Here is a 121,896-nt window from a genome sequence, read left to right on the forward strand (position 1 = left end):
CCAGAACGTTGGATAAGTGAGACTTTACTGTAATAAGGAATTCTTGATAGGATTCACAGTTTGTCTGGTTATGCTGGTTTATGATGACAACCACTGTACTGTATATAATAAATGTTAAAGGAAACATGATTTTCTACAGCAGTTGTTCTCAACCTGTAGGTGCCCAGATGTTTTTGGCCTTCAACTCCCAGAAATCCTAACAGCTGGTAAACTGACTGGGATTTTTGGGAGTTTTAGGCCAAAAGACCTGAGGACCCATAGGTTGAGAACCCGTGCTCTACGGGATTTAGGAAATAAGTCAGTTGGAATGATGACACAAAATAAATATTTATATTCATTAGAAAAAAACTTTTTGGATGTATATGATAAAAACTTACAGTAATATCCCCCTGTAATTTGAACCCACTGCTCCTAGTTTCAAGGGCAGCAGAAAACAAGTCTGCTCCCTCTTCCTTATGACACCCTTTCACATATTTATACATGGCTATCATGTCTCCTCTCAACCTTCTCTGCTGCGGGCTAAACATACCAATTTCTTTAAGACACTCCTTATAGGGCATGGTCTCCAGACCCTTGATCATTTTAGTTGCACTCTTCTGGACACCTTCCAGCTTGTTAATATCTATTTTTAACTGTGGTGCCCAGAATGGGACATAATATTTGAGGTGAGGTCTAACCAAAGTAAAATACAAAGGTACCACTCCATTGACCACGTCCTCAGTGTTGGTTAGGATCAGATCCAGAAAAGCTGATCCCCTTGTTGCCTCTTCTACCTTCTCGACAATAACATTGTCTGCAAGGCAAGTGAGGAATTGGTTGGAATTTGTAGTCTTGGCAAAGTTTGTTTTCCAACAAATATTAGAGTAGTTGAAGTCCTGCATTACTACTATATGTCTTCTTTCTGTATGTTTGGTCACCTAGTCAAGGAAGGATTCACACAGTTCTTCCATCTGGCTTGGAGGTATGTAGTAGACCCCCCACAACTACATCTTTTTCAGTCATTGTTCTCTTAATTCTTACTCAGATGCTTTCAACCTGGTTACCCGGATCTCTTCCATCTCTTCATAGGTGTAAGTATTTTTGATATATAACGCTACTCTTCCCCCTAACCTATTTGGTCTATTTCTCTGAAATAGGTTTTATCTATTTCATTATATATCCCTCCAATGCTACATTCCAATGATAGGACTCATCCCACTAGGTTTCAGTTATGCCTATTACATCATAGCTGTTTTGTTGTGCTAGGAGTTCCAGCTCATCTTGTTTATTTCTCACACTCTGGGCATTAGTGTAAAGACATCTAAGCCCATGGGACATTCCTCTTAGCTGTTTGAGATTATTGTCCCCTCGCTGCTTTGTACTTGTTGTATTTGTCCAGCCCACTTTACCCTTTATTCCTTATCAGCATCTTGTTTCTAGCCTTTGCAGTCAGAGTTCAAAAATATTGTCTGCGTGGTAATCACTTTCTGTCACATTTTAATTGTGTTTGCAAATTTGAGCTTTAAATAAAGAAACAATTGATATCCTTTTTTAAAGTATTACAACGTGTTATCCATCAACATAAATAATAATATGAATGGCGATAAATTACAAAGATGAACCAAACAGTTGGTATGCTGAGAGGGTGATATCTTCTTCTTCTTTACTCATTCAGTCGTTTTTGACTCTTTGTGACCTCATGGACCAGTCCACGCCAGAGCTCCCTGTCGGCCGTCGCTGCCCCCAGCTCCTTCAAGGATGAGCCAGTCACTTCAAGGATACCGTCCATCCATCTCACCCTTGGTCGGCCTCTCTTCCTTTTTCCTTCCATTTTCCCCAGCATCATGATCTTCTCCAAGCTTTCCTGACTTCTCATGATGTGGCCAAAATACTTCAGCTTTGCCTCTAGTATCCTTCCCTCCAGCGAGCAGTCGGGCATTATTTCCTGGATGATGGACTGGTTGGATCTTCTTGCGGTCCAAGGCACTCTCAAGATTTTCCTCCAGCATCAAAGTTTAAAAGCATCTATCTTCCTTCATTCAGCCTTCTTCATGGTCCAGCTCTCGCAGCTATAGGTTACTATGGGGAATACCATTGCTTTCACTATACGGACCTTTGCTGCCAGTGTGATGTCTCTGCTTTTCATTATTTTATTGAGGTTGGCCATTGCTCTCCTCCCAAGAAGCAGACGTCTTCTGATTTCCTGGTTGCAGTCTGCATCTGTAGTGATCTTCACACCTAGAAATATAAAGTCTGTCACTGCCTCCACGTTTTCTCCCTCTATTTGCCAGTTATCAATCAGTCTGATTGCCATGATCTTGGTTTTCTTGATGTTTAACTGCAGCCCAGCTTTTGCATTTTCTTCTTTCACCTTGGTGATAAGGCTCCTCAGTTCCTCCTCACTTTCAGCCATCAGAGTGGTATCATCTGCATACCTAAGGTTGTTAATATTTTTCCAGAAATTTTAACTCCACCCTTGGATTCGTCAAGCCCCGCACCTCACATGATGTGTTCTGCATACAAGTTGAATAGGTAGGGCAATCGTATACAGCCCTGCCGTACTCCTTTCCCAATCTTGAACCAGTCTGTTGTTCTGTGGTCTGTTCTTACTGTGGCTACTTGGTCTTTATACAGATTTCTCAGGAGACAGACAAGGTGACTTGGTATCCCCATACCACCAAGCACATGCCACAGTTTGTTGTGGTCCACACAGTCGAAGGCTTTAAAATAGTCAATAAAGCAGAAGTAGATGTTTTTTCTGAAACTCCCTGGCTTCCTCCATTATCCAGCGGATATTGGCAATTTGGTCTCTCGTTCCTCTGCCTTTTCTGAACCCAGCTTGGACATCTGGCAGCTCTCGCTCCATGTATTGCTGGAGTCTGCCTTGCAGGAGCTTGAGCATTACCTTACTGGCATGGGAAATAAGTGCCACTGTACAGAAGTTTGAACATTCTTTAGCATTTCCCTTTTTTGGTACGGGGATGTAAATTGATTTTTTCCAATCTGATGGCCATTCTTGTGTTTTCCATATTTGCTGGCATATGGCATGCATCACCTTGACAGCATCATCTTTGAAGATTTGAAACAGCTCCAGTCCAACCCCTTCTGCCAGACAGGAAAAATACAGTCAAAGCAGCCCCAACAGATGCCCATCTAGACTTTGAAATAATAATAATGATAACAATAGAAAATCTACTGGGTAAACTTTGTACTTACTACCTCTCAACTTTGCTTACATCACAGGGTTGATTCATTCCAAACAATCCCCTTTTATCTCAAAATCCCTTTGGAGCATGAAGATGGGTTTTCCCCAACCAAAGTTTTCAGGGAGAAGGAGAAGGAGGCACAATACAGTAAGCAGAATTCTGTGAAATGTAGTTTGGGAAGGCAAGGACCATGTGGCAGAGAATTCGAAAGGCCCTGCCCTTAACTACATTTCCCAGAATTCTGCTCGCTTCCTATGTTAAAGCCTCAATGTGAGTATGATCTCTGCCTGTCTCTCTCTGGGCTGGCCATGTGCTGGAAGGGCTTCTTATTTTCTTGGCCATCCAGCCAGGCATTCCTCCCTCCCAGCCTGGGCCCCCTTCACCACCCCTTTTGGGGAAAGAGTAGGGCGACTCCCTCAACTACGAGCCTCGCCATCCTCCTCCTCTGGGCCCTTTGGGGGAACCAAACTCAGCCCTTTAGAGAGAGAAGTGGTGTACACAATTGAGACCTAGATCTAGGTGTACACAACTGAGACCAAAGTCTCTTTGGAAGAGACTTACATGACTCTTCCAAAAGTCATAGATCAATGTTTGGAATCATAAGTTTTTTGTTAATGTGGGATTTGTGTATTTATAGTGTTTATATGCAATTTGTGCCATGCTTGTATTGCAACTGATTGCATCATCCAGAATGTACCATAGTGTGGAAAGAGTTAATTGCCAAGAAGCTATGATGTCCTTGATGTGTGGCTGGAACTAGGGAATATCCAGACACAAGTTTGCGCATAACGATTGTGTCAGTTCAGTTGAGTTCTGTCTGCCTAGAGTTCGAGTCAAGTTCTGTTGGAGAACAGAGTAGTCCTGTGTTCGTCTGTTGTCTGCAAGTCTGTTTGTGTTGATTATTGCTGCATACAGTAAAAATTTGTAAATAGTTTTACCAACGTCTCTGAGTGTCTCTTCGTTCTGCGTTCCACTGCTTCCATCCAAGTACTGCTGCGCTGCAAATACTCTGACATTTCCGAATATTGCTTTGTATGTACAAATCTTACAAAATAGATACGATAAATGAGTTACAAATGAAGTTTTCCACAGCCCTAATGTCTACACCCACCCCCTGGTCTTATACATATGCAAAGATCTGACATTCAATTGTGAAAGTTCTGTACTTCTTAGGAAAGGTTCTATACTGGCAAAAGTAAGGAATGAATGTACTTCAAAACCAAAATGCGAATGTTCCCAGGTGTCTATCCACATGCCCCCCCCCCCCCCCCCGCAGAAAGCCCATGCACCAGGAGAGCTGCAGGACCAATGTAATGGAGGCTCAGTAAGTTATTTACTTTTTAAAGGGGTTTGGGGGGTTTTGGGGGAGGGGGTTGTTGTCCTTGCAGTTTTCTGGGCTAATTTAGCCCGGAAAATTGTAGGACTGCTGTCTGCAGTCCAGACAGTGGAAGTAGTGGATTTATCCCACACCTTCCAAGAAGGCACAGAAAAAACCCACTCTCAAATTTATTTGCCAGAGTTTCCCCCCTTTTTGTTGCGGGAAGTCCCACATTAAAGGGGCTGAATGGATGTGCCCTTAGTGATCCTACTTCAGACATCTATGAACAAATCATACTTTGTCATTTGTTAAATTGCATTTTTTAAAAATCCAGCAAGTCCAACATGCACATAAGGGAATGGGTTGGGATTTTTTTTAAAAAAAAAAAATTTCTTATTTCTTGGCTTTTTACTTCACCCAGTTGCAGACTGCAGTCGTTTAATTCTTCCATGATTTCATGTTTCTGTAGTCAACAATATGGCCTCAGAAAAGTTTAGGGAAAGCCCTTTTGGGACCGAATGAAGCAATAAAGTGGCTACAGTAAATTCTGTTATCATCTTCCACAGATTGTAGGGTGTGATCTGAAACTGGATCTCAAAAAGGATCATGTGTCAGGGTCATCACAGAGGAGAAAGAGAGAAAGAAAAAAACAGGACTAAAAGGTGGAAAGAGATGATAGACCCATACAGGGAAAAGCCAAGATATTTTAAATCAAAATATTATGTGCTTATAATATTTAAGAAGTCGAGAGTACAAAAACTGTACTAAATTCATAAACTGGCAAAGGACGTGAAGGCACATAACCAAACAATATATACTCTAGCTTGTAAGGTTACAGAGTTAATAATTTATAGTTTTCTTCTCACTGCAGGAGAGACAAATACAGTTTACACCTAAGTATTTTCTGAAATATTTTAGGAAATTATTCTGTGCAAAAACACATTTGAGATGCATGCAAAAATATTGGTTTCATGTGCATGTGCACACACATACAAGAATCTGTCTAAAAAAGATTTTTAGTGGGAAAGTATCTGTTGTACCAAACCCACAATTTTTGCAGAAAAAACAACTTTTGTACAGAATTTTTCATATATTTATGTGCAGACTAATTTTACATTGTTATTCTTCTCCGCCAGGTTTCTTGAATGTCAGAATATTCATATTTCAATAAATATGAGTCAAATAATGGCAAATATTATTTCTACCCTTATTAACTTATAATTAAGATAAAAGGTTCTGGAATGGCTGGAGAAGATAAATTTATTTCTCTATTAGGACCTGAATTAGAAGAGATATTATTTTTCTTTGAATATATAAATATAAAATTGTAAAAATGTAATGTTTGTTTTACTATGGAGTAAACAATAAAACCACTGAACCAAATCACACTAAAGACACAAAAGACATAGTCATCCAAAATATGTCTTTCAATTTAAAAAATCCTAGTAAAATAGTCCAAATTACAGAGGATGAGGAAGAGCCTTTCTCCCCCAAACTGCTTTTAGGCCTGATCCACACGGCATATAAAATACAGATTATCTGATTTGAACTGATTATATGGCAGTGTAGATTCAAGGTCCCTCCACACAGCTATATTACCCATTTATAATCTTATATTATCTGCTTTGAACTGGATTATCTTGAGTCCACACTGCCATATAATCCACTTCAGTGTGGATTTTATACAGCTGTGTAGAAGGGGCCTCATACAAACCACTTCTAAGCAGATAATATAAGATTATAAATAGAATATGAAATAATTACTTTGGAATAATAATACAGAACAATATAATCTCTAAAACCAGGACAGTAAATAAAGAGCAACACTCTGAAAGCCGGGAAATTGGGAATTCCAGAAAGGAAACAATCAGGGCCAGCTAACACTTCCCAACAAAGGATTCCCCCAGGCAGGAAGCAGCCAGGCTTTGAAGCTGCAAGGCCATTAAATGCTAATCAAGGGGGATAATTGCAGCATTCATTCCTGCCACACCGAGACTATTAATTGCTATTCAAACTGGCCAACCAAGGATTCTGCAAGGTAGAAAGCCGCCAGGCTTGCAAGCAGCAAGGCTATTCAGTGCTTTTCAACCTGGCCAACCAAAATTTTCCCCAGGTAAAATCCCCAGGCTTTGAAGCCACGAGGCTACTCCGTCCCATTCAACCTGGCCTAGCAAGGATGCCCTATGTAGAAAGCAGCCAGGCTTTTAAGCTGCAAGACTATTCAGTGTAATTCAATTTGGCCAAACAATGATTCCCCTACAAAGGATGTAGCCAGGCTTCAAAGCGGCTCTTTGATTGAGGGTGCTACTGCAGCTACTCCAGAAAACAGCCAGGCTTTGAGGCTGCAAGGCTATTCACTGCTATTCCACCTGGCCAGCAAATGATTCCCATAAGCCACAGCAACGCGTGGCTGGGCAAAGCTAGTGAATTCTATAATATCAGCTATGTCATGCCCTAATAATAAAAAAGCTTAGTAAAAACATGTGTTGCATCTTCATAAAGCCTTAATATTATATGTGGTTTCCTTTATGTTTTGGCTTTAATTTTACTTATTTTAAATATTGCTGTTCACATTTTTATAAAATCTATGCCTTTTTTCCTGACATCGTATTAGAAATGGTAAGCTGTATGTGTGAATGCAAAATCAGTATTCTTCCCCTTTTTTAAAAAGGGAGAAAATGGGCTTCATGTATTGGCTCTATAAAATATGCCAGATCTATGAAATGAGAGGTTGTGAAAGGGAGCTTCTCCCTGCTGTGTGTTGTTCTTGAACATCTACGATGCACCTAGCTTGTAGAGCAAGAAAAGTGAAAAATAAAATAAAAAACACCATGTTGTTTAACTTTGCTGTAGTTTTCCTTGCTTAGAATTTAGCTCATGAACTAGACCACCTATCTTGAAAAGCTCCTTTAAGGAAAATGCTTGGAAGTGATGAGAGATTTCTGAAACAATATTGCCCCCTAATGGATAAAGAAAGCAAAAAAAAAATGGTTGTGGTTGTAATACAGCAATGATGCACTTGGTGTGTCAAAATTCACCAAAAAACCTAGCATGACTTGGATGGTGTGTCACTTCGAGAAAAAACCCCATAATTTTGCAATATGTATAGTTTAAATAACAAAAATGTATAATTGTAATATATAACTTTATTTAATAAATCAAAAACTATTTACTACCATTATTTCCATGTACAAAAATCTATGGTACCTCTTGCAGTTTCCACGCTGATTTCTCTCTATTGTAGTTTCAATGTAGTCATGAATAATGAATAATATAATAATACTGTAATATAATAGTAATAATATGATAATATATTACAGTAATAATATATATATATATATACTGTATATACTCAAGTATAAGCCTAGTTTTTAAGCCCTCTTTTTAAGACTGAAAAAGCCCCCCTCAGCTTATACTCAGGTGAGGATCCTGGTTGGCTTATACTTGGGTCAGCTTATACTCGAGAATATTTGGTACATTTATTATTTTTCTCTATTATTATTAGTATTATTACATTTATTATTTTTCTCTATTATTATTAGTATTATTACATTTATTATTTTTCTCTATTATTGTTGATACTATTACATTTATTTACTCTATTTTTATTATTATTAATAATAAATTTATTATTTCACTATGATCTTATTATTATTATTATTATTGCATTTATTATTTTACTCTATTTATTATGATTTGTATTATTTTTCTCTATTTATTATTATTATTATTACATGTATTATTTTACTCTATTATTATTAAAAGGATACATAAGCACATTGACATTGAAGAAGATGAGAATAATGATTCGATCAGAGTTGGACAGTCTTATCTTAAATTTGAGCTTTATGTAAATATTCAAAAACATTTAACCTACTGATGCCTCAGTTAATGTAATTTTATTGGTATCTGTTTTTATTTCTGAAATTTACCACCCTCGGCTTATACTGGAGTCAATGTTTTCCCAGTTTTTTTGTGGTAAAATTAGGTGCCTCGGCTTATATTCGGGTCGGCTTATACTCGAGTATATACGGTGTGTGTGTGTGTGTGTGTGTGTGTATATATATATATATATATATATATATATATATATATATATATATATGTAATGTATATGTAATGTGCATAATTCCCATGGAGTAAACAACAAAATCACTGGACCAAATCACACCGAATTTGGCCACAAAAGACATAGTCATCCAATCAATCTGCATGTGGCAGTGTGTCAGCAAAAATGGCTAGGCGTGTCAGTGCTGTCATAGGTTGGCCATCACTGTAATGGATTATAGTGCTGTCACACATTTCTAAATGTGCAAATCCCAATTCTAGTTATAAACTAGAGCTAGAATGGGAAATTAACCATTGGTTAATTAAATTCTCAGGAGGAATGCTCAAAGATCTTCTTTTTGCTAGGCAGAGGAGATTATTCTGCGACTGGTGCTTTTTCAACATCACTTTCAAATACTTGGACATAGGAATAGAGGGCATGTGTGTCATATTTGCAGCAAATTAGGAGGGGTAACTAATACCCAACAGGCACAAAATTAGACAGCATTTGTGGAGGACAAAACACAAATAAGAACATCTAGCTCAGAACCCTTCCAGACAGGCCCAAAATGTGGGATCTCTCTTGCTTTTTTACTTGAGGCATCCAAACAATGCCCCAGGTAATAGCAAATTAATGGAGAGTAAACTGGGTTTAAAAAGGTAAAGGTTTCTCCTGATGTTAAGTCCAGTCATGCCTGACTCTGGGGGTTGGTGCTCATCTCCATTTCTAAGCCAAAGAGCCGGCGTTGTCCGTAGACACCTCCAAGGTCATGTGGCCGGCAGCGGTACCTAATGATCTACTCACATTGGCATGTTTTCAAACTGTTAGGTTGGCAGGAGCTGGAGCTAACAGCAGCCGCTCCCGCCGCTCCCGGGGTTTGAACCTGGGACCTTTCGGTCTGCAAGTTCAGCAGCTCAGCGCTTTAACACACTTCGCCACCGGGGCTCCTAAATTGGGTTTACTCTGCATTGAACAAGGTAGATCCCAGCAATAAATGGAGCGAGAGCTGCCAGATGTACAAGTTGGTTTTAGAAAAGGTAGAGGAATGAGAGACCAAATTGCCAATATTCGCTGGATAATGAAGGAAAGTCGAAAATTTCAGAAAAACATCTATTTTTCTTTTATTGAATATTCTTTTTTAAAAATAATTTTTAATGATGCATTTTTCATACACTACAGCTAATACATGGTAAACTAAGGGGATGGTTTGGGGAGGAAGGGGGGAGGTCAGGTATGGGTGAATAGTGTGGGGCAGGCAATGAGGAGAGGGAGTGAGGTTGGAGTAGGAAAAGAAGGGAAAAAGAGAGAGAGAGAAAGAAAGGGGGCTCTCAGGACTAGGGGTAGAATCATAGAATCATAGAATCATAGAGTTGGAAGAGACCTCATGGGCCATCCAGTCCAACCCCCTGCCAAGAAGCAGGAAATCACATTCAAAGCACCCCCGACAGATGGCCATACAGCCTCTGTTTAAAAGCCTCCAAAGAAGGCGCCTCCATCACAGTCCGGGGCAGAAATTTCCACTGCCGAACAGCCCTCACAGTGAGGAAGTTCTTCCTGATGTTTAGGTGGAATCTCCTTTCCTGTAGTTTGAAGCCATTGTTCCGTGTCCTAGTCTGCAGGGCAGCAGAAAACAAGCTTGCTCCCTCCTCCCTATGACTTCCCTTCATGTATTTGTACATGGCTATCATGTCTCCTCTCAGCCTTCTCTTCTGCAGGCTAAACATGCCCAGCTCTTTAAGCCGCTCCTCATAGGGCTTGTTCTCCAGACCGTTAATCATTTTAGTCTCCCTCCTCTGGACACATTCCAGCTTGTCAACATCTTCCTTCAACTGTGGTGCCCAGAATTGGACACAGTATTCCAGGTGTGGTCTGACCAAGGCAGAATAGAGGGGGAGCATGACTTCCCTGGATCTAGACGCTATTCCCCTATTGATGCAGGCCAGAATCCCGTTGGCTTTCTTAGCAGCTGCATCACATTGCTGGCTCATGTTTAACTTGTTGTCCACAAGGACTCCAAGATCTTTTTCACACGTACTGCTGTCAAGCCAGGCACCCCCCATTCTGTATCTTTGCATTGCATTTTTTTCTGCCAAAGTGAAGTATCTTGCATTTGTCCCTGTTGAACTTCATTTTGTTAGTTTCGGCCCATCTCTCTAGTCTGTCAAGATCGTTTTGAATTCTGCTCCTGACTTCTGGAGTGTTAGCTATCCTTCCCAGTTTGGTGTCATCTGCAAACTTGATGATTGTGCCTTCTAACCCTTCGTCTAAGTCGTTAATAAAGATATTGAACAGAACCGGGCCCAGGACGGAGCCCTGCGGCACTCCACTCACGACTTCTTTCCAAGATGAAGACGACGCATTGGTGCGCACCCTTTGGGTTCATTTGCTTAGCCAATTACAGATCCACCTAACCGTAGTTTTGTCTAGCCCACATTTTACTAGTTTGTTTGCCAGAAGGTCGTGGGGGACTTTGTCGAAGGCCTTACTGAAATCTAGGTATGCTAAATCTACAGCGTTCCCTGTATCGACCCAACTCGTAACTCTATCGAAAAAAGAGATCAGATTAGTCTGGCATGACTTGTTTTTGGTAAATCCGTGTTGACTATTAGCAATGACTGCATTTGTTTCTAAGTGTTTGCAGACTACTTCCTTAATGATCTTTTCCAGAATCTACAGTGTTCCCCGCATCTACTTTTGGTTGGCCTGGGATGCCATCTAGTCACCCCGCAAAGTTTGGGTTGGGGGTGGGGACTGAAACGTGAGAGGAAGTGGGTTGTTTTAGTCCAATTCCTCTTGGGATTTAGTTTACTGTAGAAGGGCCCTCAGAGTAGGTAATTCCCTAAATAGTCCCAGCCCAGTTTACTTGTCTGAACACATCTCCCTCTATGAGCCGGGGAGGCCCTGCTCTCAGTTCTGCCACCATCACAAGCGCAATTGGCAGGGATGAGAGATAGGGCCTTCTCAGAGATTGCCCCTCGGCTATGGAACTCCCTTCCTGGCAAAATTAGACCAGCCCCCTCCCTCCTGTCCTTTAGAAAGATGGTTAAGACCTGGTTGTGGGACCAAGCCTCTGGGGCAGTGCAATAGTGGCAGCAATAGGAAATTTCACCCTGCTGACCAAATACGGTACGGCGGACTTGTGATGGTTTTAAATACTGATGGTTTTAATGTGAAGATAACTGATTATGTTGTCGGAGTGGGAAACAATTTGGAATAAGAAACAAAAATATACATATGCCTCAGATTTACAAGAAAATTGGCTTAAAATGTTTTATAGATGGCATATAACACCAAAAAATTTAGGAATAATGTACAAGAATACTCAAAACAAGTGCTGGAAGTGTAAAAAACAAGAAGGGTTCTACTTCCATATTTGGTGGACTTGCTTAGAAACGAAAAACTTTTGGAAGATAATACACGAAGAAATACAAAAAATATTGCAAAAATCATTTCCAATGAAGCCAGAACTTTATTTACTTGGATTAACGGAGAACACACTAAAGTTAACATACTTAATGAAAGTAAATAGAGGAAATGTAATAAAACGAACAGACTGGGAAAAATATGAAGAATACAAGGAGAAATCAAAGGAAAAATAAGTAAAAGAAGGACCAGAGAATGGACATCAAGAACTAGACCAAATTATAAAGGGAAAACGAACAAGAAATGTAAATTAAACCACAGAGGACAGAAAGCGGAAGACCAAGAAGAACTTTTTATTCCCTATATCCCCTTTTATCCCGTTACCTAATTCCTGTTCTTTAGGGTTTTTTTCTCTTTTTTCCCCTCTTTTCTTCTTTCTTCTCTCCCCTCACTTATCCCTATCCTTTTTAACCTATGTAACACTTAAGAAAGCTTCAATAAAAATCTAATTGCAAAAAAGAAAAGAAAAAAAAAAGATCTGGTTGTGGGACCAAGCCTCTGTGGCAGTGCAACAATGGCAGCAATAGGAAATTAAACCCTGCTGACCGAATACAGTACGGCTGACTTGTGATGGTTTTAAATAATGATGGTTTTAATGTGAAGATAACTGATTTTATGTATATGTATATTTATGATTTATTTTATGTTCCGGCATTGAATATTTGCCATATATATGTTGTGCTCCACCCTGAGTCCCCTTCGAGGTGAGAAGGGCGGAATATAAATGTTTTAAATAAATAATAAATAAATAAATAACTGAATGCCTTCACTGTGAATCTTATTTGGAGATTTGAATCTGGGGACTGGGGTGAGCTCCTGCTATTAGCCCCAGCTTCTGACAACCTAGTAGTTTGAAAACATGCAAATGAGAGTAGATCAATAGGTACCGCTCTGGCAGGAAGGTAACAGCGCTCCATGCAGTCATGCCAGCCACATGATCTTGGAGGTGTCTACGGACAACGCCAGCTCTTCGGGTTAGAAATGGAGATGAGCACCACAGAGTCGGACATGACTAGACTTATTGTCAGGGGAAAACCTTTACCTTTACAGAAACGGGACAAATTAAGGAGTGAATGATTAAATGGGCTCAAAATATAGGAAGATCAATCAGTTATGAGGAGTGGGAAACAATTTGGAATAGAAAAATAAAATTTTCCTATGCCACAGATTTGAAAGAAAACCATTACAAGATGATATATAGGTGGTACATTTCGCCAAATCAATTGGGACAATACAGTAAGAAAATAGAAACAAAATATTGGCAATGTCAAGAACTTACTGGCTCATTTTATCACATGTGGTGGTCCTGCAACAAGACGAAGAAATACTGGAGGGAAGTACACGAGGAATATCAGAAGATTATGCAGAGGAAATTTCAGATGAAACTAGAACTTTATTTGCTAGGTATAACTAATCTCAAAATCAACATGAATTAGGAAATAATCCTAAACCACATCACGACTGCTGCAAGAATGGTTTTTGCGGGGGTTTGGAGACAGAAGGAAACACAGATAAAAGAACAGTGGATAAAGAAGATATGGGAAATCAGAAACATGGATAGACTAACATACCTACTGAAGAAACATCAAGGAAATCTGATGAAAGAGACTGATTGGACAATACTAGAGGATTATATGAAACAGGAGAAGAAATAAGAATAAATTTCCCAGTGAAGAGACAGAGCTAAAATAGAAGAAGCAAGACCTGAAGAAAGGCAACTAGAAATATAACCAACACCCCCAATAGATATACCTGACATTTTACCTCTGTCACATCTTTCCCACCTCTCATCACCACTTTCATCTCTCCCCCTTTTATCATTTTTATTGCTGTTTTGTGTTTTGTTTTTTCTTTTTGTTTTGTTTTCCTTTTTCTTCTTTTCCCACTTTCTCCCTCATTTCTCCTCCTCACACGTTGATGTAAAATAGCAAAAGGAAATAAAAATTGTATTTAAAAAAAGAAATGGAGATGAGCACCAACCCCCAGAGTCGAACGCGACAGGACATAATGTCAGGAAAATCTTTTACCTTTAAATGTAGTATCATACCTTTCTCCTTGCTGGACTTCATTCTGTTAGCTTTGATTCAGCTCTCTAATCTGTTGACATTTTGTATTTCGATCCTCTCTTTTGGGGTATTAGCTATCTCTCTTAATTTGGTGTCATATACAAATTTGATAAGCATGTATTCTATTCCATCATCCAAATCATTGATGAAGATACTGAAAAGCACTGAACCTAGGACAGAGCCTGTGGTCACTTACCTCCAGGACAAAGAGAAACCATTGGTAAGAACCCTTTGGATTTGACCAGTTAACAATTTTGCTTTTTCTTTTTAGATATTCAGTATAGTATACAGTGAAAGTGTGAGAACAATATCGTGATAGTGAAGATGGGTGAAACAAGAGAAAGAGGAAGAGGAGAGAGAGAAAGAGGAGAGAGAGAGAAAAAAAACATATATGTATACATATATACATGATTATACAGTAGAGTCTCACTTATCCAACATAAACGGGCCGGCAGAACGTTGGATAAGCAAATATGTTGGATAATAAGGAGAGATTAAGGAGAAGCCTATTAAACACCAAATTAGGTTATGATTTTACAAATTAAGCACCAAAACATCATGTTATACAACAAATTTGACAGAAAAAGTAGTTCAGTACGCAGTAATGCTACATAGTAATTACTGTATTTACGAATTTAGCACCAAAATATCACGATGTATTGAAAACATTGACTACAAAAATGCGTTGGATAATCCAGAACGTTGGATAAGCGAATGTTGGCTAAGTGAGACTCCACTGTATATGTATATACAGTAGTCTCACTAATCCAAGCTAAACGGGCCAGCAGAAGCTTGGATAAGCGAATATCTTGGATAATAAGGAGGGATTAAGGAAAAGCCTATTAAACATCAAATTAGGTTATGATTTTACAAATTAAGCACCAAAACATCATGTTATACAACAAATTTGACAGAAAAAGCAGTTCAGTACGCAGTAATGCTACATAGTAATTACTGTATTTACGAATTTAGCACCAAAATATCACGATGTATTGAAAACATTGACTACAAAAATGGCTTGGATAAGCGAGGCTTGGATAAGTGAGACTCTACTGTATATATAAAAGGTTGAAGAGAAAATATATATATAGACCGTGACTTCCTTTAGTCCTTTGTGGATAGGGTCCTAGTATTTCTTTCTTCTAAGATTGTCAAAAAGTCAAAAAGTTTGTATGTTGGGATGCTTGTAAGTTAATGTTTCATGACTGATTATAATGCTCAGTTTTGAAAATCACTCCAAATGTGAAAGTGATACAAAAAGACCAATTTCTTTTTTTTTTTAATACATTTTTAATTAGATTTTCAATTAAAGAGCTTACAGTGAAAGTGTGAGAACAATAGTTTCCAAGGAAAGAGGTGAAAGAAAGAGAATAGACTTCAGGAAACAAAAAAAAAATAAAAAAATAAAAAATAATAATAGTAATAACAATAATAATAGTAATAAGTGAAGAATAAAAATGAAAATTATATTAAGAAAAAGAAAAAAAATTAAAAAAAGAAAAAAATATATAATAAAGACTTCCATCTCATACACAGTTATTTAATAAAGTTTGTTATTCTTCTTCTTGGTCATTTTTACTTCTTCCTTCAACTAGGTGACGGCGTCTTCTTTACCTTCACTTTGTATCTACAAACCTTCTATATAGATTAAATTAGTACCTTCGTTTGTATTTCTATCAAATAGTTTTTTACCGGATCCCAATTTGTTTGCTTTCTTGGAATTCCATAGTTATTTTTTAGTAGGTATGTCAATTTGTCCATATTCATTATTTCCAAAATCTTTGTTAGCCAACAACTTAATTCAGGGATTTCCTTCTTTTTCCAATATTTAGCATATATTATTCTAGCCGCCGTGGTGAGGTAATTAAAAAGAATCTCTTTATTTTTATCGTTTTGAATATTAAGCATCCCCAGGAGAAAATATTTTGGATCTAGTTTTATTTTAATCTGCAACATCTTTTGTATTGCCTGGTGGATCTCCTTCCAATAATTTTTAGCTTTTTTACAAGTCCAAGCAGTGATAAAACGTTCCTACTTGATCCTCACATTTCCAACATTTATTTGAAATTTTTTTATAATAATTTGCTAATTTTTGAGGGGTCAAATACCAGCGATAGAACATCTTAATCCAATTTTCTTTCAATTCTATTGCATATGTGATTTTTAATCTGGAGTTCCAGGCCCTTTCCCATTCCTCTAAATAGATTTTTTTACCCAAGTTTTTGGCCCATTTTATCATACTATCCTTTATTGGTACCGTTTCAGTCTCCCATTCAATTAATTTTTTATATATTATGGATATATATTTTCTTTCTGCTTTCATCACCTTATCCCATAATTTTTCTTTCTCCTCGAATCCCAATTTTTTGTCTTTATTATAATACTCTTTTAGTTGTATGTATTGGTACCATCCCACATTGTGAAATTTGTGATTAATCCCTTCCTGGCTTTTCATAATATAAGTCCCATTTTCTTTAGTTAAAATATCCTTATATCTCGGCCAAATTTCTCCTCTTGTTTCTCTCCTCTGACATGCTTCCAAAGGGGAAATCCATCCTGGAGTTTTCAAATATAATTTCTTTTTATACTTATCCCAAATTTTTAGTAGTGAAGATCGCACAAAGTGGTTGCCAAATTTTTTTTCTTTTAATTTTTGGTCATACCACAGGTATGCATGCCATCCTGCCCTCAAATCTATTCCTTCTAGTGCTAAGATTTTGGCATTCCCCAATGTGGACCAATCTTTCACCCAAGCAAGGCCGCATGCATTGTGGTAGGTTTGGAGGTCTGGAAGATCCAGTCCTCCTCTTTTCTTCTCATCTATAAGATAGATTCTTTTGATTCTTGGCTTTTTCCCCATCCAGATAAACTTACTTAGTTCTTTGTTCCAAGTTTTGAATTTTTGTACATTTCTAATAATCGGGATATTTTGAAATAAAAATATAAACTTGGGCAAGACTGTCATTTTTATTGCCGAGATTCTTCCTAGTAGTGATAATTTAGCGTATTTCCATCTCTCTAAGTCTTTCTTTATTTCTTTCCAAAGAGGGTCATAGTTATTTTCTAGTAGTTGTGTGTTATTCGCTGTTATTGATATACCTAGGTATTTTATTTTCTTCTTCACCTGGATCCCTGAGACTTTTGTTAGTTCTTCTTGTCTTTTTTTTGTCATGTTTTTAGGTAATAACATAGTCTTATCCATGTTTAGCCTCAATCCTGAAGTTTCCCCAAAGTCTCTTATTTTGGCAAGCCAGTAATGTATTGTGTTTATTGGGTCATCTATCACACAAATCAGATCATCAGCAAAAGCCCGAAACTTGTAATTGTATTTTTTTATTTTTACACCTTTCAATTTGGGGTCCTCTCTAATAATATTTAGGAGAATCTCTAATGAGAAAATGAATAACAGAGGAGACAACGGGCAACCTTGTCTGGTACCTTTGCATATTTTGAAATAATTTGATTCCTCTGAATTTATTTTAATTTTTGCTTCCTGTTTATCATAAATTTGATTGATCGCATTTATAAATTTATAGCCCATGTCCAATTCGGTCATTAAAATTTAAAAAATTCCCAATTTAGATTGTCGAAAGCTTTCTCCATGTCAATAGCGAGGAGAGCCAATTCATCTTTGTTTGAAAATTCATAATATTCAATTATATCAATGATTTCTCTCACATTGTCTCTCATATGCCTATTTGGAAGGAAGCCCGTTTGGAAAAAGACCAATTTCTTTACCATTATTTGAAATCATTTTTTTCCAGCATTCTGAAGATCCATTACAAGGCTGCATCTCAACAAGCTTCTATCTGCTCCCCACCCCATCTCTTCCAAACCCTTGTTTTTCTTGTGGAAATAACCAGCTTAGTTCTCATGATATCTCGAAAAGACAAAAGCAAAGTACAGTAGAGTCTCACTTATCCAACACTCGCTTATCCAACGTTCTGGATTATCCAACGCATTTTTGTAGTCAATGTTTTCAATACATGGTGATATTTTGATGCTAAAATCGTAAATACAGTAATTACTACATAGCATTACTGCGTATTGAACTACTTTTTCTGTCAAATCTGTTGTATAACATGAAGTTTTGGTGCTTAATTTGTAAAATCATAACCTAATTTTATGTTTAATAGGCTTTTCCTTAAGCTCTCCTTATTATCCAACATATTTGCTTATCCAACATTCTGCCGGCCCGTTTATGTTGGTTAAGTGAGACTCTATTGTATTAGTTTTTTAAGTACAATAAAGATGCATGGTGTGAAGTCTTGCAGCAACATTAACAATGTCCATGGCACTTTAAGTACTCAATTCCCCTGGATGCACAGGTACTTTGTGTTGTTGCATATTGACTGATATATGAAGCTGACAGGTTTATTCAGGTGAAATGACTGGCTCAGCTGTTGTTTTGAGAGCTACTACAAAGCATTCAATGTTGCGCAAATGTTTTGCTTCCATCTCCAAATAAATTTAATGAGCTGTCTTTCTCACGAACTGCTATTGTGAGGGAATGTAATTTAATAGGTTGTCAGCCAGACTGGAGAGTCATTGTAGCTTCTGCATTTCCCTAAATGATCCTTTTGTTGGTCCGTGTGTTCACAAATTCATTTCTGTTCTTGAGGTTCTTTGGGCACTTTGAATAGCAAGGCTGTGACCTGATCTATACAAATGTAGCAGGTCAGGTAATAGACAGTGGTGGGGGAAATCCACATGGCCTGATGTCACTTTTTAAATGGTATAAATGAAGAAATGTGCTATAGCTGTCATTTCCCTGTCTACACTGTCAATTGGAAGAAGCTAATTCTCTAAAACAGTGGTTCTCAACCTGTGGGTTCCCAGGTATTTTGGCCTTCAACTCCCAGAAATCTTAACAGCTGGTAAACTGGCTGGGATTTCTGGGAGTTGTATGCCCAGTTGTATGCCCCAGTGGTGAAGTGTGTTAAAGCACTGAGCTGCTGAACTTGCAGACCGAAAGGTCGCAGGTTCAAATCCCGGGAGCGGAGTGAACGCCCGCTGTTAGCTCCAGCTTCTGCCAACCTAGCAGTTCGAAAAAATGCCAATGTGAGTAGATCAATAGGTACCGTTCCAGCGGGAAGGTAACGACGCTCCATGCAGTCATGCCGGCCACATAACCTTAGAGGTGTCTACGGACAACGCCGGCTCTTCGGCTTAGAAATGGAGATGAGCACCAACCCCCAGAGTCAGACATCACTGGACTTAACGTCAGGGGAAAACTTTTACCTATGTCATAATACCTGGGGACCCACAGGTTGAGAAGTACTGGCCTAAAAGATCCCAGTGCTGTTGCTTGACTCTATTGACTTGGTTTGTTGTTAAATAAACCAAGTGAACATATTCTGTGTCTCCCATGACACATTTTCACTTTTATTGCACTTCACTTGGCTTGATATAATTGATGTTTAATCATAGGTACAGGGTATATGGCCAGCTATCAAATGTGTACACCGGCTTGATTTACTTACCTTTTTAATCTGTGAAGTTTTGGAGGACGTCACAGAAGAGTTTATCAGTCTTATGTTACTGGACATCTCATACTCAGGATGGCAAATATTCTGAAGAGTGCTAAGGGATCCTCTCACCTCTTCAGGAGTCTACTGTATACCATGCAGTTGTGGACAAGTCTACATAGGGACCACCAAATGCAGCATTGTGCAAACACGAATCAAGGAACATGAAAGGCAGTGCAGACTAACTCAACCAGAGAAGTCTGCCAGAGCAGAGCACTTGATGAATGAATCTGGACACAGCATATAATCTGAGAACACGGAAGTACTTGAACACTCTAACCCAGTACGGACAATGCGGTTGCTGTTGCCCGTTTTTGGTCTAAAACTATTTAGTTGCTTGTGATTTCCTTTTTTTTCTCCATCATTTTAAAATGCATTTGTTATGCAATGCTTTTGACACGAAATAAATAATAACTCTAATCCAGTGGTTCTCAACCTGGGTTCAACTCCCAGAAATCCTAACAGCTGGTAAACTGGCTGGGAGTTGTAGACCAAAAACATCTGGGGACCCCAGGTTGAGAAGAACTGCATCTAACCACTACTATGTCAGACTACACAGAGAAGCCATTGAAATCCACAAGCATGTGGACAATTTCAATAGAAAGGAGGCAACCGTGAAAATGAACAAAATCTGGCTACCAGTACAGTAGAGTCTCACTTATCCAACATAAACGGGCCGGCAGAATGTTGGATAAGCGAATATGTTGGATAATAAGGAGGCATTAAGGAAAAGCCTATTAAACATCAAATTAGGTTATGATTTTACAAATGAAGCACCAAAACATCATGTTAGACAACAAATTTGGCAGAAAAGGTAGTACAATACGCAGTAATGCTATGTAGTAATTACTGTATTTATGAATTTAGCACCAAAATATCACGATATATTGAAAACATTGACTACAAAAATGCATTGGATAATCCAGAACGTTGGATAAGCCAGTGTTGGATAAGTGAGACTCTACTGCATTTTAAAAACTCTGAAATCAGGGCCGTAAAGAAAGAAGAACACTCAAAAACAGAAGAATTCCAGCCAAGAAACCATTAGGGCCATATGAATCACCTCCCAACAAAGGATTCACCCAGGAAGGAAGAAGCCAAGCTTTGAAGCTAGAAGGTCATTCAATTCTTATCAAGGTGATCAATTACAACATTCACACTTGCCTCAAACAGACAGGAGTTCTTTCTCCCACCCTGAATATTCCACAAATATATAAACCCCACTTGCTTAGTTTCCAACAAACCTCACAACTTCAGAGGATGACTGCCATAGATGTGAGTGAAATGTCAGGAAAGAAGGCTTCTGGAACATTGGCTATACAACCTGGAAAAGTCACAGAAACCCAGTGCTAAGATTAATAATAAAATAATCAATATAATTCAGAGCCAATAATTAAATAGCTCTTAATTAATTTAATTTAATTTAAATAATTAAATAATTAAATAAAATTAAATGGTGACTTGAAGGTTGGGTTGCTGACCTGAAATCTGCCAGGTTCGAATCCCACCCGGGGAGAGTGTGGATGAGCTTCCTCTATCAGCTCCAGCTCCATGTGGGGACATGAGAGAAGCCTCCCACAAGGATGGTAAAAACATCAAAACATCCGGGCGTCCCCTGGGCAACGTCCTTGCAGACGGCCAGTTCTCTCACTCCAGAAGCAACTCTGGTTGCTCCTGACACGAAAAAAAATAAATAAAATAAAATGGTTATGCCTGCTGGGCCTGTTGTCAGTTACTCCCACTTTCAGTTATTGCCTCTGCTTACAATATGGTTTGAATGAGGCAGGAAACACAGGGAAGGGAAAACTCCCTGGAGTTTTGTGAGCATTCCTTCTAAGTTTTGATGGTCCCTGACTTAAGAGAGCTTTCAAACAAGATTAGATAAAGCTATGGAAATTGAGTCATTAGCCAGAGTTCTGTTTAATAATATAATACAATAAAGACTAGTTTCTTTTGATGCTGCCTAAATTGTAGGCAGAGTTCTTGAATGTACGCACCTACTTGATCCTGCCCATTTTTACTATTAAAAGTTAGCTTCTTGGATGAGGTTGAGTCCAGTAAGTAATTAAATGCTTCTTTATGACTGGGTTGGTCTCACCTGCTTTGAAAGTGCCTCTGTAAGAAATACATTTTGCATCCAAGGGATCTTTGGCAAGTGGTGGCAGCTACATTCCAGATGGCTTGGGTGAAACAGTTTATAGGTACTTGTTTCATTCTGTGTTTAGGCCTGGGCTGGGCACTTAAACAACTGTGGATAAATTATTTTCATTAAGAGAATCAAGTGTGATGCTATTGAATCCTCTTTGAGTTCTCATCAGCTTTTGATACCACTGACAATAACGTCTTGTTTTATTGACTGTACAGACTGGATTTAGCAGCCATGCTGATATTTTGATTGTGCTTTTCAGGGTCAATTTCAGAAAGCAGCATTGGAATAAATTCTTCTTGGCCCCATGATACCTGTCCTGGTGAGTACCACAAGACTCTTTCTGTTTTCCATACTCTTCTGCATCTTCCATTTTCTTTAACATCTTTATCAATGGTTCTCACTGTATTGAGGGAGGGAATACTTGATATGTAGTTGGATATCAAATTAAACTTAAGATCCACAACAGAGTTACTACACTACACTGTTAAAAAGTTGCTATCCCACTTTAAGTTGCTACCTCTCTTTGTCTAAGAATTTTGAAGAACCTTCTCTAAACTGACCTACTGTATATACTTGAGTATAAGCCAACCCGAATATAAGCCGAGGCACCTAATTTTACCACAAAAACCTGGGATAACTTATTGACTCGAGTATAAGCCGAGGGTGGGAAATGCAGCAGCTACGGGTAAATTTTAAAATAAAAATAGATACCAATAAAATTTCATTAATCAAGGCATCAGTAGGTTGAATATTTACTATCTTTCAAAGAAAAACAATAAACTAGCTCTATAAGTGGAAAGGTAGGGGCAACAAAAACAATATGATATCAACAATAACCTAATAATAATAATAATAATAATAATAATAATAATAATAATAATAATAATAATAATAAAAACTTCATTTGGATCCCACCCTATCTCCCCATGGGGACTCAGGCCAGCTTCCAACATAGTAACAGGCAAACATTAAATGCTTATATAAACAATGCAGAGCTAGATATAGATCTATAATTATAGATACTAATTTCACATATGCATTTCCCCAGAAACGTTTGCAAATCCCTCTGTGAGTGTGTGTGCATTTCCCCTACAATATTTGCAAGCCAAATATATATATATACACACACACACACACACACACACACACATATATCTATCTAGATATGTCTATATATATTTGTGTGTTCATTTCCCCCCTGTAATATTTCCAAGCCCTATATATAGGTAGGTAAGAATATATTCATATCTATCCAGACATCTCTCTTTATATAGATATTTATATCTATATAGAATTTGCAGAGACTTGCAAACATATGAGGGTAAATTCATATATAAAAATAATGTGTATGTATGGCTACAGATATACAGGCACATGGATCTATATGTATAAAGGATCTGCAAAGACCTACAAACATATGAGAGGAAAATTCATATATACAATTAATGTATATAGATAGATACAAATATAAAGGTACATAGAGATTGCAAAAGCTTGCGAGGGGTGAATGCCTATATATTTATAGGAGAGTTTAACAAATATTTCAGAGGAAAATGCTTTCATAAGATTAATGAATATATTTTTTTTCTTTTTCCTGACTTGCAAGGGCGTCTTTCTCTTTCCAAAACATTTCCTTGATTAAGAACAAGGGAGGCTTTGCAAAAGAAAACACACTGATAAGGGAGCAGAGAGAAACAGATCACACATTGCAAGCAACAGCCTGCAGGCTCCGTTGCCAGCCTTGACCTTGACCCGATTATAAGCCGGGGGAGGCTTTTTCAGCTCATAAAAAGGGCTGAAAAACTCGGCTTATCTTCGGAGTATATATGGTAATTTATTTATTTGACCAGTCATATGACCATTTCAATGTACAACACAAATAAAAACAAGGCAGAAAGGATGGGAGGACAGCAGCTGACCTTCTGTTTGCCGTCTAAATCTTATTACCCTGATTCTTCTTTCAGGAAATGTGCTCTTTTCTTGATAGCTTTCAGGGGGGAAAAGGCTTACTCTGATTATGGTGGATCTTTCTCGTCCTTGCAAAACGATTGTCAGAAGATCATTTCTGTTGGGGACCTAAAATTAGATAGTAATGAATGTAAATATCTGTATCAAATTTCAGTATATGCTGGGCAGTCAATCAAAAAATGTTCGATATCTTCCACTATTTGTTCTCCCCAAACACAAAATCTCTAATTTCTTGAGATGTTACAGTAGTGACCAGTTTGCATCATAATACCAAGTTGTTCAAACCTGGCCCTGGTATATATTCTTCTTAAGGGTAACGGAACTGGAATAGTCAGATAGTGTTCTAAATGAATATTCATTTTGTGGTAAGCTAAAAACTTTGTGGCAAAAGACCTACCTATACTTGCTAGGTCCAATTGAGCATAGATATCACAAGTGCATTGCATGAGCATTTGTTTTGCCCTAGGTCCTAGATCGTTCAGAAATTGTAAATGCCAATTTTAGTCATCTCCTTCCCTAAACTGTAAATCCCAGCATTCTATAAGATTTAAAGTGGGATAGCAACTCTCTAACAGTGCAGTGTGGCAATTTCCTGACTTATGTAGAGTATTCTTGGGGGCAGAAGTTCATCAGGTGTTAGAGATAATGGCCTAGTTGTTGTAGAAAGAACTGGGCAAATAGTGCAAGAACTTAGAAGTATAAAAAAACTTTATGTAAGCATGGAGGAATCGCCTATGGTTTAAATGTCTCTATGCTAATGCAGAAAACATAATAAACTTTATGCAGCAAAGTGAATATGATAATAGGCATCACTGAGATCTGGTGGGATAAGTCTCATCATAGAAATGTAATAACAGAGGGCTAGAACCTATCTCAGAGAAGCAGACAAAATAGAATAGAGGAGGAGTATGTCAAGAATGCTTACAACTGTGAAGAGATTCATTACTTATATCCGGGCCGGGCTGTGGCACAGCTGGCTAGTAACCAGCTGCTATAAATCACTACTGACCGAGAGGTCATGAGTTCGAAGCCCGGGTCGGGTTAAGCCTCCAACCATTAAAAAAAAAATAGCCCCGGCTTGCTGTTGACCTATGCAGCCCCGAAAGACAGTTGCATCTGTCAAGTAGGGAAAATTTAGGTACGCTTTATGCGTGAGGCTAATTTAACTAATCTACAACACCATAAAACTGCCAGCAAAACACGAGGAAAAAGAATGAGGAAGAACAGCCACCAAAGGACAGTGAAGCAACAGCTCCCCCTGTTGCCGGAATCGTGAAGCTGGAAAGATGTTAAAATGCCTCTGTGTCTTTCTAAAAACTGAATGTTGTTTGTCTGTTGGCATTGAATGTTTGCCATATATGTGTTCATTGTAATCTGCCCTGAGTCCCCTTCAGGGTGAGAAGGGCGGAATATAAATACTGTAAATAAATAAATAAATCCTGGAATTCAGGAGAGATGTAGTAATGGGAAATTTCAGCTATCCCTTATTAGCCATTTTGCCCATCTCTATGTGGATAATTTACCCAAAAAAAGTCACTTGCCAACCAGTTTAGAAAGTTTATGAAAAGATAGCCCTTTCCAGCACTTAAAAATGCCAAGATATCTCTACCCTACATTTGAGCCTATGTCATGGGATGAACACAGTAGGTTGATGTTTCTTAAGTGGATGGCTCAGTAGAATTTAATGAATGTGATGAGGTGGTATGGCAGTGTTTATCAAACTCTGCTCCACCAGGTGTTTTGAACTTCAGCTCCCAAAAATCCCAGCCAGCTTTCCAGCTTTTAGGAATTATGGGAGCTGAAGTCCCAAACACCTGGAGGAACAGAGTTTGAGAAAGATTGCTCTTAGGGATCTTTCTCCACTTCCTCTTCCCCTCAGTCCTCTCTCAACTTTCCAAATTGTAGCTATGTTAGATCAGCAGCCTAAGTAACTTTCCTATCTTAAAACTGAGTTTCCTACAATAAAGCTTAGGATCTTTCTCTTGTTTTCCTCATCTATATTAGTTCCGATCGGGTTCATAGTGTAATTACTTATTGCATATTTATTGCCCTCTACCTATGTCATCGGCTTGTTTTCTTGTTATGAATATGTGCAGGGTACGCTGTATTTGCCAACCTTTTATCTGATTAATAGTTATGATTATTTATTTATTTATTATTTATTTACAGCATTTATATTCCGCCCTTCTCACCCCGAAGGGGGCTCAGGGCGGATCACATTACACATATAGGCAAACATTCAATGCCTTTTAACATAGAACAAAGACAAACAAACATAGGCTCCGAGCGGCCTCGAACTCATGACCTCCTGATCAGAGTGATTCATTGCAGTTAATTGCAGCTGGCTTGCTCTCCCGCCTGCGCCACAGCCTGGGCCCATTATGACTTTATAGTGGTCAGCAGAAAGTGATCTGACATGTAGATAAAAATCAGGATATAGGTTTTCCTTGATTTATAGGAAAAAGGGGTTTTTCTTGGGGGTCTGCCTCAAACTGCTTTATGACCATTGTTGTTTGGTTTCAATTGTGGTAATATTAGGTCATTTATGTATTGTTACGTATTGTATTGTCATTACTGACTGATGATGACTATAATGCAAACCTATTGTGAGGTTTTCTTAGTGATATTTGTTTAGAAGGGTTTGCTATTGCTTAACCCTGAGGCTGAGAGAAAGTGACTTGCCCCAAGTCAACCAGTGGGCTTCTGTCAGTCCTTGGAAGCTATAGGACACAAAGCAGGCTCACACAGGCAATTCCGTGGAAACACTCTATTGATATCCTTCTTGCCAAGATGAAAACAAAGCTACTACTAATTGAGACCCGCCCAAACCCCAACATATCAAACAACTACTTCTCCCCAGCCCCCCTTCCACTTTGCACCTATCTGTCGACATTACTTTCTCAGGCTCGAAGGCCAGAGCATGTCACAAATCAATCCTCCCAGCCAGATGGCTCTTATCAGTTAGGCCATTCCTATCCCAATTAACTCTGGCAGGATGGGAACAGATCACCTTGGTGTGAATGCTGGGCCGATCACAGTCTGACAGGTTTCCATGACTGAATATCATCTTGGTCCAACCCTCAAACCATCATACCACACAGACACACAGTTTTATACTGCAATACATTTGGATAGTCCTAATACTTAAACAAATGACAGCAACTTTCAACACAAAATGGGAAATTCCTATCCAGAGGAAATGTGCATAGGAGGAAAAACACTGGTGAGCAACCCTTTGTGAGCAACTTCTGGCTGCATCTGTTTGAATTCTGTTGGAAACTGGATGCTGGATGAGCTAATCTGGGTTCTCCTTGTCATCTTCTGCTCAATCACTCTTACAGCAGTGGTTCTCAACCTTCCTAATGCCCTTAAAACAGTTCCTAATGTTGTGGTGACCCTCAATCATAAAATTATTTTTGTTGCTACTTCATAAGTGCAATGTTGCTACTGTTATGAATCATAACGTAAATGTCTGATATGTATGATGTATTTTGATTCACTGGACCAAATTTGGCACACTATATACCCAAATTTGAATACTGGTGGGTTGGGAGGGGGATTGATTTTGTCATTTGGGAGTTGTAGTTGCTGCAATTTATAGTTAACCTGCAATCAAAGATCATTCTGAACTCCACCAACAATGGAATTGAACCAAACTTGGTACTCAGAACTCCCATGACCAACAGAAAATACTGGAAGGGTTTGGTGGGCATTGACTTTGAGTTTTGGAGTTCTCCTAGATACAGACAGCACTGCGGTTCACCTACATACAGACAGCACTGTGGACTCAAACAATGATGGATCTGGATCAAACTTGGCATAAATGCTCAATATGCCCAAATGTGAACATTGGTGGAGTTTGGGGGAAATAGACCTTGACATTTGGGAGTTGTAGTTGCTGAGATTTATAGTTCACCTACAATCAAAGAGACCCTTGAACCCCACTCTAATAAAGTATGAATTTTTGGTTTATAGATATTATGTTTAATTGTGTGTTTGTGTTTTTAAAAGGGGCAAGTATTACAGTTGCTGCATCTCAGCACTCAGAGGCTGGTTGCTATGGAGAAGTAGGCAGAGCCAACTGCCGTTTTGCTGAAGAAGTGCAGAGTTTAAAAAAGACAGTGAGTCTGTGCCCTGAGGAGGTACAGAGAAGACTTGATCCTAGGTTGAGGGGATCAAGGGAGACTCAATTGGTCATTTTGAGTCGGATTAAAATAAGTTTGGTGACATATTTAATGTAGTCTGTGTCCTAGTAAGGAACAGAGAGTCTGTGATCGCATATCACAGGGGTGACTGTCATTTTAAAAGTAGCAGAGAAAGACGTTCTAACTACTTTAAGTAAAATAAGTGACACTTTAGAGAGTTTGAATCATCTTATTCTAGCATTGTAACTGTTAATAAAAATACCTCCAAGGAGAAACTATATTGTAACCACTAAGCTTTGTTCTTGTTTTTCCAACATCGAAGCCTCCGTCATATATATTATAAACCAAGTTATGTTATCATCTAAAGGGAATAGGAAGAAGAAAGAAAAATAAAAGTAAAACGTCTCCTCTCTGAGTCTTTGGTGGCTGTATCTTTACAAAGTGGTGGCAGCGTTATTAGATCTTTACAATTGGTGGCAGAGGTGGGATTAAAAGATTAGAAGGCACGATCATCAAGTTTGCAGACGACACAAAACTGGGAGGGATAGCTAACACTCCAGAAGACAGGAGCAGAATTCAAAACGATCTTGACAGACTAGAGAGATGGGCCAAAACTAACAAAATGAAGTTCAACAGGGACAAATGCAAGATACTTCACTTCGGCAGAAAAAATGGAAATCAAAGACACAGAATGGGGGACGCCTGGCTTGACAGCAGTGTGTGCGAAAAAGACCTTGGAGTCCTCGTGGACAACAAGTTAAAAATGAGCCAACAATGTGATGCGGCTGCTAAAAAAGCCAATGGGATTCTGGCCTGCATCAATAGGGGAATAGCGTCTAGATCCAGGGAAGTTATGCTCCCCCGCTATTCTGCCTTGGTCAGACCTGGAATACTGTGTCCAATTTTGGGCACCACAGTTAAAGGGAGATGTTGACAAGCTGGAAAGCGTCCAGAGGAGGGCGACTAAAATGATTAAGGGTCTGGAGAACAAGCCCTATGAGGAGCGGCTTAAAGAACTGGGCATGTTTAGCCTGCAGAAGAGAAGGCTGAGAGGAGACATGATAGCCATGTACAAATACGTGAAGGGAAGTCATAGGGAAGAGGGAGCAAGCTTGTTTTCTGCTGCCCTGCAGACTAGGACACGGAACAATGGCTTCAAACTACAGGAAAGGAGATTCCACCTGAACATCAGGAAGAACTTCCTCACTGTGAGAGCTGTTCGACAGTGGAACTCTCTCCCCGGGGCCGTGGTGGAGGCTCCTTCCTTGGAGGCTTTTAAGCAGAGGCTGGATGGCCATCTGTCGGGGGTGCTTTGAATGCGATTTCCTGCTTCTTAGCAGGGGGTTGGACTAGATGGCCCATGTGGTCTCTTCCAACTCTACTATTCTATGATTCTATGATTCTATGATTCTATGATTCCCACCTGCCTAAAAGAACTTTAGTCGTTCGTAGCTTCTTTACACCCACCAATGATAGAATTGGACTAAACAGGTGGAGAGATCTTCAACCTTCTCTGCCAAAGGGGGTCCTAAGACCATCAGAAATATGTGACCCCCAGGTGACCCCTCTGACACCCCTCTCGTGACCCCCAGGTTGAGAAACGCTGTCTTACAAACTGGTTACAACACAATATTGCTAAAATAGTCAAACGACATAGGGTATTATTCTATCTTCACCTTCCTTCAGAGAAGTTTTTGCTTTTCTTTTTAGATTGTGTGTTGGGTTGACAATATTGAGCTCATATGAGTTTGAGTTCAGGGTGCAGAATTTCTGCCAGCTTCTCTGTTGCACCAGGTGTTACAAGCAAAACAGCAGTCAGCTGAATTTTCTTTCAGTGTCAGGAACTTAAGAAACTGAAAGTCGTGTCTAGTGTGAGAGAATTGGCTGTCTGCTAGGATGTTGCCCAGGGGACGCCCAGATGTTTTACCATCCTGTGGGAGACTTCTCTCATGTCCCTGCATGGGAAACTGGAGCTGACAGGTGGAAGCTCACCCTGCTCCCCGGATTTGAACCACCGATCTTTTGATCGGCAGTGCTGCTGGCACAAGGTTTTAAACCATTGCACCACCGGGGGCTCCTAGTTAGGTGAATGCAACCCTGGTTCACAAGAAACATTCCTGCCATAGGAATCTCCCAGGAATGTTGCTTGCTGCTCAGGGCTGCTACAGGAATGTTATCGCCTCCCCCCAAGTTGATGCATTCTCTCCCTAACTGCAAAAGAAGAAGAACTGAATACAAACATAATCTTTGGGTTTTCTACAGAGAAATATTGGATCAGAGGTTTTTGGTGTTACATGTTTGCTATAGAAATGCTGTGTCAAATACATTGGGTGATATATATTTGTTCAGGATTTAAGACAGAGGAATGGAATGTGATAACACTTGGGAAAAAGTATCATTTCTGCAACAGTATTGTCTTTCCTGCCAGTGCTACTGCATTCTTCTAACCTCATTAGCTGCTCCAGTTTCTATACTTAATCGGGGAAGGGAATAAAAAGAAAATAGCATTGCTAGGGCATTAGCAAAGGCTGCACTTATGGTACAATGCCACAGGAGTATAGAAAATGACACTGGATACAGGGTTTGTTGTCATTTCTGGTCCATGGATAGATGCTTTTGGTCAATGAGAGGCATATAGAAATGGATGGAAATGTGTAAGCAGGTATGTATTTGTTGAAATCTTGAAGGTCAATTAATATTTTAAAAGCTACGATAAGCAAATCTAGCATCTTGTGGTCCCTATCTATGAGCAGCAAAACTGGACTAGAATACAGAAAAGTGTAGGTTGCCGACCAACATTGTGGGTATGTAGTGCTACCCAGAAGGATTTTTGTTAGTGGCAAAATGTTTTCTCATTTTAAGATTAGATGGAACCCTCAGTTACCAATTGTGACCAACTTGCATTACAATTTAAGGCAAAATCACTTTTATTTGTTCTGACTTGGATACCATCACTTTGATGTAGTTGAAGATGAATGCTGAGATTGACGTAATCCCCCTTTTGAAGTTAACTATGACTGTTTTCAACATCCTTGCCCATTGCCTGTTTACACTCTAGGTAGCATGCACCAACATACCTGTTTTATTAAATAAGTCAGAAGCCCTTCAGTTCTCTCAGGTTAATACTAATTCTGAAAGAAGACAGAGACATCACATTCTCTGCTCAGTCGTTTAGTCGTCTCTGACTCTTCGTGACCTCATGGACCAGTCCACACCAGAGCTCCCTGTCGGCCGTCACTGCCCCCAGTTCCTTCAAGGTCAAGTCAGTCACTTCAAGGATACCGTCCATCCATCTTGCCCTTGGTCGGCCTCTCTTCCTTTTTCCTTCCATTTTCCCCAGCATCGTGATCTTTTCCAAGCTTTCCTGTCTCCTCATGATGTGGCCAAAATACGTCAGCTTTGCCTCTAATATCCTTCCCTCCAGTGAGCAGCCGGGCATTATTTCCTGGAGGATGGACTGGTTGAATCTTCTTGCAGTTCAAGGCACTCTCAGGATTTTCCTCCAGCACCAGAGTTCAAAAGCGTTTATCTTCCTTCGCTCAGCCTTCCTTATGGTCCAGCTCTCGCAACCATAGGTTACTATGGGGAATACCATTGCTTTGACTATGTGGACCTTCGTTGCCAGTGTGATGTCTCTGCTTCTCAGTATTTTATCGAGGTTGGCCATTGCTCTCCTCCCAAGAAGTAAACGTCTTCTGATTTCCTGGCTATAGTCTGCATCTGCAGTGATCTTCGCGCCTAGAAATATAAAGTCTGTCACTGCCTCCATGTTTTCTCCCTCTATTTGCCAGTTATCAATAGGTGTAGTTGCCATGATCTTGGTTTTCTTGACGTTTAACTGCAACCAGCTTTTGCACTTTCTTCTTTCACCTTGGTGATAAGGCTCCTCAGCTCCTCCTCGCTTTTGGCCATCAGAGTGGTATCATCTGCATACCTAAGGTTGTCAATGTTTCTTCCAGCAATTTTAACTCCGGCCTTGGATTCCTCAAGCCCCGCATGTCGCATGATGTGTTCTGCGTACAAGTTGAATAGGGAGGGTGAAAGTATGCAGCTCTGCCGCACTCTTTTCCCAATCTTGAACCTGTTGTTCCGTGATCTGTTCTTACTGTGGCTACATGGTCTTTATACAGATTTCTCAGGAGACAGACAAGGTGACTTGGTATCCCCATACCACCAAGAACATGCCATAGTTTATTATGATCCACACAGTCGAAGGCTTTAGAATAGTCAATAAAGCAGAAGTAGATGTTTTTCTGGAACTCCCTGGCTTCCTCCATTATCCAGCGGATATTGGCAATTTGGTCTCTCGTTCCTCTGCCTTTTCTGAACCCAGCTTGGACATCTGGCAACTTTCGCTCCGTGTATTGCTGGAGTCTGCCTTCCAGGATCTTGAGCGTTACCTTACTGTCATGGGAAATAAGTGCAACTGTACGGAAGTTTGAGCATTCTTTAGCATTTCCCTTTTTTGGTATGGGGATATAAATTTTCCAATCTGATGGCCAATCTTGTGTTTTCCATATTTGCTGGCATATGGCATGCATCACCTTGACAGCATCACATTAGTCCAAAATTATAGACCAATTTCACTGTTAAATATAGATTACAAAGTTTATTCAAATATATTGGCAGAGAGACTTAAAAAAATACAGAAAACATGGATTCATGAAGACCAAGCAGGATTTTTTACCAGATAGACAAATTAAAGACACCATGGGGATAGGGTTGTTGTATGTCTTTCGGGCTGTGTGGCCATGTTCCAGAAGCATTCTCTCCTGACGTTTCGCCCACATCTATGGCAGGCATCTTCAGAGGTTGTGAGGTATGGGGATAGTTCTAAACCAGTGGTTCCCAACCTTTGGGCCTCCAGGTTTTTGGACTTCAACTTACCACCTGTTAGGAACTATGGGAACTGAAGTCCAAAACACCTGGAGGTCCAAAGGTTGGGAACCATTGTTCTAAATGCAGTTGAATATCTACAAGTGCACCAAGAAAAGCAAGGAGCATTGATGTTCTTAGACACAGAAAAAGCCTTTAATAACATCTCTTGGATTTTTATTAGGCCTGTGCAATCAATGAAATAATGTTTCAATACTCATTACTAAATTAGGGATGGGGAGGGAATAGTTTCTAAAGTATTTCCAAAATTGGACAGGGTTCATATCATAACTATAGCGAGGTAATTACTTTGTTACTTTTTATTAAGTAATTGTGCCAATGGGGAAACTTCAGGGGCTGTTTTCTTCCACATTATTAGAGCTATCACCATGAAACTTGCTGATTATATAACTGCATGATCATCATTGTCCAAATCTCTTTACACTTAAACCTTTAACACAGCCAGAGGCGGTCCAACCATAAGGCGAACTAGGCACTTGCCTGTGGCGCCATCGTCCCAGGGGCACCATCGTCCTGAGAGGAGGTCACCACTCTCCACCTCCTTCTCTTTTGGGCCTTCCGGCGGCCACGCTGGGCCTCCTGGTGCCCGTGCTGGGCTTTCCGGCCGGCGCAGACCCACCTTCACACTATGGGAGCCCACCTTTGGGGCCTTCAGAGATTGTGAGGTCTGTGGGAACTTGGAAGCTAGGTATGTGGGGTTTATATAGCTGTAGAAGGTCCAGGGAGGGAGAAAGAACTTTTCTTTGAAGCAGGTGTGAATGTTGTAATTAATTACCTTGATTAGCATTTAATGGCCCTGTGGCTTCAAGGCCTGGCTTCTTCTTGCCTGGGAGAATCTTTTTTTGGGAGGAGTTAGCTGTCCCTGATTGTTTACTGTCTGGATTTCTTCTGTTTTCAGAGTGTTGTTCTTTATTTATTGTCCTGATTTTAGAGTTTTTTTAATACTGAGGGCTATCTGGGTTATCTAAGTCCACACTGCCCTATATCCCTGTTCAATGTTTAGTGCTAAATTTGCAAATATAGTAATTCCTACATAACATTACCATGTATTGAACTGCTTTTTTCTATTGATTTGTTGTAAAACATGATGTTTTGGTTCTTAATTTGTAAAATCATAATGTAATTTGATGTTTAATAGGCTTTTCCTTTATCTTTCCTTATTATCCAACATTTTCGCTTATCCAACGCTTTTATTTTTCAGTGATTGGTTTGGGGGGGGGGGGCACCAAAATTCTGTTCGCCTACACTTGAAAAATACCTAGGGCCGGCTCTGAACACAGCATATCCCATCTGTATATTCCCTTCTTTCTATGGTCTTCCATCTCCATCCCATCCTCAGCACTGCCTGAGTTGCTTCCCCTCCCAACATTCCTCTCTTCTAAAGACACTCCCTCCCTCTCTCATAAACATTCTGCCCTCCCAGTTTCCCTCTCATAGCAAGTTACTCTGAGTTTATTATGCCTGTTAACAATTAATCTCTGCTATGTCTGAGAATGGCTGCACCAAACTGAAAGGCACTTAGACCCATTGGAAAGCCCTTCATGCTGGTGGTTGCTTCTCATCTTTGAAAGGGTAAGTTTCCTTGGAAAGGAGGGGTCTGAAATTCTTCCTTATCAGCCTTGACATGTCAGATATATTTGGAAGTGGAAGTGTTTAGAAGAGAAACTAGATGTGGAATTGTCATAATCTAGAGTGCTGTTAAACTTTATACATAGGGCATCACAGTTTCTCACAATCCAAATGAAGTTGTCATTGTCCTGGTTTGTTCAGCCTGATTTTCCAACATCAGCCATATGGGGTTTTTCCCATGCTGCAATAAACGTGACATTCTCTTTTGAAAAATTATTAATGTGAAACTGTTTACCAGGTTTTTTATCAGCTGCAAAGGCTTTTTAGAGGATGCCTGATACCCTGTGTGATAATGTGGCTAGGTGTTTTCTTACTTGATCGGATTCTCTGTTGCCTCCCCCAAAATGGTACTATAATTTCCATCAGCCTGAGATGGTCTACTTCAGTAGAACAACAACATGGCAGCTCTTAGCATGGCATCACATGAACCCCTAGATAATTCACAACTCACTGAATTTCTAGGTTAGATGCAATATGGTTAAAGTAGAAGCAGCAGTGGGATGTATGAGAAAATACTCCTGAAAATCATGAAACGAATTTCAAATTATGTAATGGAAGTGTAAAATAGTGCTATGAGTACCCAGCAATACTAAAATGCAATGTCCCCAAATATTAGGAATATAAGAAATTGATATCATGGAATCTTCTCTTTCTCCTGAATATACCAAACCCTCAGGTGAAGAAAAGATCCCACTTTGATGTTGATCTAGTAAAGCCAAAAAAAGTGATAACAACAATGCTCTCTCTATCATATTGCTCAGTAATAGCTCTCCATAGTTATGGCTAACAAGAGCTCTCCCACGCCTCTGAAAAAGGGAGCGTGGAAAGGCAAATGAAAGTTTTGTGCTGCAGAAAGAGGTGACAGGTAGGAGGAGAAAGCAGCACATATTTTTAAAGAAAAATCTTATTAAGTAGTACAGATCATCAGTAGCTCAACCAGTTTGGTCTGTAATTCCACGAAGTAGAATTATGCAGCTTGTAAACTATGCATAACACTGCAGCAAAACCCTGCTCTTGTTTCCCCATGTATATCACCTCACTGAGGTCTTGGCTATATATATATATACACATATATATACACACACACATAGGAGCCTCGGTGGTGAAGTGTGTTAAAGCACTGAGCTGTTCAACTTGGAGACCGAAAGGTCCCAGGTTCAAACCCTGGGAGCGGCGGGAGCGGCCTCTGTTAGCTCCAGCTTCTGCCAAACTAGCAGTTCGAAAACATGCCAGTGTGAGTAGATCAATAGGTACCGCTTCGGCGGGAAGGTAAAGGTGCTCCATGCAGTCATGCCGGCCACATGACCTTGGAGGTGTCTATGGACAATGCAGGCTCTTCGGCTTAGAAATGGAGATGAGCACCAACCCCCAGAGTCAGACATGACTGGACTTAATGTCAGGGGAAAACTTTTACCTTTACTATATATATATATATATCTGCATGTGTGCATATTAAAAATGTAAATGGACCTATAATACTTGTCAACAGTTAATCTTTTAAAATATTCATGTAATCAATGGTCATATAAAATGTATGAGTGGACATGTCCCACACACTGCTTTGTCTTTGTACCAAGAATCTTTTCTTTATAAGAATGTTCTTACGCTGATGTGTTGGGACTGGTCCTTCCAGTCATTTACAATCTTGCGATGTCACTCTGCTTAATCAAATCCACCCAATGTCGAAGAGGTATGTTTATCAGAGATAAGATGGGTGTGATTGCAATTAAACAAGAGGCTGCATGCCAGACTCCTACTGTGTCCTCTTAACAAAATCCAGAGCTTAAGTGAGAGAGTGGAAGGATTTTCACAACCAGTTGCTATTTGTTCACCATTACTAATCACTCAGCATAAACTGTGTAGGAGCTTTCAGTGGTATAGTGAAAACAATAAAGGTTCACAGTTGTTTAAAAGTTTTTTTGTTGATTTTTCTTTCATCGTCATAGATAATTTGTCCCTTTCAGCCATTTCCATTATCTTGATAACCCAAGCTTCTCTCGATGGCAAAACTGTGTTTTTCCATTATTGGGCATAGAGTGGGCATTGTTGCAGCTAAAATCATGCAGTGTGTTAATTTATCATTCAGATTTTTTAAATGTATTTATTTGGCAAATCAAGCAGAAATAAAGCTGGATCCAAGCCAACCTTAGTTCTGAAGAAAAACTGTAACAGGGTTGTGGTATGTTTTCCGGACTGTATGGCCATGTTCCAGAAGTATTCTCTCCTGAAGTTTCGCCCACATCTATGGCAAGCATCCTCAGAGGTTGTGAGGTACCTTACAACCTCTGAGGATGCCTGCCATAGATGTGGGTGAAACGTCAGGAGAGAATACTTCTGGAACATGGCCATACAGCCCAGAAAACATACAACAACCCTGTGATCCCGGCCATGAAAGCTTTCGACAACACAAAAACTGTAACAAATTTTGAATCATCTTACTTGTCCGAATGTGACTATGATCCATCACGTAATTTAAGATCCTAAAGGGAGGCCCACAGGTGCGGCTGGCGGGGACGAGAAACAAGGACTTTTTAGTGGTGGTCCCCCGCCTGTGGAGCGCCCTCCCAAATGAAATCAGACAGGCTCCCTCTCTCCTATCTTTTCGAAAAAGAGTGAAAACCTGGTTGTGGGACCAGGCTTTTGAACAACAGAAGCACCATTGATCACAATTATATGATCTACGATATAATGACAGACTCAGTTCGGACTCAGAATGTGCCTTGAATATATATTTATATGTATATTTATATGAATATTTTAATGTAAACTGAATTGAAATGTAATTGTAATTGTTTTATATGTGTATTTTATATTGTAAGCCGCCCTGAGTCCCCTTAGTGGGTGAGAAGGGCGGGGTAGAAATGCTGTAATAAATAAAATCTTCAAGTAATATTTTTGCTACCCCACAAACTCACCACATATTTGGGAAATAACCTATTTTTAAAAAATATTTTGTCTCTTTCCTAGAGTATAACATGTACGTAATTTTGTAGTAATTGTAGTTTTTTATTGTGACTTTCTCTTGCCATGTTTGCCTTAAAAAAAAACCCAGAGATTTCAATAGCAATCTTTGACTTCATTATTTACAGATAAATGTGTAAGGTCACATATTGAATATATATATACACACACACACATACACATACATAGGAGCCCCGGTGGCAAAGTGCGTTAAAGCGCTGAGCTGCTGAACTTGCAGACCGAAAGGTCCCAGGTTCAAATCCCGGGAGCGGCTTAAGCGCCCGCTGTTAGCTCCAGCTCCTGCCAACCTAGCAATTTGAAAACATGCAAATGTGAGTAGATCAATAGGTACTGCTCCGGCGGACAGGTAACGGCGCTACATGCAGTCATGCCGGCCACATGACCTTGGAGGTGTCTACAGACAACGCCGGCTCTTCGGCTTAGAAATGGAGATGAGCACCAACCCTCAGAGTCAGACATGACTGGACTTAACGTCAGGGGAAACCTTTACCTTACTTATACACACACACACACACACACACACACACACACACACACATATATATATTCAGTGATCAAACACATCATTATAATGAATTTTTGGTAATATTCTATTGATTATGTCTACCTCACAGCCCTGATTACTGTATTGGTCTCCTTCATGCTGCTTGGTACTGTAACTGTGTTCATTTTTAGATTGAACTGTTTTTACTGCTGTTTTATGACATTGTTTTTATTATGTTTGTTTGTTCGTGCCGTTGTATGTTGTTTTGACAACTGACTGTTTTGTACATGCTGTAAACCACCCTGAGTCCTCCCGAGGAGATGGAGCGGTATATAAATAAAGGATTATTATCATCATCATCTGGATGGAGGCCACTAAGGAATGCTACAGAGAGAAGCATAATCCATTTTATGGGGAGGGAGGAGGTAGAAGGAAGAAAACCATTTCCCCTGTTTTTGCTGGTTATTCCCCCTACCACCTTCCCATATCATAAACGAGGGGTGTTTCCTCAACGGGGATATGGGTGGGGGAAATAACAGGAAAACAGGAGGAAATAGTTTTCTTCCTTCAACCCACCCTCCACTCCCAAAAAATGGACTTTTCTTCTCTCTCTAGTGCCCCCTAGTGGCCTCCACCCAGATAATGGAAGACTACTGAATATTCTTCATTCAATGACAGTTAAATTTACTTACAAAACTCCCACAATCAGGTGCTCTGATACACTAAGACTACTGAATGCAAGAGCTTTGTAAATTACCTGTAGTTGTACCGGGCACAGCAAGGTTGGCTCCTAAGGGCTCTGGGGAAGAACTGACAAGGACATCAGCTTTTCAGTACTGTAGATAGGTAGCTTTTCAGTACTGCAGATATCTGTACAGAGTCATGGAGTCTGAACAGCCAGCTTCTAAAATTACATTTACCTATAGATTAAAAATAAATCTAGTTAATGACTTTGAAAGAGAGAAAAAGAATAAGATAAGAGAAAGATCAGTGTATAAACATAAAACTGTCTCTGAATCCCTCTATATTGGACAACCATCAACCAATGTATAAAAGCACGTGTTGGCCTCTCAACTTCTGGGGTTTCTGGATGAAATGGATCATCTAGATCCATTTCAATCTGGTTTCAGGCCTAGCAATGGAAAGAGATAGCATTTGTCACCTTGGTGTATCTCTGTTGGTTCTACTGACTCTCTTAGAAGCTTTTGATACAATCAACCATAGTGTGCTTTGGGGCTGCCTTGCTGAGATGGGACGTGGAGGCACTGTTTTACACTGTTTTCTTTCCTAAGGGGAGGGGGGATGAACCCAGAAGGTGCTGCTGGATGATTCCTCTTTGAACTTCTGACTGTTGGCCTGTGGGGATCCTTCTGGGTTCTGTTTTGTCTCCATGCTATTTAACATATAAATGAAATTGCTGAGAGCAGCATCAGAGTTCTGGGGTTTGATGCTATCTATATGCAGATGATACCCAGTTCTACTAGTCTCTTCCACCCAAAGCCAAGGAATCTGTCCTGGTTCTAAACCAGTGTCTGTCATCAATAATGGACTGGATGAGAGCAAACAAATTGAAACTTAATACCGACAAGACAGTGATGCTTTTGGTCAGTTGGAAGGCAGATCAGGGAATAGAGATTCAGCCCCCTGAAGACACAAGTCTTCAGTTTGGGGGTACTCCTGGACATGACTAGGAGTGTCTTTGCATATTTAAAGCTTGTGCATCAACTGTGGCTGTTCCTTGAGAAGCTGGATCTGTTTGTGGTGGTGCATGCTTTAGTTACATCTCGTTTGGATTATTGTAATGTACTCTACTTGGGGGTGATTTTGAAGAGTGTTCATAAACTTTGACTGGTTTTAAAGAACCAGATTGTCAACCAGGGATGGTTACAGGGAGCACACTGTTGCACCCCAAGGTAGCGTGAGCACTGAAAACCAGACAGAGACCAATAATCATATAATATCTTTATTAAAACAATTATAAATCCAGGAATGAATAGGTAGAAAGGTTGAGCAGATAATAGTCCTTAATGAAAAGTTATGAATTAGTCCAAAGAATTGAAGGGAAATGTCCAATATTATTGTCCAAAGTCCAGAAACCGAAACATGCTCAAAACTGTTGGAAAGTTCTTGAGCGGGGAACAATAAGGAAGCAAGACTGAATAACAAAGTCCAAAGTCACTAGGAAGTCTCTGATATCAAGGCAGGAACGAGATGAAGCTGCGGCAAAACTTGGTTCAGGAATAAGGCAAGGAAGTAGACTTACTCTGGGTCTACTAGGCAGTCGCGGCTCGGCTTGGCTGCCAGGATCTGGAAACTTGGCTTGGAAGAAACAGGAGCTAGAATCAGTGAACCTTTCTCAGAAAATAGCAATGTTGACCGCGAAGTGTCCACGGTGCAAAACACTTTTATGGAACTTAGATTTGATCACAAACAAGGAAAGCCAAACTCCCTAAAGGTTCCCAAGGGAAAACCTTCTATCCATTATCCCTTCGAGATGCCAAGCGGTTACTCCTGCAGAGTTCTTGTTTCTCAGATTTCTGGTGATGCAGATACTCCCTTCTGTTGAAGGACACATTCTCTGGGGAACTAAGAACATCTGGTTCAGTCATGGGAGTAATCTTTTCACTTTCTCTCCCATTTAAGGAATCATCCAAGCTATCAACAGCCGGCAGCTGTAATTGGAAAGAGTTCTGTGGATGAGGTAAAAAAATCAGTATAAGCTTCATCCTGGTCATAGTTCATTTCTGGATCAGGTTCAGAAGCCAAAGTTGGCTGGGGTATGACACACACAACCCCCCTGTTGCAACAGCGCCACTGCCTGCCAGTTTGTTTCTGAGCACAATTCAAAATGTAGGTTATGACATTTAAGCTCTTTATGGTTCAGCTCCAAGTTATTTGATAGATCATCTTTCTGTATGAATCTGTCTGGGCTCTAAGAAAGGCCCTTTTTTCAGGCCCACCACCATAGCAAGCATGACGTGAGAGACAAGAGAAGGCCTCTCAGTGGCTGCCCCCAGGGTCTAGAATTCTTTTCTTGAGGAGGCCATAATGGTCTGCCCCTCCTATCATCCAGGTGGCAGGCTACAACTATTTTTGTTCAGGAGGCCTTTGAAAGAAGAAAGTTCTTAAGAGTGAGCCAGGGTGGTGCTGTAGGGTATTTTGATAGTTTTAACAGTTTTGAAGGAGATTTTGACTGACTAATTTGTTTAATTCTATTTTTTTTTATTTACTTCATTTATATACCGCTCTTCTCACCCCGCAGGGACTCAGAGCAGCTTACATCATATATTTAGGCAATGTATATGTATGTTGTCTATGTATGCTGTGGATTTTAATATTCACTGTTTTTTAATGTTGTGAGCTGCTTTGTGTGTCTTAAAATTTTTAATTGATTTGTTATTATTAAAAACTTTCCATCTCCTCCATCCATCACCTAGACCAGGGGTCCCCAAACTAAGGCCTGTGGGTCGGATGCGGCCCTCCAAGGTCATTGACCTGGCCCCTCTCCTAAACTTTAGACTTAGGGTTGACCTAAGTCTACCTGGTCTTTGTTTACCTATGGTCTTATGAGATTGTCTAGATCAGGGGTCCTCAAACTTTTTAAGTGGAGGGCCGATTCACAGTCCCTCAGACTGTTGGGGGGCCAGACTATGATGAAATAGTCCAAAATTAGGATTGATATTGTTGTGTGCCTTCTAGTCGTTTCAGACTTAGGCCAACCCTAAGTCTAAAGTTGAGGCCAGAGGCCAGGTCAATGACCCTGGAGGGCCTTAGTTTGGGGACCCCTGATCTAGACGATCTCATAAGACCGTAGGTAAGCAAAAAGACCTCCAAAGACCATCGAGATGATCTCATCAGGCCACCAGAAGACCATAGATAAGGAAAGAGACCCTCAAAGACCATCTAGATGGTTTCATAAGACCATAGGTAAGGAAAGGGACCCTCAAAGGCCATCTAGACCATCTCATAGAACCATAGGTAAGGAAAGGGACCTCCAAAAGCCATCTAGATGGCCTCATAAGGCCGTAGCTAAGCAACAAGACCTTCAAAGACCATCTAGATGATCTCATAAGGCCATAAGTAAGCAAAGAGACCTCCAAAGACCAGGTAGACTTAGGTCAACCCTAAGTCTAAAGTTTAGGACAGGGGCCAAGTAAATGACCCTGGAGGGCCGTATCCGACCCCAGGGCCTTAGTTTGGGGACCCCTGGTCTAAATGGTCCTTGAAGGTCTCTTTGCTTAGCTACGGCCTTATGAGACCATCTAGATGGCTTTTGGAGGTCACTTTCCTTATCTATGGTCCTATGAGACCATCTAGATGGCCTTTGAGGGTCCCTTTCCTTACCTATGGTTTTATGAGATTGTCTAGATGGCCTTTGGGGGCCCCTTTCCTTACCGATGGTCTTATGAAACCATCTAGATGGTCTTTGGACATCTCTTTGTTTACCTATGGTCTTACGTTAGGGTTGACCTAAGTCTGATATGACTTGAAGGCACACAACAACAATCCTTATTTTTTACTATTTCATTATAGTCTGGCCCCCCAACAGACTGAGGGTCTGTGAATTGGCCCTCCACTTTAAAGGTTTGAGGACCCCTGACCTAGACCATATACTTCTTCTATATCTTTATCCATGAGTACAATTTTCTTAATTTGTGTACAATATTCAAATTGGCTTCATCGTTTTTTATCCATTCCATTTAAACTATCCATTTATCTTTGATTCTCTTGTTTTACCTTGTGTCTCAATCAAGATAAAACTGGGATGATGATGATGATGATCATCATCATCATTATGCCATTTCCTTAGAGAATTGATAATCCTCCACCCAGTCTTTAACACATTCCATCCCAATAGACGCAAGAACAACTGGATGGCATCATTGAAAGATGGCAATGGGTGATAAACATCAGAGATGTTGCATTGACGTAAATAGGAATACTATTAGAGGAAGATTGGTAATGAAAGTCTGTAAAGCTTCTTAACCAGCTTAGTGGAGTAACACTATTATAAGACAGGCATAAATATGCCGGTATTACTACATGGCAATAGGCTTTGGACACTTGACTTTTTTTGATCCTCATGGACATTCCCTGGGTATCAACTCTGGATCCTTATAACCAGTCTGCGATTAACTGTATTTGTCCATTACCACACCTGGGACAGTAGGAAAAGCTCAATGCTCAATGTAGGCAAGGATTTCCTGGTACGATGTTTATCATACTGTTCTGTAAACTTACTATGTTCCTCAGTGACAAATTCAGCGATAACAGACAACTGGTCTAGTCTTTCCTTCCAGGGTGAAATGGCAAAAGTCCTAAGGTGCATTATCAGTTCACATAAGGTGATTATGAGATCAGACTTTTATCTAACCTGGACAAGTCCCTGTGCTAATGTTTTTTGGGTGCTCTTGAATATTTTTTGGAGTCTCCTGAAGTGTTTGTGGTAAACATACAAATATTTTTCAGGAGAGGTGCTGATCCAGAAAGGATTCTCCTCAGCCAGGCAGTCTTTCCCCTTCCTACGTTATACCTATGCTTTGTAAGAATTCATAAACTGGGGTGCCAGTTGTTACAAAGGTAAAAGGAGCAGTGCCCCACTCCAAGGTTTCCCAATGTGGCTCCCAGGGGCTCTGTCACACACAGGTCTGCTATGGCACATAGGAAGCAACTTGAGAGCATAATTTTCTAAGGGTGAAGGTGATCTGCCCATTGGGATGTGGGCAGAACAAGAACGGTATCGGTGTTAAGGGTATCGGAGTTAGACACAAATTGTATATGTAGACCAGTAATTCCCAAAGTGGGCACTATCGTCCCCTGGTGGGCGCTGCAGCAATCCAGGGGAGCGGTGATGGCCACAGGTACATATATCTTTCTGTTTAATTGCTATTAAAAAAAATTTAAAAAATAATTTCCAGGGCACTGAGTAATACTTTTTATGGAAAGGTGGTGGTAGACCAAGTAAATTTGGGAACTACTGGTATAGACACTCAAAATAATTTCCCAGCTTAAATTATGAGAACACAGGAAGCCTCCTGTGTTCTCAGGGCTGTGCCTTAGGATGCTTTCAAGATGGAGCCAGGACAGAGCCTCGCCAAAAGTAGCCCTGTATTATGTGATGGGCTCTGTTTGGCTCCATCCTGGCTCTATCCAGGAAGCATTTTAGGACAGAGCCCAGACCTCAGATGATGAGGTCTTTAGTTAAGAATGGGGGTGAGACAAGAGGAAGTGAGAGAAATCTACCCCTCGGAAGGGAAATTAACTCCTGAAAGAGTTATCGTGAGGGAAAGGTGTCTCCATTGAGGCTTTATCACTAATCCTTGTTTCTACTATAAGCCATTTTTTGAAATCCAATTGTAACAGGGACAGACAGTGATGTGAAATCTTCTAAACAGGAGCACAGGTAGCAAAACAAACACCACTGTGGAGTTCATCCTTTCCTATGCTATCCGAAGTATATGTGTGTGTGTGTCTGTGTGTGTGTGTGTATATATATATATATAAGCTTTGCCTGGCCACGCATTGCTGTGGCTTATGGGAATCCTTTGTTGGCCAGGTGCAATAGCAGTGAATAGCCTTGCAGTCTCAAAGCCTGGCTGTTTTCTGGAGTAGCTGGAGCTTTTTGTTGTATGAACGTAGAGGCATGGATGAGGGGTTGTGCTGCCAAATTTAGTGTTTCTGGGATGTGTAGTTTTGTTTTTTTGTCCTAGGCCGAAATTTCATTACCCTTTTATATAGATAGACTAGCTAAGTTCAACAGGGACAAATGCAAGCTACTTCATTCGGCAGAAATAATGGAAATGAAAGATACAGAATGGGGGACGCCTGGCTTGACAGCAGTGTGTGCGAAAAAGACCTTGGAGTCCTCGTGGACAACAAGTTAAACATGAGCCAACAATGTGATGCGGCTGCTAAAAAAGCCAATGGGATTCTGGCCTGCATCAATAGGGGAATAGCGTCTAGATCCAGGGAAGTTATGCTCCCCCTCTATTCTGCCTTGGTCAGACCACACCTGGAATACTGTGTCCAATTTTGGGCACCACAGTTGAAGGGAGATGTTGACAAGCTGGAAAGCGTCCAGAGGAGGGCGACTAAAATGATTAAGGGTCTGGAGAACAAGCCCTATGAGGAGCGGCTTAAAGAGCTGGGCATGTTTAGCCTGCAGAAGAGAAGGCTGAGAGGAGACATGATAGCCATGTACAAATATGTGAAGGGAAGTCATAGGGAGGAGGGAGCAAGCTTGTTTTCTGCTGCCCTGCAGACTAGGACACGGAACAATGGCTTCAAACTACAGGAAAGGAGATTCCACCTGAACATCAGGAAGAACTTCCTCACTGTGAGGGCTGTTCGACAGTGGAACTCTCTCCCCGGGGCCGTGGTGGAGGCTCCTTCCTTGGAGGCTTTTAAGCAGAGGCTGGATGGCCATCTGTCGGGGGTGCTTTGAATGCGATTTCCTGCTTCTTAGCAGGGGGTTGGACTAGATGGCCCATGTGGTCTCTTCCAACTCTACTATTCTATGATTCTATGATTCTATGATTCTATGCCCGACCACGCGTTGCTGTGGCGAAGTATGGTGGTATGGGAAATAAAGTATTGAGGTATTCGTGGTAGTTAAGGTAAAGGGTAAATGTTTTCCCCTGATGGAGCTTAGCCTTCTAACTGGCAGCAATTGGATAAAAACAATTACAGTTGAGTCTCACTTATCCAACATAAACGGGCCAGCAGAATGTTGGATAAGCGAATATGTTGGATAATAAGGAGGGGTTAAGGAAAAGCCTATTAAACTTCAAATTAGGTTATGGTTTTACAAATTAAGCACTAAAACATCATGTTATACAACACATTTGACAGAAAAAGTAGTTCAATACATAGTAATGCTATGTAGTATTTACTGTATTTACAAATTTAGCACCAAAATATCACAACATATTGAAAACATTGACTACAAAAATGCGTTGGATAATCCAGAACGTTGGATAAGCGAGTGTTGGATAAGTGAGACTCTACTGTATTCCTTTCCCTCTAATTAGGCCCATTTATCTTGGATAAGTGAGACTCTACTGTATATATATATATATATGTGTGTGTGTGTGTGTGTGTGTGTGTGTGTATGTGTATGTGTATGTGTGTATGTGTGTGCGTGTGCTTTGCCCGGCCACGCATTGCTGTGGCTTATGGGAATCATTTGTTGTCCAGGAGGAATAGCAGTGCAGCCACAAAGCCTAGCCGTTTTCTGGAGTAGCACCCTCAATCAAAGAGCTGCTTTGAAGCCTGGCTACTTCCTTTGTTTGGCCAGACTGAATTGCACTGAATAGTCTTGCAGCTTAAAAGCCTGGCTGCTTTCTATATAGAGCATCCTTGCTAGGCCAGGTTGAATGGGATGGAGTAGCCTCATGGCTTCAAAGCCTAGGGGTTTTCACCTAGGGATGAAAAGCACTGAATAGCCTTGCTGCTTGCATGCCTGGCCGTTTTCTACCTTGCGGAATCCTTGGTTGGCCAGTTTGAAAAGCAATTAATAGTCTCGGTGTGGCAGGTATGAATGCTGCAATTATCCACCTTGATTAGCATTTAATGGCCTTGCAGCTTCAAAGCCTGGCTGCTTCCTGCCTGGGGGAATCCTTTGTTGGGAAGTGTTAGCTGGCCCTGATTGTTTCCTTTCTGGAATTCCCAATCTCCCAGCTTTCAGAATGTTGCTCTTTATTTACTGTCCTGGTTTTAGAGATTATATTGTTCTGTATTATTTATTATACCACAGTAACTATTTCATATTATATTTATAATCTTATATTATCTGCTTAGAAGTGGATTATATGAGGCCCCTTCTACACAGCTGTATAAAACCCACACAGAAGTGGATTATATGGCAGTGTGGACTCAAGATAATCCAGTTCAAAGCAGATAATATAAGATTATAAATGGGTAATATAGCTGTGTGGAAGGACCTTGAGTCTACACTGCCATATAATCCAGTTCAAATCAGATAATTGCATTTTATAGGCAGTATGGATCAGACCTAAATGGATTCAACCTTGGGCGCCATTTTGGCAGAGGGAGTTGCCAGGATACGAAGGGAGCAGGACCTAAAGGCAGCGGGGGGGCTAAAGGCAACAGAGCCTACCTTTCTAACTGGCAATTAGGGGGAGAAAGGCTCTTCCGCATCCTCTGTAATTTGGACTATTTTACTGGGGGTTTTTTTTATTGAAAGACATATCTTGGATGACTATGTCTTTTGTGGCCAAATTTGGTGTGATTTGGTTCAGTGGTTTTGTGGTATAAATAATAATAAATATATTTGTCACAACATGGGGGTTTGGCAAGTAACATGAGTCTGGGATCCTAACAGTTGTGTCAGAGTAGTCCAGTTTCTGACAAACATGAGAGTATCCAGGTTGGGGAACTCCGGAGTCAGTAGGCGGTGGCTCATGGGCCACCCAAGCATGGGCATGCATCCACCATCATTAAGTAATTGCAAGTTCATGGAGGCATGACAAGTGTACAATACGATAGGATCCTAGACCCATGTGGTGTACCAACCAATTGAGTTATAACCAATAAAGTTGTGACCTTTTTTCACCCAATACATATTTCTGTTTTGTTCATTGTGTGTGAAGGTCTCCTCTATGCTTACCTGGGAACAAAGGCTTCCAGAAGAGGCAATTCATCTACTTTGTGGACAAAAAAGTTGTACCCAGGGTGTTTGGAGAATGCAAAGCCCCCCCCCCCCCCCCAAAAAAAAATTACAGCCATCTCAGTGCACAGGAAGGGATTCTGTGAAGAATTTTTCAGAAGGATTCTCAACTTGGGGCCCCCAGATGTTTTTGGCCTACAACTCCCAGAAATCCCAGCCAGTTTACCAGCTGTTACAATTTCTGGGAGTTGAAGGCCAAAAACATCTGGGGACTGCAGGTTGAGAACCACTGGATTAGTGGTTTATAGGAATTGTTGACAAAAATGTTTGTGTTCTAGTGTTCATAGTCCATTCTACTACAGTAGAGTCTCACTTATCCAACATAAACTGGCCGGCAGAATGTTGGATAAGCGAATATGTTGGATAATAAGGAGGCATTAAGGAAAAGCCTATTAAACATCAAATTAAGTTATGATTTTACAAATGAAGCACCAAAACATCATGTTAGAGAACAAATTTGGCAGAAAAAGTAGTTCAATACACAGTAATGCTATGTAGTAATTACTGTATTTATGAATTTAGCACCAAAATATCACAATATATTGAAAACATTGACTCCAAAAATGCGTTGGATAATCCAGAACGTTGGATAAGCGAGTGTTGGATAAGTGAGACTCTACTGTATTTATATTTCATTTCAGGAACTTCCAATCTGAATGTGTGTTCTTAGTTCATTTTAAGTGTCCAATCGTATTCATTGACTGTCTGAAAACTAGGACTAGGTGTCCACTCGTTTGCATCATTGCAACTATCTCTTAAGTCATTCAGAAAGTGTGGCAATACAACACCCACTGGAGTTTTCACAAGCAAATGGCTTTGTTTAATATATTTAACTAGGGCTAGGTGTCCATTTGGTTGCATCATTGCAACTATCTTTTAAACCCTTCAGAGAGTGAAGCAATACCCACCCACTAGGGTTTTCACAAGCAAATGGCTTTGTGTAATGCATTTAACTTTAGCCATTGCCAACTCTAACCCTTCCAACTTTAAACATGTGCAGGCTATCTTAATTGGTTTTATAGTAGTTCACACTCATAAATAAGCCTTTTGTTATTTTTGTTGTATTGTAACCAAGAACCACAGAGCCTATTGTAGCTCAATACAGTAGAGTCTTACTTATCCAACACTCACTTAGCCAACGTTCTGGATTATCCAACTCATTTTTGTAGTCAATGTTTTCAATACATCATGATATTTTTGTGCTAAATTCATAAATACAGTAATTACTACATAGCATTACTGCGTAGTGAACTACTTTTTCTGTCAAATTTGTTGTATAACATGATGTTTTGGTGCTTAATTTGTAAAATCATAATCTAATTTGATGTTTAATAGGCTTTTCCTTAATCCCTCCTTATTATCCAACATATTCGCTTATCCAACGTTCTGCCGGCCCGTTTATGTTGGATAAGTGAGACTCTACTGTATGTGTGAATTTTCTTCATGTAAGCAAATAAAGTCATATTGTGTGATAAAGAGGATTGAAATTGAACAAGGTAACTGTTCTGAAATCTTAATCTTATAAATTGGACCGCTACAGTTTATAACTAGCTACTCACATCTGGAAACTTAGGAGTACTTTCAGGTGAGCACTTTTAGAGATGTGAAGGCCTAGGGGGAAGACGGGATGGAAAAATTAAGAATATATACATTTGTATTTTGTTCCCCTGCCCCAAGGCAAAACAAATTAAAGGAGTATGAGGATTGACAAAAACTGAACTGGGGAAAAGAAGAAGCTGAAAAAACATAAAGACTAAAATTCCAAAATATGTTCCTTTGAAATTATGAAAAGAAATGTTTAAGACATAGCGTTCTTATACTTACTCTCTTAAAATTATTTTGAAAAGCTCTATAGCAGAAATACCTTAATGTAAGACCATTTATAGTACAAGCAGTCTCTGACTTGCAAACATCCGACTTACAAATGGTTCATAATTAAGAATAGGGGTGAGACAACAGGAAGTGAGAGAAATTTACCCCTCGGAAGGAAAATTCTCTCCTGAAAGTCATCACGGGGAAAAAGTGTCTCTATTGAAGCATTATCACTAATCCTTGTTTCCACAACAAACCCAATGATTTGTTGGGACTGATTTATGTCTACAGCATGAGGATTTTAGATGAACGTATTTTTAACCATATGTTTTATATTTTTATATTATTTTAATTGTTTTGGAGCCCCGGTGGCAAAGTGCGTTAAAACGCTGAGCTGCTGAACTTGCAAACCGAAAAGTCGCAGGTTCAAATCCCTGGAGCGGCTTGAGCGCCCGCTGTTAGATACAGCTCCTGCCAACCTAGCAGTTCGAAAACATGCAAATGTGAGTAGATCAATAGGTACCGCTCCGGCGGGAAGGTAACGGCATTCCATGCAGTCATGCCAGCCACATGACCTTGGAGGTGTCTACGGACAACGCCGGCTCTTCGGCTTAGAAATGGAGATGAGCACCAACCCCCAGAGTCAGACATGACTGGACTTAACGTCAGGGGAAAACCTTTACCTTTAATTGTTTTAATTGGATTTTCATTGCTACCCTGTTTCCCCTAAAATAAGACATCCCCAGAAAATAAGACCTAGTAGAGGTTTTGCTGAATTGCTAAATATAAGGCCTCCCCCAAAAGTAAGACCTAGCAAAGTTTTTTTTTTGGAAGCATGCCCGCCAGACAGAACACGAGAGTATGCAGGATTGGTAAATGTACGTACCATAAAGTGTTGTACATGGAAATATTGGTAGTAACAAGAAATTCTTGATAGGATTCACAGTTTGTCTGGTTATGCTGGTTTGTGATGACAACTACTGTACAGTATATAATAAATGTTTATTTTTTTGTTCAACAATAAATGTGAATTCTTCTTCATGGAAAAATAAGACATCCCCTGAAAATAAGACCTAGAGCATCTTTGGGAACAAAAATTAATATAAGACACTGTCTTATTTTCGGGGAAACACGGTATGTTTTAATTATGTGTAGGCATCCATTGTTGCCAATTGTGTACACCGCCCTGAGTCCCTTCGGGTGAGAAGGGCGGGATATAAATGTTGTAAATAAATAAATTTTTCAAAATCCAATTATCACAGGGACAGAAATTGAGGTGAAATCTTCTGAATAGAGTCACTGACAGCTAAACAAATACTATATTATTACTATTGATATTGTTACTGTTGTATAAACCTTTGTTTTAACTTCTGTTTTATCATCTTCTTGTGTTTTAAACTATGTGAATTGTTTATGTATTTGCGTTGTTACTTTTGTAACATTGTGAGCCGCCCCAAGTCCCCACAGGGAGATGGTGGCGGGGTATAAATAAAGTTTTATTATTATTATTATTACAAGGGCGTTAACCCCTATGCTATCCAAAGTTAAATATATATCTCTGGCTGGAGTTACACTTAAACAATGCACCTGTTCTGACTTAGGGCCCATCAACACAGTACCTTTGTCCCAAGAACTCCCAGTTCAAAATGGAAGGTGGCCAAATGACGCCCCCTAAAAATGCAGGAGAAATCGCTACAAAGTCCAAAAAAAGCGAGTTTTTCAGTTGTGGAAATATCCCAGTTCTGGCTGGAAAATGTGGATCTCTGCATGTCCTTACACTCAGAAAACACAGGATTTTTTTATTTTGGTTTGTTCCTGCATTATACATGTTGGTTTCTGATTGGTTGTATCCTAAAAACATGGCAACAGTTGACTAGAGAGCAAGATATTGGCAAGATAAACTTCGTCCACACGTTTAATGAAGTTTGTGACATACAAACAAAGGTTTTGCCATGTGATCAACTTTCCACATGTTTTTATGATAAAAGCAATGAGGAACAGACATATATAACCCAGGAACAGCACCCCGTAGTTTCCAGGCACAAGTACATGCCAAACTTGTCTGTACAGTTGGCCACACAGCCTCTATAACCCAGGAATGGAACTTACTGTATACAATGACTTACATATTTTCATCTTAAGTTTATTTTTAAAATCTCAGAAATTTCCACCAGACATCCCACAGCGGCCATCTTGTGGGCTGCAAAATCCCAAGACAAAGCAGCAAATGTGGACGACAGAGGTAGAAATCCCGGGACCAATAGGTCTGTATGTGGACCTCACAGGTCTCAGGTTTTTTTGTCCCTCACTACAACCTGCAATTTCGTGCTGTCTGGAAGCGCCCTTTCATACAAATTCAACTTACAGATAAACCTATAGAACCTATCCTGTTTGTAACTTGGGAACTGCCTGTATAAAATCATTGCATTTCCTTGTCTTGGTTTATGTGTCTTAGAGTGCGTCTACACTGTAGAATTAATGCAATTAATTAATGCCATGATTCAGGCTCAATCTGCTCTGGCCATTACATGCAGTTTCAAACCGATATTGAAGAAAGAAGGGTTTTAAAAAATTACATGGAACAATAATGCCTCTTTTAAAATGTACAAAATTGTAAACATTTTATGCCTAACAATATATATGCATCACATGTGTTATGTTGTCAGATTAACAGTGTTTTCCAACAAATTTTGTAAATTTTTCAAAAATCTCATTTTTTTTTCTTTAAAAACCCACCATATATTGTTGTTGGTTTTTATTCATAGCTTCAAAACATTAGAGGATTTTTATCTCAAAGAAAGGTGAGGTGATCACTGATTATGTAAGTGGATAAGAATGATTCCTATTTTCCGCCCAGGCTACATACCAGTCTGTTGCTCTGGTATGCCTAGTCCCATAGGATTTTTGTGGTCTAGCAAGTATTACAGATTTGTTTCTACTCCTCAACCTCCTACGTTTGAGAGGAAGTGTGGTATAGCAGATAAAAAGTTGTATTTGATTAGGCCACATTTTGGTTAATAACACAACTTGACTCTAGAAACCACTGAGCACTCTATTAATTTTTCCTAGCCTGCATGAATCATTTTAAAGAGTCTGAAGTGAATATCTATGGTATCTTCAGTCTCATCATTTTTTTCCACATACATTATGAATTTCCTCGAGGAGAGAGGGCAGGATAGAAACAGAAATAAAATTTTTATATGAAATATGGTTTGCCTTACGTTTTGCTGTTTTAAAGATTATATCATGCTTATGTAAACCTTCTCCCTTTATTTTTGAAATGTATTGCAAGAAGCCATTATCATGGATAGCGTGGAATAATTACAACATACTGGGATCATCACTTTTGCTAGCATACTTCTCGGGATTTGCACAAAATGCACCAATTCTTACTGTGCTCCCACTTTGCCTTGTAACTCCACCCTCCGCTGCTCTGTAATTTTTGTGTAATTTTTTAAAAAGCAATTTACAGCTAAATGTAGTAAAAAAATAAATAAATCCACAAATCAATTAATTACTGCTTTGGGAATAGCAATGGAGTGGAGAGAGTGGGAAAAAAGGAGACCCCTGCCCTCTGATGTTACTTCGAGTGCCGGTATCCTGGTGCTGAAAAAGAATGGGCTCATTGCACCAGCTAAAGGATAATAATAATAATAATAATAATAATAATAATAATAATAATAATAATAACAACAACTTTATTTTTATATCCCGCCCCATCTCCCCGAAGGGACTCGGGGCGGCTTACATGGGGCCTTGCCCGACACAACAGTATAATAACAACAGCAAAACAATAAAACAAATATCCCAACAATAAAACATCAGCATCAATAAAACAGTCATAAAAATCCACATACAGCATAAAATGTTAAAGGATGGGAATGAGGTACAGCCTGAAGGTTTTCCTGCCAATAGAAGAGGATGGATTTATAATGAACAAGAGGCAGACCGGCAACAAGATGTGTATACCGTGTTTCCCCGAAAATAAGACAGTGCCTTATATTAATTTTTGCTCCCAAAGATGCACTAGGTCTTATTTTCAGGGGATGTCTTAGTTTTCCATAAAGAAGAATTCACATTTGTTGTTGAACAAAAAAAAAAAGAACATTTATTATATACTGTACAGTAGTTGTCATCACAAACCAGCATAACCAGACAAACTGTGAATCCTATCAATATTTTCTTGTTACTACCATTATTTCCATGTACAACACTTTATGGTACGTACATTTACCAATCCTGTTTGCTCTGGTGTTCTGTTTGGCGGTCATGCTTCCAAATAAAAACTTTGCTAGGTCTTACTTTCAGGGGAGGCCTTATATTTATCAATTCAGCAAAACCTCTACTAGGTCTTATTTTCTGGGGATGTCTTATTTTAGGGGAAACAGGGTAGTACCATACAATAGTACAGTGCACACAAGCTTTTAATGAATGAGAACATTGATTTCACATGGTCTGGACTAAGATTTACATATAAGGACTTTGGACGACTGGATTTTAACTTGGATATGTTTTAAATTTTGTATAATGTGCTTTTATTTTTAATAGTATCTGCTTTTATATGAATTGTTGTTTTGTACACTGTTTTTAGGCATTGAATTTTTGCCTATTTATTGTAAGCCGCCTTGAGTCCCCCCGGGGAGAAAGGCGGGGTAAAAATGATGTAAATAAATAAATAAAAAATACCATACAGTACCATAGGATGTGCACAGTACCATACAGTACCATAGGATGTGCACAGTACTACGGTACAGTCTCACTTACACTTATCCAGTCTTTGTGTTGTCGAAGGCTTTCATGGCCGGGATCACAGGGTTGTTGTATGTATTCCGGGCTGTATGGCCATGTTCTAGAAGTATTATCTCCTGAAGTTTTGCCCACATCTATGGCAGGCATTGTCAGACGTTGCCTCACAACCTCTGAGGATGCCTGCCATAGATGTGGGCAAAATGTCAGGAGAGAATACTTCTAGAACATGGCCATACAGCCCGGAATACATACAACAACCCCTATCCAGTCTTTGCTCATCCAATGTTCTGTATTATCCGATGCAGTCTGTCTCCCGCCCGGATCTACAGCTGTTTCTCTAGGCAGCAACATACAGTGGGCCTCTCTGCCCACCGGATGCTGGCTGGGAGGGGCAAGATGCAGCCAGTGCAGACTTTTCCCATCAGGCACAACGTCCAGCCTGCACTGGCTGCGTCTCACCCCTCCCAGCGGGCGCCTAGCGGAACTAGCTCGGGCTGTGGCGCAGGCTGGAGAGCAAGCCAGCTGCAACCAGCTGCAATGAATCACTCTGACCAGAAGGTCATGAGTTCGAGGCCCACTCGGAGCCTATGTTTGTCTTGTCTTTGTTCTATGTTAAAAGGCATTGAATGTTTGCCTATATGTGTAATGTGATCCGCCCTGAGTCCCCTTCGGGGTGAGAAGGGCGGAATATAAATGCTGTAAATAAATAAACAAATAAATACCTACATTGCTGCAAATTTATGTTACAGCTAGGCAAAGGAAGGAAAGCGCTCAGTAAAACAAAGCAGTTACACTTCCCAAACAGCCCCCTTATTCACTTCCTGTGGACAATATTCACACGGCAGCCCCAACTTTGGGAAGTGGGGACAGTATTTCAAACAGCTGTTTCTCTAGGCAGCAACACACAGCTTTTCCTTAATCCCTCCTTATTATCCAACATTTTTGCTTATCCAACATTCTGCTGGCCTGTTTATGTTGGATAAGTGGGACTCTACTGTATATAGTCATAGGACATGCGCAGTACCATACAGTACCATAGAATAGGCATAGTACTATACAGTACCATCGCATGGGCACAGTACCATACATTACCATTAGACGTGCACAGTTTTGTACAGGACCATAGGATTGGCATAGTACCATACAGTACCATACAAACCTGCTTCAGTGTTGGTTTCCCAACTTTGTGCGATAAAGTCCTTTGTGAGTAAACTTGATCATGTGGAATGTTTTTCTCAATGTACTACTGCTCACAAACAGAACTTGATAGGGTTGTTGTATGTCTTTCGGCCTGTGTGGCCATGTTCCAGAAGTATTATTATCCTCTGAGGATGCCTGCCATAGATGTGGGCAAAACGTCAGGACATAATACTTCTGGAACATGGCCACACAGCCCAAAAGACATACAATAACCCTGTGATCCCGGCCATGAAAGCCTTCGACAACACATAGAACTTGATAGATTCCCATGGTGAGCAATAGGCAAAAGAATGGCAGTGACAAGAGGAAAAGAAAAGGGAAACATGCCAGGAGTTGTCTGTATGAAAAAGAGAGTGAGAGCTGATGTCAGGCAAGGAGCATTAGTAGCTTAGGAAGAGCAACAAGACATGGGCTTCAGAAGAGAGCTTTATTTTCAAAAAGTATAAACTTTGGGGGTAAACAAATGTTTTAGGTAAATGTAGTTAAAAGGGGGCATGCTCACCGTTTTAGTGGGAGAAGATTCCTCTCATCTTCATGAGACCTATTCCATTCTGTTTCTAGACAGTAATCTGTCACTACAAACTATTCACTATTAACGTTCAGCTATTAACTGGAGAGTAAAATGCACCTTTCTAGATGGTGCATGAGAGTCACCTGGACAGATAGTCCATTTCCTTCTTGCTACCCTGAAGGAGCCCCGGTGGCAAATTGTGTTAAAGCACTGAGCTGCTGAACTTGCAGACCGAAAGGTCCAGGTTCAAATCCCGGGAGCAGAGTAAGCGCCCGCTGTTAGCTCTAGTTTCTGCCAACCTAGCAGTTCGAAAACATGCCAGTGTGAGTAGATCAATAGGTACCGCTCCGGCGGGAAGGTAACGGCACTCCATGCAGTCATGCCAGTCACATGACCTTAGAGGTGTCTACAGACCACGCCGGGTCTTTGGCTTAGAAATGGAGATGAGCACCAACCCCCAGAGTCAGACATGACTGGACTTAATGTCAGGGGAAACCTTTACCTTTACCTTACCCTGGAAATGGAGTCACATGATATATGTTTCTTAAAAAGGACTGTTGTTCTGTTCCCTCCCTCCTACTATGCCCTGCCCTGCCCTGCCCTTCCCTGCCCAGAAGACCTTTTCTTCTGGGAGGTCCAACCTTCCCTGCTCTGCCACAGTTTCTTCACTGTGCAGAAAGGATTGCTGTCTCTCAGCTCAGCACATCGGACATCACAATCAGATTCTTCCACAGAGAACAACCTGACCTGGGGTGAGTAGGTTCACAACTCTTTCCACCTGCCACATCAGTGGAGCTCTTTGCTACCCAATCTAACAGAATGATTTGGTTTTTCTCTAGCTACAATTCCAAGATAGGACATTCTTTTAGGATATTGTTACTGGGTGACAAGTTTCTGAAATGATTAGTGACCTGTGGGGAAACTTCTGCACTACATAAAAGTTTGGATTAAGTAAAAAAAAAAAAAAAAGTAAAAGTAAAAAAATACTCTAAAAACCATAGCATAAGCAAAGAGAGTTTACAGCAGATTATACATGTTGTTTTCAGATGTAGCCAACATAATGCAATGCGCCTAAAGTCTATTACATTGTCTCTCTAGATCAGGGGTCTCCAAACTAAGGCCCGGGGGCCGGATGCGGCCCTCCAAGGTCATTTACCTGGCCCCCGCCCTCAGTTTTATAATATAATATTTTTATATCATTTTAAATAATGTAATGTATATACATATAATATTGATAATAATGTTATAATTTTATACAATATAATATTAATAATAATACCATATAATAATATTAATTATATATTACATATAATATTACAATATAGTGGTATAGTTCAATATAGTAATATATAATGCTAATATTGTGCTATGCTAATAATATATATTGTATGTACATACAGCTGCTCTGAGTTCCCTTCGGGGTGAGAAGGGCAGCATATAAATGTAATAAATGTAGTAAATGAATAAATAAATAATTTTAGAGTTAGGCTTGCCCAAAGTCTAAAATGACTTGAAGGCACACAACAACAACAACAACAACAATCCTAATTATGTTGACAATCTCATTGGCCAGAAGCAGGCTCACACTTCCCATTGAAATCCTGATAGGTTTATGCTGGTTACAATTGTTTTCATTTTTAAATATTGTATTGTTATTTCATTGTTGTTGTTGTTTTGTACTACAAATAAGACATGTGCAGTGTGCATAGGAATTTGTTCATTTTTTTTTTTCTTCAAATGATAATTCGGCCCCTCCACAGTCTGAAGGATTGTGGACCGGCCCTCTGCTTTAAAAGTTTGAGGACCCCTGCTCTAGATGGTTCAAAGAGTTGAAGTATGCCAGGTCTATGGACACAAAAGATGTAGTTCAGAGGATTTGATGGAACAGAGAGCAAAAAACAGCCAAAGAAGTTGCATACTGCTTTAGGCAGTTCTTCAGCCACCTCAGCATACAGGGAAGGGTTATGTAAAAACATTTCTTAGAAAGATTAGTATCTTGTAAGAATTATTGTCCAATATGTCTCTGTGTTTGTGTGTCATTTATAGTCCATTCTACTATTTATGTTTAATTTCAGCAGTTTCCAATCTGAATGTGTGTTCTTGGTTCGTTGCATGTTTCTATTTGTATTCATGGAATGTCTAAAATTTAGGACGATATGTCTTTTTGGACACGCCTCTGTAATCTATATATATAAAAATGTAATGTGTGTTTTTCCCATGGAGTAAACAACAAAACCACTGAACCAACTCACACCAAATTTGGCCACGAAAGACATGGTCATCCAATCTATGTCTTTCAATTTAAAAAAAACCCTAGAAAAATAGTCCAAATTACAGAGGTTGAAGAAGAGCCTTTCTCCCCCTAACTGCCAGTCATAAAGGTAGGCCCTGCTGCCTTTAGGTCCCTGCTGCCTTCGTGTCCTAACAACTCCATCAGCCAAAATGGTGCCCAGGGCACAGGCAGAGGGCACTTAGGCCTCATCCACACTGCCTATAAAATACAGATTATCTGATTTGAACAGGCATATATGGCAGTGTAGACTCAAGGCCCTTCCACACAGCTATAAAACCCAGAATACCAAGGCACATAATCCACAGTATCTGCTTTCAACTGGATTATCTTGAGTCCACACTCATATAATCCAGTTCAGTGGGGATTTTATACAGCTGTGTAGAAGGGTCCTCATGTAATCCACTTCTAAACAGATAACATAAGATTATAAATATAATATGAAATAATTACTGTGGTATAATAATACAGAACAATATAATATCTAAAATCGGGATAATAAATAAAGAGCAACACTCTGAAAACAGGGAAATTCCAGATAGGAAACACCCAGGGCCAGCTAATACCTCCCAACAACAAATTCCCCCAGGTAGGAGGCTGGCTATTAAATGCTAATCAAGATGGCTAATTGCAGCATTCATATCTGCTGCACTGAGACTATTAATTGCTATTCAACTTGGCCAACCAAGGATTCCGCAAGGTAGAAAGTGGCCAGGCTTGCTAGCAGCAAAGCTATTCAGTGCTATTCAACCTGGCCAACCAAGATTTCCCCTAGATAGAAAACCCCCAGGCTTTGAAGCCACAAGGCTACTCTGTCCCATTCAACCTGGCCTAGCAAGGATGCCCTATGTAGAAAGCGGCCAGGCTTTTAAGCTGCAAGACTATTTAGTACAAGTCAACCTGGCCAAACAATGATTCCCCTACAAAGGAAGTAGTCAGGCTTCAAAGCGGCTCTTTGATTGAGGGTTTTACTCCAGCTCACCAAACAAGGATTCCCCTAGGTATAGCACAGCCAGGCATTGAAGCTGCAAGGTTATTCATGCAATTCAACCAGACTAACAAAGGATTAACCTTGGTAGAAGGGGGCCAGGCTCTGAAGCAGCGATACTACTCTGTACTATTGAAGCTGAGAAACTGAAAATTCCCCTAGGTAGCAAGCAGACAGGCTTTGAAGCAGTTAGGCTGTTCATTGCAATTCTAGCAGCCCAAAAAACCATTCCCCTAGAACGCAAGTACCCAGGCTTCCTAGCAGCAACCCTATTCCATTGCATTCCAGTTCACCAAACAAGGATTTCCATAAGAAGAAAACGGCCAGGCTTTGAGGCTGCAAGGCTATTCACTGCTATTCCACCAAATGATTCCCATAAGCCACAGCAACCCGTGACTGAGCAAAGCTAGTAATAATATAATAAGAAATTTATTTTTGTATGCCGCCTCCAGCTCCTGGAAGGCACTCGAGGCGGCTTACATATGGCACAAGATGCCTAAAACAATGCATAAAATAAACACATAGTACAATACAAAAATAACATTGAACAGATACAAATGTCTTGATTTGTGGTGGGAGCACAAGACAAACACCTTGAAATTTCTCTGATTTTGATAGCTCTTCACTGGCTAAAATATCCCTAATTTTGATAACCCTTCACTGTTCCGAGAAAGCCTTGTTCCTGGAGAGTCTCACTGTATTATTAGACAGTATGCAGAATTGGAACTGCAAGTACAGTAGAAAGTTTCAAAGTACGAAAACTGTACTGAAAGTATTCAATGATTTGGATGCCATAATTTAAAATACGACCAGATGCTGGTATGCTGTAAAGTAGAATACAGTGAGATCTCCATTTGTTAGTAAATACATAAAATCATATGCAGCCAGTCAGATACTACACGTTCTACATCTTGGCATCACTAAGAACGAGTTCACTTTTCTAGATAGTAATGTCTAGCAGAAGACCTGAAAATCAAATGTGATCATTTGTGACACTCCATATTCCACATTGTCTTTTACTGGTCCTTGTTATATTTTTATCATCATCATTATCATCATCACTATTATGTGTGTACAAGAATACCCAATGCAGCTAAAGGTATAATGTGATATAGGTATAAAGTGATGGTATTTAGATTACACATCTTCTGTTTGATGTAGAGATTATGTGTCCTCAAATCATACTCCCTCTTGCACAATATTTTTTGAGAAAGACATGAACCTGCTTGGCCCTGTCTGCATGGTTTCATCACATAGATAACATCATCATAGTGGCTTATAGCATTGTTCCATAGGAAGTCATTGCCACAGATGCAGTGACCCTTTTGTCTAGATTATACCTTTACACATTTGCTTTCATAAGCCAAATGCCTGTGTTATATTTGAAAGCACTAAAGTGAGCAGAATCAGTTTGTATGTCCCAGAAGCTCATATTTAAAGTGCTAGCTATGACTTATACTGTATGGTCCATGTCCTGCCTATTTCATTCTTTTGAAAATTATTATAAAAGTGTAATACTTGAAGTAGATGTTGAACATTTTATATGGCACCATGTTGTAGAGGGTGGGTCAAAAAGTTTTGCCTCCTGTGCCATAAAAACATTATGAATGAACTTATAACAGCAGAAATTGCTACAGATCATAACCCAAACTAAAAACACAAAACTACTGTTCAACATAGTCACCATCAATTTGTACACGTTTGCACCATCGTTTAATGCAGGCATTAAAACCAGTTTGGAATAATTCAGGGTCTTCCTTCGTGACCCATGATTTCAAAGCTGTTTTAACATCATTCAAGTCATTGAATCTGAAACCAAGTAGGTTGTCTTTTAGAGGTCCAAACAGGTAAAAGTCAGAAGGGGCCAAATCAGGGTTGTAGGATGGGTGAGGCACTACTGTCCAGCCCATTTTTGCAATCACCTGGGTTGTGAAAAATGACGTGTGTGGGCGTGCATTATCGTGATGATGCTTGATGGAGCAAACATCTTTTAGTGGTCTCTTCTTTCTTATTGTCTCCTTAAGCTTCTTAAATGTGGTTACATAGGTTTCGCTGTTAATTGTGACACCATGTTGCAAATAATCAACAAGAATAACACCCTGTATGTCCCAAAACACTGTTGTCATAACCTTCTGTGCTGATCTGGTAGACTTGATTTTTTTGGGACGTGGAGAACCACTGTGGTGTCATTCCTTGGATTGCACTTTACTCTCTGGGTCATACAGGTATGCCCAGGTCTCATCTGCAGTGACCACATTAGTGAAGAAGTCCTGTTTCTTTGCTTAAAATGTGTCTAGGAGCTCTTGACAAACATCCACTCACGTCTTCTGATTATCATCCGTCAATTGCATGGGAACCCACTTAGTACACACTTTGTGATAAGCCAAGTCAGTAATGATTCTTGGGCAGAGCCATATGAGACATTCACTGCGTCAGCAACATTCTGAACTGTAATGTGTCAGTCTCCTCAAATCAATTCATCAGCACGTTCTCAATTTGCATCTGTGACTGATGTCAGCCAGCCACTTCTCGGTTTATCTGCGATTTCCATTGCTTCATTTTCAAACTTCTTCACCTAACACCACACATTGCTGATGCCCATTACATCGTCCCCATAAACATTCTTCAAGCAATTATGGATTTCCTTAGGTGTGCAACCTTCTTTTGCCAGAAATTCAATCACAACTCTTTTCTTTTAGCTTCAGATTCATGGTTCTAATCAGTAATCTGAAAAATAAAAGACTATACCAGCAGAGTAAGGTAACCTCTACCATATCATGCATAGATAGTCCAGTAGCTTTGAAATAAAAGTTAGAGCAATGGAGGCATTACTTTTTGACCCATTCTCGTACATTCAAATACTCAAAATCTCATCATTTTCAACACAAGCATGTGAACTATCTCCGTTATAATGAAATAAACTTTATACATTTTTTCTATCCTGAGCTAACAATAGATATATAAAACAAATCTCCCTCTGAGTAAGTAATTAGCTCGTATTTTAAAATAAGTTAAACATGGCACAATCAAGCAAAGTAAAGCACTTCCAAACTTTGATTTTAGATTTCCAAATTTTGATTTTAGCACTATTCCAATTCATGGGAAAGCAGTAATGCTTTCCCAGGAAACAGAATACAATGGTACTTACCTTCGTACAGGACTTCACCCTTCATTTCAAATTTCACACCCTTACTCTACTCTACTCTATGACTTTGATAGCTGGGTAATCACCCCTCCCCGATGACTTCGACATATTTTGCACCTTGGCCCAGATCCTTGAATTTAATTCCTGATTTTATCATGTTATTTTGTACGTGACTTTTTATGACTGTTTTATCATTTTTGATGTTTTATTGCTGATTGATCTGTTTTATTGTTTTGCTTTTATTGTTGTGTCCGGGCTTGGCCCCATGTAAGCCGCCCCGAGTCCCTGGAATATATATATGTATATTCCAGCTCCTACTGTATTGTGTCCCACTCTGGTGGAACCTAACACCTAGAATCATAGAATCATAGAATAGTAGAGTTGGAAGAGACCTCATGGGCCATCCAGTCCAACCCCCTGCTAAGAAGCAGGAAACCACATTCATAGCACCCCCGACAGATGGCCATCCAGCCTCTGTTTAAAAGCCTCCAAAGAAGGAGCCTCCACCACAGTCCGGGGGAGAGAGTTCCACTGCCGAACAGCCCTCACAGTGAGGAAGTTCTTCCTGATGTTCAGGTGGAATCTCCTTTCCTGTAGTTTGAAGCCATTGTTCCGTGTCCTAGTCTGCAGGGCAGCAGCAAACAAGCTTGCTCCCTCCTCCCTATGACTTCCCTTCACGTATTTGTACATGGCTATCATGTCTCCTCTCAGCCTTCTCTTCTGCAGGCTAAACATGCCCAGCTCTTTAAGCCTCTCCTCATAGGGCTTGTTCTCCTGACCCTTAATCATTTTAGTCGCCCTCCTCTGGACGCTTTCCAGCTTGTCAACATCTTCCTTCAACTGCAGTGCCCAAAATTGGACACAGTATTCCAGGTGTGGTCTGACCAAGGCAGAATAGAGGGGAGCAGGACTTCCCTGGATCTAGACGCTATTCCCCTATTGATGCAGGCCAGAATCCCATTGGCTTTTTTAGCTGCCACATCACATTGTTGGCTCATGTTTAATTTGTTGTCCACGAGGACTCCAAGGTCTTTTTCGCACACACTGCTGTCAAGCCAGGCGTCCCCCATTCTGTATCTTTGATTTTCATTTTTTCTACCTTTTAGGAGTAGTTTGGGTAACCCTACTAAGACAAAGATCACATCCAGGATCAAGACATGAACAGTTGCTTACTTAGTGTCTACATCTCTTATTCTCTTAACTCATTAATTCTTGGTTCTTTTTCTGGAGTGAATCATGTCACATGTTCTATCACTGTGTTCCTGAAAATCTAGTCCTTTGTGCCTGAGCTTAATGTAAATTTAATAGCCACTAACCAAGGCCACTATTGAGCAAAAATAATAAGTCAGATTTTGCCACTTTTGGGGTTTTGGATATGTCAAAAATAGACTAACGAATTTTTGTTGGGGATATATTATTCTATTTAGGAACTAGGGGAAACCCCACAAAAACTAAGCATCTTATTGAATGTACAGGCAGTCCTCAAGTTACAAAAAAGATAAATTCTATAGCAGTGGTTCTCAACCTGTGGGCCCCCAGGTGTTTTGGTCTACAACTCCCAGAAATCCCAGACAGTTTACCAGCTGTTAGGATTTCTGGGAGTGGAAGACCAAAAAAATCTGGGGACCCACAGTTTGAGAACCGCTGTTCTATAGGTTTGTTCTTATGTTTAATTTGTTTGTAAGTTGGAACAGGTACATTTTTAAAGTGTAACACCAGGGTTCATACCCTTAGTTTCTCTCCGTCAGAATTGGTTTTTGAAAAATGTGGCTGTGGCTTGTTATGAAAATAAGGATTGGTGATAAAGCTTCAGTACAGATACCTTTTCCCCATGATAACTTTTTCAGGATAGAATTTCCCTTCCTAGGGGTAGATTTCTCTCACTTCTTGTTGTCTCACTTCTACTCTTAACTATGAGTCGTTTGTAAGTTGGATGTTTGTAACTCAGGGATTGCCTTGTAAACTGAACAATATATCAATGTTATATCATTAATCTTATTAAAAATACAACACCACAGCTTGAGAATACCAACAATGAATCCTGGCTATCCAAAGAACATGCCAAAGTACATAACAAAAACTGTTGTAACAACTTTGTCCATATTTCTAATATTGATTAGTCTTTAAAGTGCCACATGACCATTTGTTGGTTTTGCTACAAAAATCAATCATAGCTATTCTCATGGAAAACATAGTACAGTAGAGTCTCACTTATCCAACACTCGCTTATCGAACGTTCTGGATTATCCAATGCATTTTTGTAGTCAATGTTTTCAATATATTTTGATATTTTGGTGCTAAATTCGTAAAAACAGTAATTACAACATAACAAAACTGCGCAATGAACACCTTTTTTGTCAAATTTGTTGTATAGCATGATGTTTTGCTGCTTAATTTGTAAAATCATAACTTAATTTGATGTTTAATAGACTTTTCCTTGATCCCTCCTTATTATCCAACATATTCGCTTATCCAACGTTCTGCCGTTTATGTTGGATAAGTGAGACTCTACTGTAATTTGACACATTATGCCTGCTGCCACTTCTTATTGAGAAGAAACCATGTGTGAAAAACTTAACCCTGATCCTTTCAAACCACAAGGTAGTTATCACTTGGCAATATAAATGTGCAACATACACAGAATTTCTGACAAGTAATGCCTTGAATGCTCTTATCTTCCTGTTAGATATCTCCAGGACGAACTTGGAAACCCAAAGCAAAATGTCTTCAGTTGCGACTTACTACAATGGGAAGTCAGTACTTATTACAGGAGCCACAGGTTTTGTGGGCAAAGTACTTCTGGAAAAGCTCCTGCGCTCCAGCCAGGATGTGAAAGCCGTTTATATTCTTGTGCGGCCAAAAGCTGGACAGTCAATGCAAAATAGAGTGGAGGATATGGTGAAATACAAGGTAGGTAATTACATTTTACATAGAAAACTGTAATCGATAAGTAGTGATAAGAGGTTTCACTGAGTAATAAGGTAATAAGGTGTTAATCATAGAAAGCACAATGTATTATACTAGGCTTATTTGGGTATTTGTGGAAAGTCAGATGATAAGAAAGCTGGACATTATTTTGGTAAATTTGCTAGTGTAAATAGTTTCTCTTTACAGTAGAGTGAAATATCAATATGCACAATGGTATCATCAATAAAGCATACAATGTCATTTACATATACAATCACTACAATAGTCCCAAAGTTTCAAAAATCGGAAACAAGCAGCTATTTCTAGGATTGTGCAATGAAAATGAGGTAATAAATAAGAAACATTTTTGTTTTATATGATACTGGTGATTTAAGGTGTGGCGCAGGCGGGAGAGCATGTCAGCTGCAACCAGCTGCAATGAATCACTCTGACCAGGAGGTCATGAGTTCGAGGCCCGCTCGGAGCCTATGTTTGTCTTGTCTTTGTTCTATGTTAAAAGGCATTGAATGTTTGCCTATATGTGTAATGTGATCCACCCTGAGTCCCCTTCGGGGTGAGAAGGGCGGAATATAATGCTGTAAATAAAATAAATAAAATAAGGTAGACAAGACTCCATTACTGATCACACATGAATGCAGGGTAGTGTATATTTTCAGCAAGCTCACAAAAGTACCCTTTCCAGGATCAAGGAAATATTTACATCCCTCCCCCAGAGAAGAGCCAAAAACTCATTTGAGTAAAATCATTTCTGCAGTGATATATATCTACATTTTTTTTTTTCGTGTCAGGAGCAACCTGAGTTGCTTCTGGTGTGAGAGAATTGGCCGTCTGCAAGGACGTTGCCCAGGGGACGCCTGGATGTTTTGATGCTTTTACCATCCTTGTGGGAAGCTTCTCTCATGTCCCCGCATGGAACTAGAGCTGATAGAGCTTTGGGCCTACAAGTGCAGACTTTGGCCCTATGCGCGTGGGCCTTGCAGGTCTACAGCTGATTGATCCGAAAGGCAGGCTTGGAGCCAATACCGGCTCCTGGCTGCCTTTTGTTTCAAGTTAGTTTTTGTTTCATTGGGGACCTTGTTTCATTGGGGACCTTTCTATTTCATGCTATCCGAATGGACGGTATGAAACGGAAACACAAATGAAACAAATGGGACAAATACTGTGCACATGTCTAGTAAATAGATGATATTTAGAAACCTTTTACTGTTGCCAAATTTTTGTGACTTCAACATTGAGCTAACATTTGGGGTCTGGACCCACAGTTTAAAAAGCAGTAATCTAGAGCAGGGCCATGAGTGGTAGACCAGTTAAAAATTCCTCCTGATTGGTGGCTGAAGAATAAATGGGACTCCAGATAATATTTTGAAAATATAGACTGTTTGTAACAACCTCCAGTGAGGTCACACTTAGATATCTCCGGTGCCTTTTTTTTTTGCTGCTGGTTCTGTTCCTGGTTGACAAAAAACCCTAAATTATGTTACAAGAGAGAGAGAGAGACTCCCCACTAAAATTATAAAGGAGCCATTGTGGTGTAGTGATTTGATGCTGGACTACAGTTCTGGACTGTTTGAATTCCCATTTAGCAATGAAACTCACTGGTGACCATGGGCAAGCCACATTCTCTTAGCCACAAGGAAAAGCAATGGAAAAGCTTTTCTGAACAAATTTTGCCAAGATTAGAGGCTGGATGGCCATCTGTCGGGAGTGTTTCTTAGCAGGGGGTTGGACTGGATGGCCTGCAAGGTCTCTTCCAACTCTATGAAAACTATGTGACAAGTCAGAAAATACTTGAAGGCACACAACAAAATATTTAATGTGTACTTCTTATCTTGTTATGGAAATATTTAATAAATGCTGTAATGCATTGCAATGCCTGTGGGAAAGAATGCCTGTTAGAAATTAAACAGATGTTAGATAAATTGCTTCAACAGATAATTATGTTGCATTGGTCTATAAGATAGTAAATTCTTAGACATGTGGTAGTAGTATGTGGCTACTTCTTTCTTGCTGTTTCCAAAATTAGATATGATGTAAGGTGTAACGTAGGATGCAACATGATGTAGCATGCCATGTAAAGGAATGGTACAAGAATATGCTAAGAAGTCTATAATTTTCCTAATAATATATTTATTTATTTCCCGCCTCTCCTCGTGGCTCAAGGCAGGTTACAACATAACTAAAAACACATAATCATCATAAACATTATATAAACAACATATATTAAAATATATTTCTACAAAACATATACATTAAAATATACAGAGCAAAGACTAAAATATAGTGAACACAAGATGTGAGTTTAAAATTCATGATTAAAACTGACTAATGGTATGTGTGCATACACACTATCCTTCAGGATAACCATACCGATACTAATTTGTTTATATTAATAAAACAGATTACTAAACAAATACCCCTCAGCTTTTCAGACTAAAGAGAAAAAGGTATGGACCCATGCCTGTTTCACTAGTATACCTAGTAAAATCTAATCCAGACTGAGTATCCCTTACCTAAAAAGCTTGGGACCAAAAATGTTTCATATTTTGGAAGGGGGGGGGGATTTTGGAATACTTTCTCATACATAATAATTAGGCATAGGCAAATTAATCGGAATCATCATTAATCGTAATAAAATCGTATCAATTTTGGGTTCTGAATGAGGTTCCGCTATGGTTTGGCACTTCCGAATTAACCTTCCAATTCAAAGCATTGGAGCCCATCCTTGGAATACTTTCGGATATATGAGAAAGCGTTTTCAACCAATCTCCTGCATCGGGCTTAAGAGCCCCATAGAAACAAAAACTGGAGTGTTAGCATCGGGGAATAAGAGCCCCATAGAAACCAAGCCTGGAGCGTTTTCACTCCTGGATATAGCATCGGGGCATAAGAGCCCATTTCACTCCTGGATATAGCATCGGGGCATAAGAGCCCATTTCACTCCTGGATATAGCATCGGGGCATAAGAGCCCCATAGAAACCAAACCTGGAGCGTTTTCTCTCCTGGCTAGCACTGGGACATTTTGAGACAGCATGGTGTAGTGTACTGGTTTGAAAGTTGGACTACAATTGTGGCTTGATTCCCCACCCAGCCATGAAAACCCACAGGGTGATCTTGGGCAAGTCACACACCCTCAGCCCCAGAAAACCCAATGAAACAGGAAATAACACGTTCAAACCAGGAACATATTTCCTTATTCAGAGGCTGATGGCCATCTGTCAGGAATGATTTTATGGTGTGCTATGATTTATGTTCCTGGTTGATAAATGTCATTTTCTAATTGGTTCTGTCATAAAAAAAATGGCGAAACTTGATTACACTGCCCAAACTTTGTCTTTGGGCAAGGGACATTGTCCTATAAAAAATTGCACACTATGGTTTGTTGAGTCTCTCTCCACCAGTTTAACAAAATTTCAGCCACAAAAACAAAGTTTATGAAGTAGAACAATGACTTTCAAAGTAAAGACAACCCAATGAAACAGGAAATAACACTTTCAAACCAGGAACAGATTTTTGTTATTATTAAAAAAATGTTTTTTTATAAAAACTTTGAAAATTCACCAAAAATCTGAGGATAAGTCAAATGTTCTTAGATTTGGTGAGCTAACAGTGTTAGATGTGTTCTACCACTGTAGCAAATTTCATTAGGATAGCTCAAAAATGAGGGAAAGTGAAGCCCCTCAATTTTCCCCATTGATGATAATGTTTTCCTTCATGCGCATACGCATCTGCCATTAACAAGGTACATACAAAGATTTGGAAGTTTTGGAAAGTTTTGAACTTTTTGCCTTCAAAATTCACAAACTTACTTTAGAAACGAAGCTCCAGCGCCCCCTACTTTCGAAGAGAGTTTAGAACCATTTTTTTCCTGGATTGCACATGCCTAATAATACTATATCTTAGAGAAGGGACCCAAGTCTAAACACCCAATTCATTTATATTTCATATATGCCTGACGTTCCTGCAGGTTTTTCAGCAGGATTAATCCCTAGCCCGCCCCCCCTTTCCCCGGTTATCAACTAGGACCTCCTTGCTTTGCACCTTATCCACTACCTGGCCCTATGATATTCTGAAGCACTAGTCCCAGCCTAGCCTGTCATAGTTCGCCATGTCCACTCTGAAGCTCTGGTCACTGATATATTAAACCCATTGATGGAGTATACTGAAACTGGATTTTAACTTTTGTAGATTGTTTTGAATTGTATGTTCTTGTTTTATCACGTTTATTATGTTCTCGTTGTGGTATGTTCAATTGAATGTTTTGCTTTATGCTGGAAACCGCCCTTAGTCCTCCTATATAAATTTTTTATTATTATTATTATTATTATTATTATTATTAGGTATTTTTTCTTCTTTAAAACAAAGCCCTCACAACATTCCACCCCACAATTTTCCCCGTCCCTACCAACACAGAATAAAACCCACACACAAATGAAAAAACATTAAAATCACAACTGACTTTTCCCCTCCTCAAGCAAAGGCAAATATCAAACTATTACTTATATTTCTTGTTTTACTTATTAGCATTTCAGCTTCTGCGGTGGCGCAGTGGGTTAAACCACTGAGCTGCTGAACTTGCTGACCAAAAGGTAGGCGGTTCGAATCTGGGGAGTGGAGGGAGCTCCCACTGTTAGCCTCAGCTTCTGCCAACCTAGCAGTTTGAAAACATGCAAATGTGAGTAGATTAATAGGTACCGTTCCAACGGGAAGGTAACGGCACTCCATGCAGTCATGCCGACCACTTGATCTTGGAAGTGTCTACGGACAATGCCGGCTCTTCGGGTTAGAAATGGAGATGAGCACCAACCCACCAAAGTTGGACACAACTAGATTTAATGTTAGGGGAAACCCTTTACCTATATTTATAATTGATGCACAACCACAACATTTAGTACCACAAAATTTATCTTTAAGTTATTACCTTAAATTTGATTCCATTTTAATTTAAGTTAATCATATCTATCTTATATCATTCTCTAATTTTTCCTTTTAATCTGTCTTTTTATTGTCCCCTTCATTTTAAACGTTCCACCTGCCCATAGATGATATTAATACAAGGGGCTTTGTCAATTCTTGCAATTTTGTCTTTACACTTTATTTCTCTTTTATTTATTTTATCAATCCACCCCTTCAATACACAAAAAAGAATGTTGATTTATTTTAACCCTTCCAGAATTCTCCATCCATTTGTCTCCATCCAGTCTTAATGTTTTTCTTGTAAATCAAGCCATTTTTAAAGTATCAATCATCCTAGACAGCCAAAGAAGACCTTAAGATCACGATGATTGGAGGGGGGGGGGTGTATCTAGATGCTGTTTTTATATTTTAATATCTTAATGTTAATGGTTTTAAATTGAATTTAAATGTTGATTGTTTCTATTGATTTTATGTTATGTTTTATTTGCTTTGTATAATGAGGCATTGAATTTTTGCCTAAATGTATGTTGTACGCCGCTCTGAGTCCCCTGTGCGGTGAGAAGAGCAGGATAGAAATGTAGATAATAATAATAATAATAATAATAATAATAATAATAATAATAATAATAATAATAGAATATTTAATAATATTATAATGGAACGCCCTCCCAATTGAAGTCAGGCAGGCTCCCTCCCTCCTGTCTTTCCGAAAGAGAACAAAAACGTGGTTATGGGACCAGGCATTTGAGCATGAGTAGTAGCAAAAATGAGATATGAATATATGACCTACTGACAGACCCCACCTGGACATGGAAAGCGCCTTAAATGTATATTTAAATGTATAATTATGTATATTTTTAATGTATATTCTTAATTTTATTGTAATTGTTAATCTTGATGAATTTTTAAATTTGATGAAAACTGTTTTTTGATGTGTATGTTTATATGGTAAGCCACCCTGAGTCCCCTGATGGGTGAGAAGGGCGGGGTAGAAGTGATGTAATAAATAAATAAAATAATAATAATAATAATAATAATAATAATAATAATAATAATGTCAATTTAATTGCCATCAAAATGGGGTCAGAAAAGGTTCATGCAGGTTTCCTCTGTGCAAATTTTTCTTCTTGAACTTTTGTCTGACTCTTTTAGTAACACATGGAAACTTGAATATCTTCCTCCTTGTTATGACTGTTTTCCCTCATTCTGGTAAATTTGCGTCCACTTCTTTGTATACATACCTTGTACATGGAAACCTGCTTGTTCAAATGTTGGCTCTTCTTTATGAGCTATTAATTCATCTGGTATGCTACATCTTGTTCTTCTTTTTCTGTGGTTTGTTTTGTGGGTGTTAATATTTGTTTATCTTGATAATTCTTTCTTCTGCTGGAGAAACATGTTTATTGAGTTTCAATAGCATTTCTAAAACCTTTAGTTGTGACATCTTGTGACAGCAGAACAAAGACAAACAAGGAATTAATTACAGCCTTTCTAACAAACAGAAAACATAAATTAGTCATTGTTGAGAAAGCCTGGTCTTGCACAGGTAGATAATATATTTACTTTCTGGTAGCAGATGTGATAAATATAGTGAATCATATTCCAAAATGTAGTCCAAGTTCTTGTCTGTGTACAAGGAGTTAGCAGAATTTTTTTTTAATTTACATAGAAACTTATGTAGATGTTAGAAACAATGACGATTTTGAAACTGAAGCTGGCTCAGTTTGTAAGGGATTTGATCAGTATGATTCGAATGATTTGGCATGAGATTTGGGATGGTCCAAAAAGGCTTCAGAACTCCTAACATCAAGGCTGTATGAGAAAACCTTGCTTGAAAGGGGAGCAAAGGTATCCTATTTTCAATCAAGAGAAAGTGCATTTCTGCAGTACTTTCGAAGTGACAGTGGCTTTGTGTATACAGTGTTCCCTTACTACTTCGCGGATCACTTTTTGCTGATTCGCTGTTTCGCAGTTATTCAATAAACTCTAAAAGACTATTATAAATCATAAAAAATTACAATTTACAACCTAAGGAAGGGAGGAAGGAGAAGCCAAAGGGAGAGAAAAGGAGCCCAAGCAGCAACACGACGAGAAGGAGGCAATTTATCATAAAGACTTAAAATAGTGTATAAGTACTAAAATAATTTATAAATATTAAAATAAATATAGTGTCCCTACTTCGCGGATTTTCACTTATTGCGGGTGGTCCTGGAACCTAACCCCACGATAAGTGAGGGAACACTGTACTTTCGAAGTGACAGTGGCTTTGTGTATACATGGTTTAATGGAGGAATTGGAGATTTCAATCTATAACGCAACTGAATGGCAATTGTTCATCGATAGCTCAAAGCGGAACTTAAAGTGTGTCTTCCACAATGCCCATTTATTTGGTGCAGTCCCAGTTGGCTATTCATGTACACAGATTAAACATTAAACATTCCATGAAACGTAATCGTACATTTTTACCTTAATATGTATGTTTGGTAGCAGAACTTCAGTACTTGTACTTAATTTGACTTACAGTAACAATATATAGCCTTTGTGTTAATAAAATAACTCTAAACAAACAATATATTCAGGTATTTTTTCTTTATTTTCCTTTGTATATACATTTTGTATGGTTTTGAGGACAAAAAGTTGACATGAGAAAAAACTAGGGACATTTTTGGATTCAGATTCCAAAAGTTAAAAAAAAAAAAAAGTCGTATCTACAATAACTCAACCAAATTTGTGTTCCCCAGTGTTCATTTTTGCAACAAGGTTATCTCCTCTTGGGATGCCATCTAATATTCATAATTTTTATAGTTTGAGTACAGAGTAATTAGCTTTGGGGTTTATGCAAACGTATCATCCAATTAGTAATAAATTGTTTTCAACTTGAAGCTAGCTGACTTCCCCCCATCTCCACCCCCGACAACCTACACTATTATTATTATTTTTATTATTATTTTATTTTTGTACCCCGCCACCATTTTCCCAGAGGGACTCGGGGCTGCTCACAGATATAAAACAAGCATACAGTGATATCAAATACAAAAACACACAAATAAATTTAAAAGGCATAAAATAAAATCACAATCATTGTAAGACACATGATAAAACACAGCAATAAAAACATAAAATGAGCTGGGCAAAGTGCACTAGAAGAGTTCTACGTTCAACATCAAAGATAGAGGAGAAGTGAGCAGAGGCTGGATGGTCATCTGTCGGCAATGCTTTGATTGTATGTTCCTGCATGGTAGGGGGTTGGATTGGATAACCATTATGTTCTCTTCCAACTCTATGATTATGTGAAGTACAAAACTTGTTTTAATTCAAAACATGGCTGTGGGACCAGGCATTCAAGCAGCAAATGCAGCAATAATAATAAGGATAATTTTGTCTACATGTGGTAAAAAGGGGCCTTTCTTTGTTGTGGTGCCCTGCTGTAGTGCCCCATGACAACAATTTATTTATTTTTTATTTAAAACATTTGTATATAGTCTCTCAATCCATCAAAGATATTTCAGAATCCTTTTGACAAAAAAATCTCAGTTGATATTTAGGAATTACTAGCTGAACCCAGCCACGCATTGCTGTGGCCTAGTTTGATTAAATGGGAAAGAAAGGATTGAGACAGAGCAGGTTTCAAATATATGTGATTTCACAACATGGGTAGGCAATATTTGTGGTTGTTCCATTGTTTGGCAGATATAGAGATTGTGTGGTTTGGCAACTCTGGAACACACAGCATATTATTGTCCATGTGAGAAGCAATCTGTGTTTAGATGTAAACCATAGAATTTTAAAGAGTGCCCCTGAGTGTAAATATAGATAGATAGATAGATAGATAGATAGATAGATAGATAGATAGATAGATAGATATAGATCTCTTTCTTTCCCTCCCCTCCCCTTGGGGAGAATGACAGGAAGTCACGCACTGTGTTATTTTCCTGCTGAGAGAGGCCATAATCCCCTTACAGGAAATGACCCCAGTGCCCCCTTCTCCCTATTTTTGCTGCTGTAGTACATGTTAGTGGTTGGGTGGGGTCCCAAAGAAGCCTCCCCTCCTAAGCAAGGAGAGTCACAGAATTCTAAAGATTGCCTCTGAGTCTAAATATAGATGGATGGATGGATATAGATCTCTTTCTTTCTCTGCCCTCCCCTTGGGAAGAATGACAGAGAGCATGGCTTCCTCGTGGGCCATGCCCCTGTGTTTTTCCAGTGCCCCCTCCTTCCTATTTATTTATTTACAGTATTTATATTCCGCCCTTCTCACCTCGAAGGGGACTCAGGGAGGATCACATTATATACATATAGGGCAAACATTCAATGTCCATAAACACATCGAACCGAGACAGAGACAAACAGACGCAGAGGCAATTTAACCTTCTCCTGAGGGGATGTTCGATTCTGGCCACAGGGGGGAGCAGCTGCTTCATCATCCACTCTGACGGCACTTCCTCATTCCAACGTCGTAAGTTAGTTAAACTTGCCTCCCCACTTTTATAAGTGGTACCTTATTTCCTACTTGATAGATGCAACTATCTTTCGGGTTGCTAGGTCAGCAACGAGCAGGGGCTATATTTTATTTTTAATTGACGGGTGCTCACCCCGCCACGGGCTGGCCTCGAACTCATGACCTCATGGTCAGAGTGATTTATTGCAGCAGGCTGCTCACCAGCCTGTGCCACAGCCCACCCCTATTTTTGCTGTTGCTATGTGGGGCTCTCCCTAAGCTTAAGTAGGGTCTTTCTAAATGTCTCCCTTACTTTAACTTCCCTCTCACTCACACTCAGGCCTCTGGCTTCCCAGGAGGCCTCTTCTGCCTCTGCCATTGCCTTGGAGGCAATGCCCCCCTCCTGAAGCAGAAGGAAGCTCTTCCTAAATCCCTCCCCTCCTTTACCTTCCCTGTGAGTTAGTCATCCTCAGGTCTCAGGATTTGCTGCAGGGAGGCGATTCCCGCTGTGGCCATCTCTGAAGAGGAGAAACACCCTTCTTTCCTTCTGCCATCTTCCCTTTCCTCACTGCTTCCAGTTTTGCCTCAGCCCTTGCTGTCTCCACATGCCCTTCTCCTCCTTCCTTAAACAGTTGTTTGTAGTACAGTGGCTGTTGCTTTTCTGTCCAGCAGATGGTGCTGTTTGTGAACCTAAGCATGGTTTTACCTGTCTCAGGTGTGACAGGTGTGTAATAGTAGGTATGTTAATATCTTAAAACATTCACCAGTTCGAATGCTATGGTGTGTCCAAATTTCGAAGCAATTGGTGAAGTAGTTTGGGAGATATGAGGTCCCTCCCAAATAGACATTACATTTTTGTTTATATGGATAAAATAGTATATCAATATACATATAAAATATAAAATAATAGACCAAAACACAGGTATCATTATTGGGAAGACTAGCAGCTGTTAAAACACATATTCTCCATAAAATTTTATTTTTATTTAGTGCAATTCCTTTAAAAATCAACATAGAAAAATTTAAGAAATGGCAAAAATAAATTAAGAATTTTTATTGCAGGATGAAAATCTGTGAAGTTTGTTAACAGTTCTAAATATGCTTGCTCCCTCTCCAAGAGGAGGCATAGACATACCAAATTTGGAACTCCATTACGATGCATTTCAACTAGTTCAACTATAGGGAATTCTGTTAGGGTCTGGTGCTCATTCTATGAGAGAGGAAAGCTAGCTCTAAGTATTTAAGTAGTCTGGAGATACCCCTGATTCAACAGCACACACAGGCAAATAGCAGAGGTTTCGTTCCAAAATCAGTAAGGCAGTTTAGCAACATAAACACGAACAGCTCTGTACAAAAATCACATTCTCTCCTTCTCTTACTCTCAGCAAATTCTCTAACGTAGATCTCTCACTTCAACCATTAACGCTGAGCAACAACACCAACAACAACAACCATGTTGGCTGTTCTGCTTTTATACAAAAGCCAGCCAATCAAATATTGTATTTTATCATCCCTTGTGCTTTGGCATTACCTCATGGTTTCATCAGACACTTAAACTTGCCTTGTCATTTTGACCTTCCATTTAGCCACCTGGATATGATGTCATACTTGGTTTCTTGCCAAATCCTGACAACTCTTCCATAGCTAGTCTTATTGCCCTTTACGTATATACATATGCAACCCATATACTACATACATATTTACAATGCAAAGTATATTCATTTTACATAAATGTTCAGTTTACATTCAATACATATATTTACATCTGTACATGGCTAATAATAATAATAATAATAATAACAACAACAACAACAACAACATACTTTATTTATATTCCACTCTATCTCCCTGAGGAGACTCAGAGCAGATTACAGGGTACATATATGGCAAACATCTAAATTAATTGTAGGGCCTTGGAGGGCCTCATTTATTTCATGGGTCTTAGTTTGGGGACCCCTGCCCTAGACAATACTTACGTACCAGTGTCTAATCTGCCTTTTTTAGGCAAGGTGATTGAGAAGGCAGTTGCCCACCCCACCCCCTGCCGGCAACTCCCGGTAGTCTTGTATGACACACACTTCCTTGGTCTATTTGAAACTAGCTTCAGAGCAGCATATGGATTTGAGACTGCTGTGGTCACTTAGTGGATGAAATATAGCTTCTTATATAAAAAAGAAGCTTTTAGGTGACATATCACAAGGTTCATTCTATCCCCAGTGCCATTGTATCCTCAAACGACATGAAACAACTTGAAGACATCATCTGGAGGCACAAAGCGGTGCTATCAGTACATTGATGACACTCAAATGTATTTCTCCATGCCTTCAAAAACAGCCTTAGCTAAGGATAGTGTGTCTCCTCTGAATTAGTGCTTGGAGGAAGCAATAGGCTGGATGACGAACTGGAAGACTTAAAGATGGTAGTGCACATGCCAGTAACCTTAAGGTTGGACTTCTGAAGTGCACTGTATGTTGGGTTACCTCTGTACTAAGTTTGGAAACTCCAATTTGTTCAAAATCCAGCAGCCAGATTGATCACAGAAATATCTAGGAGTGAATATATTACCCCTATACTAAATTCACTCCACTGATTGCCAATTAGTCTCCAGACAAAGTTATGACCTTTTAAGTTCTAAATGTTTCAGGTTAAGGTTACTGACAGGTTGTCTTCCCAGGTAAAATCTGCCCCTTAGGACTCTTAAGTACTCTTGGGAATGTTTCTTTCAGTCCACCACAACCTAACTGGCAATTGTCACGTAAAAGATCTTTTCATCAACCAGTGTAGACTATTATGTCATAATCTCTGCAAATCTCTCAGTCTTGTGCCTTCTGACCTGTGGGACAGGATTTATTACATATCGGTCTATACTAAACAGCAGGTGTAGTTTCACTGGGAAAAAACCAAAACAAAGAGAGTAGCTGGTAGTATCTATAGCTGCAGAATTCGTACAGCACAGATGGGTAGCAAATAGCCTATATCCTGTACGTGTAGCTTTTTGCAACCCGCAAATATTTCTTCCATTATTATTTTTGGCCAAAACCTAGAATTGCAACTCCCAAAATATAGAAAATTACCTCATATCAAGTCTGAGTTGGGCTCACCTAGCACACTGTTGTCAATTCCAAAGTTCAGCTGTGGCGTGATGCTCATCCTCATGTGGAAAGAGAAGCAATGCTCTTCTAAAATGAGATCTGAGCTCTTATTTTAATATAATGGGCTGTAATGAAGTATGAGTTTTGTATTCATATTTGTTGTGTTTAACTATGAGCTTGTGGTTTGGTTGGGTAGGTGTGAGATGGCGGCAGCCATTTAGTGACTCTCCTCTGAGGCAGTTGCCATGGAGATGTGGGTGGAGCCATCTGCCGAGGGGAGGAGAAGTGAAGAGGTTTTTAAAAGTGAAGCCTCAGTCTGTGCTCTGATGAGGCACAGGGAAGATTGATTCCAAGTTAATCGGATCAAGAAGACTCAATTGTTCATTTTGAGTTGGTCTCAAATAAATTTGGTGACTTATTTAATGTAGTCTGTGTCCTGGAAAGGCACAGAAATTCTGTGATAGTATATCACAGGGGTGACTGTGGTTTGAAGTCACTGGATAGTCCAAGTTTCAGACTTTGGGAACCAATCCCAGCTGGACTCACAGAGATCTATTGAAGTAACAGTTTAGAAAGGAGCAGAGGAAGAAGTTTTAACTACTTTAAGTAAAAGAAGTGATACTTTAGAGAGTTTAATTCATCTCATTCTAGTATTGTAACTGTTAATATGAATACCTCTAAGTGAAACATCTTTTGTAACCACCAAGCTTGTGCCTGAATAAAATTGATATTGTTCTTTTTACATCAAAGCCTCTGTCGTTTATATTGCGCTGCCATTTTAACACCGAATAAAGTAAAAGGCTTCCTCTGAGCTATTGGGTGGTTGAGCACTTTTATAATCTAAAGGTATCTCTCCACACAGTGGTGGCTGCATTTCCACTAATTGGTGGCAGATATCTTTTATTATTTGGGACATCTATTCATTATAAATTGGGTCTTCTACTCTACCCTCTTTTACATGGACCATTCACACACAGGGCCTTTTTCCGTTGCTGATGGAATTTGCTGAAGAAATTCAATTCCTTGAGACTGGGAAACAAGGTTGTCAGCAATTGTGACAACCTTAATATTAATATACATACTGTGCCAAAAAAAAAAACCCATTAACTTTGCCCATACATCTAATAGAATATTTTTGAATCTGTTAATATATCCCTGTCGCTTTGTTAATATATCATAATTTAGCAATTTCTCATATTTATTTATCTGGTCAGAAGCAAATTGAGAATACAGTTATAATGTATAGAAAAACCACAGGCAAAGTTAAAATTTGGCATTACACTCAATTTCCTTTGAGCAGAAGCTGACCACTTTGAGTGCCTCTGGTATTCACTTAAGTGACTCTGGTGTCACTGTAAGAGGGTTCTCCATTGTGCATATGGCTGGGGTCAGACTATATTGTAGTAAATGGTCTGTGGTTTGCTCTTCTCCACACTCTCATGTCATGGATTCCACTTTGTAGCCCCATTTCTTAAGGTTAGCTCTGCATCTTGTAATGTCAGAGCACAGTCTGTTCAGCACCTTCCAAGTCGCCCAGTCTTCTGTGTGTCCAGGGGAGAGTCATCCACTGATTGAGGTTCTGGGTTGTAACCTGCCACTTTTGGACTCTCGCTTGCTGAGGTGTTCCTGCAAGTATCTCTGTAGATCTTGGGAAGCTATTTCTTGATTTAAGGTGTTGGCTTGTTGACTGATATCCGAACAGAGGATGGGCCAGAGATGTCAATTTCTCATGCTAATTTCACCTTGAAACTTCTTTGTTCATATTATTGAAAGTCAGTGATTCTATATCTTTGAAAATATAGATGTTCTGCCATTGGCTTTTGGGTATTGGCATTTCTAATACGTATCAACTGTGTTTCCATTTGGTTTGTTGCTTATCGTCTGTCCTGTTTTAATAGCGTAGAGGAACATTGATAAGAAACAATGGTGTAGCTCATATTGGAAAATGAGTGGGCAGCCACCTGCTCCCCTGTAAATGTGGATGAAGCTATTTGGACCTGAAATCTTGCTGCCAGTAGTTGGAAAAGATTGGGTATCTGGATTTAACTGTTGAGCAGTATTCCAAAATACTTATTAAGAGCGAAGACAAACACTAAAATAGTCTAAACAATAAGGAGAATTATAATAACCATATAACATGTGTCAATACCATAATCCCCAATACAAAGCTCAATACAATGCTATGGAAAATACAATGAAAAAGGAGCAACTGCTCTTATACAGAAAGTGCCTCAGTCTAGTATCAGTCCCAATGTATGAGAGCTTCAGGGATCCAAATCCGATTGAAGAGTCCTCCATCAGGGAGTGAACGATTTGGCGGTGGGAAAAGTCCAAATAGAATTAATATCCTTCAAATCAAGGAGTGAAAAAGTCCAGTTGCAGGTACAGTGCTACAGGGATGCCCAGGTTATCTATTGCCCTGTTTTGGGAAGAAAACTCCCCTTCAGGAACTACAAGTAATGACTCACATCTATATATAAGACATAATGTAACAAGTAATAAACCAGCAATACTAAACAATGTGTTGTCAAAGGCTTTCATGGTCTAAATCACAGGGTTGTTGTATGTCTTCCGGGCTGATTCAAGTCAGGACAGGAATCTGGCAAGGCCATTAATGCTAATCATGGTGATAAATTGGAACATTCACACTGGCCTCCAAAAAACAAGAGTTCCTTCTCCCACCCTGGACCTTCCACAGATATATAAACCTCCCTTGCTTAGTTTGTTTCCAATATACCTCACAACCTCTGAGGATGCCTCCATAGATGTGGGTGAAACAACAGGAGAGAATGCTTCTGGAACATGGCCATACAGCCCAGAAAACACACAACAACCCAATACTAAAACAAACTACTTAAGATAGGAAAAACCATGAAACTACAGTAGAGTCTCACTTATCCAATGTTCTGGATTATCCAATGCATTTTTGTAGTCAATGTTTTCAATACATCTTGATATTTTGGTGCTAAATTCATAAATACTAATTACTACATAGCATTACTGCGTATTGAACTACTTTTTCTGTCAAATTTGTTGTATAACATGATGTTTTGGTGCTTAATTTGTAAAATCATAACCTAATTTGATGTTTAATAGGCTTTTCCTTAATCCCTCCTTATTATCCAACATATTCGCTTATCCAACGTTCTGCTGGCCCATTTATGTTGGAGAAGTGAGACTCTACTGTAACAGTAAACTCACACCGTACGTAATAGCATCAAGGGAAATTGACTCTGTTCATAGAAATTCTGACAGTGAGTAGTCCTAAAGGTTCAGTGGGTGGTTTTTAAAGAGTATTGAATAGTTTGAAGAAAGCAACTGACAGTAAGTGCTGCTTTCTTTAAACTATTTTGCTTGCACCTTCATCTTCATTTTCCTCAGGACTTGTGGCTTTTTAGACCTTTGGCCACAAAGCATTCCTCGAGTACAGTACAGTGAGTGAGAGTCCAATCTTACTCACAGAGAGAAGCAGAAACCCCACCATTGTTAGAAATACAGATAAAATAAAATTGTTTTATGTTTGGATTAATATTTAGCAATCTTAACAATTCCTTTTGTCACTCATTCTGTATTTATCTAAGGATTGTGTTTTGTATTGCAGTTATTTGACAAAGTCCGTGAAGAGTGCCCCAACTTCCATGAGAAAATTAAACCAATAAGTGCTGAACTCACCCATCCAAATTTGGCCATCAGCCCAAAAGACACTGCAGAGCTCCTGTCTGAAGTCAACATTATCTTCCATTGTGCTGCAACTGTTCGCTTTGATGAACCGCTGAAGTATGTTTTCCTTGCCTTGCCCTTTGTGTTTATTACAACATAATTCGAATTAGGTTGACCTGAAAGTTTTGGAATTTAGTGGGACACTTCGTAACCTATAGTACTGGAAGGATGTTCACTTTGTAAGGAAAATCAAAAGGGATAATAGTCTCTATTATTCCAGAGATAAAATAAGAAGGGTTCTATTTATTATTTATTTATTTACAGCATTTATATTCCGCCCTTCTCACCCCGAAGGGGACTCAGGGAGGATCACATTGCACACATAAAGGCAAACATTCAATGGCATGACATACAACAGAGACAGAGACAAGACGCAGGCACCGGGCTGGCCTCGAACTCATGACCTCTTGGTCAGAGTGATATGTTGAGTTGTTGCAGCTGGCTTGCTTTCCAGCTTGCGCCACAGCCCGGTCCTCTACAAATTCTACAAATTCATTTGGTTGCTCACTAGTGGTAATTCACTCAGGCAGAAAATTATGCCATGGAGCTTTGGAGAAGAGTGAGGGGAATTCTTCCACCAAAGCTCCATAGTTTCATTTTGAAGCCTTAGGAAGCAAAGGCGAGTCATGTGTCTCTGTATGAAGACTTTGTCTCTATTTCTGTGGAAAGGATATGTACATGCTGAAATGAGGATGACATAGTGAAGGAAGCTAATTCAGATAACAAAAAACCACCCATAAATGAGACTGCATGCATTTGACCTATGGTCTTATGTACACAAACTTTCTCTTATACCACACCACACATGTACTGCATTCCAAAGAAATAAGACAGTAGCAGTGACTACCAAATCTCATATAACCAAGAAACACACACAGTCTTCCATATTGAGAGGACATCTTCTCATGGGGTGACATACTGTACTTATCAAAGTTAATTTTCTTTATTTGTGTTTCAAATTTTGTTTGTCAATCCTTAATGAGGGAAACTGGTTGTAGAAATTCATACCACCCAGAGCTCTTCATAACTTTTCTATGCTTTTCTCCAACCAGGCATGCGCTTTTGCTAAATGTCAGGGGCACACAGCAGCTCCTGATGCTGGCCCACCAGATGGAGAACCTTGAGGCCTTCATCCACATTTCAACTGCCTTTGCAAATTGCAATCGGAAGTACACAGAGGAAATAATTTATCCTCCTCCCATAGAGCCCAGGAAACTGTTTGACCTTGTGGAGTAAGTAACCTTTCTTTTTGTTGCTGATCTACTTTTTGGGGAAAGGAGTATTTAAGTTCTTAGTGTATTCTGTATGCCAAACAGAAGTTAGTTAGTTTGCTGTGAGTTTTCCAGGCTGTATGGCCATGTTCCAGAAGCATTCACTCCTGGAGTGATATCAAGCCTCCTGACGGCTGCTTCTCCTCCTCCTCCTCTCCCTCTGAGCGGAGACATTCCATGTGGCACCTAGGGGTACCTTGGTGTCTTCATTTTTAGTCCTTTTCCTAGGGTTATTTGGGGTGCTGATTCAGAAAATTGCATTGGATAGACCACATCAGTTCTAAATTATTAAATATGGTTTTCTGTGGGTGAGCAGATGATGACTACCAGACAGGGGCGGTTCACCCCCCAGGCAAACTAGGCATTTGCCTGTGGCGCCATCTTGTTGGGGGCACCGTTCAGGCAAATCCTGGCTCTGCCAGGAATGTGTTCCTCGGCGCTCTGCAGACCAGAGAAGCGGTGCCCGCTTCTCTGGTCTGCAAAGCACTGAGGAATGGCTTCCTTCTCGGCAGGAAGGCATTTCTCAGCACTTTGCAGACCCCTCCCCTCCCTGCTGCTCAGCCCCCCCCCCCCCCAGTTTGGCCGAAATTCTGATTGCCTACTCTAAAAAAAAATTACCTAAGGATGGAGATGCAGTCTTTCAGATAATCGAGGCCTGAGCCATATAGGGCTTCAAGGGTTCTGACCAGCACTTTGAATTGTGCCTGGAAACAAACCAGTAGCCTTTGAGGCTGTTTTAACAATGAAATTATATGATCCCCTGTAACTGGCCTCAGACAAAACCTAAGACAAAAAAGAGAACTTGCATAAAATTTTTCACAAAATATACATTATATATAAAAAGGTAAAGGTAAAGGTTTCCCCTGATGTTAAGTGCAGTTGTGTCCAACTCTGGGGGTTGGTGCTCATCTCCATTTCTAAGCCGAAGAGCCGCTGTTGTCCGTAGACACCTCCAAGGTCATGTGGCCGGCATGACTGCATGGAGCGCCGTTATCTTCCCGCCGGAGCAGTACCTATTGATCTACTCACATTGGCATGTTTTCAAACTGCTAGGTTGGCAGAAGCTGGAGCTAACAGCGGGAGCTCACTCCGCTCCCCGGATTTGAACCTGGGACCTTTCGGTCTGCAAGTTCAGCAGCTCAGGGCTTTAACACACTGAGCCACCGGAGGCTCCACATTAAATATAACACCATTGGCCTGGGGCTGTGGCGCAGACGGGAGAGCAACCAGCTGCAATTAACTGCAATCAGTCACTCTGACTAGGAGGTCACAAGTTCGAGGCCCGCTCGGAGCTATGTTGTTTTTCTTTGTCCTATGTTGAAAAGGCATTGAATGTTTGCCTATATGTGTAATGTGATCCGCCCTGAGTCCCCTTCGGGGTGAGAAGGGCGGAATATAAATGCTGTAAATAATAATAATAATAATAAATAATAATGTATATACAACTATATCCTGCATATTCGCTTGAGCTGCAGTAGAATCATAGAATAGTACAGTTGGAAAAGACCTCACGGGCCATCCAGTCCAACCCCCTGCAATAAGGTATATGTTTATACAAACTTATAAAGATATTAATTTTGTGGTCATCTGCAAATAATGTACATATGTGAAATTCTTGCAACAAATTCAATTTTTGTACAATGTCCAAAAGGATACAGATAGTGAAATAGTTACAATTTAAAAAAATGTATTTGTTAGTTTGATAGATAACAGTGCTGACAGGTTCATTTATTTTAGTACCCATATCACTAGTCTGTTTCCTCCTGCTCACACCCATGTATTATGTTCCCATTAGGTGGATGGATGAGTCCCTCATTGAAGAGATCACACCCAAGCTGATTGGAGACTGGCCCAATACCTACACATTCACCAAAGCCTTGGCAGAATATCTGCTACAGCAAGAGAAAGGAAACATACATGTTGCCATCATCCGGCCATCTATTGTGGGAGCCAGCTGGAACGAGCCTTTTCCTGTAAGCCTGATTGCTCTTCCTTTTTACTGAGGATGCTGACAATGCAACCTGTAGCTGTTGATTTTCTCCCAGCCATCTAACAGAGTATTCCATGACTTTCCTTAGCATGGGGCTACACTGAATTAACTCGATGGATATCCAGGAGCAACTCATCAGGCAGTGTGAGCTATTGAGCTTGTGTAGATGAGCCCTCTTTCATCTTGACATATTGTAGGAGAAGACGGACTTCTAGAGTGAATAGGCATGAAAGTATCTCCTAAGAACCATGAAACTTCAATGACTTTTCTATATTTTCTATATTTCTTGTTCTACATTTAGATATAAGGCCCTGACTTGCACTATAGCATCAGGTACCCACTGCTGCCAGCAGGTTTGGGGTGTTGTGAGAGTTTTATGTGGTGTAAACTGCTGTGGATCTCCTTCTTTGGGAGGCAGCTAGGATATATAAAAAATATTTTCCCTTATTTTATTTTTATTGCCAGGCAAAGGAAGTAACTGGTGGGTCCTGTGCACTGGACTTGGGGGGAGACGGAGGAGCAGAGGGGGGACCTATTGATATTTTACCTGAGGCAGAAAAACGTCTTGGTCCACACTGGATCTGGATATCCAATATTTTGCTCTGTGCTCAATATACCAGGCCCACGTGTTTTTAAAAAATATTTTTATCAATATTATATTTCATTTTATGAGCATATTTTGTACATTTAATACATACAAATCCCGGGAGCGGAATGACCACCCGCTGTTAGCCCCAGCTCCTGCCAACCTAGTAGTTCGAAAACATGCTAATGTGAGTAGATCAATAGGTACCGCTCCAGCGGGAAGGTAACGGCGCTCCATGCAGTCATGCCGGCCACATGACCTTGGAGGTGTCTACAGACAACGCCGGCTCTTTGGCTTAGAAATAGAGATGAGCACCAACCCCCAGAGTCGGTCACGACTGGACTTAACGTCGGGGGGGGGGGGGGAACCTTTACCTTTAATACATACACAACATTTATCTATAGCTCCATTTCTCCGCCCCCTTCTTATTTCTCATTCTACCTCCATTCTATATTATCCACTCATTTATCTAATGTCTCTTAATTCTGTTCACTTTTTTGTTTTTGTTTTTTCTCTCCTCTCCCCTCCCCGCCGCCTCCCCCACCGCATCGCCATTCCCATACCACAGTTTCCATTAGAACTCTAGCTTCATCCATGAGGTCAGCTGTTCCTATCTCTGTACAATATTTACATTGGCTTTGCCTCTTTTTATCCATTCTGTATATATCGACCATTTCTCTTTTAAAAAATTCTCATTTTATCATCCTTCTTAACCTGACAGATTACATTTGCTATAATTTCTAATTGGACCTGATCAAACAAGTAATTGTTCCAGTTTGCCATATTCCATTTTTTTTCATCTTTCCAACCCCAAGCTACCCTGTTTCCCCTAAAATAAGACATCCCCAGAAAATAAGACCTAGTAGAGGTTTTGCTGAATTGCTAAATATAAGGCCTCCCCTGAAAGTAAGACCTAGCAAAGTTTGTGTTTGAAAGCATGCCCGCCGAACAGAACACCAGAGCATGCAGGATTGGTAAATGTACATACCATAGAGTGTTGTACATGAAAATAATGGTAGTAACAAGAAACTCTTGATGGGATTCCCAGTTTGTCTGGTTATGCTGGTTTGTGATGACAACTACTGTATAGTATATAATAAATGTTCATTTTTTTGTTCAACAATAAATGTGAATTCTTCTTCATGGAAAAATAATACATCCCCTGAAAATAAGACCTAGAGCATCTTTGGGAGCAAAAATTAATATAAGACACTGTCTTATTTTCGGGGAAACGCGGTATTAGGTCTTTCCTGTAAGAATCATTGCTTTGAATAAATCTTGATATTTTAAATTGATATTATTGTTCCCTAATATTCTCATCAACATCAGCTCCATATTTACTTGAAGTAGTATTTTAAATGTTTTATCCATTTTTTCCATTATTTGTTTTCAAAATGTTTTTGCCATGGGACATTCCCACCACATGTGAGCATACCATTCTTTGCATAATCCACATGTTGAACTTTTACCAATAATAATATTGGAAAGTTGTGCTGGGGTACGACACCATTTCCAAATGAATTTCCTTTCCATTTCTTTGCACTTCTCTATTTTTATTTTCCTAGCCCCCTTTTTGAAGTCCTCTATTATTTGTCTTAGGAGCCCCGGTGGCGAAGTGCGTTAAAGCACTGAGCTGGAGACCGAAAGGTCCCAGGTTCAAACCCCGGGAGCGGCGGGAGCGGCCGCTGTTAGCTCCAGCTCCTGCCAACCTAGTAGTTCGAAAACATGCCAATGTGAGTAGATCAATAGGTACCGCTCCGGCGGGAAGGTAAGGGCGCTCCATGCAGTCATGCCGGCCACATGACCTTGGAGGTGTCTACGGAGAATGCCGGCTCTTCGGCTTAGAAATGGAGATTAGCACCAACCCCCAGAGTCAGACATGACTGGACTTAAAGTCAGGGGAAACCTTTACCTTTACCTATTATTTGGCTTATAAGTACTTCCTCTTTTGCCATTCATCTTGTAATGTTCTTATGATATATTCCTCATCTTTGATCATCCCTTTGTATATTACTCCAACCAGCCCTTTCTCTGAACTCTGTGCTTTTCTGATTATGTCTTCCATCATACTCTCCTTACATTCTCCATATTTTCCTTGTTTCAATTTATTATATAACCCTAAATATCCTAATCCAATTTTTCCCATCTTGTCTATTATTCTATTTATGGGAATAAGATGGGTGTTTATATAATATACATCTTACATTTTACATAATATAAATCCCATAATATACATTTTACATAATATAAATCCCATAATATCCTTTGTCCTGCCAGGCCCACATGTGACTTGCACACTGACAGACTGAAAGGATCTATGTATAATCTCAATACCCCATCCCACTGATAACCCACATTTTTTCCATTCTGTTTTTCTTTAGGGTTGGATTGACAATATCAACCACTTCAATGGTTTCCTTATTGCGGTATGTATAGTTCATACTTTTTCTGAAAAGTAAGATCAATAAATTGTGATCATTGTAAGCTATAGCAGCAGGAGGAACAACAGAGGTACAGGAGGAGAGTAGTAGAGATTTCATGAACAACATACTGGGGCATGTAATTGTGCTTCTCCCCACACATAGTCTCTCCACTCTTCCTCCACTGCTGGAGCTTCAATGAAAAGAAATGAACATTGCCAGGTGAGTGGTAATGAGGTTTTGGATTTCAGATGGCAACAGCTTTATTAGTTACACCCATCTTCATCCCATATGCTAGGGGAAGTTGTGCAAGATGGCAGTAACTGGCATCCATATAGACAGAAGCCATTGTCTGATTCCAGCTGCCACATGGGGATGAGTCAACAATAACAGGACTCAGAGCGGAACCTGTCATGGATGCGTCAACCACTAAAGTCTCACAAGGAAATCTGTGGTGTTGGGAAAGTTTTTGGGTTTTCCACAAATTGATCAATGTGAATGGCCAGACAACCACTCCGAAAGTTAAGACACATTTAAATGCTTGAATACCAAACTTAAGATTGTGTCACAAGATAGGACTACACTAGAATCCATGCGTACAGCTGAAATGATGAAACAGAAAGTAGAGAAGGCTGTCAAAAGAAGACTGGTTGTACTTACAACCAGGGAGCAGGTTTTCAAGTGGACTTCAGCAATCTATATATATAAAAGAGTGATGGAATCCTGGCGACCGCCAAAACAACAAAACTAAACACCCCACAACCTCGAAAATTGACAATACAACCAATCATCCACGCCTCTAGGTTGATACAACAAAAAGAAAAGAAAAATAAAGTCCTAATTAGAGGGAGAGGAATAATTGTTTTTATCCAATTGCTGCCAGTTAGAAGGCTAAGCTCTGCCCACTTGGTCTCCTAGCAACCCACTCACCCAGGGGACAGGCAGAGTTAGGCCTCACTTAGGCCTCTTCCACACTGCCTATAAAATACAGATTATCAGATTTTAACTGGATTAGATGGCAGTGTAGACTCAAGGCCCTTCCACACAGCTATATAATTCATATAATCTTATATTATCTGCTTTAACTGGATTATCTGGACTCCACACCTTTACCCTTTACCTTAACTACCACCAATTCCTCAATACTTTATTTCCCATACCACCATACTTCGCCACAGCAACGCGTGGCCGGGCACAGCTAGTGGCACTATAAAGTCCTGATTCCTATCAGCAAACCTCCTGTCATTCGAAATAACAATACCCAAAAATCAGCTGTAGAACATTTCAACCTTGCTGGAGGCACAATAATAGATTTAGGGGTCTTTGAATAAGGAAATGAAAAGGGAAGTCTAGGAAAAAAACTGCTGAATTGCATTATTCACAAATACTAACCCATTAGCAGAAATATGAACAAACACAATGGCTTCACAGCATACTAAATATACATATAACAGTCCTTGCTACATCACACAAGCAATCTCCTTTGCCCCTATCTACAGAGCAATTGAACTGCATTGTAAGACTGCACACTCACCATATAATGCATTATAATGGGAAGCTGATGGTGGTTCACTGATTTATAGCTTTTACACTTCAGTGCTAGTTAACCACTGCAAAGATCTGAAAGACCAGTGTCACCTTAGGCAGTCTTTGGAAATTTGAAGCATTTGCATCTTTCTGGATCCTATTATAGTCCACCCCTCCAATAACTGTATAAATATGCTTTACAGCTCAAACCTTAATATCACCAGGTACTGCATCCGAAGAAGCAGCTTTATATCATGGAACTACATGCATTTTTACTGAATTTTTTAAAACAGTGTTAAAGGTGCTGCCACGTTTCTTTTCTTTTTTGTTCCTCCCGCTTTCTGATTCTTTTATCATCTGCTTTGTCACTTAGCAATGATGTTCTGCTAACTGGCTTTTTCTCTTATCATGCAGGCTGGAAAAGGAATTATACGGACTATAAAATGCAATCTAGAAGCAGTAGCGGATATTGTTCCTGTAGATGTTGCTATCAATTTAACCCTTGCCGCTGGATGGCACACTGCAGTAAACAGGTAGGACAATATCAAGATATGCATTTGCTGAACTATTGGTGGGGACTGAAAGGGTTACAAAAGCAGTGAGATAATGTCATAGAATGTAAGGAATTTCGTCATGTAATTTTCAGTCGGGCTAAACAGCCATGGAGGCCCATGAAAGGTTTTTGTACCGCAACATGTCAGAGTAATTTGCAGTGCAGCAGTAGTTGGATGGAATCAGTGGAACACAGAATGAAGAGACATTAGAGACTATGGTAAAACTATATACAAGTTTTACTGACTTCAGTAATAATCAAGACAAACAAGCTTGCAGACAATGGACGAACACAGGACTTGACTCTTACTCCAGGCAGATAGAACTCGACTCAACTCAGAACTGAATGCAATCAGCAATGCACACACTTGTGTCTGGACACTCCCTGGTTCCAGCCACACATCAAGGTCAACACAGCTTCTTAGTAATTAACTCTTTCCAGACTATAGTACACTCTGGATGATGCAATCAGTATGCAATACAGGAAAGACACAAATTTCATTTAAACACTATCTATACACAAATCCCACATTAACACAACATTCTTCAGTTCTATCCACCAAATGGTGAGGACTTTTTGAAACAAGTCAAAAAAGATCTCAAAAGTCATAGTTTCCCACTTTCGAAGTGACAGTGGCTTTGTGTATACAGTGTTCCCTCACTATTTCACATTTCGCGGATTCGCTGTTTCGTGATTTTTCAATAAACTTTATAAATCAGAAAAAAATTACAATTTACAGCCTAAGGAAGGGAGGAAGGAGAAGCCAAAGGATGAGAAAAGGAGCCCAAGCGGAAATGGGAGGAGAAGGAGGCGATTTATCAACACACGATTGGTTGAGAAAGACTTAAAATAATGTATAACTATTAAAATAATGTATAAATATTAAAATTAATATAGTGGCCCTACTTCGCGGATTTTCACTTATTGCGGGTGGTTCTGGAACCTAATCCCAACGATAAGTGAGGGAACACTGTATAAAGCAATGTTTCCCAAACTTTTTATTATAAGGGACATTGTTTTTCTGTAATGTAACATAGCAGCGAATCATAGAGTTGGAAGACAAAACAAGTGCCATGCAGTCCAACCCCCTGCCTTGCAGGATAACACAATCAGCGCAACTCTAGGCTACATCAACAGAGATTGATGGCATAAATCAGGGGAAGTGTGTTAAAGCACTGAGCTGCTGAACATACAGACCAAAACGTCCTAGGTTCAAATCCCGGGAGCAGAGTGAGCGCCCGCTGTTGCTCCAGCTTCTGCCAACCTAACAGTTCGAAAACATGCCAGTGTGAGTTGATCAATAGGTACCGCTCCGGCGGGAAGGTAACGGCGCGCCATGCAGTCATGCCGGCCACATGACCTGGAGGTGTCTATGGACAATGCCGGCTCGTCGGCTTAGAAATGGCACCAACCCCCAGAGTCAGACATGACTGGACTTAACATCAGGGGAAACCTTTACCTTTACTGTCTGTGTAGATGAAGAAATACCCATATGCAGTGCTTGAGCACACATACTAAAAAAAAAAAGGCTGTGGCCCTCAGAAAACAGAGGATTTGCCAGACTTTGGTGATGGGAATACTTTGTTGGGAGGTGTTAGCTGGCTCTGACTGTTTCCTGTCTGGAATTCCCCTGTTTTCAGAGTGTTGTTCTTTATTTAGTGTTCTGATTTTAGAGATTGTATTGTTCTGTTTTATTATACCACAGTAATTTTTATATATTCTGATTTTAGTGTTTTTGAATACTTGGAGCTAGGTTGTGTTCATTTTCATGGTTCACAGCAACACAATAATAATAATAATAATAATAATTATTATTATTATTATTATTATTATTATTATTATTATTATTATTATTATTATGACTTTGGTAATCACACTGCTTCTCTCCCTTCTCAGCTTCCTTTCTGGAAGAATCCTTTCTTGGGAGGTTTTAGCCCTGATTGTTTCCTTTCTAGAATTCCCAATTTCCCTGCTTTCAGAGTGTTGCTCTTTATTTACTGTCCTGGTTTTAGAGATTATATTGTTCTGTATTATATCACAGTAGTTATTACACATTATATTTATAATCTTATATTATCTGCTTAGAACTGGATTATATGAGGCCCCTTCTACACAGCTGTTTAAAATCCATATTGAACTGGATTATATGGCAGTGTGGACTCAAGATAATCCAGTTCTAAGCAGATACTTTGGATTATATTCTGGATAATATTGCTGTGTGGGACGGCCTTGAGTCTACACTGCCATATAATCCAGTTCAAATCAGATAAGCTGTATTTTATAGGCAGTGTGGATCAGGCCTAAGTAAGAGAGGCTGGACAGGGGGAGTGTGTCCCTGCTGGTTCTGCTGGACCTCACAGCGGCCTTTGCCATCTTGGCTGAAAGTTGCTGGGATATGAAGAGGGCGGGGCCTAAAGGCAGCAGAGGGGGCTAAAGGCAGTAGAGCCTACCTTTCTAACTGGCAGTTAAGGGGAGAAAGGCTCTTTCTCATTCTCTGTAATTTGGACTATTTTTCTAGGGTTTTTTGATGTAAAAACACAGACCGGATGACTATGTCTTTTGTGGCCAAATTTGGTGTTATTTGCTCAAGTAGTTTTGTTGTTAAAGTTAAGGGGAAAACGGTCAGAACATTTTTATATATATAGATCTGCATTCCTTAGGAAATCGAATCCCAGTTACTGTCTTTGTAAACAGAAGCCAAATTCTGATTGGGGTGCTCAGCTACTGTAACAGTTTATTATATAGCAGCTGTGAAGAAAATAAGACTGATGCATTGCTGTCATTGTCAGAAGAGGTATCATCCCAGTTCAATCTGCATTATAATGTCAGTGTAAATGGGGCCTAAATCTCTAAGGTCTGGCTTTTGAGGGGACCTTTTAACCACAAGTGTCTGGCTTCAAAAATCACTGACACAACAACAACAACAACAACAATAATAATAATAATAATACTTTATATTCTGCTCTATCTCCCCATGGGGGCTCAGGGCAGAACACACAAATGGCAAGCATTCAATCTCATTATTTATTTTTATTTATTTACAGTATTTATATTTCGCCCTTCTCACCCCGAAGGGGACTCAGGGCGGATCACATTACATATATAAGGCAAACATTCAATGCCTTTAACATAGAACAAAGACAAGACAAACATAGGCTCCGAGCTGGCCTCGAACTCATGACTCTTGGTCAGAGTAATTTGTTGCAGCTGGCTGTTCACCAGCCTGCACCACAGCAAGGACAGATATTACAGACAGAAGTAAAGGCATTTCCCATCTTTCCATTTCCGGCATCTTGGAGGCTCTGCTCGACTCCGGCCACGAGGGAGCGCTGTTGCTTCATCTTCCATGCTGAGGAGCTTTGTCATCCTTAAGACATCCTCCCAATCAATGTCCTTAAGAGCGCTTTTATTACTTCCCTGCTAAAACAGTACCTATTTATATACTCGCATTTCTGCTTTCAACCTGCTAGGTGGGTAGGGAGCAGGGGCTGATGGCAGGTGCTCACCCTGACCCGGATTTAAACTGGGATTTTCTGCAGCTAGCGGTTTAGCCTACTGTGCTAAGCCCGGCCTTTGAAAATATACAGTGTTCTAAGCCAACTCCAAGGATCCATACAGTGGATAGGCACTGAGGCAATAGGCTGTTTAGAGGCAACAATTTTAATTTCCTGACAAGAAGTGTATCTGCACTGTTGAATTAATGGAGCTCAACACTGCTTTAACTACCATGGCTCAATGTTATGGAATCCTGGGAGCTGTAGTTTGTCAGGCCCTAGCCCTCTTTAGCAGAGAAGGGCCTTCTACAACAACTCCCCGGATTCCACATCATTGAGCCATATCAGTTAAAGCAGTGTCAAACTGCATTATTTCAGCAGTTTAGATATCCTTAGTGACACTATCTTCCATCTTTTATTTGTGAGCCATGCACTTGCAGCCTTTCCTCCCCTGGGGCCTCATACATTACACAGTGGAGGGTCTCTGGGTAATTCATTACTAAAAAGTAAAGCTTCCTGAAATGTTCCTCCAATTTAAATTTAGAAAAAAATGTTTGAAAAATGCTGAGATAGCATTATAAACAGAAGGATATTGTGTTTGTTGCCTACATCCTCATGCATGACAAACTCTCTTTTTATCTCCTTGCTTATTTTTCAGACCTAAATCAATGTTGATATACAATTGTACAACTGGTGGCATAAATCCATTTCATTGGGGAGAAATGGGTAAGTTATCATTGCAATGCAGATCCCAACAAATTCACACCAGATTTTAGGTATGACATATAGTTTTTGGACTCCATTACTATAATTCTGTAAGCAAGCCTGGTCCATTCAAATCTCCTGTTGTCCACCAGTGTTCTTTGTTCTCACATAGATTTGATGAGTTATAAGGTGAATTCATATTGATTACGCTTAGAAGTTTTTAAACTGGCTGGATGGCCCTCTGTTGTGAATACTTTGATTGTGTCTCCCTGCATGGAAGGATGGGGTTTGAGTGCGTGGTCCTTGTGGTCTCTATCAACTTTTTGACTCTTTGAACCATGGAAGCTTTTTATTTGCTGTGTCAGATTTATTTTTTTGTCAAAATAGTTTAGAATTATCTTGCATTTTTACAAATACTTATGCAATATGCAAATATACTTAAAACAATAAAATTATTTTAAAAATTGACACTGTGCAAACAAGGGATATAATGTACTTAATATTTTAGGAATATAAATATTTACAGAACTTTATCTCACTAGTGTACTGACTCACAAAATGGGTACATTTTTAAAGAATTACCCATGTTTTCTTGTCTGCCTTCAAGTCGTTTTACAAATACTTAAACCTTAGTTTCTTGAGAATATATTATATATGAACATATTATATGCTTGATGTCATTTTCAGTTTGGTATGAGATTAATTCCAGTTATTAACTCTGAATAATAATAATAATAATAATAATAATAATAATAATAATAATAACAACAACAACAACAACAACAACAAAGTTCTGGAACATAACACACCAAACATCACAGTTGTGGAAAAGAAAAAGGTTTGGATCATTGATGTCGCCATCCCAGGTGACAGTCGCATTGACGAAAAACAACAGGAAAAACTCAGCCACTATCAGGACCTCAAGATTGAACTTCAAAGACTCTGGCAGAAACCTGTACAGGTGGTCCCGGTGGTGATGGGCACACTGGGTGCCATGCCAAAAGATCTCAGCCAGCATTTGGAAACAATAGACATTGACAAAATCATGATCTGCCAACTGCAAAAGGCCACCCTACTGGGATCTGCACGCATCATCCAAAAATACATCACACAGTCCTAGACACTTGGGAAGTGTTCGACTTGTGATTTTGTGATACGAAATCCAGCATATATATCTTGTTTGCTGTGTCATAATAATATAATAATAATAATACTGTGGGACTTCCGAAACCATTGATCATATCCTCAGCTGCTGTAAGAAAATCGCACAGACAGACTACAAACAGAGGCACAACTATGTGGCCCAAATGATTCATTGGAACTTATGCCTCAAGTACCACCTCCCTGCAGTAAAGAACTGGTGGGGTCACAAACCTGCAAAAGTATTGGAAAATGAGCACGCAAAGATACTGCGGGACTTCCGAATCCAGACTGACAAAGTTCTGGAACACAACACACCAGACATCACAGTTGTGGAAAAGAAAAAGGTTTGGATCATTGATGTTGCCATCCCAGGTGACAGTCACATTGACGAAAAACAACAGGAAAAACTCAGCCACTATCAGGACCTCAAGATTGAACTTCAAAGACTCTGGCAGAAACCAGTACAAGTGGTCCTGGTGGTGATCGGCACATTGGTGCCGTGCCAAAAGATCTCAGCTGGCATTTGGAAACAATAGACATTGACAAAATTACGATCTGCCAACTGCAAAAGGCCACCCTACTGGGATGTGCACGCATCATCCGAAAATACATCACACAGTCCTAGACACTTGGGAAGTGTTCAACTTGTGATTTTGTGATACGAAATCCAGCATATTTATCTTGTTTGCTGTGTCATACAATGTTGTTGTGTCAATAATAATAGTAATAGCAACAACAACAATGTATTTCTCTTTCTCCCAGGAATGGGACTCAAACTGGTTTACAACATATATAAAAATTATAATAAAATTATGAATACAAGCATTATTTTAAAAGGCAGATCAATAATGGATGCATTTAAATTCAAAATTAAAAAATAAATTAATTATAAGACAATATGAGCAATAAACAATGAAGAGATAATGAAAAACCCATTCTGTTCACTTTCCAATATCTGGTGGCACAAGAAAGTCTTTTTGCCACTCTTGGGCCTTTAGATAAATAGAACTTGTTCTGGGTTTTCTGCTCATATGGCTTCACAGGAGACAAACTCATTTTCACTGAGGGCTGTGTCAGTCTTATGGCTGCCATCAAAGGGCCATTTGTAATTGTAAGGGAAATTCTGGGAAATGTAGTTTAAGGAAGCTGGATCTCTTTAGCTGAAAGTTCCAGAGGCCCTGCCCATGGGCCGAATATGGCTCACCATGTCATTTTATGTGGCCCTCAAGGATTTCAATGCCAGGGCAACATAGTTACACTTGGTCTCCTAGCAACCCACTCAGCCCAGGACCACTTCAATCAGGCCTCTTCCACACTGCCTATAAAATAAGATTATCTGATTTCAACTGGATTATCTGGCAGTGTAGACTCAAGATGAGCACCAACCCCCAGAGTCAGACACGACTGGACTTAATGTCAGGGGAAAACCTCTACCCTTTACCTTAACTACCACCAATTCCTCAATACTTTATTTCCCATACCACCATACTTCACCACAGCAACGCGTGGCCGGGCACAGCTAGTATACATATAAATGTATATGATTTACACATACAGATTTATTCCAGATTGTGCATATCTGCTGCTTTCTTTTGCTGCTTAGATACTGGAACATTATTTTTAAAATGACACCCTGAATAGCATCAGATTTTTAGGTTTTTGCTTTCATGCTTTTACCTAAGAAATAATATGTAGTGGCAGACCATATACACCTCCCAGTAGAATAGAAATCAAAGACAGATGTGATTTTTACAGTGGCAACATTTAGAGTAGTTTTAGGTTTGCTAGTTATTGCAAAAATGAAATATGCCTAAGTCCAAAACTTATCTGTTCATCCGCTGTAAAGTCTTTATCAACCATCCTGGAAGAGGAATTTAACAGTATAAAGCTTACTAATTATATTCAATTTGCTGATCATGGTAGGAGCTAGCAATATCATTATTCCTTCTTTCTTTAAACATAGGGAAAGTGGCAGCCAGTCATGCTTAGGTGGGATGCATTTCATTTATTTTGCCAGATTGGTTCCCATCAGCTAGTGTTTGTTAATGTACTTGGGAAGAATGTAAATACAGGATGGTGGTCCATTTTAGTTAATTGGCCAGATCATTTACCGTTGAAACAGGTGGCCTTTCTGGCAAAAGCCCAGAAACACGTGTATCTCTTCTTTCACATACAGTGCACAGAAATAAGGTCCCACATGATTCAGGAGAAATATCAGAGTCCAACCATGAGAATTGAATCTTGATGAGGTCAAAGCTAGCTGAATCTTGCAGATATTTGTCATCACTTGCTGTCAAGTCGATTTTGACTTACAGTGGCCTCTTATGTGCCCCAATCATCAACTGGCCTGTGAACATTTGCTGGGATTTCTGACTTGACCTGATGACAACCTGGTTCTTTGATTACTTGCTGTCTCAAATTTATATTTGACAAGATGATCCCATTGGCATTCAATCTGCAGGCTCTCTTGCCAAGAGACAGCTATGTGTAGTAGGCTTGTGCATTTCACCTAAATCTCGATCCATTTCTGCAGGCTGGATACTGTTATCCGTTTTCGCATGACTCCTGAAAATGGGTGGGTAGCCGGATAGCTGTTTTCGGTCTGTAGTAGAAAAATGCAGCTAGAGCTGGCCTATTGGCAGCAATGAGGAACTTACAAGGCTCCCCTTTCTGTTTCTGGGAACCTTTCTGTTTTTTCTTCAAGGAAATGTATGTTTCATCCAGCAAATCAAGTTGGCTATAGTCTCTTCAGTGATTCAACTTTCCTACAGCATTTGAATATTTCCTCAAAAATGCTGTATTAATCCTTACACTGTATAGAGGGTACTGGAGTCACACTTGGTACTTTCCATTCTAGTTAATGATCTGTTTCTAACTGTTTTCCACGATTCCAGAGGAAGATTATAATTTACTCATTCAGTAAATGCAGATGATACTGTATCCAATCACGCTGGAGTTTTATGTTGGTTGGGGAAAGTTTTGTTAGTACTCTTAACAGCTTGCCTTAGCGGACTAAGTTCAATCTATATATATAAAAGAGTGATGACATCAGGGCAGCGGACAAAACAACAAAACTACAGGCCCCCCAACCTCGAAATTTGACAACACAACCCATCATTCACGGCTCTAGGTTGATACAACAAAAAGAAAAGAAAAATAAAGTCCCAATTACAGGGAGAGGAATAATTGTTTTTATCCAATTGCTGCCAGTTAGAAGGCTAAGCTCCGCCCACTTGGTCTCCTAGCAAACCTACTCAGCCCAGGGGACAGGCACAATTAGGCCTCACTTAGACTTCTTCCACAGATTATCAGATTTTAACTGGATTATATGGCAGTGTAGACTCAAGGCCCTTCCACATCTGTATAACTCATTTAGAATCTTATATTATCTGCTTTGAACTGGATTATCTTGACTCCACACTGCCATATAATCCACTTCAGTGTGCATACTAAACATAAAGACAACCATACAACAGACATTCAATACCACCACTACCTCAACAATTTCTCACCAACACCACCAGACAACGCCACAGCAACACGTGGCCGGGCACAGCTAGTTTAATTTTCTAAAAGCTAAGCTTTATTTCCCTTATTGCATTTAGCAAGGGATTGTCATTTGTTTTTATCATTCTTCCTTTTTAAAACTCAGGCTGTAGGTACACTCTTGCATTAGTGGGCCTCTTCCTGTCTTTAGATAGCATTGGTCCATTTTTGATGTTTTCCCATTTGTTCATTGATACATTCAGTTTCTAAAATAACCTGTCTATCATCCTAAATATTATTATTCAGTGATCTTGTAAGAAATGGAGTGGAGTGGAGTGACATATTCTCTACAAAACTGCGGTGCCTTAGCCAGAGATAAATATGACTTTTGACTCAAACCTAGTTAACTGGCTGGAAAACCTGCAATATTTCTTGGGGTTCAGTTGCGTCATTTTCTTGGTGATATGCTCATAGTTTTGCTAAACTGATTTCATTTCCCTCCACATAATTTTTTGAATCCAGAATAGTTTGCCTTGATTACATTTTTTTTTACAATTACTGACTTTAAAAAAACTCTACTTCAGTGGGTCCCAACTTGTGGTCCGTGGACCACCAGCAGTCTGCAAGAACTAAAATATGGTCCGTGGCCTCACCATTACTACTACGGATAAAAACACAGCCCAATCAAAAAAAAAATTATTGGTGTCTTCGTTTTTAGAGCTGTTCCTGGGGTTATTTGGGGTGCTGATTCAGAAAATTGCACTGGATAGACTACATCAGATCTAGATTATTAAATATGGTTTTCTGTGGGTGAGCAGATAGTGACTAAGGTAAAGGTAAAGGTTTCCCCTGATGTTAAGTCCAGTCATGTCTGACTCTGGGGGTTGGTGCTCATCTCCATTTCTAAGCCAAAGAGCCACCGTTTTCCGTAGACACCTCCAAGGTCATGTAGCCGGCATGACTGCATGGAGCGTCGTTACCTTCCCGCCAGAGAGGTACCTATTGATCTACTCACATTTGCATGTTTTCAAACTGCTAGGTTGGCAGGAGCTGGGGCTAACAGTGGGCGCTCAAAAGCCGCTCCCGGGATTTGAACCTGGGACCTTTCTGCAAGTTCAGCAGCTCAGTGCTTTAACACACTTCACCACCGGGGCTCCCAGATAGTGATTACTGGACGGCATATGTTCTGTATCAGAAACTAGAGCTGATGTGGTCTATCCAATACAATTTTCTGAATCTTCACCCAAATAACCAAACCGAATCTAAAGTTGACCAAAAACTGATTTGTAATCCTTTTGGTACTAATGTTGGAGAGTGATCCCTGGTCAACACTGTCACTGGTCAAGTGGTCCCTGGTCAAAAAAATGTTGTGAACCACAACCTAGCTTTCAATCTGATAGGTTATAAAATTCCATCTATTTTTTTAATTGCTGAAGGTTGCATATTTGTCCTTTTATTTTAAAATCTGTACTTTGAGTTGATTCCCCTCCCACATATGTTTTTCTGTCCATCAAACATTTCTCTCTGGATTATATGAATCCACACTGCGATATAATCCAGTTCAATGCAGTTAAACGGCATTCTGAAACTACATTATATAGCAGTGTAGATCTAGTCTCATATAATGCAGTTTAACTACATTGAACTGCATTATATGGGTCTACACTCACAATATAATCCAGTTTCAAATTGCAATATATGTCTGTGTAGATGGAGCCTAGTTCTTTTTCATCAGCAGGAGTATGGAGTACTACCTGCTGTAGCAAAGCAAAGCAGCTCTTGATTGTAGTTTTCAATTACCCGATGCCAAAATGCCTAAGGAGTCACAAACACCCCAATGCTGCTCTCTCTGAAGCGGATACAAAAAGCCTTCTGCTACTCTAAACAGATGCTCTGTTAAACGATATAGTTCTGGTCTATGCAGCCTCTGCTTGGCAAGGACCCTTCAATGAATCCTTCTGGTAGCAAATTGCTTTCTCTAGTCTTTGGCACGCACTGGTGCTGGGAGAGTAAGGCCCCTTTCTTTTCAAGCCCTCCTAGCTGCTTTGCCAAATGTGACACTCCAGTTCACAAATATTTAAGAAAGTTAAATAAATAGTGCAGTAGAGGCCTAAGAGGGCTGCCACAGTTTTCAAGGATTAACTGCTCTGAGTTCAGTCTTTGCCTTCCCTTTCCCCAAAGTCCTGTTCCAGTTTTCTTAAAGGGGCAGTAAATTAAAAACAATGATTTAAAATAGCTTGGGTCCTAAATTAACAGAAAAGTAAGGCAAATCCATTGCACTTAGAGGCAATGGAGAAGATTATAACTTCTTGCTATCTAGCACTAAAACCATTCCCAAAATGATTTGTGTGACAAAAGAGGCTGATGGTCTCAAATTAAGGTTTATAAACTCTCCAACACTTATTTTTTTCATTAGGTAAAGGTAAAGGTTTCCCCTGACGTTAAGTCCAGTCATGTCTGACTGGGGGTTGATGCTCATCTCCATTTCTAAGCCAAAGACATTGTCCGTAGACACCTCCAAGGTCATGTGGCTGGTATGACTGCATGGAGCGCCATTACCTTCCCATCGGAGCAGTACCTATTGATCTACTCACATTGGCATGTTTTCGAACTGCTAGATTGGCAGAAGCTGGAGCAACAGAGGGGCGCTCACTCCGCTCCCGGGATTTGAACCTGGGACCTTTCGGTCTGCAAATCCAGCAGCTCAGTGTTTTAACGCACTTCGCCACCGGGGCTCCTAAATGAATTTTTTTTTATTTACAGTATTTATATTCCGCCCTTCTCACCCCAAAGGGGACTCAGGGTGGATCACAGACCACATATATGACTAACATTCAATTATAACAATGACAAGACAGACAACAGATAGAGGTATATAGACTTGCCCATCTTTCGGCATCTTTGGAGGCTGTGCTGAGTTCCGGCCACTAGGGGGTGCTGTCACTCCATTTCCCTGCTGAAAGCTTTCTTTTTTCGTAAACTTCCTTCTTTTTCTGATCAAAATGCCGATCCTAAATTAATACCTGTGGTTCCTATTTATCCACTCACATTTGTTTTCGAATTGCTAGGTTGGCAGAAGCTGGGCTAAAGGTCAGGAGCTCACCCTGACCTGGCCTTCAAACTCTCAACCTTCTGGTTGGCAAGATTATTAAAGTTCAGTGATTAACCTGCATGCTAAAGCCCATCCCAACACTTCACAGATACCTAATGGGTCATATGTAGCTATGACATTTCAACAGAATCAACATTGCAGAAGTTATTAAAGAGGAATACCACACAAACTAGGAGAGGTTGCAGTCATTTCCTTTTTCTTGAGTCTCCTGTTGGGTTAATGGAATGCAAATTACTTTTGAATTTTGAACTCAGTTTTGAATAGCTGAATTAATTTGGGTTAACCTGAGGTGTCATTTGGTTCACTGGGAGGGAGGGGCCTAGGGGCCACAAAAAATCTTTGCAGGACACCCTCTGTCCACTCTTGGTTTTTGCATTAACCTACCATATAATCCTTATGAAAATTAAGCTTTAAAATTTCTCATCCTTTTTTTTACATATTGGGAGAAATGTTTTCCTTATAAGATAAGTGGACAGGCTTTTCAAAAATGCATCCTCATTATTTTCATGCACAGAAGTATGAGAAAGGCCCTTTATCTATCCCAGCTGCCACTGCATTGGCCTCAGTGGTGAAGAGAATATAATAATAATAATTTTATTTTTGTATGCCGCCTCCATCTCCCCAACGGGGACTCGGAGCAGCTCACACGGGGGCAAGCCCAATACAGTCATATAATATCATAAAATCAACAGTTAAGACATCAAAGAATGCATTTAAAAACAAATTAACAAGAACTAAATGAATCCCCTCTCCCACTATCATTCCCTTTTCTTTGTGTGTCGTATCTTATTTAGATTGCAAGCCTGAAGGCTTGGAACTGGCAAATTATCACTTTGTAAACTACTCCAAGAGCCTTTGAGGCTATAAACTCATACATAAATACATAATTTTACTACAAAGGCAGTTTTAGTTGATAGGTAGCCAGGTCACTTTCTCTCCTCTAAATATTTTGGAGAATTATGAACTTTGGAAAGGCATGACTTTGTTTGAAATCATAACTTTTTGGAAAAAGTGATGCCATAACCTTTTAGGAAATTGAAATTTCCATAACCTTTTGGAAAATGGAATTCACCACCATTTTGGGAAAATCAGGAATCTCCCTGAGAAAAGTTAAAAACTCGATTGAGTCAACCTTTTCCTTAGTGTTAAATATCCACTAGTGTTAAATATCCACTAGTATTCGTGCAAGGCAATTAGGTTTGTCAACTGTTAAACTGATGTACCTAGATATCTCTTTGAACTGTTAGGGACAAAGCTATGCCAATGCACACACACACACACACACACACAAATATATATCTATGTGTGTGTGTGTGTGTGTGTGTATGTATATATATATATATATAGAGAGAGAGAGAGAGAGAGACAGACAGACAGACAGACAGACAGACAGACAGACAGACAGACGGGGGGGGGGGGGGCAGAGTTTCAGTAGGATTCTTTCAGTTGCCCAAAAAAGCATCTACTCTCCCTTAAAACATCTTGGTTTAAATCATGCTCTCAAAAGACCAAAAATACAGTAAGTAGACTTCTTTAAAAGTAACATAGTTGGTTTACTCATTAACTTTATGTATTTAGCATACAGGTACATTGCATATCAATCCAGTTACAGATAGAATTTGAAGTAGTTTATGTAGGTAACACAGGGTATCATTTTTATAAACAACAATCCAAGGTCTAAAGTAGTGGTTTTCAACCCTGGGTCACCAGGTGTTCTGGCCAGAACTCCCAGAATCCCAGCCAGTTTATCAGCTGTTAGGATTTCTGGAAGTTGAAGGCCAAAAACATCTGGAAACCCCAGGTTGAGAACCATTGGTCTAAAGCAACTCTCTGGTCTGAGAGTTTAATAGGTTCTCTGTTTCTAAAGACTTCTAAACTGTATTGTTTCTACTGACGTCTGAAAGCATACTGTTTCTAAAATGGAGTCTTAGTCCTGAACAGTCCCAGTTCTGATCACATGGTCTGCAGCCCCTCTCACAACATAGAGTTAAGGAAAACTACATACAAATACACACATACAATATAGTAAGCAATCTGATTTATATACAAACAAAATTACTAGTGCAGGCTTGAAGAAAGTTGCTATTTCCAACAAAATAGACCTTTCTAGTCATCACTTTTTATGTACAGGTATCAAAGATGTTAAGTTTCAGAATGGTTTTTTAGCAGAATATTTTGTAACTGAGGAAGTTACATGGAAGAATTAGGGATACATTCCAGTAAAGGCAATTCAATATGTTTCAGCCTATGAAATTAATCAATAGGGTCAGGTAGGCCTTACATAGGTAAAAAAGATCTTTTAAATCTTCTAGATTTAAATCTCCCCTTCCAAAATTCATCCAGGGCTATATTTTTCTCTCACCAAACCTACTTTTCTTATGATTTCCACCATGGTAGTCAAATCTCTAAATCTATGGTTCTTTAACATGCTAGTGGTAGCTAGTGAGCAGGTGTATCTATTCTTCACTTTTTTCTCTGTTTTGTTGTTCATCCATGCTCAGCAAAGGATCCAGGAGGCATCTGCTGTTCACCCTGCCAGTTGTTGGCAGGCATACATAACTATAAGTAAACCAGTTAAAATGGGATCCCAATTTCTTCCTTCTCAAACTTTATTGCATTGTTGCTTCAACAGTGAAAGTCAGTGTTTCTCCAGTCCTCCCAATGCTGCTAAAACAATCATAATGAAAACAAGATAAAGGTAGAAATATGATCTTGGCATACATTTAGAAAATTGCAAAGAAGCTGAACAGATTGGCTAACAGGCTGTGTATCTGTCATAATAACAATAGTGCCTTAATATATATGTAAAGAATGGATGGAATGAAAATGCTATTCAGCTGCAATATCAAAAGTCCCTCTTGTTCTTTCCTCCCTCCCTTTCTTCTTTTTTTTATATCATATATAATCTGATAATATTATACACATTCATGCATATTTGTATATTTTACAAGCACATCTTCACCATCATAGACTTTTTGATGACAACATTTGTTCTCTGTTATCATACAGAATCTATCGTTTTATCTACATACAAGAAAATTCCCCTGGAGAAAGCCTTCAGAATACCGAAGGGTAACATGACGTCAAGCAACCTGGCACATCAGTATTCAACAATTGTCAGTCACATGGCCCCAGCCTTTCTGTATGATTTGTATCTGAGGCTAACTGGGAAGAAACCAAGGTGAGAAAGGCATTCATACTGTGTTATGATATTGTAAACCATGATACAGAGCAACTTTCAGCTTACAGTACATTGCAGAATTATTCACGCATACGCCTTTGCCTTTTTCAGATTTCGCAACCTGTCTCGCAACCTGTAATCTAATTGCAGCACAACGTTAAAGTAAACAATAACAAACTGTCACTTAACCCTCCTGAATGAATACTTGGTAGAAATATCTTAGGCAATAGTTAAAGCCATCAGTCTTCTTGGTAAATTTCTGACTGCCCTGTGAATCTGGCTGATGTTGTGCAAAATTAAGCCATGTTTTTCCAAAATGTGTAAAAGTGAGTGTGTGTGTTGTGTGGGGGGGGGGGGGATGGGTTACACCTAAAATAGCATGCAAAAAGCAGTTTTGGATAATTTCTAACGTTTTGGATTTTTTTAAAAAAACCACATCCTTGAACCATACATTATGTACATTGCATTGTACACACAGAGTACTATTAAGACATATCCTGGCTGGATGCAAAAGACAGTTCAGAGATTGAGAAGAGATCTGTACATGAAAAGACTATCCAAAGGGTATGTAAGAGAATCCACCTGTTTAATTGCATTGGCGTCAAGAAACCATACAGTAGTCTCCCTTATCCAACCTTCGCTTATCCAACATTCGGTATTATCCATCTCAATCTGCCTCCCACCAGATTCACAGCTGTTTCTCTAGGTAGCAACACACAGCAGGCTAACACGCCCAACAACAATACAAGTGCAGCCGCACTCCCAAACAAGTGGCAGACTTGTTGTAAAACATGATGTTTTGGTGCTTAATTTGTAAAATCATAATATAATTTTATGTTTAATAGGCTTTTCCTTAATCCCTCCTTATTATCCAACATTTTTGTTTATCCAACATTCTGTCAGCCTGTTTTATGTTGAATAAGTGAGACTCCAAGTGTTGTCGAAGGCTTTCATGGCCAGAATCACTGGAACATGGCCATATAGCCCTGAAAACTCACAGCAACCCATTTATACTATGTCTTTTTCTTTTCCAAAATTTACACTTTTGATTTATTGTTAATTTTGAAATTATTCCCCCTACAGAATGAGATAAATTTGCTTAATAATCTATTCAATCCAACCTAGACAATATCATGTTATCGGCATACGGAAGTGTTTTAACTGTGATATTTTTGGCTTGTGTTATTCTTGTCTACTAACGATAAGTCATGGTGGCATGGGTACATGTGGTACGAGAAGACCAAAGTAGAAAAGAATTTTGGAAACCATTTTATTAGATCAGCCTTGTTAAAAGTATGGAACAAATATGAAAATTATTTTTATACAAAAACTCCCTTGTGGTTGTCACCCTTAGAGGCCAACCAAAGAAGGCTTTTAGGTTGGACAAATTGGCCAACCTATAAGGAAATCTTGAATAGAGAGGAAATTCCCCCAGTTAAAGGTTTAGAGGAAATTCAGAAACACTACAAAAACATATCATGGCTGCAATATATACAAATTAAGTAATTCTATTAAAAAAAAAGACAAAATAGCAAGTTTTAACCTGGAGAATGGATTTTGGGATAATCTCCTTCCAGTAAAGAAAAAAAAATAACAATCCTATATAAGAAATTATTGGAATGGGCAACAGAAAAAGAGGAAGTTACAAATTCGATGATTCAATGGGCAAAGAACATAGGAAGACCAATAGGCTTAGAGGAATGGGAAATAATTTGAAAAAAGAAAATGAAATATACTTATGCCACAGGCCTCAAAGAAAATTGGTTAAAAGTAATACAGTGAATAGGTGCTGGAAGTGTAAAGAACAAGTAGGATCTTATTTCCACATATGGTGGAGTTGTATAAAAAATGAAAAATATTGGAAAATAATACACACAGAATGTAATAAGATTCTAAAATTAGATTTGATAATGAAACTGGAACTCCTTCTGCTAGGGTTGTATAATTCCTCAGATAATATCGAGGCAAATAAGGATAAATTGTTTACCTTCTTCATAACAGCAGCCAGGATTACACTGGCAAAATTTTGGAAATTGGAAGAAATACCTACTAAAGAACAATGGATAGAAATTATATTATAGAAATTAAAGATATGGATAAATTAACATTTCTAATAAAAAGAACTGTGGCAGTGCCATAAAGAAAACAGATTTAACAGCTTTTGAAGATCTATATATATAAAAGGGTAATAAAATTTTGGCCTAGGACAAAACAACAAAACTACACATCCCAAAACACTAAATTTGGCAGCATAACCCCTCATCCATGCCTCTACGTTCATACAACAAAATGAAAAGAAAAATAAAGTCCTAATTAGAGGGAGAGGAATAATTGTTTTTATCCAATTGCTGCCAGTTAGAAGGCTGAGCTCCGCCCACTTGGTTTCCTAGCAACCCACTCAGCCCAGGGGACAGGCAGAGTTAGGCCTCACTGCCTATAAAATACAGATTATCTGATTTTAACTGGATTATATGGCAGTGTAGACTCAAGGCCCTTCCACACAGCTATATAACCCATTTATAATCTTATATTATCTGCTTTGAACTGGATTCTCTTGACTTCACACTGCCATATAATCCACTTCAGTGTGCATTTTATCCAGCTGTGTAGAAGGGGCCTCATACTTCGCCACAGCAACGCGTGGCCGGGCACAGCTAGTTACCTTATAAAAGAATACGAATGAAGAAAGAAAATAGATGAACAGAAGAGAAGAACAGGATTCAACACACACACACACACCCCGCATCTATCCCCTTGTTTTTAGGCCATCTTTCCCCTGGCAGGTTGCAAGAACTTTTGTCCCTCCCCCCCCCCCCCTATCTAGCAGCTATTCCCTTCCCCACTTCCCCCCCCTCCCAGTCCCTACCCCATGTTTTTCCTATGTACTTACCTTACTATTTTTCCCTCCCCACCTATCCTTTAGCTTTTAGTAGTAATGTATTAGAACAGCATCAATAAAAATTATTTTTAAAAAAACCATATAAGCCAAATCATTAAAAGCAAAGTCTAAAAATGGAACAAAAATATAGCCCTTTGCAAGTAGGAATTTCATTTGTTAGTTTGCCCATAGCAGATTTCTATTTATAGGAATCAATGTAGGTAATAAAGAGCTGACATTTAGTTACTGAAAATTTTGTTCCAAACTGGACAGGAGAAAACCTATAACTTTTCTGAAACCAGACTACATCTCTACTAAAACAAAATTATCTTCTGCCAATTCTCTATTTTCTGTGCCCACCTCCATGCCAGAAATGCACTATAGCATGTCCAGAAAAGTTTGATGTGATGATGTTAGGATTCTTCATTTTTGGAGGGGCCATGCACTTTGAGCCTGCAAGCTCAGGATTTTCCTAAAGAACTTTTCTGAGTGGCTTTCATTATTAGCTTGTTGTCTGAAGCTGCTGCTGCTAGACTGCCTGGTGCCCACTCCACTATTGAAGCAACACAGCCCTCTGTAGGACAACTTGATAGCTGCATGTCATGTACTCCAACCTTATAAAGCAAATGCCAGATCCAGAAATTGAAACACAGGTGAGTGACTTTAAATTAATTGCTTAGGAACTGGCCTTGGCATGAAGCAGCCTTTGTCAATCGATATGAAGAAGGTTTGGCAGATGAAATTCTGAATGAACTTATGCTTGGGGTCAAGGCCCATGTAACCCACATCTATCTGCTTGATGAACCAGAGTTCGTCGTCGTCTCACTCGTTCAGTCGTTTTCGACTCTTCGTGACCTCATGAACCAGTCCACACCAGAGCTCCCTGTCGGCCGTTGCCGCCCCCAGTTCCTTCAAGGTCAAGCCAGTCACTTCAAGGATACCGTCCATCCATCTCGCCCTTGGTCGGCCTCTCTTCCTTTTTCCTTCCATTTTCCCCAGCATCGTGATCTTTTCCAAGCTTTCCTGTCTCCTCATGATGTGGCCAAAATACTTCAGCTTTGCTTCTAATATCCTTCCCTCCAGTGAGCAGCCGGGCATTATTTCCTGGAGGATGGACTGGTTGGATCTTCTTGCGGTCCAAGGCATTCTCAGGATTTTCCTCCAGCACCAGAGTTCAAAGCGTCTATCTTCCTTCTCTCAGCCTTCCTTATGGTCCAGTTCTCACATCCATAGGTTACTATGGGGAATACTATTGCTTTGACTATGCGGACCTTCATTGCCAGTGTGATGTCTCTGCTCTTCACTATTTTGTCAAGGTTGGCCATTGCTCTCCTCCCAAGAAGTAAACGTCTTCTGATTTCCTGGCTGCAGTCTGCATCTGCAGTGATCTTCGCACCTAGAAATATAAAGTCTGTCACTGCCTCCACGTTTTCTCCCTCTATTTGCCAGTTGTCAATTGGTCTGGTTGCCATGATCTTGGTTTTCTTGATGTTTAACTGCAACCCAGCTTTTGCACTTTCTTCTTTCACCTTGGTGATAAGGCTTCTCAGCTCTTCCTCACTTTCAGCCATCAGAGTGGTATCATCTGCATACCTAAGGTTGTTAATGTTTCTTCCAGAAATGTTAACTCCGGCCTTGGATTCGTCAAGACCCGCATGTCACATGATGTGTTCTGTGTACAAGTTGAATAGGTAGGGCGATAGTATACAGCCCTGTCGTACTCCTTTCCCAATCTTGAACCAGTCTGTTGTTCCGTGGTCTGTTCTTACTGTGGCTACTTGGTCGTGATACAGATTCCTCAGGAGACAGACAAGGTGACTTGGAACCAGAGTTAGTGGCACTTTATCAAGAACAATCTAAAGAGGGGCTTCATAAAACACTCTTTTCTCCTGCAGCTGCTCCCATCTTGTTAAGAAAAATTAATAGAACTGAGACTATATAATGACTAGAGCAAGCTCAACCAGATCACCACCAGGAATTGTTACATCTTTCCTATAATTTCTGAGATCTTGACAAGATTATGGGCGCTTCCAGACAGCCCAGAAATCTGCACCAAAGCACGTTAAAAAAACCCACTTTGGTGTGGATTTCTGTCTCCACTCCCACCAAAAAACGTAGGCTTTCCCTGGGGGAGTGGTGGCTACATGCCATCCCGATTACAACTGAGATGACATGCAGCCAACCCGAAGTCCCCCAAATTTCCCTGTAAAAATAAAATAAAACATACCTGGCTGTACGATTTTTTCCCTCTTCTTCTCTTGCTTCCTTTTTTCTCTCTTCCCCTTCCTCCCCCCTCTCCCCCTGACCTCTCCCTCTATTCCCTTCCCCCCTTTTCTCCCTCTTGTAAATATTAATAACCATACTTCTAACTTCATTTACATTTTATATTTTATTAAATGTATTAAATACTTTAAAAAACATACCTGGCTATCAGAACATTGCTCCTCGTGCCCGCCTGGGACAAGGAAATAACACGCCAGGAGACCCGGGGGGGGGGGGGGGGGATAGTAATGATGATGATGATGATGAAGATAATGATAATGATGTCAGGCACTGTGAACAGAAAGATAGATTAATTAGACCTTTGAGTGATCCAGCTAGCCACTTATTAACTTCTGATCATAGCTTTCAAATGTCAAATAGACTTGGGAGTACGGAAGGAAATTGTTAATGTTCTGCCGGAGACAGATCCTCATTCTTTGGACACTGTGCACCATCACCAACATCTCCTTCAACTGGAACACGTGGCGCTTGAAATCAGTGACTCATAGTTGAATAAGTGTAGATGGACCTCAAAAAGAGCAGTCCAGACATCTTTGGCACAAATTTTATCTAGGAGCCTAGCAGAAGTCAAGATTAAGATCATCACTTGGCTACATAAGGACTTTCAATCCTGTGACCACTCTATATGCCTCATTACCACCTTTGAGTCTTTATAACTGAACAAATATGGACACTCAGGCCCCAGTTGAACTCATGGGGTATTACCATCAGAAGAGGCCTTTGCACAATTAAGACTTGTGCACCAGCTGTGACCGTACCTCGTGAAGTTGGATCCGACCTTGGTGGTCCATGCTTTGGTTACCTCCAGACTGGATTATTGCAATGCACTCTATGTGGGGCTGCCCCTGAAGATGGCCCGGAAACTACAACTGGTCCAGCACTCGGCAGTCAGATTATTAACTGGAGCGAATTACAAAGTGTGGTCAGCCCCCCTGTTTAGGGAGCTCCATTGGCTGCCGGTTTATTTTCCGAGCTCAATACAAGGTGCAGGTTATCACCTATAAAGCCCTAAATGGTTGAGGACCCACCTACCTTCATGACCGCATTTCCCCCTATGAACCTATGTGGTATCTTCGTTTGTTGGGGGAGGCCCTCCTCTCGCTCCCGCCACCCTCACAATCGCGGTTCTTCGTGGTGGCCCCCCAGCTCTGGAACTCACTCCTTAGAGAGATTAGGCAAGCCCCCACCCTTTTAATTTTTAGGAAGACCTTAAAAACCTGGCTCTTCCAACAAGCCTTTGGTGAATGATTTTTGCCCCTGTAAGGCTTGTTCTGGTGGTATACATCTGTTGCACTTTATTCTATTCCTTCACTTGGAATAGTTCCCATGTTTTACCTCATTTTTAGTCCCTTATCTGTGATTCTCTTGACTTCACTCCTCAATACATGCACTTTATGGCCCAGTTATTTTTATGTGTTTTTCATGTTTTTATTCACTCCATGTTTTATTGATTTGTTATTGATATGTTTTTATTGACTTGTTTTACTGATGTGTTTTACTATGTCTGTTATGTTCGGGTAAGCCACCCCGAGTCCCTTCGGGGAGATGGTGGTGGGGTATAAAAATAAAGTTGTTATTGTTGTTGTTGTTATTATTATTATTATTATTATTATTATTATTCCAAACCAGTAACATTACAGTGATCTTGGGTCCTACCCATTTCTTTCTGTTCTTTCTTTAAGGATGATGAAGCTTCTCAACCGTCTGCACAAGTCCATGGCGGCCTTTGAGTATTTTGCCAGCTGTACCTGGGAATGGAGTTCAGATAATATGAACGTGTTATTGAATCAGCTTAATCCAAAAGACAAGAAAGTAGGCATTATCTTCGCTATTCTTAGCTGTAACATAGTTTGCAGAGTTCAGGATTTAAACAATTCAAATTTCTAACAGTCAATTCCACCACAAACCTGGGTTGTTTGCCAAATTAGGAATCCGGCATTTTCTTATGGTTTCCATGATCCGTGTGTGTGTTCCCCATCTAGGACAGTCAACTCACTCTGACCAAGAAAACATCATGCTCCTTAATTGTACTGAAAAATAGATATATTAGCTTGAAGTATTTGAACTTTCTCTTCCAAAAAGGCAACCAATTTGTATTTGCTGCACTTGTAAGTTGTAGATACTCATATCCTCCAACAAGAACACAAGCATACTACAGCTAATGCAGGTGATCATAGCAGCTCTCTCATAATCTATGATGAGTAGTCATAAGTAGGCAATGAAACAGAACTCTGGGTCTTCCTCTCAGCATTCCTACACTAAATCCAAGTTCTAGAAACTAGAAGTCTTTTTTTGTCTGACTTTGTAAGGAAACATGTTTGAAATATTTTACATTGGTATTAGCTGTGCTCTGCCACGCGTTGCTGTGGGCAATTAGAATTGCACTGAATAGCCTCGCTGCTTCAAAGCCTGGCCACTTTCTATATAGGGGCATCCTTCCTTGGGCAGGATGAATGGGATGGAGTAGCCTCGTGGCTTCAAAACCTGAGGGTTTTCTATCTAGGGGAAATCTTGGTTGGCCAGGTTGAACAGCACTGCATAGCCTTGCTGCTTGCAAGCCTGGCCACCTTCTACCTTGTGGAATCCTTGGTTGGCCAGGTCGAATAGCAATGAATAGTCTCAGTGCAGCAAGTATGAATGCTGCAATTAGTCACCTTGATTAGCATTTAATGGCCTTGCAGCTTCAAAGCCTGGCTGCTTCCTGCCTGAGGGAATCCTTTGTTGGGAGGTGTTAGCTGGCCCTGATTGTTTCCTGTGTGGAATTCCCCTGTCTTCTGGGTGTTGTTCTTTATTTACTGTCCTGATTTTAGAGATTATATTGTTCTGTATTATTATATCACAATAATTATTACATATTATATTTATAATCTTATATTATCTGCTTAGAACAGGATTATATGAGGCCCCTTCTACACAACTGTATAAAATCCGCACTGAACTGGATTATATGGCAGTGTGGATTCAAGATAATCCAGTTCAAAGCAGATTATCCTGCCTTGGCATTCAGGGTTATATAGGTGTGTGGTAGGGCCTTGAGTCTACACTGCCATATAATCCAGTTCAAATCAGATAATCTGTATTTTATAGGCAGTGTGGAAGAGGCCTGATTGAAGAGGCCTTGAGTGCTATTAAATGGCTGAATGGGTTGTTAGGTGACGAAGTGGGCGGAGATTACCTTCAAACTGGCAGCAATGGGAAAAAACAGTTCTTTCACTTCCTCTAATTGGGACTTTATTTTTCTTGGTTTTTTTGTTGAAAGACATATTTTGGATGACTCTTTTGTGGCTAAATTTGGTGTGATCTGGTTCAGTGGCTTTGTTTACTCCAAAATAAAATGAACATAACATTTATATAGATAGATTATGGCTGTGTAACTTAATGAAAAATACTTTTACATCCCATTGCATTGGGAATAATTCTGATATAAAATTAATTAAAATAGTTTAAATGACAATAAATGAGTGTGAATTTTCAAGATTGCCAGGTAAGTTATATGGAACTCTTCCCCACAAAAATACATATAAAAATATGATTGCAAATTTTTTGTCCGCATTTTGGGCCTATGTAAAAAGTTGTACCACTTTCATTTGAGGAAGTGTCCACTAGTGTTTACTCTGACATCCCGCTTTCCCCAGGCTTTGGCAGTAGGGATGGAACCTATCTTATCTCATTGTTTTGAGCTTTATGGACCCCACTGGGCACAACAATTGTGGTGTATATCGATTGGTGTCTGGAGTGACACTACCCAGAGTGATGAAGCAATTGGTGGTGGGGCTAAAGGAGGGAGCAATTTCTCCCTCCGATCTCTTGTGTTGTTTCATCACTCTGGCTATTGTTATTATAAGCATAAAGCAGTTATTAGGACCAATATCTTGCCTGGTGTGTGCCACAAAGTCCAGAACAATGTGGGCAAGGCATGTGGGCAAGGCATTGCCAAAATAGTTTTTGGTACTTCCTAGCTCAGTGGCTGGCTGTGCAGACCATGGCAAAAGTAATCTGGAGTGCCCCACTCTGATCAGCATCCCTGCTTGTGGACTTCTGTAGATGGCCTCTTTTCTTGTAATTTAACCAATTGCTTCCTTTTCTACACTCTGGAAAGCAGAAAACAAGCATCCTTCATTTTCTACTTCACATCCGCGTCAGATACTTGGTTTATTTTTACTTTTTGAAAATATTCTTTCTTGAGATATATAAAAAAAACAAAAAACAATATAGTTGGTCCTTCACATTAGGAGATTTGACTTTTGTGAATTTGATTCATGCTGAAAGCTGATCATAGGATATGATGGAGGACATAGAGATTCCTAGAGAGTTGCCCATAAGTCATGCTGGAGAAACTAGATATTTCTAGAGAGGTGTTCTCTCAAGTAAAAAAAATGCAATTTTATTGTTTGGGGTTTCCACTTTTGCAGGGATTTTGTGCCCCTAACCCAGTGAATATGGAGGATTGACTGTATTATCTTAAATAAATAATATATTGCATGATTGGAAGAATATATTTTAAGTTATTAGAGATGTAGCCTCTCCACCAGATGTTGATAGCTTGTTTTAATTTCAAGTTATTTGAAAGCTGCCCAAGAGCTGCAAACTACCCCAATAAGCTTTAAAAATCATGCTTAAAGATGGTGCCATTTGTGGGATGAATAAAGCTTTCCTTCTTTGCCCTTCCTGTTAGAGACAAAAAGCAGCAAAGAAGTTTCCCACAGTTCTGGTAATTGCATCCAGCCAAGCAGAGTTGTAGGTAACATGTGCTTGCAATGTTGGTGCATAGATGTAATGGGAAGCATACTATATTTCATCGCATAATAGTTGCCACTGCATACAAGTCACACCGCCATTTGTGGAGTGCCAAAATTTGTATTTTTGCTGTTCCATGAATAATAGTTACACCTTTTATTCGCTCACCCATGCCTGGATGAGTGAATGAAAGGTGCTACCCTCTCATGTTCCTTCTTCCTTGGCTGACAACCAAAGGAAGCCACATATCTGCCAAGGGGGCAGAAACAGAGATGGGTGAAGCCTCACAACTGCAAAGGGGTCAGGCAAGCAGGTGGGTAAAATAATAATAATAATAATAATAATAATAATAATAATAATAATAATGTGCAAGGAAACCGATGAAACCATTGATCATATCCTCAGCTGCTATAAGAAAATCGCACAGACAGACTACAAACAGAGGCACAACTGTGTGGCCCAAATGATCCATTGGAACTTATGCCTCAAGTACCACCTCCCAGCAGTAAAGAACTAGTGGGATCACAAACCTGCAAAAGTATTGGAAAATGAGCACGCAAAAATACTGTGGGACTTCCGAATCCAGACTGACAAAGTTCTGGAACACAACACACCAGACATCACAGTTGTGGAAAGGAAAAAGGTTTGGATCATTGATGTCGCTATCCCAGGTGACAGTCGCATTGATGAAAAACAACAGGAAAAACTCAGCCGCTATCAGGACCTCAAGATTGAACTTCAAAGACACTGGCAGAAACCAGTACAGGTGGTCCCGGTGGTGATCAGCACATTGGGTGCCGTGCCAAAAGATCTCAGCCAGCATTTGGAAACAATAGGCATTGACAAAATTATGATCTGCCAACTGCAAAAGGCCACCCTACTGGGATCTGCGTGCATCATCCGAAAATACATCACACAGTCCTAGACACTTGGGAAGTGTTCGACTTGTGATTTTGAGATATGAAATCCAGCATATTATTATTATGTTTGCTGTGTCATTAAATAAAATAATAATAATAATAATAACAACAACAACAACAACTTTATTTTTGTATCCCACCTCCATCTCCACGAAGAGACTCAAGATGGCTTACATATGGCACAAAGTTTCTAAAACAATACATAAAATAAACACACAGTACAATACTAAATAAAACCAGTAGTAGTAAAACAACAATTTGAACAATTTGAAGCCTTACACACCCATGTGCCTGCCCCCTTTCTAGTTATGGGCCTTCACTCGGATGCCAGCCAAGTGAAGCTCTGTACCTGCAAATTATTTTCATGACATAATAGTCGCTACTGTGTAGTAGTTACACCCCCACGTTTTTCTGCCAAAAATGATGGGGGGAAGTGTGACTTTTATGTGGTAAAATACAGTATTTCCTCTGACTCCCATATATCTCGGGCATCTCATTTTAGGTAGGACACCTTAAAAGTCTTTATTGGACCAGTATTATTACCAAGGTGCATGGAGCTTCGATGTATAATACGTGGTGTTTATGGAAGGAGGAGGAGGCATGAGAAGAGCATCTCCATCCTAAAAACAGCAGTGGTCTGCTGACCTAAAATTCTGCATCTGTTTTGCTTGATAGAATATGCAAATTTAAGAAGTACAGTCCTTCCTCCCCTCATTTGTGATATATCACTTCTATTATTCCTTTCCCCCCTCTAATTTCAGTTATTCTGCTTCGATGTCCGTCAGCTGCATTGGTCAGAGTACATGGAAAACTACTGCTTAGGAACAAAGAAATATCTTTTGAAGGAAGACATGGCCGGAATTCCTGCAGCAAAGCAGCACTTGAGAAAGTAAGATACATACAATATTTCATGTATACTTCAGCATCATGTATCATTGTACTGTTAGAATCCAGTGGTGCAATAGTAAAAAAAAAAATTACAAAGGGGGTGAAGGGGGAGATTCACTCTAAATGTGGCTCCTTTTTGTTTAAACTAGGTTTGTTCTCCCCCACATATCTTCTTGGAAGGCAGATTTATGTTTTGGGGGTGCATCAGAAAGCACGGCTCTATTTAAAACCAAGTGTACAGCAGTGGTTCTCAACCTGTAGGTCCCCAGGTTTTGGCCTACAACTCCCAAAAATCCCAGCCAGTTTACCAGCTGTTAGAATTTCTGGGAGTTGAAGGCCAAAGCATTTGGGAACCACTGGTGCACAAGGAACAGTGTCTTATTTTCAAAAGGAAAATAAATCTTTTAAAGCAAAAACCAAACTTTTTTCACCCCCACCTCCAGTTGCAGGGGAAATTCATCAATGGTAGGAAAAATGTACAGGGGCCCAATGCAACAGAAGTCATGCATTACCCATCATCAACAAAAGCAGTATAATTCTAATGTAATAGGAGTGGCATGCTTCTCCCTCTCCTTTGTCTCTATCTCACATACCTTTAGAATTCAGTAAACAGTACAAAACACAAGCTGATTCTGGTTTTCCACAACCCATGGTTTCTCCATGTTCCTGTATAGAGCAAAGCAGAGCCATTAGAGTGCAAAAATCACATCAGCCCCATGACATGTAATCGGGAGAAGAGAATAATCCGTTCTGCATCCTAAGCAGAACTTTATCACTGTTACTTATTTCCATGATACAGCAGTTTATGAAACCTGTCCCCACTTTTAATTACTCTTGATTTTATCTGCTTGGATTTTAATGTATTGCCCATTATTTTATTTTGTGTATTGTTGGAATGTTTTAAGTTTTTGTCAAATATGTTGTGTTGTTGTTTCGGGCTTGTCCCTGTTGTGAGCTGCCCCGAGTCCCTTCGGGGAGATGGGGCGGGATATAAAAATAAAGATGATGATGATGATGATTATCATCATCATCATCATCATCATCATCATCATCATCATCATCATCATCATTATTATTATTATTATTATTATTATTATTATTATTATTATGCAATGTTTGTCATCAAACTGATGCTCTTCTCTTTCTCTCCCCAGACTAAGGAATATCCAGTATGCAATCAAAACAACCCTTCTGGTGATCATCTGGCACATATTCATTGCAAAGTCACAAATGGCTCAGAACATGTGGCACTTTGTTTTGAACCTCTGCTACAAGTTCCTTAGCTACTTCAGAGCTTCTAGCAGTCTTTGGCATTGAAACACCACTACAGTTATTGACCTCCATCTCTTCAAACAACAACAAAGGTGCTTCAAATAGGAGAGTATCTTTGAACTGCCAAATCATCTGATCAGCATTCAGCATATACTAGAATTGAAGATTTCAACATTTTGGAACATTTTTCTCCTCCTCTTAGTGTAAAAAGCTATCTAAGACTAAGAAAGGAAGAGGGATTTTAAACAATCTGAACGTGTCTTCAGCAATGCTCAATCAAGAGTGTTAGAATATGAGTAGTGCTTTTGTGCACAAATGAGGCAAGTGGTTGCATCTACCACGAGCTTTCAGTAAAGATAGTAATACAAGATAGTAATATTTAATATTTAATTAGGAGAGTTTGGGGGTTTATTGAACTGCTTGTGAAAAATCATGCCTAGCCATGTAATTGAAAATAGAATTGAACCTAGGATATATCACTGAATTCTCTCTGACCATTTTTGTGAGTACAAATTATGCTTTGAATTTGACTAAACTTATTTTTCAAATGAAAATATAATTAATTTATTGCATGCAAAACTTCATTCCTTCCCCCAGCAGATCCCCCTCTGCATTTCCCCAACATTTAAAATACTTCAAAGGAAGTTTGGCATACAAAAATTGAGTCTTCATTGTTAGCAGGAATATTTTTGTTTTAAATAGGGTAAAATACGAAAAGCTTAATGTGGACGTCTGTCTCCACTAGGCCCGTTTCCCTTCCCAAAAGTTGAACTGGGCATTTTCTTTTCTTCCTTTGAAAAAAGCAGCCACCATCTCTCTTACTCTGTGGAGGGAGGGGGAACCTTCTGTGACCCCAATATTGAGCTAAGGGGAGCCTGGCCCTCACAGTTTAAGAAGCTCTTGTTTAGAAGATGGGTAACAGAAAGACCACATGGACACAATTTGCTTACTATGGAGAGTGATGTTGTGTTTCTATTTAAGGATGCATATACATTGTAGAATTAATGCAGTGTGGCACCACTTGAAGTGCCATGGCTTTATGCTATGGAATCCTAGGAGTTGTAGTTTGGTGAGGTACCAACACTTTTTAGCAGAGAAGGCTAAAGACCTTATACAACCACAATTCCATGATTCCATACTATCGAGCTATGTAATTTTTTTTCCGTATCAGGAGCAACTGGAGAAACTGCTGCTTGTGTCCTCAACCACTTGTTTCCAACAATGAGGGCATGGCTGGCAACGCAGCATTTTGGCGACGCTGCGCAGCTGCAAGAAGGGGTGAGTGGCTGGTTGAGGACGCAAGCGGCAGAGTTTAGTGGGGAAGGATTTGCAAAGTTCATTCATCACTATGATAAGTGCCTAGATTTGAATGGCAACTATGTTGAGAAGTGGTATTATCACTTATCAATTACAAATAAGCTTTAAAGAAGATGCTAAAAAGGGATTCAACAAAGAACAGGGAACATGGGAAATCATAATGAAAAAATACCAAAAGTTAATAAAAATACTGTACCAACAACTACTAAAATGGGCAACAGAAGAGGAATACATAAAAGAATGTATGATAAAATGGGCAAAAGATATAGGCCATAGTTTGAATTTGGAACAATGGGAGAAAATTTGGAAAGAGAAACTAACATATACAGCTGCAACAGATATTAAAGAAAACTGGTACAAGATGCAATATAGATGGTATTACACACCAGAAAAATTATCAAAATTTAATCAAAAGAAATCTAATATGTGTTGGAAATGTGGGGAAAAAATTGGGACATTTTTTCATCAATGGTGGACCTGCAAGAAATTAAAAGAATTTTGGAAGACAATACATCAAATAAGACAGGAAATCATAGGAATCAAATTTAAATTAGAACCTGAAATGTATTTACTAAGCTTTACAAATTCAAAATTTTAAAAAAATGAAGACAGAATATTTTTCTACATAAGCACAGCGGCCAGACTAATAATAATAATAATAATAATAATAATAATAATAATAATAATAATAATAATAAAACTTTATTTATACCCCGCCACCATCTCCCCAATGGGGACTCGGGGCGGCTTACATGGGGCCACGCCCAAAACAATACAATGTAAACAGCATATAAAAGAACAGCACAACACAATACAATAAACAATACAGTAAATAATATCCATTACAAAATAAAACAAGGAGACAATAAAAACAAGGGCAGACCACATGAACATTAAGTTAAAACTCGGGGTGAGAAAGACATAAAAATAAAAACCACAGCGAACAGGGTCATAAGGGAGTGGGGTATTCTGGAGGATAGATATTAGAGGGAGCAACGGAAAAGAAATATAAAATGGTTACTCTCCAAAAGCGCATAGTGAAAGTCTAGAAAAGGAAAAAACTTCCTACTTTCGAGGAATGGTTAATCAGAATCTTGGGCATGATACAAATGAATAAGCTAACACAAAAAATAAGAGAGGGTAAGATTAAAACAGACTGGACAAACTTCACAAAATTCCTGATAAAAAGAAGAATGGACTTCATGATGGACTTATCTACAATATAAAATGGTTTAAACGAAAAGAGACTAAGGGAAAATACAAATATGTAATCAACGAAAGAGAAAACTCCGAGGTCAAGATGGGAAGTCAATCAATTTTTTTTCTTTTGTTTTTCTCTTTTCTTTTTTTCTCTCTTTTGTTTTCTTTCTTCGCCTATTTTCAGAACTCTTTCACCCCCTCACTTTCCTGTCAATATATTGTTCCACCACTTTCGATGTATTATGTTTCTTTACAAAATAAATAATAATAATAATAATAATAATAATAATAATAATAATAATAATAATAATAATAATAATAATGAGAGAAGTGGTATTTGGGTGTGGCTTTCAACTGCATATGGTAAAAGTTTTCTCCTATACTTTGTTCATTTTTATTTCCAAAATGTAATCTACTTTCTGGATAACCCTCGTATACCCATATTTTTAAAGCACAAAGGAAACATAGTCCAGTTGCTCTTACAAGAATGAGATTCCCCTTTGTTGCCTCTTGAAGCTATACTAGGGACATAAGCTGCTTTGATACGTCAGCATGTTATAGTGTTTTGGACTCCAACTGGAATCTAGGGTTCAAATCCTTGCTAACCACAGAAACCTTTTGGATGACTTTGTGTGAATCACACACTCTCAGAGTCATGAAACCCCAGTGATAGTGTCACCTTTAGAGTCACTGTTCTGCTTCCATGCTTAACTAAGTAAACTGGAAGGCGCCATAGCACAAAGGACAGATCGGAGACTGTATTTGCCCAATTAAACAACATTTTATTGACAGACATCTGAACTTCCTTTCCCCTAGTTGCCACTATTGAGTCTCTGTGAGGAAAATAAACCTTTGAAGTTTATGCAGTTCTGGTTCTCAAATCTTCTTTGTTTCTAGATAGTTATTGCTCTGTAGTGTAAAGTCCCAACGACTGGATTCTATGTATCTTTAAACTAACTTCAATACAATGCTGATATGACTTATCACTGAATTATACGGCTGAGAGGATGAGAGCATGTGAATTGCCCAAGGTCAACCAATGGGTTTCTGGGGCTTAGCAGGGATTTGAATACCGGCATGCATCCTACTACTATAGCAGAACTTGGTAGACTTTGGCCTTCCAGGTGTCATTGTTGGTTATGACAAAATTGTATTCTGCACATTTGGTCAGAAGCAGGATGCCATTTGGGTTGCTGTTTCTAACCCCTTCTTTCCCTGCGGTCCCTGCTCACTAATCGAAATCTCAACCAATGCTTGCATTGCAATCACCCAGGAGGATAATTTTGTCCTCCTTAGGTATCTCATATAGGAAGATATACAGTTGACAGAATGTTTCCTTGACATCTTCCTCAGCATCTAGTATTGGTGCATAGATACTTATGATAGTTGCAAGCTGGTTTTTGGCAAGATTAATTTGGAGGGATGAGAAATGTTGGTTAATGCCTATGGGTGCTTTAGACAAATGCTTCACTAAATCGTTTTTGATAACAAAGCCAAGTCCATGTATTTATCATTTTTGTCCAGGCAGTCCATTCCAAAATAAGGTGTAGCCTCCTTTTTCTTCCTTCAGCTGCCTCTCTCCTGCTCTCCAGGTCTCTTGGAGTGATGCTTTATCAATGTTAAAATGTCTCAGCTC

At 39.6% G+C, this 121,896-nt stretch overlaps 1 protein-coding gene across 4 annotated transcripts; it reads left to right on the plus strand.

Moving 5' to 3' along the window:
• Positions 1-21,506: 21,506 nt before the first annotated feature.
• LOC100561569 (fatty acyl-CoA reductase 1) lies at positions 21,507-120,347 on the plus strand. 4 transcript variants are annotated; one of them, XM_003221371.4, is made up of 13 exons: positions 21,507-21,769; positions 21,977-22,036; positions 64,891-65,114; positions 81,179-81,354; positions 82,350-82,529; positions 84,364-84,541; positions 87,526-87,570; positions 89,506-89,624; positions 93,797-93,864; positions 104,594-104,765; positions 111,609-111,738; positions 116,345-116,472; positions 117,626-120,347. In XM_003221371.4, exons 1-13 carry the CDS (start codon positions 21,745-21,747, stop codon positions 117,786-117,788), a joined length of 1,668 nt encoding a protein of 555 aa, XP_003221419.2. In that variant the 5' UTR covers positions 21,507-21,744; the 3' UTR covers positions 117,789-120,347. The 4 variants fall into 4 exon arrangements, 3 of the variants coding, with proteins under 3 accessions (XP_003221419.2, XP_016849408.1, XP_062838060.1); XM_016993919.2 differs by lacking the exons at positions 21,507-21,769; positions 21,977-22,036 and adding an exon at positions 33,438-34,298; XM_062981990.1 differs by lacking the exons at positions 21,507-21,769; positions 21,977-22,036 and adding an exon at positions 55,512-56,533.
• Positions 120,348-121,896: the final 1,549 nt, after the last annotated feature.

Source organism: Anolis carolinensis, chromosome 5, assembly GCF_035594765.1.
Source record: "Anolis carolinensis isolate JA03-04 chromosome 5, rAnoCar3.1.pri, whole genome shotgun sequence".
NCBI classification, from domain to species: Eukaryota; Metazoa; Chordata; class Lepidosauria; order Squamata; family Dactyloidae; genus Anolis; species Anolis carolinensis.

Excerpts from the sequence above, each read along its gene's own strand:
- LOC100561569 (XM_062981990.1), top strand. The coding sequence starts at position 56,251 with ATGACTGGACTTAATGTCAGGGGAAACCTTTACCTTTACCTTACCCTG. Across the intron at positions 56,534-64,890 it reads AGAGAACAACCTGACCTGGG|ATATCTCCAGGACGAACTTG; the intron begins GTGAGTAGGTTC and ends TCTTCCTGTTAG. Across the intron at positions 104,766-111,608 it reads CTAACTGGGAAGAAACCAAG|GATGATGAAGCTTCTCAACC; the intron begins GTGAGAAAGGCA and ends TCTTTCTTTAAG.